The 137,614-nt window shown below is 39.7% G+C and overlaps 5 protein-coding genes and 1 pseudogene across 10 annotated transcripts in view; 1 reads left to right on the plus strand and 5 right to left on the minus strand.

Moving 5' to 3' along the window:
- Positions 1-15,413, minus strand: part of LOC111586950 (MAGUK p55 subfamily member 3-like) — a 34,920-nt gene extending 19,507 nt beyond the window's left edge. For 2 of the 5 annotated variants that reach the window (XM_055004820.1, XM_055004819.1), the window contains exons 1-2: positions 15,200-15,412; positions 5,851-6,125 (exon numbers count right to left, since the gene is read on the minus strand). The gene's annotated coding sequence lies outside the window, so the exon portion shown is untranslated. Of the gene's footprint in view, positions 1-5,850; positions 6,126-15,199 lie in introns of all 5 variants that reach the window. The other 3 variants (XM_055004818.1, XM_055004816.1, XM_055004817.1) reach the window with 3 other exon arrangements.
- Positions 15,414-29,295: 13,882 nt separating this feature from the next.
- On the minus strand, positions 29,296-72,924 carry lrp2b (low density lipoprotein receptor-related protein 2b). Its single transcript, XM_023278281.3, has 81 exons — positions 72,702-72,924; positions 71,718-71,828; positions 71,432-71,554; positions 70,784-70,900; positions 70,592-70,702; positions 67,251-67,367; positions 67,021-67,137; positions 66,486-66,629; positions 65,874-65,990; positions 65,557-65,685; positions 64,245-64,414; positions 63,923-64,146; positions 63,424-63,630; positions 63,110-63,312; positions 62,738-62,878; positions 61,552-61,761; positions 61,230-61,422; positions 60,945-61,070; positions 60,734-60,864; positions 60,221-60,358; positions 58,937-59,212; positions 58,605-58,844; positions 58,365-58,487; positions 58,148-58,264; positions 57,643-58,020; positions 57,260-57,508; positions 56,769-56,977; positions 56,430-56,614; positions 56,089-56,317; positions 55,310-55,487; positions 54,919-55,047; positions 54,294-54,460; positions 53,747-53,890; positions 53,451-53,560; positions 52,682-52,859; positions 52,134-52,347; positions 50,722-50,958; positions 50,419-50,610; positions 49,807-50,279; positions 48,725-49,172; positions 48,444-48,609; positions 48,181-48,339; positions 47,805-48,094; positions 47,195-47,398; positions 46,817-47,059; positions 46,404-46,529; positions 46,133-46,252; positions 45,780-45,911; positions 45,379-45,580; positions 44,992-45,287; positions 44,127-44,643; positions 43,820-43,975; positions 43,358-43,528; positions 43,017-43,240; positions 42,759-42,936; positions 41,681-41,877; positions 41,196-41,441; positions 40,592-40,720; positions 39,766-39,885; positions 39,253-39,369; positions 39,054-39,170; positions 38,166-38,303; positions 37,613-37,735; positions 36,628-36,756; positions 36,221-36,352; positions 35,934-36,059; positions 35,291-35,434; positions 35,023-35,188; positions 34,630-34,758; positions 33,800-34,020; positions 33,329-33,511; positions 32,823-32,942; positions 32,487-32,574; positions 32,283-32,347; positions 31,996-32,158; positions 31,683-31,746; positions 31,378-31,509; positions 30,996-31,085; positions 30,184-30,258; positions 29,930-29,983; positions 29,296-29,668 (listed from the first exon to the last, which is right to left on the minus strand). The coding sequence occupies exons 1-81, from the start codon at positions 72,766-72,768 to the stop codon at positions 29,633-29,635; spliced, it is 13,860 nt and encodes a 4,619-aa protein (XP_023134049.3). The 5' UTR covers positions 72,769-72,924; the 3' UTR covers positions 29,296-29,632.
- A 2,221-nt stretch (positions 72,925-75,145) lies between these two features.
- Positions 75,146-81,772, minus strand: muc13b (mucin 13b, cell surface associated). Its single transcript, XM_023278289.3, has 12 exons — positions 81,617-81,772; positions 79,339-79,449; positions 79,078-79,200; positions 78,625-78,734; positions 78,373-78,431; positions 78,090-78,238; positions 77,495-77,623; positions 77,346-77,388; positions 77,058-77,095; positions 76,661-76,748; positions 76,273-76,540; positions 75,146-76,140 (listed from the first exon to the last, which is right to left on the minus strand). Exons 1-12 carry the CDS (start codon positions 81,669-81,671, stop codon positions 75,967-75,969), a joined length of 1,347 nt encoding a protein of 448 aa, XP_023134057.2. The 5' UTR covers positions 81,672-81,772; the 3' UTR covers positions 75,146-75,966.
- On the minus strand, positions 80,324-80,447 carry LOC129347483 (U4 spliceosomal RNA; annotated as a pseudogene).
- A 9,160-nt stretch (positions 81,773-90,932) lies between the features above and the next one.
- znf281b (zinc finger protein 281b) lies at positions 90,933-98,776 on the minus strand. 2 transcript variants are annotated; one of them, XM_023278284.3, is made up of 7 exons: positions 98,626-98,776; positions 95,792-96,316; positions 95,491-95,604; positions 95,243-95,366; positions 94,352-94,435; positions 94,138-94,256; positions 90,933-93,757 (listed from the first exon to the last, which is right to left on the minus strand). In XM_023278284.3, exons 2-7 carry the CDS (start codon positions 96,242-96,244, stop codon positions 92,135-92,137), a joined length of 2,517 nt encoding a protein of 838 aa, XP_023134052.1. In that variant the 5' UTR covers positions 96,245-96,316; positions 98,626-98,776; the 3' UTR covers positions 90,933-92,134. The 2 variants fall into 2 exon arrangements, with proteins under 2 accessions (XP_023134052.1, XP_054860844.1); XM_055004869.1 differs by lacking the exon at positions 98,626-98,776 and adding an exon at positions 98,316-98,474.
- Positions 98,777-104,515: 5,739 nt separating this feature from the next.
- LOC111573917 (G protein-activated inward rectifier potassium channel 1-like) lies at positions 104,516-117,127 on the plus strand. The gene is made up of 3 exons (XM_023278285.3): positions 104,516-105,614; positions 115,739-115,955; positions 116,366-117,127. The coding sequence occupies exons 1-3, from the start codon at positions 104,946-104,948 to the stop codon at positions 117,028-117,030; spliced, it is 1,551 nt and encodes a 516-aa protein (XP_023134053.1). The 5' UTR covers positions 104,516-104,945; the 3' UTR covers positions 117,031-117,127.
- Positions 117,128-137,614: the final 20,487 nt, after the last annotated feature.

Consider the following 137,614-nt stretch of genomic DNA (forward strand, 5'->3'; position numbering starts at 1 on the left):
AAAGCCTGAATTTAGTTGTTTTTTCCACTGTATGGCACATAAAATCAGCATAAGTAGTTCAAGGAGCTTCAGAAAGTTGAAAATCCAGAGATTCATTCTGTTTTCATCTTTTCTGGGTCTGATAAATGGTGGAATTTTGATGGTTCTTCTTATAAGAATATCAATTTTTATTTATGTAATTTTTTTATAAACAAAAATTTTATAATTAAGTTATTAAAAGAGATATTTTTGTTGTTTAGGTTATTCCTCCTCCAAGGAGGCAGAGCCTCGACGGAGTAAAAACTTAAACCACAAAAATGTTTCATTTCTGTTTATCTGCATTTTTCATCTGTCTGCTACATTCACAGATTACTGCAAATCTAAGTGCAATTATAGCGATTTTATTCGACATTTTAAGACTTTCTGTAAACTGAAGCACTGTCTAGAAAAGTGGTCTATTATAGGATGGCTACACCGTTAGCCGTTAGCATGACTCGTAGGTAACGTTAGCTCTGGTGCTAACAGCATGTTTTACATTGAGGTGATACCGTCGGCTTGAAGTGACGCAGTGATCAGAAAACTCTTTGTTGTACGATTTGCACACAACCAGGCTTTTATCCAAGCTGCCATCAGGACGATTTTAAAAGAAAACTTTCTGTCCAACAAGCTCAATCTCATCTTCCTTCACTGTTCACCAGTGCCTGACTTCACTCAGTACTTCCTGTGCTTCTTCTTCATGGCTACAAACAGACTTTAGGTTCATTACCGCCACCTACTGGGCTGGAGTGTTCATCAGAGTTACCGGTGTGCCAGAAATGAGGGAACTGAGGAGGGTGCAATAAATTGCGTTATTATTTTTCAACGCGTTATTTGCAGCTGTAATTAATTAATCGAAATTAACGAGTTAAGGTCCCTGCCCTAATTGAAACAAGTTAAAAATGTAAGTAGTAACATATCTGTAGTACAGAGTCATCATTCTTCCCAACACTGCCTTCTTTTGACGATTAATGGCATTATGACTTCTACACTAAAGACATTTTTGAGTTCTCTCCACATGTAGCCATATTTGTGCTGTTTAAAATCGAAGTGCAGGACTTGTTCTTACATGACAGTGAGTAAAAATGTGACAGAAGTAAAAAATGTTAGAAATCGCTTGCTGTTCAGAGATTCAATACCAAAAGTGGTAATAAAATCCTAACTATAAATACTTATCATAACTATATATCTCCAAGTGACGACTAACTTGGCGGACATTTTAACATTTACTGCATAAGGAATATTACACAACTACGTCCAGACCGCGGTATTTGGACAGTGGTATTATTATGTGCATCAGCGCACTAATTTTGAAATAAGAGCTTTTATTTCAGTAGGTCTACATCAATAAACAAAGAACTCTGTAGGTGTCACAGGCCTTTTAACACATAGTCTCCAAAGGGGTTCACAGATAATTGGACAAATACACTCCAGGTCTGTGGGAAATCCTTTCACAGACATTAGCAGATGCTTTGTGTTTTCCACGGTGATGCTCTCCCAGGATTGTACTGCAACAACCCTTAGCTCACACCTCTTGTACATCATTCTGTCTTTCATCAGGTCTTCAGCTAGTGGAATAAAGCTTATAAAGCCTAAAGATTTCCCCCATTGAAGTTTGATTGTAGATGCATCAGTCCACAGAACCTTTTTTCCATAACTCTCCAATAATTATATATATAGTCGTGAACAATGGAGTGCTCTGCTGAACAAACTACGCAATTTGTATATTTTTCTGTATTATACTCTGTAAAAGAAAACTTTCATATTGTCATCTATCTTAGAACATGTATGTCTATGACAAGCCTGTAATACAAGTCAAAAAGTATAATGACCAGGCTCTACTTGGCAGTGTTGTATCCATTATTTTATTTCAAAATTATCATGGTGAAGCCAGCCTAAAAAAACTCAAAATATCAAACTATCCTAATCCAGAACTACATACACATTCCTCCACAGCTGTAAGTAGCTGTGAGAGTGACTTCAAGCTTTTAATGAACCGTTGTTGCAGCAGTGCTATCTTCCTGCAGCCCACCTGCTACATACCTGCTCTAACCTTCTAATTGCTGCTGAAACTGCTGTCTGTGTACGTAGGAGGCCAAAACACTATTTTGAAGCTCCAACACACATCTGTGGGAGGGTCGCCTGAGACGCCAGGTGAGCACACAGTCTGTATGATCAGTCGTCTTCCTACACATATCACCTCTACAGAACTAAGAGGCCATGCAGCGGCAGCAGTGTCGCACTATCAGCTTGTTCCCCTCACATCTATCTGCCAACGTACGAGCAAAACAGCATCTCTATTTCGATACACAGGACCGAACCTGAAGAAGGACGAACACAGTCTGTGTTAGTAAAACAAAACAGCAGTAACAACAATTTATTAGCCGTTCTTTGCATTTTTGGGACCATTTTCTGCTTTAATGTATCCACCAACTCTCCAAATGTAGACATTTTTTTAATCATAACAAGAACTTTTTGTACCAGAATTCATTGTAGCCACTTGACAGTGAGTTTAATGCCAACTTGTTATCTGAACAGCCAGGCACGACACAAACCTCTCTCCCGGAAAAGACGAAACACACACAAAATAAAATCTAATACGAAGAAGTTGGAGACCCAAAGCGTGCACTTGACTGGACATCACAGCAGAAACACCAGCAGAAAGCAGATATGTTGGCATTAAAGCAGACATTAAAGCTGCATTTTTTGCTTTGGATGCAACATTCGGAGGTTACAAAGCAATCCTGCTGTGTTTTTTCTGGCAATTTCCAAGGCTGGCAAATCAATCTGGCTCTTTGTTAGACATCCACAAACACACTCCTGACGTCCATAAACAAAAGCCAGAAGCACCAGATCAGCGTGTTGGCTGTGCAGCAAGCTGTCAAGCTCTCGTCAAATTTGATTACTGTTACGACAGAAGAATGCAGATCTATCATGCTCATGGATCTGGCTTGTTATCACTGATTTTATTTACAGAAATCACTTACAGCCCTGAGGGTTTGTCTTTGAACGCAGCAGAGGAGAATTTTAACTCATTTCAACAATCATCAATTATTGTTTTTCTGTCATTTCATTTCATGTAATCTGACAAATTTACAATAGTCTTGCACTAATAATTTGCCATGTTCTGTCAATTCATTGTCACATTTCCCTCTAGTGGGTTGGTAAAAACATGCCAGCTGCCAAAGAAACTTCTTTATTGGAAAAATATTGATTGAATTCAGGATGGTCCTGTGCCAAAGTGCCAATTAGCATAAACAGCCACAGCACAAACAAACCTTCACTTAGCTGGTGACAAGTATTTATAAAGTCCAGGTTGGGAACATTTTTATAATGTTTAAGGTATGACGCATTTAATTGGGCCTTGGACCGTTGGATGATAATGAAAAAGAAGCTTTTTAAGCTGCTCTGAAAACAGCTGATGCACATTATAATTGATCGTTTTCTATTTTTCCGCTGCCCATCAGCAGCAAAGGGACGCTGGTGGTATCATTATTAACAGAATAAATCATGTAGGATAAATCATCTATCTGCATCTCTTCTTTATGCTTTCCACATCATAGCATTTTATCACTTTTATGAGAATTGATACCCCTGTCTCAATTTTAGTTTCCAGTTTGCTTAGGTTACCCAGACATTATCAGATATAAGACATGGATGTAGCCTCTGTGATGTCACTCTTTGGTTTGTGAACTACTGTTTTAAAGCCTCAAGTTTGTAATTTGGCCATCGTTGTCTTGGTAGATCTGACTGAAAACTTGAGGACACTTGGCATGTCTATATGGTAGCAACCACACCCGAAAGCATTACCTGCGTTATCTTCCATTCTACTCTAAATGGGATGATAATTTACTAAACAAACATCCTGCTGTATTGACAGAAACTGAAAACCAGTGACAGACCATAAACTGTTAAAAAAAAACATTTTCTGAGGTAACAAATCAAGTGAAAAGTAGGGCCATTTTCTCATCGATTTCCATACAATTTGATTTCTTTTTGCAATTGGAGGAGTCGCCCCCTGCTGACCATTAGACAGACTGCAGGTTTCAGGCACATCTGCACTGGTTTCTTTTTTTCAGACCCAAATGTTATATCCACCTATTATGTACAGTTCACGAGCTTATGGTAAACAGCTAGCCTGACTCTGATTGAAATAAAATCCATTCACTTGCACCTTATTATTATTATTATTTATTCAACATAAAACTTCACTATAGGTTTTGTAAAAACTCTGAAAACAAATATAATGTGTTAATTAGTGAAATTTAGCAGCCATTTAGCAGCTGCTTTGCTATCTTTGGAGGGAGGCTTGCTGTTTCCCCTTATTTTCAGTCTTTATGCTCCGCTAACTCCTGCTGGAGAGTGATATTGATCTTCTCTAACTCTCAGCAAGAAATCAAATGAATCCTAACACAGAACAATGTTTATTTAAAGTGCTCCTCTATGTTTTACCATTTTGCCTGAGTAAATCCAGGCACGCTGACAGACTAGTGTCACCAGTGTGATCACACATCGTCTCAGTGGAATCACTGCTGGAGCGTGACACGACCTCTGACCTCTCACCAGTAATCATACTCCTAGATTGAGTCAGTCTAACGCTGCACCACCATCAGCACATCTGCCCCTTCATTCATTCACACAGTGAAACACTGACAAACAGCACTTCTAAAAAATCCATTCTGCACATTTTTAGGTGACAAATAGACACATTTTGCCACTCTCGCTGATTCACACACTTTCAGTCAACTAAATGTGTCATATTCATGCATGTTTGTTCATTTATTCATTAGTCTATTAGAGGGATAGCTTGTTGAATAAACAGATTTGTTTCTGTACACAATATGCAATAACCACCACTGCGGATGTAAATTAGCATTGTTGCTATAATCCAGCATATTTAGGTCCATCGCTATCTAAATAGATGTTCATCAATGTGCATTGTCCCTATCAAACAAATAAATAAAAGCATTACTAGCATTAAAGGAATTCAATTTTGAACAATACAATACTTCAAAAGGATGAGCACATTATATATATTTATAATTCTTCATCATTAGGATAATTTAATTACAACTTAAGCTTGACAATTATCTACAACATAGTGGCCGCCATCTGAAGTACAAGATGAAGCTATCCATAATAGCTGCGCTGTTAGCTTTAGCTAAAGGTAAGCATACATTAAAAATAGATTTATTTTTCCCGAGCTGCTATCTTTATACAAAAAACCAAATTTGAACTTAACACGTTAAGATTTTTTTTTTTTTAAACAGAAAAAAAAATCTGTTAAAATCTTGCTAATTCTAATCAGTGTAGTGGAGAAGCTTAAATTTTTATGTTGACTCTTAACTCCAGTGGAGTTAATGTGACCTGATGTGGTTCAGTGACCTTTAAAGCACATATTTAAGTTTACTGTGATAACATGTAGAACATAAACTATACAAAAAATAAACCACAACATTTAAACCACCAGCAGTGAATTGAATAGGCTGTTATTGATGAGGTTCTTACAGTTACACCTGCGAAAGGGTGAGATTTATTAGGCAGCAAATGAGCAGTCGGTTCTTAAAGTTAATGTGTTGAAAACAGGAAAAATGGGCGACTGACAGAAGCTGACAATGGCCAAATTGTGACAGCCACACAACTGGATCAGAGCATCTCCAAAACTGTCACAGCGTGGGGGGTGAACCCGAGCAGAGAGCACACAGACGAGGGACTGAAGCAAGAACAAAGGTGGATTTTATTGTTTTAAATAGAGGTTCAGGGAGTGCTGGACGGGGTGGAAAACTGATGTCTGGAGTAACTGAACTAAACGGGGAGGGTGGGGGGTGACTGTACCAGGAACCGGCGGCCCGGGTGGCGTCCTCCGTGGTGGGGTAGGTTGGCGGCGGAGAGCGGGCAGGAGAGCCTCGTTCCAGGAGGGCGACAGGCGGGGTGTTTTCCAGAGCCGAGGGGGGCACACGGCTGGCAGAGACCCTCCACGACGAGTAGGAGATCCAGGAGCAGGCAGCAGGTCCAAGGTGAGGGAGGGGGGAGGTCTGGTCAGGGCTGGATCTGGAGTGCAGGAGATGGGAGGACAGAGCAGGTGGGACCGGGCAGCTGGGTCAGCGGAGCTAAACAGGAAAACAGAGCTAGTCAAGGCAAGGCGTTTTTTTTTAATGGCGAACTTTAGCAAAGTGCAAGGCGAGACAACTGACTGCATGAGCAGAGTTTCCTATCTGGCAAGGGGTGGAGTGTACGGCCAGCTTTTTGGTGGAGATGATCAGCAGGTGTGCTGCACCACAGCTGCCCAGAGTTCCGCTGATGAGTGATTGGTGATGAACAACAGCTGGACAGAGCAGGAAGGTGAGAGAGGAATAGGAGGGAGGAGGATGAGGGAGGTCAGGTGGGGGCTGAAGATGGGACAGAGGAGGGAGCCCTGACAAAAACAGCAGGACCTATGGATTGTTCTTGGTGTTTGTGGGGGGTGAAGGCTGGCTTGTGTGATCTGATCCCACAGAAGAGTTACTACAGGAAAAAGTTCTGAAAATCATAAAACTACTTATGGTGAAAAGTGATCTGAGTGATCTGACTCCTGTCACCCATCAAAGGCGTCTGCAGTGGGCACATGGGCGTCATGACTGGACTATGGAGCAATAGAATCCGTCTCAGTCTTAAAGACTAAAGACACAGCTCTTCACTGAACACTTTTGCACTTGACTGCAAAAAGGAACAAAAAATAAATTCTATTACCTCCCGCACTACCTGTAGGCACCAAGGTCCTTTCACACTTTAACTTGTTTTATTTTCTCCTGACTAGATCCTTGCTTGTGTTGTTTCTACCCTCAGATGTGCGTCACTTTGGATAAAAGCGTCTGCTAAGTTAAATTGTTCAATTGTAGAATAGAAGAAGGTGTTCTGGTCTGATGAATCATGTCTTCTTTCACAAATGTGGACAGCTGCATTGTTTACCTGGGAAAGAGATGGCAGCAGGATGCACGATGGGAAGAAGGCAAGCTGGTGGAAGCAGTATGATGCTCTAGACCAGGGGTGTCAAACATGTGGCCCGCGGGCCAAAACCGGCCCTCCAGAGGGTCCAATCCTGCCCTCAAAGTGTAAAAATTCCAGAGAGCACATTAACTGCAGATTGTATATTTGTAAAACTATAAATTTAAAAATAATCTCTAGTCCATGACAAGTTGTTTTGATCATAAAGTAAAATGCTAGATTGCTCATTGTTCTCAAGTGTCTCATTTCTGTAATATTTTGGCTTGTTTTTTGTCTTTTTTTTCTGACTTTTGTCATTTTGATTCTTGTTTTTTTCATTTTGCGTTTCCCTTTTATCTCACATGTTTTTTGTCTTATTTTTGTCATTTTGTGTTTTGCTTTATCCGTTCTTTTGTGTAGCATTTTTGTTATTTTGCGGTTTTTTGTTTTGCTTGCATTGTTTGTCTATTTTTTGGTTGTTTTGTTTCTCGCTTTTGTCATTTTTTTGTCTAGTTTTTGTCACTTTGTAACTTTTTTGTCAAATTTCTTGTCTCTTTTGTTTTCTTTCATGTCGTTTGTCTCATTTGTTGTTTTCTTTTTCGCTTTTGTTGTTTTGTGTCTCGTTTTCGTAATATTTTGTCTTGTTTTTGTTGTTTTTTGTCTGACTTTTGTCGTTTGTCTCATGTTTTTGTCGCTCTGTGTCTCGTTTTGTTTTGCATTTGTTTCTCGGTTATTTATAGGTTATTATGCTGTGATTTTACTGGTCCAGCTCTCTTGAGATCACATTGGGCTGAATGTGGCCCCTGAACTAAAATGAGTTTGATCCCTGCTCTAGACTATGATCAGCTGGGAAACACTTGGGTTCTGACATTCACGAAGATCTGATTTTCATTCCTGTGGATCTTACACATACATAAATGCTGTTGTAGACCAAATACACCCCTTCATGACAACGGTATTCCCTGCTGGCAGTTGCATCTTTCAGCAAGATAATGCAACATTGTTGAAGAATGGTTCGAGGAACATGGCAAAGAGTTCAAAATTTCCTAGTTCTCAATTCGATCAAGCATCTGTCGGAGCCCAACTGAGGCTTCACCTTGTAAATTACAGGACTTAAAGGATCTGTTGCTAACGTTTTGGTGTCTGATACCACAGCACACCTTCAGAGGTCTTCTGGAGACCAATTACTCAGATGTTTTTTATTTTACCGATAAAAAACATAATGTATACTTATGGGAGGTAATATAACCTTCATAAAGAGGCATAAAAGGAAGGCAACAGAACTTATCTGTTACACAGTTTGACGGCCAACAAACAAAGATTTAAACTCTTTTTCCTGAACTTCACTACTTGTATAATTACGGTTTTTGCCTTTGTAGGCAGAACGGTCTTCTAGCTTTTATTATTCCTAAAATGAAAGGTAATTTATCATTCACTGTCTGGAATGAAAGCCCATAAAACAGCATTTTCTCGTCTTAAAATGAAAGTCTGCTTTGTGTTTGCTGCCAGTTGGCCATCACACGCCTGAACTCTGCTGAGAAAACTCGGTTCAAACAACAAAGCCAACAGTTCTGGGATAAAACTCTGCTCTGGGTTTCCTTGCTTTCATTCAGTCCTCCTCCCTGCACACTAGGCCCACGTTCCTGACCTTCTTTCTCTCTACTTCTTCTTCTTCCCTCCATCCAACTCTCTAATTACAAGAGGCTGACAAGAGCTTTAAGCCGGCATCTTTCTGTTTTTTTTCTCTCTCTCTCTCACTCGCTGAGTCTATCGTCTAAATACTTAAGGTTCCCACTGGCCATATGGTGGTATTATCTAGCCTCCTTGATCTAAGAGGGCAGTGCCCGTGGCTCTGTGCATCACGGAGGATTTCAACGAATACAATGAAGCAGATTAGAAAGTACTGGTAGATTAGAAGAAAAACTCAATAGCAGAGAGGATGGAGGATAAGCAACCCTGAAAAGCACAGTTACCTTTTAAAAGATGGATTGATGGGAAGTATATTATAACAGGAACAAGTCTACAAATAAATATTGAGTAATTGATGACTGACTGTGTTTATTCACCATTTTTCCAGCTTATCCAGTGTTAGAATTCTCTTTTCTCTATTATAAACTGATTACTTGAGAGGCTTTTAAATGTTTGGACAAAATAGTCAAATGGAAGACATGCCATTGGTCTGTGAAAAGCCAATTTATTATAATTTTTGGAAACAGTCCACCACTTTCACACTCCAGCACCCTCTTTCCATTTTTATAACTACAGATAATGTCTTGTAATCAAACTGAAGTTGAAGAAACTTCCCAACAGTGATGCACAATTCCACTGATAAAGCAAAACTGCTGAAAGTCTTTTGAGTACTTAATCAAAATTACAATTAATTCATAGAGTTTTAAATGTGTCAGCAGATATTGTGAGCACTAAGCTTAGTATTTTGACATTTTGGGAAATAAGTTGATGTACAGTATGTAAGCAGCTACAGTCAGCAGGCAGGGAACTTATTTTGGCATAAAATATTGGAGACGGAGACCAACATCTAACTAACCACACTCCCAAAGGTAACAAAAACCGCCCACCAGCACCTCTGTTATGTCTTGATTGCTTAATCTGTACAACAGTGTAAAAAGGTTAATTTACTCTTTACTGGAGGTTGATTATTTCTTGGCCGAGGACAGTTGCCAAGCAACCACAAAAGACTTGAGGACATTACTGCTTCCAGCTGAGAAATAGTCCAAAAACCACAAATTGGTGGGCTTTTTCCTTTTTTTTGGACGGTTTGAACACACGAAATGTAACGTGTCCATGAGTAATTTTTTGTGTTATTGGTGGGCAGATTGTGTTACTTTTGGACTGAGCCAGGCTCTAGGGTTCCTACATATTGTCACTTTTAAAATTCCACACGCACAATACGCACATCGCAGGACACGCAATGTAAAGTAAAGCAAATTAACTGAAACACAAAAAAGAAAACTAGCACAATTCTCATTTCCCATGATTTTTCTAAAGCAGAAGTCTAACAGAATAGAATGTAGTATTCAGAATATAAATAGACTATAGTTTACTCTAAATTAAAGGCTCTTGGATTTTTTAAAATTACATTTACAAGACACAGAGTTTGTCGGCTCCACAGTGCTCAGTGAAATTAGTAACGGACAAGAGAGTAACGCTGAAAAGAAAGATTTAGTTGGAGAAACAAACACAAGGCAGTTGTATGTAAATATTTCAACTGCAGAAAGGATGATGTTGACCACAAACAGGTGCTCTATTAAGAGCGGTTTGCAATTGTTGCCACTACATGAACCAACAGAAGCATTTTTTTTGACCATTCAAATCAGCACCACAGAGCTCTGGATAATAAGTAAAAAGCCAGATCTGAATGCCAGACAAAGCAAAAAGAAAAGAAAAAAAAATATTTTGGATGCTTTTGCCAGTGGTACACCATAAAAGAAAGGCTTCAAAAGGCTTTTTTCAACATTTTGAAAATGCAGAAAAGCTACCCAGTTCATCCCAGATGGATTAAAATTTTTCTACATACATGTATTCAAGTCCCCTTGTGAAAGCCATCTGTATCTGAGAAAAACAAAACATCACAATATTCTACTATGCATGTTATTATGTAGCCAAATAATTGCCAGAAGATTGCCGCTCCAGGCACTGTAGCTAATAGAAATGAATTAACACCAGACCCAGACAAGTTCAGTGGACAGTGTTTTATTAGAGATGCAGCAACATCTCTGCCCAAAGAGCACCACTGCTGCCTATGAATAATTAATATTGGTATATCTCGACATTTCTAGTCAAATCAGAACTTTAAAAAAAAAAAAAAAAAAAGAGAAAAGTTTTAAAAGATCATTTTCTCAGCATCTCTTTTTTTTGCCTACACAGAAAAAAAATTGTATTTGCTTTTCTGGAATGTATCACTGCATAACTCATAAATGTTTAGACAAGCTTCATATTTGGTTACTTTTTATATTATATGTATCAGGGCTGAACGATTTGGGAAAAAAAACATGCAATTATTAAACAACTGTCATTATTCACTGTGTAATGCATTTAAAACATGTGGTGAAGCAATACCACGCGAGACTCCATCTAAACCATGACTGCCACATAAATCTGTAAAAAAAACAAAACAAAACACTGACATGACAGTTGGAATCCTGGGTCAAGCACGCTAGCACTAGTGCATATCCAAAACTGTATCCTCTGCAATTTACTAATTGCATTTTTCAATTAATTGTTCAGCCCTAAAATGTACACATGCAATTCAGAGATAGTACTGCAATCTCTTTCAAACTAATTTGGTGGCAGATGTCTGGATCTGGTGAAAGTATGAGGCACTTGGGGCAGGGCTGATCTGCAGGCTGTGACGTACACAACTGTGCTTTCAGCCAGAATGAAACAGAATAGAATAGAATGCCTTTTGTTGTCAATGTAAATTTTGCAACAAAATGAATGAATGAATAATCTCTTAGTGCATTCCAAATAAATACCAAGTGCAAAAGATAAGAACAGGGTATAGAAGAATGGGGTCAAAAGTCAGGAAACACCAATACTTTCCTATAATCTCTTCTTTTTTCAAAACTTATCCAGATCTGATAACTACTAAAATCAAATTCCACACTTTTCCAGACTGCGCAGAAACCCTGAAGCTAACAGACTGCTCCCTTTTCCCCAGTCTTAATGCTCAACTAACCAGCCAAAAAACAAACACGAGTGTTTCCCAAATATTCAGCTAATAGCTTTGTCCAGCCGCATCGGTCTGGTCCTCGCTGGTGGGTGAAACTGAGTCAGTCGTCTTACTTCAACCTGTGTGATTCATGCATCCGGCAAACTAGACGCTGACAGTCTGCGGTCGGTGCAGAGCAGAATTCTATTATGGTGACGTTGTGTTCGGGGAGCTTAACCTCATGTCTCTGTCCTCTCTGCTCTCACACACTAACATGCGTCAACGCCACCTGCTTGCCAGACTCGTTTGCTGTTGGACGGAGCCCCGAGAGCCGGCGAGAGGGACCGAGGTCGCCAACACACTGCTGCTGCCATCTGCCCACCGCTCAGGGTGTGTGTGTGTGTGTGTGTGTGTGTGTGTGTGTGTGTGTGTGTGTGTGTGTGTGTGTGTGTGTGTGTGTGTGTGTGTGTGTGTGTGTGTGTGTGTGTGTGTGTGTGTGTGTGTGTGTGTGTGTCCACGACCTGGGATGCCACCCACATGGCTGATCTGACATGTTTGGATGTCATTCCAATATCCGTTTGGAAAAAACAACAACAAATTGCCTGCTGTACATTTTTTGCAAAAGTAAAAATAATCTCAAAGAAAAAAAGAAAAATGAATGGGATTGTCATTTCAAAGATTAAATGATTTCTGTTCTCTTTTTAAAGTGGGAAAGTGCGAGTATTATACATCCCAGATAGGATCATTTAGTCGAGGAAATGTCAAAGCATGAATAAATATCAAGCACGACTGCACAGCCTCCAAGGTGACATCTTCAAATGTCTCATCAGGCTCAATCAGACCTAAAACAAGCATAATAAAAAGCAGCAAACTGTTTCATTTAAAAAGCTGGAACTCAAGAATATTTAGCATTTTTTCACTATTCTTGTTCTGTGGCTCAATAAATTGTTGCTGCTCTAATCCCAAAGTAAATTAAATAGCGTGTAGGGTCTCTACAGACACCGGGATTTTATTGTTGTTAAATAATTTTTCAGTTGTCATTTCAAAAATTAAACGATTTTTATTCTCTTTTTAAAGAGGGAAAGTACAAGTATTTCACATCCCAGTAAGGTCCATTTAGTCAGTGAAATGGAAGAATGAATAAAGTCTACAGCCTCCACGGTGACGCTGTAAACGTAACCTGAGGGTAATTAAAAGCAGCAAATTCTGTCATTTCAGAAGCTGGAACTCAAATATTCTGCATTTTTTCACTATTTTCCTTAACAGAAATTCCCTTTCTGTCAAACAGTAAATCTTTGCTGCTCTAATCCCACAGTAAAAGAAACAGTGTGAAGGGTCTCAACAGAAGCCGTGATTTTATTATTGTTAAATAACTCTTCAGTTGTCATTTCAAAAATTAAATGATTTTTATTCTCTTTTTAAGCATTTTACAACCCAGTAAGGTCCATTTAGTGAATGAAATGGCAAAGAATGAGTACATTTACAGTACGAGTCTACAGCTTCCACAGTGATGTCTTCAAATGTCTCATTTAGCTCAACAAAAACGTAGCCTGAGGTTAATGAAAAGCAGCAAATTCTGTCATTTCAGAAGCTGAATATTGTGCATTTTTTCACTATTTTCCTTAACAGAAGTTCCTTTTCTGTCAATCGATAAATCTTTGCTGCTCTAATCCCACCGTAAACCAAACAGTGTGAAGGGTCTCAACGGAAGCCGGGATTTCATTGTTGTAAATAATTCTCCAACAGAGGAGTCTGTCACCCAAACATTACAACTTAATCTTCACGACCATGCAGCTGCCGTGAGATTTAGTTTCCATTTTAATTGTGCTTGAAGAAAAATGCTGGAAATAAAATGAAACGCGGTGCAGAGGAGGTCAAGAGCCAGACGGCTCTTAAGAGGCTTATAAGAAGAACATCACTTCAAAAACACCTTCAGAACGCCCACTTGGAGACACAGCAGGAGACAGGTTGAGCCCGGCCACCGTTTGGGAGGCTGAATTTGGGTCTGTGTCTCATTCATGAGGCTCTTTTCAGTATTTCGACAGCCAAAAGGGTTTTAGGGGCAGAGCAGGACCTCGACATGACGGTTGACAAAGTGCCAAACTGCCTGGTCGGGAGCCAAACTTCAACCAGTGGCTGCTGCTGAGCTCCCACTGAGTGAGTAAAAGGCCTGAGAAGCAGAGTGTGAAAGGGGATACATGAGGGAGGATTACAGGACAACAGGCCTCCAGGCACAAACATGGAACAGCAGCAGTTCTGCACCTCTTTATAGTCATGTTGCATCTTTTTGTGACATATTCTGTGTCTCTGTTGTCTTTTACGGGTCATTGTAGTTTTTGCATTTTTTTGTGGTGATTTTGTGCCTCTTTTGGTGTTTTTGCATCTATTTGTCATAATTTTGAGTCTCTTTGTGGTCATTTTGCATTTGTCATTATTCTGAATCTTTTTATGGTCAATTTGCAAATTTTGTGGTCGCTTTGAGTCTGTTTGTGGTTGTTTTGCACCTGGTTGTAAACATTTTGCATGTATTTGTGGCCATTTTGAGTCTGTGGTCGTTTTGCTCTTATTTTCCTTGCTTGTTTATTTGTGACAGTTTTGCATCTGTTAATAATTTTGCATCTCTTTGTTGTTCTTTTGCACCTATTTGTGATTATTTTCAGTCTATTTCAGATCGTTTTGACTCTGTGTGGCCATTTTGTGTTTAGTTTTTCTCTTTGTACATCTCTTTGTGATCATTTAGCCACACTTTGTGGTCATTTTGCATCTCTGGGGTTATTCTGTATCTCTTTGTGGTTGTTGTACATCTCATTGTAGTTATTTTGCGTCTCTCTATGGCCTTTCTACATCTCTTTGTAGTTGTATTGTGTTTTTTGTTTCAAACTGAGTCTTACGCCCATAGGTCCTGGGGATTGTTTATCATCAACTGCACAATGTGAAAGAAAAACAAAAAACAATCTGCTTTATTTACATTACAAACACTTCATTTCCAACTAACTCATGCCAGTAAAATCATAATAATGAGTTTCTAGACCTGAGACACCCTTTATCCTTGGAACGGCTGGTGAATATTTTTGATGTTTGTTGACCAAAACAACTGTGCACGACTCTGACCTTCACAGAGTCTTCCACTGAAAGCCAATAAAACCATAAAACAGTGGTGCCCTGCAGCAAGTCGTAACTTAAGGGGCCTGTCATGTCAACCACCTCTCACTGAGGTCACCAAACACACCGTGCAGGGCTTACACTGACATTTAATTCATCCAAGCAAGCATTTGTAGTCATTTAATTAGCTTATGCACTGCACTCCTCCCAGGCAGTTTAATCTAATACTGGAGCTGGCAATCAATCACAGGTGATCCCTCATTTAGAAGCAGCACACTCAGGCAGCCACGTGGTCAATTTGGGGGGGGAGCCTCAAACCAATATGAGTTTCATAGAGGTTTGCACAGAACACATGATGTGTGGAGCTGAGTAAACGAAGACAGTCAGTGGAGCTCCAGATGTCAGTGTGAAGGCTGAGGGAAGTGAGTGTAGAGCAGAAAGCATCCCTACCTTGTTGAGGCTCCTCTGTGCGGGTTCCCCTTCTCTCCCTTCTCCCTCTTTTGTCTCCTCTTTCTCTCGCCTCGGCACCGCTTCTGCGTTTTAACACCAGTTTTCCTCCTTCTCCGCCTCTGAACGCCTCACGTCAGGTTTTATTCCTCAGCTCCATGCAGTCTGTCGCTCACTGAGCCTCCCCTTCCCCCCTCTGTCAGTCACATCTCCTCCCTCTCTCACCCTCGCTCTCTCTCCGCTGTCCCTCCCCGTGCTGCCTTCAGGGGCGCCTCGGAACCTGCACACTCCACCAAAGCCATTGTGTTCGAAATGTGAGTTGGCAGGACATGTTTGAGAGTCTGCAGCACAACAGTGCAACATCATGCATCTCATCGACATCTGCATGCCATTTCACGTTGTGTCGCTGTTTTGTAGACATGTCAAAATCTAGGTTTATTTATTCTTTTCACAAATACAGCCTACAGGTGATTCTGACTGATACCATAGTCTAGTCTGTGATCACTGCTTGAATATTAGTTGGAGGTTTTGCTGACAATAAGAAACACATGAAGTGGAAACCTCAAAATGCCAAACATTCATTTCTAAAAGAGGGAAAAATATATAAGATGATATAAGATGGTAGGAATGACAGATAAACTCGTGCTAAGTCAAAACCATTACAAGTAACACAAAACATGATGATTTTAACATATCAGATTTTATGGAAGGCTTGAGATTCTACTTATAATTTTTAGTTGTTTGACTTAGCATGAAATTTCTTTTTTAAGAATTAATTTAAAAAAAAAACAACAACAACAAAAGTCTACGCTATCACTTTAGGAAAGAGTGATCCGATTTTTACCCATTTTTAAAATAATTTCTAGACCAATTACGTTTATCTCCTTGTGGTTTGTTTTACTGGTCATACCTACAAATTGTATCAAGATTTTGCAATGATTAATCAATTTGCTGTCAAAAATGATTTTACCAACTATTTTGGCAGTAAGTTAATCAGTTTGAGTATTTATTTGTTTTATTAGAAACTATCTATGTTCTTGCTTTAGGAAACAATGATGAAAATTGTTCACTACTTTTTGATATTTTATTGACCAAACAACCAGTCTATTAATCAAAAATAATAATCATCATCAGATTCATTGACAATTGAAATAATCCTTAGTTCCAGCCAATGTTCCCTGTAATTTTTCCTGAGTGTGAGCAAACACACAAACTCCCTGAGCGTCCCTTGGACCACTGTGAGCAACATCAGACGTGTGCACTGTGGTCACACCAGCATCACATCCATTCAAGTTACATGGTTCATTAAAAGAATCAAATTACAGCATTTACATTTCTGTTAAAACACTTTGTCAACAGGAGCCAGTTGAAGGCTGCAGTGATTTTAGTGACACTACAATGTATAAGAGTGAAGTTATTGAATATTTGTCTCTCTTTACTGTTGCAGTGGTTTTGCAAATTGCAGACGGACCCTGTTCACTCCATTGACACCAATGTTATTCCTGTAGCTTGAAAGACAGCTACTTTTGATAAAACTGGGCTTGTAACACATTGTCTGCCTTGCAACAATGGGAAAGAGGCACCGTTTATGTTTTGACAACCTATATCTAATGAGTTATTGATGCTGGAAGTCCGAATCTGTGAATATCTTTCCAACTTTACTGAACTTGGGGCCACTACCACCTAAGGAGTGATATATTTAATTTTGAAAAAAGCATTTAGCCATACTTAAAGCTTTAAGTGCTTTATTAACACGGAACTAAAAATTTTGTATTGTTTTATTATCACAGGTTCTGTCTGAAAAGAGGTGGCATCATTTTAAACAGTGAAATCAAACTAATAAAATGTAATGACCAACCAGTGAGTAATACTGGATTCTGCAAAAACATAAACAACTTTTTTAAAAATCTAAATCTTATCTTAACACAGTTAATGTATTAACTTATTTATGTGTGTATGCATGTATTTATTGATTTATTTAGTACTGTTAACATATCAGAGTTCTGAGTGAGTTTTTCTTAAGATAGGCAAAGGCCATTTATTGATTACATATAGGCTGTTAAATGTTTATTAAAAACTAAAAAGCATTTTAAAAAACAAACTTAGGCATTTATTGAGTCACTAAAATACTGTAGATTACAGACCACATCAGCATGATTATAAGCATCCTCTGGTAAATGAACAACCAGATACTGATGTCTCTCACCATATGGACTTCAGGAGATGACTGGGGGATGATAAACTGTGACCTACTGGTTGGGTTCTCTCTGTTCTCATGTTTCTTACATGTTTGTCCCCTGACAGCCGGGTCCTAATGTTTTTTGAGCAACACACCATACTATGACGTTTTTACAATGATGGTTCTACTATGGAACCAGTTTGACATGTTCAGGTGTTCTTTGTGAGAAAACTCAGAGATTTCAGGTATCAGAAGGTGGTTTTCAACTTTCTTTGTTAACTTTCTGCTTCAACTTTAAATTAAATTTCCTTCACTAACCCAGCCCTCTAAAAGAATAGATGGCTTTGATAGCAGGGCTCTCAGAAACATCGAAAACATCAGATGGCCCCAGCGGGTTTCCAACGCAGTGCTTAGAGCCCGCATCTGCCAGCCCAGAGCATCTTGCTTGGCCGCGCAACGCCGCACCCGCTGGTTCGGCCACGTCCTCCGCCTCCCTCCTGACCATCCGACGAGAGCCATTCTCCAGTTCGACCCGAAAGGCCGCAGGTTGGACACGACCACGAGGCAAGCCCCGCACCCGATGGCTCGACGTTGTTGCGGGCGACCTCAAACAACATGGAGTTGCTGTGGAGGATGCAGAGCTGCTGGCACAAGACCGCGAGCAGTGGAAGAAACTGGTTCATCTGGTAGGCTCGACGCATATGGACGGGATGCTCCGCCCTTCGCAGGAGCCAAGAGAAGAACCCAGCCCCCTGGAATTCCAGTAAGCTGTGTTCCTATTGGCTGTCTAGGTGGCTGCTTGGTGTTATCAGGAACACCTGAGCAGCTCAGTGTCTTCCTGCTTTATTTAGCTGCAGACAAATATTTCCTCTGCTTCTCTTCACCACTAACCGGGTTTGGCTCCGTTGCTTTCGTTTGTTCTTTAGGCGTTGGCTTGCAGCTTCCAGCAGTAAAATCGTCTTTAATGTGTTTCTTGGTGTGTTTTAGGGCTTTGTACTGGATAGTTGTCTTGGTAAAGGTGGTTCTTTAGCCACAGTTAGCACATGGTCCTAATGTGTGCAGTGATTAGTGGATTTGGTGCAGCTGAGTTGTGTCTTTATCTTGGCTGTAGTGAGTCTTTAGAGGTTTTTGCTCAGACACATTCTGTATTCTTGTTTGTGAACCAGCGTTGGTTGTCCAGAAGGTAAGAGTTCCTGTCCTGATTCTCTGTTCTCAGAGGTTCTCTGGTAGGCTGCAGGAGACTTTAGTGTTTGGGTTGTGTTAGTTTGGTTTTTGTACAGTTTCATTTGGACGACTATCTTGAGGCCCCTCCATGTGGTTTAGTGAGGTTTTCTGCAACAGTTCTACATAGCAACCTGCAGCAGAAGAGACTTTGAGAGTTTTTAGGAAGTTCTGGAGACCAGACTGTAGAGCAGCAGAAACATTTATCAGCAGTTTGAGCAGGAGAAGGTGAGCTTCAGAGTAGAAATGAGACGGAAACCTTCTTGACCCGTGTGGTGAGGTCCTGTAGCAAGAGTTTGAGCAGGTTGTGAAGAGTCTGTAGTTCTTTGGTCTGAAAGCACGAGAAGAGTCGACTCATTAAAGGAGAAAACAGGAGATGTTGTTGGTTCTTCTGTCGCTCTGCAGTTTCCTTAGACTAAATATCAAGTTTATATTTTAAATGATTTCCAATGTGAGCCCAAGAAGACTTCAATAAACTCCCTCCATCCCCTGAACACAACATATTTTATTACCATGTTAAATCTTTTTTTTAAAAATGTTTGAGTTTTAATCATAGTTTTAGCATAGTTTTTTCTCTTTGCTTGTTTAGTTTTGTCATCTGTGTAAAAGGTGCTAAACAAATAAAGTTGAATTGATAAACTGAATAATTGACTAACTCATGATTGTGACAACAGAAGTATTTTCATTGTGATTTAAGGGTTTATTTCATTTTTAAGGTTGGGGTTAAAATCTTGACAGAAAAAGAAGATTAAAGAAATAAATTAGATAACAAAAAGCAATTAAAGGAAAAAAATTAATACAATAAAACTTAAAAAGTTTTATTATTAAAAAGATTTAAGAAATTTAAGATGTAATTTTCTAATTAAACATTTAATTTTTTAAATTAGATGTTTTGTCTTTTTAAAGGTTTAATAATCTAATTAAATGTTTTGCATTGTTTTAAATGTTTAATTTTCTTCTTGTTTAATTGTATTTTTTAAATGTTTAATTATGGAAAATATTTTATCTGTAACTTTTAATATTTGTATTTTAAAAATTTTGTTTAATTTCATAATGACATGTATCTTGTTGAATGATCTCATTCAATATTTTGTCTGTTTAATGTAATTTAATTGTATTGAATGTTTAACTCTATTAAACAGACAAAATATTGAATGAGATCATTCAACAAGATACAATCCATGTCATTATGAAATTAAACAAAATTTTTAAAATACAAATATTAAAAGTTACAGATAAAATATTTTCCATAATTAAACATTTAAAAAATACAATTAAACAAGAAGAATATTAAACATGTAAAAAAAAATGCAAAACATTTAATTCGATTATTAAACCTTTAAAAAGACAAAATATTTAATTAAAAAATTAAATGTTAGTTAGAAAATTACATCTTAATGACAATAAAACTTCAAATAGGAATTACACAGAAAATACAATGAAGCATTTAAAAAGAAAAATAAACATTAAAAGGTGGTAATACATTTAAAAAGAAAAACAAAGATTTAATGAAAACATTAAATATTGGGAAAGAAAAAGAAACTCAAACAAGCCGATAAAACATTTGAAAAAAACAATTAAACATTAAAAAGACAAAACATTTGGAAATCAAATCAGATATTAGAAAAGAATAAAAGGTGAGAAAAGAGCAAAACTAAACGTTTAAGAAGAATCAAACTAAAGACAAAACATTTGAAAAGACACCAGTTAGACTTTAGAAGATCAAATTAAACAGAAGAGACAATAAAACAATCAAAAAGAGCAAAAACAGATAAAGGTCTTCAAGCGTTTTCTAGTCTGAAACGAAAACATCAAGTTGTTTCTTCAAACATTTCCTCTTTCTATGTTCTTGATTTGATTGTGGACAGGTTTACTAAGAACTCATTTCAGAAAACTGCTTTCCAGATAAAGTCTACTAGTAGTTGAAGGCATTTATCAAACTAATGTTACCTTCTGATCTCCACAAACTTTACTGTTCCGTGAAGAGAATCAAAATTTGTTGAGGATTTCTAAAAAACCCACAGGTGAAGGTCTGAGAAGAACTCAGATGGATGGTCTAAATGTGAAATCAAGACTCATGGTCACAAGTTTTAAGGCTTCTGTTAACCAGAAAGTTCAAACTAACAGAGAAGTACTGAGAAACTTTTAAAATTTCAGTCCTCAGACTGTGGAAAGGTTCAAACTAACAGAGAACTACTCAAGAACTTCTAAGATTTCAGTCCTCAGACTGTCGAAAGGTTCAAACTAACAGAGAACTACTCAAGAACTTAGAAGATATCAGTCCTCAGACTGTCTAAAGGTTCAGACTAACAGAGAACTACTCAGGAACTTAGAAGATATCAGTCCTCAGACTGTCTAAAGGTTCAAACTAACAGAGAAGTACTCAAGAACTTAGAAGATATCAGTCCTCGGACTGTCTAAAGGGTCAAACTAACAGAGAAGTACTGAGAAACTTTTGAAACTTCAGTCCTCGGACTGTCTGAAGGTTCAAACTAACAGAGAAGTACTCAGGAACTTAGAAGAAATCAGTCCTTGGACTGTCTGAAAGTTAAATTTGACAGAGAACTACTGTGGGACTTAGAAAATTTCAGCCCTCAGACTGTCTGAAAGTTAAATCTAACAGAGAACTACTGTGGGACTTAGAAAATTTCAGCCCTCAGACTGTGTGAAAGCTCAGGTCCTGAGGACTCGGGAGGTGTGGAGGCTTTGGAAAGTCTTGGAACTGAGGGTTCCACCCTCCAGCACAAAGGCAAAAGTCCAACCTCCTGAGAAAAACAGTCGAGTCGAGACTCGAGTTAAAAAAAAACTCGAAAACGACAAAAAATAGATGATAAATGCGCAAAAAAAAGAAGAATTTGTATCTGAGCGAATAGCTCAGGGGGATAAGAGGAGAGACTACAGAGTGGAGGGTCGCAGGTTCAAGACCCACCAGTGGCAGTTTTCTTTCTTTGTCTTTGTCAGGATATTGAGAAAAATTTAAGAAGTGTCTGGTCTTGAACCAGCGACCTGCAGCTCCATAGGTAAATCCTTAACTCACTGAGCTACAGATCAGATAAAAAGAAATAAATTCGTCCTCCCTTTGGCATCGTAGTTTCTGTGTGACCACATGGGTGGAGCCAAGGCGGAGTCTGGGTGGAGTCAGGGCGGAGAGTAGGCGGGGGGGTGGGTGGGGGAGGAGAGGGGGAGGCCGCCACCCACCTCCCCGCCTACTCTCCGCCCTGACTCCCCCCACGGCCCACCACACCTTCCCCCGCCCGACGAGTTTTTCGAGTCTCCACGAGTTCTTTGAGTCTCCACAGGTTTTCCCGAGTTTCTGGAGTTTCCACCAGGTCGGAGGCAGAACAAGTTGTCATGAAGAGGTGTTGAAGTCGGCCAGGATGGACTGACTTTTTACAGCGACTAGAAGGAAGACCACTAGAAGAGCAGGTCTTTAACCACCATCCATAAAATCCATGGAGTCAGCTCCAGAGAAATGAAGTGAGGTCAACTTTTATCAACCTCCATCCAGATGTTCAACTCGATATCTTTACTTTGACATTTTTAGCACCACAAAGCTTTAGTATCACACTTTATTATCATTTATTAGGACTAATGGAATCCACCAGCAGATTTAGTTTTTGTTGAGAAACTTTATTCTTGTCATCGTGGGACTGCAGTATTTAAAACTCTTCCTTCTATTTGACCTCATGTTCATTAGTTTTAGTGGAGAAAGTTATTTTAGTTGTCGATTAGTCTCTTAAAAACCATAAAATAAATTGGATTAGTCAAGAGGTTTAAAGTTCTTACTTTGTCATATTTTAAATATGACAAAAAATATAAAAATAAAGTGTCGAGACAATTTGACCTGTATTTGGTGTTATATAAATTAAACTGAATTCAAATTGTATGTATCTTGTAATGTTGGAGTAATTCAGCCATATATGTTGGAAAACACATTTTCTTTGTCCATTAATCTGTTGACTGTTTTCTCCAGTAATTCATTTCTTGTTTTGGTTTATAAAATGTCAAATCCAAATATATTCAGTTTACTGTCATAAAACCCAAAAAGATTTACATTCATGATGCACGAATCAGGCAGTTTTTCACTTTCTATCTTAGTTTAGTCAGAAAGATAGTTGATAATGTGTGAATTGTTGCAGCTTGTGAGCCGTAAAAGGTTTTAATCTTTGGGGCCGAGTGTCAGAAAACATTTAGAAACCAACATCAACAAAACACTCAACAAAGATTTGAATATCATTAAAGGGAAATCCAAATTTTGCATGACAATGTCTAATTAAAGGACATTTATTTCCAACGTAAATGTGTGATATTCATCCTCTGGAGCTTTCTCTTCACATCGTCTTCCACCTGGACTGGTTTGGTCGGGAGCATGTGCAACAAACATCTGAAAAACTGCACTTTAACATCAATGAATGACACTGAAGTTTAATCTCTACATAAATGAGACTCAGTCTGGATGTGCTGCTCTGTCATTAACTCCTAAGTTTAGGGAAAGTTCAAACAAAAGAGGACAGTTCAGATAAGACTTGAGAATGAGCTTATTCTGAACAAACATCTCAGACTTTCTGAGCTTCAGCACCTCTAGCAAGATATTTTAACAACAAGCAACTCAAGAGATCCAGGAGTTGGTGAGAGTTACCTTTAGCTGAGCCAAAGAACATGTGGGACGCTAACCTAGCAAACATTTCAGACTTTTCTCTGTGAATTCTGAGAAATAACTTCCTATTTAATGACAGAGCTACACATCTTAACTCAGTCTCATTAAAACAGACTCTAATTCAGTGTCATCCATCCATATTAAAGTGCACTTACACAAAATGTTTGTTGCATGAGCTCCAACAAAACCTGTCCAGGTAGAAGGCCACTTTGACAAACAGGAAGTGGAAGATTCCAAGCAGATTTATAGAAGGGGGAACCAGACTGTACTAAGTGTGGTCGAGTATAGAGGGGTGTTTTGTGGGTTTTTAAGGCTGATAATGATTATTAGTGAGACATTTGGAGCAGATGTTCATTTGCAGTAAATGAAAGTATTTAAAATCTTGGAGTTAAACTTAGAAGAACACAAACTAACAGAAAACTTTGTTGATACATTTTTGTTTTGTTTACAGATGTTAAGTTAAAGGAGTTTTATTCGTGACATATAACCAATCAAATCACTCCAGAAGACAGAGCGACCACAGGTAGATAAAGGTTCAGAGCCAAAGTAGCGCCATTTTTAAATGTATTTATTACTGTAAATCAGTAAAAATAAAATACTGATAATCAGTAAATCAGTCAGCCCACAATTACTACAATTCTACAATGTATGTCTCTTTGCTTTGACTTGTTATTTGTACAATATACGATGTATATGATGGTGTTTTTTCATCCCAAAGGCTATACTATGATGTTTTCTAAGAGACATACGATGCTACTCTGCTTGTTCTGGCTCTGGGCTGCTGCACTCCTCCTCTGTTGTTTTCTGGATTGTACTCAGCTTCATGACTTCGTCCACCCGGCCTCCGTTGACTCGTCCCGCCTGCCGTCTCTGGAGCTGAAGCTGGATTGGAACAGACCAAAGTACAGTCCAATCACGATGCCAGCTGCCTCTCAAAAGGCTCCTTCATCTGGCAGGTGGCGGCACTTCTTCTGAGGGGAAGCTGAGCTGGCCTGGCAGAACTTTGGAGATGTGTTCCAGTGGTTGGTGGATGTGTGGGGAGATAGAGAGGGACCTTTGAATTGTTCAGAAAGGAAAACAGGGAACCCATTGGTAGTTTTAGTTTAGGATGCTACTGCGGTGTGTTTTTGGGTTTTAAGAGGTGAACAGGAAGAGTTTTTTTTTCATATTGATTATCTTTTACTTTGTTCCTGGTTGGAATGCCCATCTATGTCAACATGAAGTTCACTTTTAATTCTGTTGATTTATTTTTATTTTACTAACACCCATTTGCTTTTAACCCCCTCACATGTTGTGTTGTTGTAAACTTACTCTTTCAAATAAATTCTCGTCTAACCCTCTGGAAACCAGCGTTTGGACTGTTTTTGTGTTGCTCCTCACCTACTGACAGCTGTGGACTAAAGGCTATACTGTGACGTTTTTAGAGCGACATGCTATCCTATGATGTTTGTTGGGCGACACGCTATACTACAGGCTTTTTTAATTGACATATTACTGTGACTTTTTTTGTTTTTGTTTTTTTTGTTTTTTTAGCAACATATAAGACTTTGAACAGTTTTAAAAGTTATTATACTTTTACTTGTGCAATGAAATTATTATTCTATGGCATTTTTTAGATGACATATTATACTCTGATGTTTTCTTGAATTACATATTATTTTGACAATATAGTGCACTATGACATTTTTTGAACCACATATCATACATGACAATTTTAGGCAACATCCTATCATTTTGCGCTTTTTGAACACCATAATAATCTATGTTTTGTTTTTTTTTCTTGCCAACATGCTGTACTATGAACTACAGGCCATACTATGTTATTCTTGAGTAAAGCATACTATACTTTGACATTTTCTGAACTACATCCTATACTATGGCGTTATACACAGAGTGCTTTGGTTACATGTTGATTTATAATCTAGATTTTTTTCTGTTCTGTTTTTTGACAGGATTACCACAGATCTGACTGTGAACACTGTCGACACCCACCTCAGGGAGACGCTGTCTAACATTTCAAGGCTGCTTGGTCGTGGTCTTTCTGGCACGTACTCTTCCAAGATGAGCCGGGAAGTTTAACACTGATGGAATGACACCAGGTCTAAGCCGACAAACTTCCAATTCCTCCTCAACCCATAGTCTCTGGGAAACCTACATGGAGTAATAAATGTAGACAGAGAAGTAATTAAGTCTGTACACAACATATTAAAAAGAAATCATGCTAATAAATTAAGTACAAAGAACCAAATTCGCCAATATACTGGAGACCAGAGCTATTTAATTTGATAAGTATAACCTTGTTTAGTAACATTTCAATTATTTGAGAGCAGTCCTAAAGAACTGTCTGTAATCCCAATCATAAAATGGGTTTGGAGGAAGAACATAGATGGTAATCTGGATATACATGAGTTAGGCTTTATAACTACTATTGGTAGTATTGGTGGTAGTAATAGCAATGTGACTACTACTAGTAGTAGTGGTAGTACTCACTACTGCTGCTGATACTGGCACTGCTACTACAACTTGTAATACTATTACAAATGCTGATACTACTTCTACGACTCTAACAGCTGTTTATACTACTACTGCTGCTTGTACATTTAGTATTACTACTACTTCTTGTACAACTATACTGCAGCTACTATTAATCGTCTGGTATTTGGTTGTCAAGCTGCTAGCTCGCCTTAGCGTTTTGCTAGAGGCTAACTAGTGGTGGTCCTCTGATACCCGAGGCTTCGACACATGCGTGGTAGCTCATGAAGCAAATGTATCGAGCCACTGTGCCGACGCGTGGTTTGGTCATGTGACTCGGTGACGTTTGAATCATTTCAGTGACGTTTGAAGCACTCAACTGCTTTGAATCACCTGATTGGTTCGGTTTGTTATGCGACTCACTGGGCGGGATTGAGTGTGTTCCGGGATAGGAGGTCCCTTAGTGTCGTTCATTTGAATGATTTAGGTTGGTTTTGTTGCTGTCGTCAGTTGCTATTGATAGATAGATGGATGGATGGATGGATGGATGGATGGATGGATGGATGGATGGATGGATGGATGGATGGATGGATAGATAGATAGATAGATAGATAGATAGATAGATAGATAGATAGATAGATAGATAGATAGATAGATAGATAGATAGATAGATAGATAGATAGATAGATAGAGCTGCAGCAGGAGCCAATCAGGAAAAGGTCCTGTGTATGGCATAATTTCCATTTGCTGCCGGATAACAAGGCAACTGCGAGTGTTATTTTTATTTCACCTGCATTTACATAGGAAAACTCAGGGCAAGCCCTCATGTACAATGATGCTGCTGTAGAAAATATAATTACACTATTGTTGTCCTTGAAGTGCATGCCTGTAGGAGCCAATGCCCAGTTTCAATGGAATGGAAAATTACTTGAATGCATTCAAATTATGATTGACTTTGGTAAGTGATTGTTTCACAGGTCCAGTGTATGCTGTGTGATACCAGGCTCATCTGTGCTGTGTGAACAGGTTTTTTTCAGGGCTGTGGAGATAGTGAAAGAAGAAAGCCCTTGAGTCCGACAACTGTTGATAAATTGTTATTTCTAAATAAAAAAAATCATATCCAGTTACACAAGCACACCCACTGATCTGTTTTCAAGCACACCCTCTTTACCAACCTCTTTACCAATTAACACCATGACATACTTTGCCAAAATCCACAATATAATCTGTATTTGCACCAGCCCCATGTGAAAATTACATCAGTCTGTATTAATAGAGCACATCTTATGAATGTAGCAGCACTGTTTAAATGTTTCATAACAGAATATAAGTGAAGAGTATATCGGGTTACAGACAAACATGGCAAATAAGAAACATGCTCTTCAATAGTTATTGTCATTATTATTACTAGTAATGTTATCATTATTGTAGCCACTAGAACAGATACAATCATCTCGTGTAGTCAAACAGGAATGTGCATTGCGAATCAAATCCAAAACAATCCATGAACCATGAATCGACTGCACTTAATTTTATTGACCACTAGATGTCCTACTCGAGCACTGTGTGTCAGTGAAGCCTCGAGTAATTGAACCATGTTTTGAATGAAGTGTCGAAGCTTCAACAAAGCCTCGATCACCCATCACTATGGCTAACTAGTTAGCTCTCATAGACTGGAAGCTCTCAACAAGATTTCATAATAGAAAAAGAGCCAAAAACTATTCTTACCTATGAAAAGTCATTCCAAGTTTCCTTGTCTCAATCGTACGACGCAGTGTGTAACTGTATGCAGCACAGTGAGCCGGCATACTTGTTTCCGTTTTCACGCCGTCTACATCAACGGAATGCACTGAAACTTTGCCCCCACTAGCTTAGCCTCGCTGTAGCACGCAGCTCAAAGGGGCGTGTCCTATCTACTCATTCATATCTATGACAACAACGGTAGCTACACATAAGGACGCCTGACGTTGATTAGCTGCGTAAATACCACTATATACAGTCTATGGTAAATACGTATGTGAATCGCGTCATTGGCTGCAGCAGCCAGTCACTGGTCACTCACTGACTCACATTGAAAAATAGCACAGAATGAATTGTTACGTGTTTATTTTATTTGCAATTTAGGTTGGATTTTTTTTTGTGCGCAGCGCAGATTTTCTGTGCGCGGAGACCGTGTCAGCAGTGCGCCCTGACTATAACTAAAATAAAATCAGTCATTTAAACATTCATTTTGATAATAAAACAGCTAATACCGCCTGTCATAAATTGGTTGAAGGAGTTCATTTCTGTTTTTTTTTTCTTGGCAGAAATAGAGTTTCCCCACAAATTATGCCACGACTTACAATAATTAATATAATATATAATAAGTTTTCTGTCAACTAATAAAATAATTACCTGCTGTTTTGATAATTCATTAGTCAGTTTGAGTCATTTATTTATTTTTAAAAAGTCTTCTTTCTCACTTTAGGATACAATGGGCAACACTTTCATTATTTTTTGACATTTTCTAGACAAAGCAACAAATTGATAATTCAAAAAATACATTTAAAAAAATACAAGATTGATTAATAATGGGAATAATGATGAGCTGCAGCCCTGACTATGACCTAGTATTAAAGTAATTTTTTAATCATCCATTTAGATGTTGAAACAATGGGCAATAATTACTCTGCTACATTTAATTTAATCACTTTACTAAAGGAGCAAAATTACAAAAGAAAAATGATTACATAGGAGCAACTAATTATCTCTTGAATGCAGGTGTCAGTTAAATTTTGTCACAAAGTACCACTGAAAGTTTTCAATATTACACTACAACCAGTTACTGGCCATGAAGGAGTCACTGATTGTTAGATAACTGAAGACCGAGATTACCCTTTCCGACAGCCCCTGAAGGCAGCACCGTGTGCACACATGCTGTAAACTGCATGCCTCTTTGGTTCTCCTCTCTCAAATCCATCCATCCCTATTCATCCCGTCCCTCCGTCTCTCAGCGGTACAGTGCACACTTTGGCTGACGCTCACAGAGGCCTTGTGGGGAACCAACAGTTTGAAAACAAGTCCTGTGAATCATCAGCAACACAGAAACAGACACACACAGCCCCCTATCCATCCCTCGCTCCCTTTGGTGTCTCCTTTTTCTTTCCTTCAGTCTCTACATCCATTTGATCCTCTCTCTTATCTGTCTTTTCTACTTTTTCTTTCGTGCCTCTGCTTGTGTGGTTGGCCTAGTTGTTGTTGTGAGCTCAGAAAAAGACCTTGATGCGTTCAGACACTTGTGACGGTGGGAGAGAAGAGGAGCAGAACCGTCGCTGTTGCTCTGTGATCGCTCTCAAATTGTCGGTGTGATTAAATGGATGATGACAAAGCATTTCGTCTTAGTTCAGTGGGTCAGACGCAGTAGCTGTGGATCAGAGTCCTATCTGCGATGAGTGAGTGGATAAGAGAGGGAGCCTCCATCTAGTAATTACAGACCCTCCTGTGATACGAGCTTTAAGAAAAAACTGTCAAGAATAAGCGAAGGTTGAGTGTAAGAAATGGTGAGACGCACTGTGATGGAAAAACACAAGCTGACGATATCAACAGTTTTACTATATAACATTCTCTCTATCAAAATTTACAAAACCATACAAACTATCAATCAAAAACACATTTTTTCATTGATTCAACAAATCACTTATCATTTATATTAAATCACAGTTACAGGATTGTTTCTTTACACAAACAGATACACTGAAATTAGATACAAAATACATTCTTTTACAAGCTGTTTAGGTTGATTCGTTCCCAGTTTGTGAATGTTCCGGTTGTTGAACAGTTTTTCAGCAATGATACATCCTCCAGTGATAAATAATGAGGTTTCACGCCTGAAACGTGGTCCAGTCTAATTCCTGATGCAGCAATCACGTCAAATGTGGGAATCAGGAGGCGCATGTTTGGGTTCCTACAGGAAGATCAGAACAATTAATAAAAACGCGGCTGGTTTATCAAAATGTCATATATAATGTTAAATGAAGAAAAATCATAGCCTGCCACTCAGGTTTTTAAAATGAAAGTACAAATACAAACAGATTTTAAGACTTTGTGGCCATCATGTGCAGACCTTTCAAAGCTCTGCATGTCAAAATGAGATCTCCACAGCAGTCATCTGGTTTCTTTTATCTCTGATACATTCCCTCTTTGCTTGCTGTCATTCAGGACTCACCGTGTACGTAGAATTTTCTAAGGACACAAGATAATCATCTCCGATGGGCTCAAACTGTTGGAAAAGAAGATTAAAAAAATCAACTAACTGCAACACGTTCAAATATTTCATTACCTTCACATCCACTCTGACAAAACCATCCACTTTAATATTTAGTTTCCTTTACTTTACACTCAGAGCATGTAATTATGTACGTTTCCAGCTTTTGAACAGTAACTCGTGTTACGTATTTTGACATGTGTCGCCATGGCTACCTGTGTGCTGGAAGCAGCTGGTTGTGCAGGAGTGATGTCAACGTCTTCTGAGCCATACGTTGGGTTCTCAAAAGTCTGAAAGCAGACACAAGGCAGGAACATTCATAGCAGCGTAAAGGAAGATGAAACCAGGTGAAGATCATCACATAATAAAAATCTGACTCAGGAAAGCTGCATTTGAGGGGGTTAGAAGCAGAGTGGTCTAACCCACAATAAATCTAAACTGAGTTTTATAGAATAATAAGAATAATAATAACTGTATTTATATAGCACCCTTAACAGCGTTCACAAAGTGCTTTGACAGTTAAAACATGCAAACACAGACAATCAAAAAGCTATAGGAGACAAGTCAGAGCAGTCACTTCACAATAAATAGTAAAAATGACAATAAATTAAATGAATAATTAGCTAGATTAGCACGCAGCTCAAACAAGGGAACTAGGCAGTTTGACAATTAAAGAACAAGACTGAGGGTTAAAATTAAAAGTTAAAAAAATAGAGAATTAAAGAATTAGAGAGACGACATCACACCAAAGAACTAGGCAGCTAAAAGTAAAATCAAACAATAGAGAACATCTAAAATAAACAGGACATAATATAGAATATAATTTCTGTAATATTTTATGATCTAGATTTTAGTGGCAGAGTTGTATAACCCATAACCCAAATGTATCGTTACAGTGGCGCTTGAAATGTCAGACCATTCCCATCCCATACAGAAAGTGGGTTAGACCACTCTGCTTCCAAACCCTTTGTTTGACATCTGTTTTTTAGAAAATTCCCTTCAAGACTTTTTAAAGTGAAAGACCGACCTTGTCAGAAATGTCAGGCTTTGGTGGACTTCTCGTGGGCTTTACCGGAGCACCATCCTCCTCCACGTACAGGGGGTTATTAATGTTCTCCTGAGGAAGCAAAAACATGGCCATAAGACACTCCTCATCAACATCTTTTTTGTCATGATTTGCATGTTTTTGCACTTCCTGCATACAAAATATAGGATAAAGTGAAACAAAAACAGCAGGTACAGGAATTACACTGAGTTTATATTAGAATATATCATAATTGATTTGTACGGTGCAGCAGGAGAAAATCAATAAAGGAAATGTAGCATGTCACATGCAGACACCAAGGAAAAGGAGGTGTGAAGCAGAATCGATGCAGTCTGCAGGCAAGCAGTGATTTTTGTTTATTGACCTTGTTTGTTCCAGCAGGAGCAGAGGTGGCTGTCGGCAAGCTGCTGGGTTCAAGCTGTTCTCCGGCTTCATACGCTGGGTTCTCAAAATTCTTCCCCGCTGTGTCGTCCATGGACACAGACGTGCAGGGAACCTGACATCAGGCAGGACGTTAGACAAAAGACAGCAAAGTATACACTGTTTATCTAATCAGGACTAGAAGAAGAGACATATAATCTATGTAAATGCCATTTGTTGGGCACTTGATAAATATATTTAGGGTTTTTTTTTTTGCTTAGTTTTTTTTGGGGGGGATTCTTTACTGACCGGTTCTGCGTCTGGCCTTGTTTCACTGATGTCAGTTTTCATTCCATTTTGGGGCACACCATTCCTGAAAGTAGGCAACACGCCAAACAGAACGTCATTCTACTAACATATGAATAGAAAACAATACACTAAATGTAACACTTTCATGTATATCGAAAGCATACAACTAATCTAAATTTCGGCATCCATCCATCAAGGTACAATAAATTAGCTTTTAATCTTGATTTTTAGTAGTAAAAAAAAAAATGTGGGTGTGTCATTTGGACATACATATTTATATATGCGCTTCTTTTCTCTTCCGGCTCAGTCTCACCTGAAACTTGGAATATTGGGCATAGATGGCATACTGGGCATGCTGGGCATACTGGGCAAGTTGCTCCGCAGCCTCTTCACCACGTCAGGTTTCTTTCTGATAACATAGACCAGAGCGACCAGCAGAGCCACGACCAACACCGTCACCCCGATGGCTATTCCAACTGCCATGGAGTAAAGGACAAAAACAGTTGAGAGGAGATGCACAAAGAGGCTCATTAACACTTGACAGCGTTATTTTAAAATTGTGTTATTGTGTTAATTTTCTGAAAATAAAACCAAATATACCTGAAGTTGCGACCACGCCACGTGAGTTGGTCTGGCAGAATTCTCCCTCCCAGTTTGGAGGACATCTGCAAAACAAAACGCAAACATTACAGTTCAAGATCCCTCTCGAATGGCACAGAATTAATAGCACAGTTTATTTACAGAACCGCATATGTGCTGTTTCATTCTGACAGCTGAGTGAAAAGACTGAAACAAATGTCTTACTTGCAGAGAGCCTTGTTGTCATCGAAATAGCAGGTGCCTCCATTCTGACACTGGCATGGTGGCGGCATGGTGGGTGGTGGATCAAAACCTGAACAGTCATAACAACGAGAGTCATTTTTACTACGTTGGGGCAGAAGCATGATCATTATTGGGGCATCGGTACAGTCTAATCTACTAAATTTATCACTACGCTGCACACAAAGACAACGCAGGGATGTTAAATTGTGTCAGTACTGCTGCAGTAAAGCTCACAGATCAGTTACTGAATCTTTAATCCATGATGCCCACTGTTTCTATAATGCATATTCGGGGAAAATAACTAACTTTTTTTCTTACCTGCATCACATTGAGTGCTACTGCCTGAAACAAGACTGGTGCCTTCAGGGCAAGCGCAGCTGTATCCCCCCGGTCGGAGCAAACACAGGTGGCTGCAGGTTCCCTTACATGGATTCTTCACTGCACAGTCAAAGAAAAGTGTCTTTGATTTCAACATGTCGAAATATATGACTTACATATGCTAGTTTGTTGCGTTTGGAATCATAGCTGCCAACAGGACTTCCACAGCCGGCTTAAAGCACTTAGATTTTTTTCTTTTCTGCACATTAAATGCCAGAAACATAAAAAACTATATGCTTTTTGTGCACTTGATATTCATAATGTTGAATGAAAATGATGGTGTAATGTCACACAACCATAAAATACACATAATACAGACACTTATTCATTCACATCCTGTTAAGATTATATACGCTGCCAACAACAAACCCTCCTCCACACACACATATTGTACTGAAAACAAGACAGCATGTGTTAATGTATTTGAATATGTGAGTGCAGCTTACTAGCTATGGAGTTGTATCTCTGCTGCTGGTACACAGAGACCTGGGTCAGCCAGGGCCCAGCAGTCAGCAGCTTGACCTTGTCTCCGCGGCCAAACTTGTCCTGTCGAAACACTTCGCCTTTCTCCTGAGTGCTCCAGTAAACATGGTCCTCGAATACGCTCACGCTGAAGGGGTTTCTCACATCTAAGCAGGATGCAGCAATATGTGAGCGACTAAACTCAGCCCCAGTAATGGAAGTACATACTGAATGTATAATGTATGGAGAATTACTGAAAATGCTGAAACTATGATCACATTTCAACATTTGCTTTAGATAAAATTACAATCTCACATTTATCATCGCATTTCCTTTCTTTCTTAACTTATTTGTCTGGTATGTTTAAAAGGGAAAACTCCTCTGGAATTTCATTTTACACTGTGTATGAAGACAATAAAGCTTTCTTATCATATCTTATCTTATCTATACCTCACCTATATAGACAGCTGTTTTACGCTGCTCTCCTGATGGCAGAACGGACTCTATGCGGCTTTCTTTGGAGTCAGACCAGTAGATCCTGTCATCATTGGTGAAGTCAATGGACAGACCAGTGGGCCAGCCGAGGCCATCAGCCACTAAAACTTTTCTCTCCTGACCATCCAGCCAAGAACACTCGATCTTTGCTGCCTCCCCACGGTCTGCCCAGTACAGCATCCTGCAAATAAACAGCAGATATTAGAGCACTAGTCTCTGAAATGGGGAGATGACAGATAAACACAGTCACACAGCTGGTAGAAGCTATAATATTTCTGCTGTACTTTCACATGCATTTCTCTAACAGAGATTCAACATAAGAAGATAAAACTAATCTTGTCATGTATTACTATATTTTTAATTAATGTTAAACAGAAATCCAGACATATTTAAACGGAAACACAATCTTTAAAGCAGATGCTGTCCAACAAATTTAAATGCACAAACTAAGCAACACAGCACCAAAAAAAAAAATAAACTAAAGGCATCAAAGTCAATCACACATCTAAATTACTGCAATCTGTAATATAGTTTTGTCGGATGAGGTAGCTCTGTTCCTGTCCTACCTATAATGTCTGCCTTCACCTCATCATTTTCTACAACATGACAAAAATAAAACTTTAGCTTGTTTGTTTTTCTTAAAAATCAATCACAAACATCTTGGGTGACGCTAAGCCCAGGATACAGTAACGATGCAGCATTCTCCTGGGAGGAGAATGCTGCATGAAATACATGGCTGATGTCAGGCTTATATCCTCATTTGACATCTAATGAGTCAGGCTAGTCTTACCCCAGTCGCGGGTTGACAGCCACAGCAGATGGGTGACCCAGCTCAGTCTTCACCAGATGCTTTCTGTATCGTCCATCCAACATGGCCACCTCTAACCTCTTTAGCCTGGAGTCTGCCCAGTACAGGTTTCTAAAATAAGATAAAAACACACAACTATTCACAAAATATGCTTTGACACATGCAGACTCTCTCTAAAGAAGCTGTTTATTTTAAAGATTTGGTCGACCCCTTTATTCACAAAAGAGCTCATTTATGCATTTAATTCAAGGCTTCAATCACATTCATGTAAATGGATAAAGTAGTTTTGAATGATAAAGTACGATTAGGCTCAACGCATGCGACTACTGAGGGAATGTATTTGGGTTGAGTTGAGAAATGTCAGCGTCAACTCACCTGCCGACCCAGTCCACAGCGATGCCGTCTGGTGTGGTGATGTATTTGATGTCGAGGGCTACAGCAGCACCGATGTTATTACTGCCATCATCCACTGAAGGGATGTACGCTCTCTTAATGGCACCTGGTGCAGAGTCTTTACCAGCAACAGTGAAGTACACCATGCCTGACAAAGCACAAGGACATGGTCAAACCAGATTTAAGATTTGTTACTGCAGGATCCAGTTGTCTTCCATTTTTTTTGTAGCCTCCAGTGTTAAAGTCTTACTGTATCCTTTGTTGTCGTGGTCCCAGTCGTAGTCCATGGCCATGATGTGCTCCTCCTCTTGGATGAAGTCATGGTAGCCCTCTGTCTGCAGGTTGAACCTCCGGATACGAATGTTCTCTGGTAGCAGTAGGAGGGGAGTCGCTCCTGATGGAGAAGCAGATGTTTACACCTTAAGTGTTTCTGACATCGAACAGGGCAAATATAAAGACTCACAGACATTCACTGAAGGACTCAGGCTCTTCTGTGAGATCTTATTATAAGTTACACTTTCTCTACATAGTGACCTGCATCTTGTCTTTTTATGAAATACCCATCTATATCTTCTATACTATAGCTTTATATTGTGAAGATAATAAACAGTATATAGTGATGAGATTAAGTATTTTTAACAGCAGTAAAAACAAGAATTATTCATCATGTAAAGGTATTCTTACCTGTTCGAATCTACAGCTGAAGAACTCAAGGCAAGACTAGAGTAACCATCAAATCATTGATTGCCAATCAGAGAGGCGAGTTACTTTATTACATCTACTCCAATATCTAATTCAGTAAGCATTGAAGTTGAACTTAATTTGTATTTTTAGTCAAACTGTCTGCGTGTAGTTTGTGTCTGTCTCCAGGCTAACAAGAAGACTGTTCTTACCATCAGCCTCGCACATGTTGCCGTCGCCCACTTTCCTGTATCCAGGGGCACACTCACATTCGTAGCTGCCTTTAGTGTTTTTACAGAGCTGTGGACAGGTACCGTACACCTCACACTCATTGATGTCTGAAAGAGTGAAGAGAGACAAGAAATAATATTCAAACAGGTGTAGCAGCAGACGTCTGGTCATGTTTGCTCTTCTCTGCAGATCTGATGGATGCGGTGATTCCCACCAAATATTTATCCAGACGTTTAATTAATGTGCTTGTCTATGTGTGTGTGAGTACCCAGGCAGGTGTAGGTGCTGTCTGGGTCCACTGTGTATCCGGGCCTGCAGGAGCAGATGAAGCCGGTGCCGTTCAGGTTGGTGCACTCGTGCTGGCAAAGCTTCTCCTCACAGTTGCGATCGTGGCCAAAATCTGGAGCCAGACAGCAAAGAGCACATTCGCTGACGCATTTAAAACCGCTTCGGCCAAAGTAAGTGCTTTGTTTACATGGGCAAATTAAGTTAGATATTGATCATAGTCCAGTTATCTGATCACAACGATTGACTGCATTGAACTTCATGTGACCACGAATATATCAGCCAACTGCACATTTCTGCTTCCCAGGTAGATTTAATAATAGGCATTAAACTCAGATTAAACAAGGATGCTGCCAGTTAGCTGAATGACTGTTTTGTTTTGGTACTCACTGCAGCCCATTTCGTCAGTGCGGTCTCCACAGTTGTCGTTGTGGTCGCACACATACGGCAGGGCCACACAGTGCCCGTTGGTGCATTTAAACTCTTCCAGTGTGCAGGGGGCCAGCGTGGGCTCACGGCCTGTGAAGGACAGTCAGAGTGAATCATCAGCACAAGTATGCAGAGAAGGTTGAGTGGGTACGCAGTGAAAACATCACTTCCACTAGGTCTGGGATTGAATTCAGAGTGTTCTCTACTGTGTTGCTCTTCAACTGTTAAAAAAAGAAGACACTGAGTGCACCACCCACTAGTTTAAACACCTACAAGCTTTAACATAGAAGCACGTATATGTAGATTTACTTGAACCCACAAGAATTCCCTCACAGTCATGTCCTTGTGTATCATAAATTGACATCAGTCTCTCTGGCTGTACTCTCCACTGCCTGGAAACAAATGGATTTACATGAGCTAGCCAATGTCCACCTCCACTCTGAGTCTAACTATTTAATCCTCTCTCAAAATAATTTGCTCTGATTGACGTGTAAGCCGATTGTGTAACAATTCCATAAAACAGACTATTTCCTTATCTCTTGTATGTTTCGTGCTTTGTCCTATGCAGACGTTGATGTCATTATGGGATTTCCCATTTCACTGGCCTCAGAGAGGACGGTGGAGGAGCATCACTGTTGTTTGGACTAATGCTTAACAGTCCCAGAAACTGATGACAAATGGTGCATTTGCTGAACCTTATTACAAATCTGGTTATGGACACAGTTAAAAAGAAGAAAAAAGGCATTATTTTTTATCTAAATAAGCAACAGCATTACACAGTAGAAGCATATCGCATCGCCAGGACATACATCATCTATGTAGTTCTGTTTGTCTCTGTGTGTTTACACATCTAAACCTCGCTCAAACTTCTTCCTCAGTAACTGTTTTGATTTGTGCATTTTGCTGCAGTTTATCAGTTTGTGGTATGCATGTGTAGGAGTCGTACAGAGTTCTTCCTTCTCATCGCTGCCGTCTCCACAGTCATCCTTCTTATTGCACAGCAGGCCGGCGTAGATACAGTAGCCGTTGGCACAGCGGAACCTGGACGGCATCTCACAGGTGATGTTCCCTATTCAAACGCACACAAATGTAAGCTGAGGCCAACCTCTAAGTATATACAGTATTGCTAAAAACACTCTGCTGTTATAAATTTACTACTACTAATTGTCTTAGTTTATCAACCATCTTGTCCTTTACATCTTGGATACTTAATTACTGAGAGGATTAATGAGGGAAACTGTTGCAGAATTTTTTTGGCAGGTTTCTATGTCACTTTACATCATTTAACGAAGACAAAAGTCAGTATTTACCAATCTAAGTAGGACACAAATTACCAACATGAAAATCCTCTAAATATTATCTCAATCTTCAGCCAAATTAAGGCTTAGGACGGAGATTGTAATGCAGTTAAAGAGGTTAATGACTATTCTAATTTCACAGAGATGAATGAATGCAGACAGAACAGAAACTTTTCCGATATAAACAACATGTTTTCTCACAGCACAAATTGAGCTGTTCGTCAGAGCTGTCCCCGCAGTCATTGATGCCGTCGCACACCCAGCTCTGGCTCACGCACAGAAGGTTCGCACACTGGAACTGATTGTCAGGGCACCAACGGCCTCCTGGGTAACGAGTGGCTGGAAAGGTTGGGAGAATTATGTTCAAAAACCAGTCTACTCAGTCACATTGTTTAAGCTCCAATGAGGCACTCATAGGAATGTTTTTGTCAGATTCGGTAACCACTGCTCTTGGATAAGATAATATTTTACTGGCATGTCCAGATATCTGGAGCGTTGAACTCTCAGGGTGCACGTAGCAATACAAGAAGGGAGTAGACAGGTTTCAAAACGCCACGTTCTTTTAGGTGATGTTTTATACCTTGATAAATTAATGCTCAGTAAATAGATGATGGATAGAGAATGATATGTAACGAAGTCTCTTGAACGGAGAATGCTGCAGTCTCTTAACCTCTAAACCATCAAGGCCTCACATGTCCAAAGTTTAGCCATATTTCAACATGTTTGGATTTGAAATTTAAGGAAATTCTTAAGATTTTCCCCCTCAACTGCCTATTTCAAACATCCACACAGTCAGCTGATCTTGTAAAGCTACTCTGTAATATAATTACTGCTGGTGTGTATGTTTCCACAACCGTTTTGGCTGAAGTTCCCCTTTAATTTAATCTCTAAATAAGTGACATCAGCTAAAACTTTTTAAATCCCATCTGTGTTTCTGACTACTCTGATGTTTGCACAACTAGAGCGTATTTACATCCATGTGGTGGCCTTAAATCGGAAAAATCACCTTCTGCACATCCAAAATACAAGTGCACTAACAGACTGCAGGAGCCAGGCAGTTTGCCATTAGTTTTAGTGTTGTTTACTTACGACAGCTGGTCTCATCTGACACGTCCTGACAATCAGGCCGGCCGTCACACTGCAGAGCAGCGGGGATACAGTGGCCCGAGTCGCACTGGAACAGACCTGGACGACACGTCTGCAACTCTGTAGGAGAGCCAAGATGTTAACATAGCGTTGTTTACAACGGAGGATGTGTTTTGAGGAGGTGAGTTTGTGTGCAGCTCACCACAGTCTCGCTCATCTGAGTTGTCCCCACAGTCGTTTTTATTATCACACACCCAGTTTCCAGGGATGCACTGCTCGTTGTCACATCGATACTCACTTTCAGAGCAAGGCCTTGGCTCTACAGAGCGTGATCACAGAGATACGTCTTCAGCGTTAGATCAGAATGACGTGTTAGTGTTTACATATACAACACAAGATCAGACTACAAAGGGACAATGAGTGTGAGGCTCGAATAAAACTGCATACAGATTTAGGATAGATTAGCATGAAGAAACAAAACATGCATATTTGCACTTCCTAGATTCTTATTCCAAATTAAAAGCCAAATCTGAAGAAACAGAAACATTTCAGAACACTAGTGGACATGCAAGACTCTTTCTAATGTGTGGTGATTTCCAATAATGTCAGCTGGAACTTTGCTCCAGCCATCCGGGACCCTCTGCAGTATAAAGTGGGTATAGCTAATGGTTTCTAATAGCTTTTTAAATGAATTAAGTTGAACAGTGACACTCACGGCAGTCTCTCTCATCCGAGCTGTCGCCACAGTCGTTGATGCCGTCACACTGCCAGCGGATTGGGATGCAGCGGTGGTTGTCACAGCGGAAATCTCCCAGAGGGTCACATGTCACTGCCTCTGTTGGAAAGATAAAGTCAAAAAGCAGCAGGGAGATGGTGTTTCCACATGTGGTCAGAAAAAACAATGTACCGTAACTGCATTCTGCTGTTTAAGGTGTAAAACACACTGAAACTGGACAGTAAACTGAAATATCAATTCGCATAATCACCTTTTTTATACTCTTAAATTCTTATCAGAGACATTCAGTCCCGCTTATTCTCATTAATAAAATCTGAAGTGAAAATTTAAAGTTGTGGTTGCTCTTCTCCCATTTCACAACGCCATACATTTTGTGTCTCTTGCATGATGGTATTTGCCTACAAAAGACAACAGAACTTTGAATTTTTTCCTTCATCTAGGCATTTTGACATGGCAGTTTAAGGATAAGCTGAGAACAAATTGATAAAAGTCCGTTGCTGACCAAAAAAAAATCAATTATCCATTGGATTACTAGGTTGTGTAAGTGCCGTATAAATAAATTCAGTTCAACAAAATTTCAAGATTATAGTTTGATCTGTATATGAGTTAAGTTAGGATACGACAGAAAATGTGACTTTTCTTGAGAAACTAAGGATTTTCAAAGACACTAATGCTGTCTTGTACTGATTTTTCTTGAACTTTACACGACCTGGACTAAATTTGATGTGGACTCGCCTCCTGCAGTTTTTTTTATTGCAGCCCTGCCTTTGCAAAGCAACACATCTGCTGACACATAAGCACTGACCACAGCCTTGCTCATCACTGTTGTCGATGCAGTCATTAGTGCCATCACAGCGGGCCCACTGAGGAATACAGCGGTAGTTTGTCTTGCAGGAGAACTCTGTGTCCTCATCGCACTTGTACTCTGGACCCACTGGTGAGAGAAAGCAAGAGAGAGCGACCCAAGAGGTGAGAATGGTGGTTAGACAAGAAGACAAAACTTTCCAGAGGAGATGACAAATGAACCAATGAGCAAAAGCAGAAGAAGGAGGATGACAGCAATAAGATCAAATAGTGTCAAATAGTCTATGTCACTTATATTTAGAAAAATCCACAAAGCAGGCAATATAGCATCGTTGATTTACCCAGATTACTCCTGGGATGCGGCTGCGTCTACATTGATTGTACATCACTGAAAAACAGATAAATCTATGCTTGATTAAACTGTCAGGTTGTTCTGCCACAGCGCTCTGCTATCATGAATTACAGCAGTGCCTTAGAGGAAAATCAGAGGAGTCACATGTATAATTCCTGCCTCTACTGGAGTCAGATCACAAGTTAAGGTCAAACACTGTAAAATGTTCTTGCTTTATTCCTATTAAACTGCCTTTTCCTGATGTCTCACTTACTGCAGACTTCATACGGCTCATCAGATCCATCTCCACAGTCGTCCTGGGCGTCACACACATAGCTGGATGGCAGACAGAGGCCGTTGGCGCACTGGAACTGTCCTGGATGGCAGGTCTTCTGGGAACAAGTCTCGGCATCCTCATCGCTGCCATCTGAACAGTCATTTACTCCGTCGCAGTGCCAGGACACGGGGATGCATTTCTTGTTTTTACACTGGAACTGGTTTTCCTGGCATCTGTGATCACCTACGAGAACGAAAAAAGAGTTAAAGTTACCTGAATTTCTGATCTTTTACAAGAAAACAAGCGAGCAAAATCAAATTTAAACAACCACCTGACCAGACCTAATAAAATCATTTTAGTGTGGCAAGTGGAGAACAACTTCTTCTTTAGTTTTTCAAGAAATTTCAAGGTTTGATTTTGATTTCCTATTAGATTTCCCACACTGAAGCATTTCATTACAGTAACTATGTTTATTGTCATACTGCAGAGAGCTGCGTCCTCGTCCGATGTGTCAGGGCAGTCCGGTTCGCTGTCGCAGATGAAGCCGGGGAATGTACAGTTGCCGTCCTGACACTGGAACTGGCCGATGGGGCACAGACGGGGTGGGCAGGTCTGAGGTTCATCTGAGCCATCGCCACAGTCTGACTGGCCGTCACACTTCCACCATATAGGAATACACCTAAGGACAGGAGGAAAGTTGGGTTATACATGATTCTTAGAGTCAGGTTGCTGGGGAATGCAGCCCAAAGCGGCTGGTAAACTTTATCTGAGGCTAAATGCTGGCACAAGACTGATAGTCCACAAATACCTTAAGAGAAAGTTGAAAAGAACTTTGAAAAGAGAGTTTAAGAGGGTGTGAATTTCTGTAAGGGGTCACCATGCTTTTTGAAGTGTCTTGAGATAAATTATGTTGTGAATTGGCAACTTAGAAATGTTTATTGCTTACTGCATACACTGTAAATGCAAAATTAACCTGCACAATGTTTAGTTTTTTAATAAATTACATTTCTCTTAACTGATCTTTGCATCTTAAACTAGTTTCTCATCTTCAATGATAATATGTTTGGGTTTTTTTGGTGCCTTTGATACCTTTTACTTTTTATTTGTCTGCTTTTATCATACAATTCAGTTTTCTCTGTACCACCTATTAGTTTATATGTGATACAACACATTTAGTGGCAAACAGGTAATGCTTTTCTTTGTCTTGATCAAAATTTGGGAACTGATAAGAAATTAAAATGAAATAAGTAAATAATATTAATGTTTGGGAATTAATCTTTTTACCCCTGATGATGGGTAATATGCTGCACTTTTATAAATACATTAACATTTTGTGATACAGAACAGCAATTTTTACACAAGCATATATAAAAAAATCAATCTGAAAATGCAGTAAAATCATAAATAACACAAATAACTATTTCCTCTTTTCTTACACGCTTCTGAGATTCCAGGAGACCCATTCCTCACATTCAGCAATGTCATATACAATTAGCAGATGACAAAAATACAGAAGACTACGCAAAGGCAATACGGATTAAGCGTAACTATCAGACTAACTTCTCATTGTCCCCACAGCGGAACTGAGTGCTGGAGCAGTCGGCGACACACTGGACCTTAAAGCCCACTATCAGTCCGATGAAGTGATCTGGACACTCGCAGGTCGCTTTCTGCCCACCAGGTGCGATCAGACACAAATGACTGCAGGTCAGGTCATGGGATGAGCAGGGGTTATCACCTGGGAAGTAAGTTGATTGACAAATGATTTTCTACAGTCCACTGACACATTAGGAATATAGACGGTTGTCATTTACGTACTTCGAGGCTGCCTGTAGGGATGGTAGACGTGAATGTCGTGGGGCCGATGTGTGTTGTTGCCCATGACTGCTCGATGCTCTCCAGTGTACTTATGGGCTTTCTCCACAGTGTGCGTGTTCCAGTCCGTCCAGTAGACCCAGTCTTCAAACAGGGAAACAGCAAATACATGGGGAAGTGCACCAGCGATGGCCCGGTGCCGGTTCTGCCCGTCCATGTCTGCAAAGCTAAGATATTCAGGCAGGTTGATACATAATGTAGGTATCTGACTGGTATTGCCAGGTAAAGTAACATAGAGACCTCAGAGTGAGGCGAAAGCGTTACAACCGAGTCTCTAAACTCACTCCAAGAAGTTAAGATGGGCATCAGCGAAGAAGATCTTGTTGGTGGTGTAGTCGATGGTCAGAGCGTTGGGCCACTCCAGCTTGGTGGTGATAATAGCAGTGACGTTTTTTCCGTCCATGCCAGCTCTGCCGATATACGCCGTGTCACCCCAGTCGGTCCAGTACAGCCATCTGGGAGCAAAAAAAGCCGGACGGGAAGGAACAGGTGGGATGAGGAAAAACAAACAAAGGATTAGGAGCAGATTATATTTATCTTTAGCAAAGAGCACACAGCTAGGAATGAATACTGCTGTATTTCTGGAGGCATTTTAACTTTCCTGACTACATCTGCATAGAAAACACAGGCTCATATAGAGTATTTAAACACCTACAGCTACTATACTGCCTCAGAAAAACAACTGTATACATCTGGTTTTGGTGTCAGCTATAGATTTAAAGGCTTGTGTGTGCGTATGTGAATACCCATATTTAGGGTTGACAGCCACAGCACGAGGTCGGCTGATAGTATAAGTGTCATTTCCATGTGTGATCACACCCGTCACCAGCTTCTTCCGGTAGCGCCCATCCAGCTCCATCACATTAACTGAGCTGTAATAACTATCCACCCAGTACAGCTTCCTGCAAGAGACAGAAAAGAAGTTCTCACATATCTTTATTTCAGGCAAAACAACACAAAAAAGTTAGATTTCTTAAAGGAGTAAACTACTCCTGCAAAATTAGAATCATGATTTATCTGTGAATTTAATGAAGTTCCTCCCATTTCACACACCTGCCCACCCAGTCCAGTGCAATGCCTTCAGCACCTCCTATGTTTTCATCCACCAATGTCTCCCTGTCAGTCCCATCAAAACGCATCCTCTCAATCTTTCCTACTTCTACATCCAGCCAGTACAGCCTCTTCTCGTAGTGATCGAACTCTAACGCCACCACATTGGACAGGCCCTGCTGGACTATACTCAGATGTGACCCGTCTATGGTCAAATTGCGGATGTAGTAGCGGTTGCTGTACAACAGGTATGGGGCAATGCCGCTGTTCTGACGACAGGTGCGTCCGTCCGGTTCACGGAGGTATCCAGGGGCACATTTGCAGTGGTACGAGCCAACGGTGTTCTCGCAGATCTGGCTGCAGACGGCGGGCGTGCTGAGGCACTCGTTGACGTCCTCGCAGGCTTTGCCATCTGGCATGAGTTTGTAGCCCGGGTGGCAGGAGCAGTAATAACCGGTGAGGGTGTCGGTGCAGATTTGGGCACATTGGTGAACCGGGGGGCTGCGACACTCATTGACTCCTGAACAGAATGAGGAAAGAGGGAGAAGTTGAAAAAGACAGGATTTCACATGAGATTTATTAGCTGCAGCAGAAATGGGAGTAATTTTATATGTTAATATTTGTAAAGACTTTTATACATTTATCAATAATAACAAAGAAAAAGTGGAAGGACACAATTTCAAGCACTGACTCCAATAGTTCACAAAAAACTCTTTCCTCTGTCTTCAATGTAGTAAAATTCTAAAACTGCATGATTGTGAAGGCTTTTGAAACCAAACAACTTCCCTGATAGTGTGCAATGAGGAGACGCTATTCATAAATCAGTAATCAAGATCAACATAATTTCACATTTGTGGGCGTTCCTCACCACAGCCTTTCTCATCGCTGTTGTCCTGGCAGTCCTTCAGTGAGTTGCACACCTTGTTGTCTTCGATGCACTCGCCTGACTTGCACAAGTACTGTCCGGGAGCGCAGGTGGGCTGAGGTGTGATGCACAAGCTGTCCGCCTCATCCGAACCATCCATGCAGTCGTTCTCCCCGTCGCAGGTGTAGTAGTTGGAGACGCAGGCACCGTTACCGCAGGTGAACTGGCTGCTGCTGCATGTGTCATAAGTACAGTGCAACTCATCGCTGCCGTCTCCGCAGTCGTTCACACGGTCACAGCTGGAGAGGAGAAGCAAGTCATCATTTAGGATTAGTTTCCCAACTGGTAAACAAATCTCTACTTTTGATCTCTCGTAGAATTCATACTTACTGGTAGGGGAGGAAGATGCAGAGCCCGTTGGTGCAGGCGAACTCGTTCATGTGGCAGGTTCGGTTGGGACAGTTCTGGAGCTCATCGGCTGCATTGGCACAGTCTTTCTCCCCATCACACACAAAGGATGAGGGTACACACCGTGGGTGGCCGGGATACCAGGTTGGACAGGTGAACTGGTTAGAGCTGCAGGTACGCTGACCTACAGGAGACAAAGAAAGGGGGAGAAGGGTCAGAATGGTTGGATGCTATAGAAATATGCAAGATCATACATTTAGGCCAACAGTGGGATGAGACAAGGGATAGAGCTGAAAAAATTAAAGTCAGCTTAAATGTAGTGCATTTTTCTAGCCTTTAACACACACAGTTTGCAGTAACTAAACGTCTAACTGCTTTCTCACCACACTGCAGTTCTGGAGCTTCGTCACTGTTGTCCCAGCAGTCATTGTTGCCATCACAGACCAGTGACTGAGGGATGCAGTTTCCATTGGTGCATGTGAACTGGCCTGGATTGCACGTTCGGATTATATCTTCTGCTCGGGAACACAAAAAGGGTGATTGGTAAAGTTAAAAAAACATGCTTTGAGTTACACGTCTTCAAAATGCAATAGCTTGAGTCACAAAGCAAGCTAAAAATCATGTCTAAAAACAAAAGCTGGTAACAAGTCAAAAGTTTAGGATCCGTACATCAGCAAACAAGTTTTGTCTTTGAATTTAAGTTGTACCTGTCTGTTGTGCTAAAATGTGAACTCACCACAAGTGGGAGGTTCATCCGTGCCATCTCTGCAGTCTTGGATGAAGTCACACACAAAAGACTGAGGAATACACTTTCCTGTATCACAGCGGAACTGATCCGGAGCGCAAGTTCGACCCCCTGCAGTACAGCAACACAGAAAGACGATCGCACAGATTTAGATCTACAGCGTGTTCGTGTGCCACCGTAAACTTTACAGGTGATAAAGATTCTACAAAGCATGAGCACGTCTCTCTTTTTCTTACATTGTCTCGCTCCGTGTTCAACTTACCGCAGAAAAGAGGGTTTTCATCACTGTTGTCCCCACAGTTGTTGTAGCCGTCACACAAGTTCCCAGGGAAGATGCAGATGTTGGTGTTGTCACACTTGATCTGGCCAGCAGGACATATGCGGTCAGCTGGAGAGGGTTCACACAAGGTTAGTAGCAGTCTTTTGATGCTACATGCAGGGTATGTATCTTATTTATCAACACAGAATCACTTCAGGTGTCTAATAAAACCACTGAGAAATGGCACGACTCAAATAAAGATGGTTTCTCATGCAGAGGAAACAGTCTGAAGAGTTAAAAAAAGTGACTTAGAATCAGTTTTTTAAACTTTCTTTCATATTTTGCTACTCATTATCCATTATAATCAGTCCATCAGTTAATGAATCAAACATTTGGTGAGGCTTATCATCACTCACGGCAGTTGATTTCATCAGACGAGGAGTTGTCACGGCAGTCGTTGTGACCGTCACAGACGAAGGCTGCACTGATGCAGCGTCCACTAACACAGGTGAACTCGGTGTCGGGGTTACATGTGGGGAAGGGGCAGCCTCGCTCGTCACTGTTGTCCCCACAGTCGTTTGTGTAGTCACAGGTGTAGCTTAGAGAGACGCAGCGGCCGTTGTCACAGGTGAAGTCCATGGGTGAGCAGGTGTGGAAGGCTGAGTAGGGCAAGAGGAAGCAAAGGCTGAAGTCTAACAGCAGAACAAGCTTGCATTCTGATGTTACGGAGAAAACAAATGACTCGTAAAATGAAGTGGATTAAAATGCATGCATTAAAAGTTAGGATTTCTCACCACACACTCTCTCGATCTCATCCGTGTTGTCGTTGCAGTCGTTGTAGCCATCACACTTCCACCGTGCTGAGATACAGTTACCATTGAGGCAGGTGAACTGTTCCGGTTGACAGCGTTTTCCTGTGTCTTTGATGCAGTCTTTGCCATTGTTGGCTAGGTACCACTTCCCCTCATGAGGACACTGGCACTCTGGGCCCACTGGACCTACAGGAAGGATGATCAGAGGTGAGAGAGTTAAACAATGTGCTGGAAACCAGACGGAATATAGCGATAGGTCATCTTCTTAATTAGTAGCATATATTTCTCTTTATGTTGTTTAGGATGTTCTTAATGAGTTCCAATCTCAAGTTAGCCACTCACTCGAAGCCAGACACTTACCTTATTGTGCCTACTATAGAAAATGAACATGATTTTATAGAAGATTTAATTGTCAAAAGACACATTAAGCCTTAAATCAAAGTTGCAACAAAAAATTATGACAGCATTATGTCTGAGGGGTCACAGACACAAATTCAGACACAAAAATGAGGCAATGTCCACGTATAATTGTTGTCTTTTTCTGTTGGCATCAGCAGTCTTATTTAGTAGCAATGCATACAGGTGGTCTTACCTGAAACACAGATATGACTGCATCCTCCATTGAACTGCTGACAGAAGCTGGAACAACTCTCCTGCTTAGATGCGGCATAAACGTGGATGTCATTTGGTCGGTACTGCATATCCTGGACTAGAACTGTTACGCCAGAACCATCGTCCTTCCCAGCCCTAAAGACAGATCTCTCAGTCCAGTCGGTCCAGAAGATGTCCTGCTGGAAGACAGTCATTGCGTATGGGTACGTGACCCCATGCACGATCACTTGTCGGTTCTCACCAGTCAGAGTAGACCGCTCAATCTTGTCTCTGCAGAAAGCAAGAGGGGAAAAAAAGAAAATGTACTGCAAAATTTGTACTTTTTGAATATGTAAAATAGGAAAAACTGGACATACAGTGTGGCATCAGCCCAGTAGAGCATCCTCTCCTCATAGTCCAGAGTCAAGCCGTTTGGTGTTGTTAGACTGCCACTGATGATGGTAGTTCGGAAGTTTCCACCCAGTGTGGCCCTCTCAATCTTAGCTGGACTGCCCCAGTCAGTCCAGTACAGGTACCTGGGATGAGAAAAAGTAGAAGAGGTATACTCAATGTTCACTCACAATACCTGAAAACCATCTCCAATCTATGGATTTATAAAATAACAGTTTGTTGCTTTTACCCGTAGCATGGATCAACAATGATGCCTCTGGGGCGGTTTGCACTGACGATAATTGAGCGGTTCTTCCCATCCACACCCAACGACTGAACATTACGGGCGTAGTAGTCAGTGAAGTAGAGACGCTTGTTGACCCAATCGTATGCCAGTCCCTCTGGGTCATCTAAGTCTGAGCAGTATGCAGAAGAGAGGATATTAAACAAAGCGACAAATACAATGAAAAGATTATGAAGGAAATGAGAAAATGAAACAGGGTGAACGTGAACAGTGACTGATAAACTCACTCGAAGCAAGTATGACAGGAGGGCTGGTGATGGATGTTGTGGAGATGTAGCCAATCCTGCTGCGACCTAAACCCATATACTGGGTGAAGAAAATTCGCTTCTCCTTGAAGTCAAAATCCAGCCCCATTAAGCTGTAGCCAATGGTCACTGTTGGATAAGGAACGCTGTGATCGGCTGGGTCTAACCTCATGCTGTTCAGCGTGTAGTCTGTGGTGAAAACTAGAAACTCATCGAGACCGTAGCCACATGATACTCCATTGCTAAGGAGTGACCCATGGGCACAGCCACATTTAGGTTGCTCCTGGTCTGGGATGGCAAAGCAGAGCTGCTGGCAGCGTCCATTGTCTTCATGGCAGGGGTTAAACCCTACTTGGTGGGCAGATGTAGGCTGGACATGAGAGTCAAAAATGGTGACATCCTTCAGTCCATCAAGACCGTCTCGAATTACCTGGTGCAACAGAAAAATTACCGTTTTGTGATGTTAGTGTCATGAGCAGAACACATTCAAAGAAGGAATATGAAAAATCCACATGAAAAGAAATAATTCTGGACAAAACTGTTCCGGTATTACTGAAACATTATGCTTGCTGCTACTTATTAATACCCTATTATTTTCTGATTTAGACAGGACAAAGTGTAGCCACTTTACAAAAGTCAGAATAGATTAGCGCTAACACAATTACTTGGTCAAAAAATTATTATTATTTCAATACTTGGTTTATCCCTTAAGACATTTTTTTCTAGCAAAAATGTCACACATTCATTTGGTCAGATTCTAGAATGTGAGGATTTTCTACTTTCTCTGCTTTATATAGCTGCAAATGAACTATTTTCTTACATTATCTTAGAAGACAAACTGCAGATGTATCACTATTGAGAATATTTGCACCTCTAATTTAGATGCCATAAGACTTCTTCTGACTAACTTGACAAGAGATAAATTAACTAAAATTTCAACAACATTTCTGCATAAATGTTGTGTTTTATACAGATCCAGTATTGACTTTTGCATGGAAGACCACAAAACAGCACCATCCCGAGAGACAAAGCTATGTGTTAAATCAAGATAATTTAACTTTCACCTCTGGCTGGTCGGTATTGGCTGGGTCCTTACTGGCCTGGAAGAGCTTTCCCAGCTTTGTATCCACCCACAACATGTAGTTTCCCAATATAGCCATTCCTGTTGGAGATGGATATCGGCTCCCATATCGGATAAGCTGCCTCTGTGTGCCATCTGCAGCCATGCGAGAGATCATATCAAGGCCATCATCTGTCCAGTAGAGGAAGTTGTTAGTGTAATCAACTGTCAGCCCACGAGGTGACACCAGGCTCTCTGATGCCAACACTGTACGGTTTGTTCCATCCAGGAAGGCCCTCTCAATCTTGGGCGTTTGGCCACCATCGGCCCAAAAGAGGTAGCGAAGCTTGGGGCTGACTGCTAGGTCACGGGGCTTGTCCTGGGAGGACTTGAGGAGAATCATTCGGTAGGTGGTGTTGATGGCTAACACCTCCAAGAAGGTCTCGCTCTCAAAGGCATTGGTGAAATACAAGTTACCTATAAAGGTGAATTGAGAAGTTGGAAAAAAGAGAATTTTTGGATCAGTAATGTAGAATCCTCATATTTTTTGTAAATGCTCCTTAGATGAGACAATGGATTAATGATGGAATGATTGAATGGTGGAGTGACTTCATACCTGCAATCCAGTCTACAGCAAGACCCTGAATGCCTCCTCTTCCAATGCCTGTAGTGACGACATTGCTATATTGCCCTCCATCCGTTTTGGTCCTGTAGATGCCCCTGTATGTTGTGTAGGTGCTGTTGTCAGTCCAGTATACAAAACCAGAATCAATATGGAGGTCCAGCCTGTCCTTATTGGAATAGGATGCTGTAACAAAATTAATGTTTGGTTGAACTGATGTTTGTTGTCAATAAAAAAATATATGATATGCAAAACAAGTTAAGCATCATAATGCAAAGCAATATAAAGCCAACATACATCCAGCAACAGGAACCATAGCTTCAGAGTGGTCAGAGCTGTTTATATGGAAGCCACGGATATACTTGAGATTGGAGATGATGGCGAAAGATTCATACTGTTCACACTGGGAGCCATCATGAGAGACGAAAAATCCTGTGGTGCACGCACAGGTCTTCTGGTTGTTTGGTTTGGGTAGACAGAGGTGTGGACAGCCTCCATTGTTGGAGCTGCAGGCATTGGTGGTCCCGGCTGAGTCTGATGTGTAAGAAACAGAATGGTGAAGTTGAGCACTACAAAATCATATGAGCCTAATCCACCCATATTATTGTTATGTAACCATAGACAGTATTTATAATAGATGGACTTAGTCTCAGAATCTGAAAAGTGAAGCCCATGCAGAAGCGCCTAAAACCTGCAATCTTTCTAACAGCCAGCAGGGGGCGAGTCCTTTGTTTGCAAAAACAAGCCTAATTGTAGAGAAATCTATAAGACAATGAGCCTATTCTTACTTGATTTATTAGCTTAGTAAAAAATTTGCTAATGAATTTATAGACTCAATTGCTATTTTCAATAATCTTTTAATTCAGCATGATGTTCAATTCATAAATTATGGTTTCATTTAGAAAAAAATTGACAATAAATGAGTGTATGTTTCAGATAGAACTACCTGGAGATTGGCAGGTCACTAATGCATCACTGAGCATAGTGTGCTCAGCTCTTCAGTTAGTTCCACAGCTCAATCGTTACAGCTAATTTTAAAAGCCCAACATGGCGGAGTTTGGCCAAATTCCAAACTCATTGTGGTAAAATTTTACTCTATGAACAAAAGCTTGTCATTGGTTGCTATGTCTCAACCAAAATGAACAACATTTAAACAGCTACACTTAACACAGAGTAAAATTTCTGAAATTTTTCTTACAAGATATTTTTGCTGTGCAGAAATTTTACAGAAATATACGTAAAAGAGAAATCTAAACTTGCTTTGTGTAGCAAATCAAATATTTTCTTTAATTGAAATTTTATAGGGTCCTTTCAAAAGCTAGACTTGAACACAAAGGTCAGAGCTCCAAGATTTTTAATTATTAGTAAAACTATGTACAAGAAGTTTATTGTTATCATTATGTGAATATTTTTTTGTGTATCTCTTAACTAGTTAAGTATCGGGTACACATACAGAAGTGAAAAAATATTCTCTCAGTGTTAAAAAATTGATAATTATTCACTTTCTATTAAAAAAAATCAAGAATATGAGTAACATGAAAACGAGTAGCCCTTCATCCTGCTGTTTGCTGTCCTTGAGGAGGACACTAAAGTCCCTCTTACTTACTGGCAGTAATTACCTGTTGAATAATATAACATTCTGGATTTAAAAAAAAAAAACACTAGCAAGACACCTTTGGATTAAATTAAAAACCAGTGGATCCACGTACTGTCTCTGGCGTGCACTTTGAGAGCACGAAGGCCGGACATGCCGCTCCTCATCACCACCATATTGGCACCAGTATCCTTGTCCACCCGCTCAATGACCTCGTAGTCCAGGTCAGTGTAGTAGAGGTGGTTCTGGTGAATCGTCAGCCCCCACGGGTTGGACAGACCGCTGACTACTGTCACACGTGTTACTCCATCCATGGTGCCACACTCAATCTGGGACAAGAAGGAAGAAGAACATAAAGGGACAGTTCACTGGAAAAAAAAAAGTAAAAAAAAAAAAAAAAAAAAAGGACCATAAAGACTGAAGAAACTTCAGTTTGGACTACATCAGATTGCTGGAGGTGAAAGAAAATAAGCATGTTTTGTTTGGTAGAGTGTCATTATGGTATTTACATGAAAGCTTGGTCAACTATAGAGGGGAAAAGTGTTTTGCACATGATAAACATTAGTAAACTCATTAGAGAAGATGTTAAGATACTTAAATAGTAAAGAAACTGCTGACATTTTTGGCAATAGTCTATATGTTGAGCAGGTTTTCTGTACATACCAGTCCTGAGCCTGACACCCCCCAGTACAGCTTCCTGGTAGAGATGTCAGCAGCGATGAACCCAATGTTAGCCAGGTTGCCTGTGTAGAGGTTCTTGAGGTTGCTTCCATCCATGTCAGCACTGCCAACCTTCGGGGGAACTCCGCTACCTGACCCCTTATCTGTCCAAAATAATTTCCTATCGGGACAAAAGTGTAAATATTTTCTTTTCAAAAATAAAGTAACAAAGTTCTTTACAGTAAAATATTTAGGACAACCATTGTGTAAAGTGTTGTGTCCAGTATTAAAGAACATGATTGGTTTTGTAGAAGTAACCTTACAAATATAAGTATTTGGGATAAGACCTAAGAGTGTTATTTATGGTGTGATTTTATCTGAGTACTTCACATTTTAGGGATCAAAACACTCCATAAAATAGAGCATCCCTTTACCTATTTGATATTTTCGGCTATGATGTCCATTGATAGTTTGGTTGGGTTATGTTTATAACAGGAAACAAGACTGTGATGTTTTGCTATTGGAGAAATAAGACCTTTTCAGGTCCAACTGCATGATGGTCTTTCAGACAATAAACTCACTTTGTCCTTGTCAGGCAGCTATTGCCTGCTGAATAACTGGGAATGAGGTCTTGGTCAATTTCGAGAGGACATCAATAACACAGAATTTAGGATGATTGTCTAAATATGTTTAGTCATTTCACCCTGATTTGTTCCATTGAGGCCAAACAAAACAGCAAATTCTCAGTTTACTCAGAGAACAGATGCTTTACCCTCGGACTGGATCCACAGCAATTCCAAGAGGCTCTCCTGCTCCCTCGGGTTTTCCATTTGCCGTGACCAGTGTCCTCCTGTAATTCTCTATTCCATCTACACGAATAACCTACACAAAACATTGTGCTCATTTAGTTGCTCACGCAAAACACCAATTAAGTGATAAACACAAAGGGAAAAAACTAAATCTGTCAGTTAAGATAAAACACTAATGGTAAAACAGAGTTCTGTGCAGAAGCTTTAGTGTAGAGATGAACAGAAAGAAACTCATCATTTTATAGAACAAGGTGCTTACTTCTATAGATTTAGCAGTGGGATTGGTGTAAAACATTATTCGACTTATCCAATCAAAAGCCAGACCGGATGGTGAGCCCATCAGAGCAGCTGGAACAAACTCAGATCTGTTGGTTCCATTGGTTTTCACTCGCCAAATGGAGCCCTGATAATAAAGCAAAATAAGAGGCTACGCATCAAAACACAACTTTTAGTGGTCTCAAGTACTGCATAAGAAATTACATAAAAACCAAGAAAGTATTTAATGTGGAAATAATCAACTCAACCAAAACACTTTGCAAAGCCTTTTCAAGAGTTTTCCTTTTTTCTATAGATAGATAAATAGATAGATAGATAAATAGATAGATAGATATTTTATTAATCCTGAGGGAAATTCAAGGGAGTTTACAGGGAGTCTATTCAAGGTTAAGTTGGTGTATGATTTACATTTAATATGATTAATCACCTGCAATAGCGAGTTTTAATTAATAGCTTTCCTTGTGTAACAGCAAATTTATTACATGTCATAAAATATCTCTCCAGTTCTATCGTTTAAGACCTCCACTCACAGTGCTCTGCACCCAGTAGACAAATTCCTCCTGATCGTCAAAGTCAATGTCTCTTCCCTGGCTGATGCCAGACACTGGGGCCATCGCATTATTGGAAGAGTCAGCGGGGTCCAGAGGGATACCGAAAATCACAGAATCTCTGACCACCATCAAGAATGGAGTTTCATCTACAACAAAGCAGAAACACACATGAAGGAAAGAACACAAGACATATAAAGTAGTGTCACACTGTAGGTTGGAATGTAATTTTTAGCAAAAACATCATGAAATTTAAATCAATCAGAACTAGGGCTGCACTTAATGATTATTGTCATTTGTTGTTTAGTCTATAAAATGACATAATTGGGAAAAATGTTGATAAGCATTTGCTTCAAATGTTTTGTTTTGAAATATTCAGTTTATTGTCATAAAGGAGTAAAGAAACCAGAAAATACTCCAATTTAAAAAGCTGGAGCCAGATAAATTTAGACCTTTTGGGAATATTTAAATATAATAGTCTGCGATGTTTTGTTTTTGGAGAAAAAGGACCTCTCAGTGTCCACTTGCGAGATGCAGAGTTAAAGTCTGTGAATACTGGTGCATAGAGTGCTGTTAAAAGTATAAGTTGATGTTTAAAAAAACCTACCTTTAATACAGGTGCGTTTGTCATCATCCAGCTTCCATCCAGACTGACAGTGGCAGGTGTAGTACCTCGGCCTCATGCCTGACAGCAGGCACAGCTGAGTGCACAGATGTTCTCTGCATGGATTAATGGCTGAACATAGAACAACAGTGTCACCTTCAGGCTCAAAATGGCATTTCACTATTTCAGGAAACTACTTAACTTTGTCATGCTAAAAAAGGAATGTGATGGAACCAGTGTGCAGAATTTTTATATTCATGACATTCCCTGAGAGTTTATTTTGTCTAATATTGTGATCCTTAAAAACAATAACACATGGTCAGGGTAAATTTAGGAGCGTATTTTCAAGACTATAAAAAGTAATTTTGCTATTTGCTGTTTAGCTGGAGGCTACCTGCGGGCTGTTTGACGGGATGGGACATAACTAAGCCCATGGGCTGGTAGACGTTGGTCATCAGAGTGGTGCCGTTGCCACCATGGAACTTATTGGCCGTCATCACCTTGCTGGTGTAGCGCTCTGACCAGTAGACGTTGTCCTCGAAGATGGTCATACCGTGCAGGTGCTGGAGAACCTGGTGGGAGGTGGCCACATATGGTTTTCAAGCTTTGATATATAATTCATTCTCTACACATTTGCTCCCTTTCAGCAAACCCTGCCTGATAGTGTGTCAATGATGTGTGATGTGGCCTTGCCCAGACATTGAGCTATCACATCATGCTGTATGAAGAAAGGACTGGTAAACATTGGTCATCAATATGTTGGTGCAATGATGTCAATATTTCCTGTTTTTGAACAAGTCACATTCTTTTCTCATCAGAAGTGAACAGATAAATGACTACATATGCACCAAAATAGAGAATAGGGAAACTAAGGAGTTGAAAAATAAAAGGAGCAAGTGAAAGATAAACTCTGGAATAATATAATAAACATTTCTGTTTTTTAAATCAAATGATTAGAGGTAATGGACAAAAGTACAAATCTTTTCTCTTTTTACCAATAGGTAAGGAGGTTAAAAGAAAAGGAAAATGTTACACATTTCTACTCAAACGTACATTTTCATTATTTAACTCCGTAGTACTCCCTGATTTATGAAATGATTTGACTCAATTACTGCGATGATTTGTTAGTATTGATCACAAATGGGTTTTTTCAAATGATCAAATTACACTTACCAGGTCACTTGCCATGACCTGTTGGCGGTTCTTGCCATCATAGTCACAGTAGTCGATATATCTGAGGTAGGCATCTGCGAAGTAAACCCTGCGCGTTGTATAGTCTAGAGCCAGGCCGTTGGGCCAGTAGAGTTTAGTGCTGACAATAACCCGTCTCATGTTTCCATCCATGTCGGCCCGCTCAATCCTAGGGTTCTGACCCCAGTCCGACCAGAACATCAGGTTGGTACTGGGAACAATGACAAAATCATAGAAATGGTTGAGTGTGGTTGTTGAAGGATAGACGGTTAGATGTTTAAACCATTTTACATGGAATTAAATAAAAATGACAACAATCTTACTAGTTTCGAGGGTCTAAAACCAGTCCACGGGGGCTGGTAACGTTTTTGGTTAAGAGAACTTTTCGGAAGCGACCGTCCAGAGTGGACACCTCGATGTTCTCCATGACAGAGTCGGTCCAGTACAGGTTCCGACCCACCCAGTCCACAGCAATGCTCTCAGGAATCAGCAGACCAGTGGAGAACACCTACAACAAAAGGGACACATTGAACACTGAGAATATTGCAGTTTAATTTAATTTATGCTGCTTTTGGAATTACTAGACAGTAGGAATGTTCAAATTCTGTCAGAGAAACACAGTGGCTCTTGCTTTAATGTGTATGTGCTACTGTTTGTCTTACTTCCTGTCTGTCTGTGCCGTTCTGGTAGGCACTCCATATTTTCTTCTGTGAGGCATCAGCCCAGTACATTCTGGAAGTCGTGCTGTCAAAGTCTACGGTCACGATGTCTGAACCACTGATGACTGGAACCATCTGGGGTGGTCTCATCTTGATCCGGTTGGCGATGATCTGGCTACGCTTGGCAACCAAAAGTACAGCAGCAATGGGGTCTGAGGACAGAAAAATATCTTGTTTGTTACCGACATCTCCTATAAACTGTCTTTGTGTGTACAAGTCCGAGCCCCACATCGAGGAGATATTCACATATAAATACTTGGTACAACCTACACAAATGAATAGTCTTCAGCTCTGTTTCTACTCTTTGATTCAAGCAATTTGTTAGTTTACTTTGTTTTTTATCACAAAGTGACAAACAGACAAGAATCTAATAATCTACACCCAGAATATATAGTATGTGGATCTTTTTTTGTATTGCATTCCTTGTTGCTTACTTGTGGCTTTGCAGGTGCGTCCATCAGGCTCCAGGAGGTAACCATGTGAACAGTGGCACCGGAAGGTTCCTCTCTCGTTGTAGCACTGCTGGCTGCAGAAACCAGGGATCAGACACTCGTTGATGTCGTCACAGGTCTTGGAGTCATTGAGGAGCTGAAACCCTGGTGGACAAGTGCACTCAGCCCCAAATGGTCCTTGGATGCATCCGTCACTGCAGCCCCCGTTGTTCAGTGCACAGTCATCTAGGTCTTCATGAGGGCATATGACAGTTTGCTTAGTTTATTTTCTGACAGCTGGTAGACATTGTTTATTCAGTTGTGTTTTTTCTGGAAATACTCTTTACTGAGGCTAAAATCTAATATAAAAATGCATCAAAACTCACTGCAGATCGTTGACTCATCTGCTCCATTGGGACAGTCCTTCTCGCCGTTGCACACCTTGTCCAGGTCGATGCACACCTCGTCAGTAGGGCACTGCCACTGTCCCGAGGGGCAACTATATGGAGGGGTGGGACAGTTGTTCTCATCACTCATGTCCCGGCAGTCATTGTCGCCGTCACACAACCAGCTCATCGGGATGCAAATCTTGTTGGCACACTGGAAATAGTTGGTTCTGCAGGTGAAAGGCAGGCAGGAGTTGTGTTCATCGGATCCATCCTCACAGTCTGGATGGCCGTCGCACTCCCAGTCGTCTGGTACGCAGAAACCATCCGTCTGGCACTGGAACTCGTCGTCATGGCAGAGGCCTGGACCTCGAGAGGCTGGAGGTGCCAGAGACATTTAAAAAATGTTTTTTAAGAAGGAAAACACTTCTCCCAGAATGTGAAACACTCAACATCACATTTAAAAAATATATATATTCAGCGCAAGTATGTGAAGTTAACATACGACAGCCTTGTTCATCAGAATGGTCCCTGCAGTCAAAGACACCATCGCACCGATAAGTCGCTCCGACACACTGGTCCCCGCTGGCACAGGCAAACTCATAGGACTCACAGGAAAACTCTAAAAGTGGGAAGGAGAACAAACAATACAAGGAAAAGATCAATTTAAAAAAATCTCTCTTTCCTGCAGAAAACATGCCTTTGAAAATTTTGATTCCTACCACAGCCTTTCTCATCAGAGCCATCCAAGCAATCCTGGTCTCCATCACACACATAGGAGTTGTGGATACAGCGGTGGTCAGGACACAAGAAGTAGCCAGGAGGGCATGTGGTGATGGTTGAATCTGACAATCACAGTTCATTTATCAGCTTTTCCGGTGGATTTAAAAGATAAAAGTTGTATGTGCTGCATTTTATGAAACACAAGAATGAGGTGAAACTGGAGTGGACTCTTCACTTACTGCAGTTGTGTTCATCAGAGCCATCGCCGCAGTCATTGTCACCGTCACACAACCATTTTTTAGAGACGCATCTGTTGTTGTCGCAGGTAAAGAAATCAGCTGCACAGGTGGTAGGGAGACGAGTGGGACAGTTGACCTCATCAGAACCATCTCCACAGTCGTCCATGCCATCGCAGCGCCAACTGGAATAGATGCAGCGCTTGTTGTTGCAGGTGAAGGCATATGGAGAGCAGGTTGCTCCTGGTAAAGATAATGTCAGAAAAAAGAAGATTGTATGATCCAGTGTTTCCATGCACTACTTCACAATCACACATATTTTCTTATACATTCACCTGTATCGGTGCAGTTGGCCTCATCAGTCTTATCTATGCAATCAACGATCCCATCACAGCGGTAGGAGTTGGGCCTACAGCGTCCTTCATCACACTCAAACGATGAGGCACCGCAGTTGTCAGGTGGAGGGACAGAATCGTCTTTGATGCAGTCCCTCTGGTTGCTCTGAAGTTTCATACCGTATGGACAGCCGCACACTCGAGTGAAGGAGGGAGTTGGGAAGCAGAAGTGGCTGCAGTGTCCGTTGGGGACCATATTGCAACGGCTGGTGAATACTGACGGAAGGACGACAAAGAAACAGTCAGCAGGTTTTTGGACTCTAACATCTGGCTGGCTAACTGAGCAACAGCTGTCTTGGTGAAACAGGTGTGATTATTCTGGTTTGATCTGCTGAATCGCAAGTAATTTCAGAGTATTTTTTTATTGTTTCTGTCACATTTTTACTCATTGCGAGTTCGTTTTTCCTTGTAATATAAAGTCCTGCTGCTCTATGGAAACAGCACAACCATGAGTAGAGTTAGAGAGAACTCAAATATTTTTTTTGTGCAGTAAAACAAAATTATAGGGCCGTAAAGAAAAACAAAAGTTGAATTCCTTTGATTATTTTTTAAAAAAATTTAAATAACCTAGAATCAATCAAAATTGACCCATTTTAAAGTTTGAAAATGTGGGGAAAAAAATATTTTCACAGTGAAACTTCTGATGTCCACATTTTCAACATTTTTGGGAAAACTTTGAACATTTTTCAGTGGAAAAAAAGAAATGCTAAAAATGTCTCTTAAGAACATTCACAAAAAATCTACCAAAATCCAGCGAATTGCTGGATTTTGGTAGATTTTTTGTGAATGTTCTTAAAGAAAATATTACAAGTTTTACTGGTATATATTTAATCACTTTAGATATTTTTAGCTTTTTTTGGAAGATTTTTACTCATTTCTTGAAAATATTTACAAGAATTTTCTTGTCAAATTTGGATTTTTTAAATTAAATTTTTATGGGACACTTTTAAGGAATTATTGGAATTTTCCTCCTGAATGTTTTGTAAATTTTCAGAAATTTGGGGATTTTTTTTGCAGAATTTTTGGATTTTTTTCAGACAAGGAAACAATATTTTTTGGTGCCCGTAAATGAGGACAACAGGAGGGTTAAGAATGTTGTAAGAAGATTATTCCCTCCCCACTAGCAGTCAAACCCCTTTAGTCCTGTTCATACACAGATTTATCTGAACTGGTTAACTGTTAAACCCTTTGCAGACTGCAGTGTCCTACTGTGTGTACACTTACTGCTGTGGAGGTCAGCTGTGTAGGCCTTGACATTCATGATGCCGCTGATTCCTTGTCTGATCATAATGTTTCCTCCTCCATCCCTCTTCCTCATCTCGAATATTCCTCTGGTCCTCGTATCAGACACATACAGGAAGTCTGCAAGACAGAAGTAGGTGGTTTGGCATTTTTGAAAAACACTGGTTGAGGTCCTAAAAACAAATCCACATCCATGAAATATTATTCATGAACAGCGGTATGGAAAGTGTCACAATCATTTTTATTTGTGTGCTACAGTAGCCGACAGCATGTCAATTTTAAGTTTAGTGAAGTAGCTTCTGGACTTCGAGTCAGTGCAGAAATAAGTATTCTAACTTCATGTTTTGAGCATTAATATTAAGGATCTGGGGATATGTGAGGCTTTATAATCATAACAGAGTTTGATGTCTGTCAGGCTGCAGAAAACATGGCTGAAATTACATATACTTTAAATATCATGAATGTGCGTATCTCAGGTGAGACCATGAAATTCACCTGAATAAACTGTCAAAGAGTAGGGCTGAGTGATCTGGCCAATATTGGTAAAAGTCTTTCTGTCAGTTCCTTCGATGTCAATGTGACCAATCTGGTCCAGGAGGGAATCCACCCAGTACAGCCTGTCATTCCTGTCAAAGAGCAATACAAACAAAGACTGGAGTCACACTATACGCTCTTTTAAAGTCGCACAGCTCACCACTGTACTCACACATAGTCCAGAGCGAGTCCATACGGCCATCCCAGCGTTGTGTTGACTAGAGGAATAGCATTGCTGCCATCAGTGAAGCCTCTCATTATGACCGCTGGACGATACCAGTCAGACCAGAACAAGAAGCTGTGGGTCAACATTTAATTGGACAAACAGTATCAGTATGAAGTTGAATAACCTTGACATCATTTTCTGTATTGTAATTCAACGTCATGGGATATTTGCTCCTATTATGGTGAGGAAGGTGTTTAGCGTTCTTTTGTAAACACTTTTGACAAATCTCACCCAGCACTCGGATGCACTGCAATTCCTTTTGGGTTCCTCAGTCCAGTCACAATGTCTCGTCTGGACTTGTCTATGACTCTGAAAGCTACCACCGACTTGTAGGAGGTTGTGGTCCAAAACAAAACTTTGGAGGTCCAGTCGTAAGCCATGGCATCAACTATTCCCACTTTGTAACCTGTCAAAACCTGCTGGACTGAGGGCATCCAGAAAACACAAGGAGGTGTGACCAACAGGAGTAAGGACAGAGGTTCAAAAAGCTGTTTTTTACAGGTGGTCTCACCTTTCAATGGGGATTTATTAGACAAATGTAACATGAGCTTACCGGTGCCATTGAGGTTGGACTTATAGATGAGGCCGCCGGACCTGTCGTTGTAGAAAATTGATTCCTCGTTGCCGTCAAACTCCATTGCGGAGCCAGAGAAAGAAGTGCCGAGGCCTGAGAGCGGCAGGGTGACGTCCTCCTGGAGGGACAGGTTCAGTGGGATCCCCCTCACCGCCAGAGACGTGCCCACCAACAAATAGTCCTTCACCTCTGTTTGAAGAGTGAGTGGTGGCGGTTACAAACAGGTAATCATGCTGTTCAAACAAAACTGTTATTTTTAGAAAGCAACACTACACTGTAAAAAATTAACTTGTTTTGTCATTTCACAAGTTTTCTATGATTTACTGTTACATGATAGATTCGTCCTGTCGTGTTGAATTATAAAGAATAACTGCTTAAATCACTCAAAAAGTATTCAGTGACATACTAACCATAAGAAAATGCATCTTTAAAGGTAAATTTACAATAATTTCTGTGCTAAAGGGATTTTGTCGTGTTAAATTGTGGTTGCTTTATTTTTTATTACAAATTCTAATATATTTGCAATATTTTCTGTTATTCTTCAGGTGATAATCTGTTAATTTCTATTATTCCTATGATTTAAAGGTGGTTACTATTGTAGAAGTGATATTTTTATGTTTTCTTTTTGCTTATTTCTCATGAAATGATTAAAAGCAAATTAGTAAATTAATTTAAAAAAACATTTTATATACTGTATACATACATTAGGCTAACTGTTTTTTAAGACATTTTTAATGTACCATTTTTGTACATTTTTTCTGGTAGCAACGGAACCGAGATTTTTCCAATTTTTTAATTCATTCTTTTAATTTTTTGCATTACATGCTATGATAAAGCAGAATATTTGTGTGATACTGTGCCATAATATGCTTTAACACAACATAGTTGGTAATCACTATCTGAGGATATATATATTTGTACACCAACGTAAAAACAAAACACTACATCATAACATTAGTTTGATTATTAACCTGTCTGAAATTCCTACCTTTAAAGACATACAGTAATTTCAATATTGAAACTGGGCATACAACATATTGTAAATTGCAGAAATGTTTTCATGGCTAATAAAAAAGACAAACATGCAAAAGCAGAACATAGAAAATGTTGAGGACCAAATAACAGAGACTTCAGGTCATTTTGCCCTTATTTCGAATAAACTCACTAAAGCAGGTCTGGAGGTCAGAGTGGAGGTCGTAACCATGGCGACATTTGCAGCGGAAGCCCAAACCATCACTGTCTGTGCGATGACTTAATACACAAATGTGCTGGCAGCCACCGTTGTGTCGGCCACACGGGTTCATCACTACAAGACAAGACAGATGTGGTCAGTTCATAACAGCACATAAACATCAGTAAAACCAATATGACCTAGACTGAGAGTGGTTTTGGTGCTAAACAAAGCAATGAACCTGTTTCTGGGTCAAGCATTGGTTTAAAAAACACAAGTAAGAAAAATACAAACTTTAATTTATAGTAGAGGGAACAATGTGAACTCAGTATAAGTTGCTACTTTATTGAAAGTGCGTCTCTTTACCAAAAGGTTGCAGGACAGAGTGTGAGACCACAACATGGCCTGGTCGCTTGGCGGTACGATAGAGGAGCGTTGGGTTGCTGCCGTTGAACCGATTGGCTCTGATCACACCCATCTTCGTCCAGTCAGTGAAGAATACGTGGTTTTCAAACACAGCCATTCCAAACGGATGTGGAGCCTGAGCTGCATTATTGAGGACTATTTTCCTGAGAAATGGCAGCACTTTATAAATACCAAGATGGCTTCATCATTTTTCCCTTCTAAGTTCAACTTTTAGGAGAAGTCTTGACTGACAATATCCTTTGTGTAACCCTTACCTGTCCAAGCCGCTGTATGTGACCGTCTCCACTGTGTCAAAGTGGCTGTCAGACCAGTAGACCCTCCTCGTGACAATATCCAGGGTAATTCCTGTTGGTGTGCCGAGCCTGTTTTTAACCAGCTCCATACGATTACTGCCATCCATGAAGGCACGCTCCAGCTTTGTGTTCTCATTAGAAACACCCATGTCTGTGAAGAACATGTAGCTGCAAACAAACAAGAAGAAACACCTGAAAGGATGCTATATGATCTAGAGAAAACCATGTGGATGTAAAAACTCTTGGAATGATGGAGTTCTTTAACAGAATTCATGTGGATTCTTGCAAAGAAGCCAGTGGATCAGTCCTGCCATTTAACCATACTAACAAAGACTCCAAAAATGAATCCTTGCACTTCTAGGACTTTATTCCGCTATTGACATGCATTACATACAATCCATCACGCTGTCTCATCATAAGGTACTATCTGATTAAAAGCAGATGTTCTGAACCAGCTCACCCCACTGTTGAGTCCAGGGCGAGGCCATGAGGGGTCTGCAGGTTCTCAGCCACCAGCGTCACCCGATTCCCTCCATCAAAGTCGCACACATCAATGCGCTCCACCCTAGCCTCCAAGACGTAGAGTTTGAAGTTGATCCAGTCCACAGCGAGGTTCTGGACACTGTGGACTGAGTTGGTCAGAACCTCCTTGATGTCACCTCCGTTAAAGTTGGAAGAATAAACCTGGCAAAAGAAAGAAAGAGTGACTGGTGCTGAAGTATGGAGACGCACAGGTGTGTTGTCTTCATTCAGAATGTGATCAGACGCTGAACCAGACTGACCTTTTTGGTGTATGTATCACTCCAGAAGACTATGTCGCTGTGCATGTGGTAGGCCAGTCCTACAGCGTAACCTTTACCCTGGGATGGCACCAGGGTTCTGACAATGCGTCCGTGTATGTCAGCCATCATCACATCACCCCCATTGGTGAAAATAAGCTGCGGCAGCCCAGCTGAGAAACACAAATGCATTTTAATAGATTACTGCCAGATACTAACAGCAGTGTACTGCTAGGTACAATAAAATCAGGTGCTTTTTGGGAACCAAAAACAAGAATGACAACTATTAGAAGGCTCCTGTAAAAATAAATGACAATAATTGCACAAAATGTTCTTGTTCAAATGTAATGCTAGGACTAGCAGCTAGACTGTGCTGTTTTTAAAAAAAATAAAACAAAAAATTAGTAAAATGATTTTTCATTGGTTACTGCAAATTGTTACGTACTTTTCTGCTTTGAAATCAGCATTTTTAATTCATAAAAATGCAGCATATCTTATTCTTTATCTTCATTGTTTACAATGTTTTAGTGGCATATGCACTTTTAAATACCTTGCCTTGCAAAGATTAACATTGTTATTTAGGTTATAGTATGTCTGCAATTTACTGGAGTATTTCTACATTATAAAGGAAGTTCACAGGTATTTACAGTGACAGTGAATGTTGATTACAACGGCAACACTATGTAAATATAGTTTTTTATTGGAAAGTCTAGTTAAAGTATTAAGCAGTAAACATCATATTTTATTTTAGAATACTGTAATCAATAACACAGTAAATAGCTGTTGAGGTAAATTACAATAACAATCCTGTAAAAATACAATAAAATACTGGTGATCACCTGTATTCTACTCTAAACATCAAGTTCTATAGAAGAATACAGTTTTACACTGATTAATTGCAGTAGTAACACTGTAAAATAACAGTAAAATCTGGCGACAGCTTCCAGTATTTTATCGTTATTGTACAGGAACATTTGTTCAGTGTGCCAGACTTTAGTATTAAATTTATTTTTAGAAAGTATTAAAAAAATACTTCAAAAGGGATATTTAAAAAATATATATATTACACACACACAAAAACCAACCATCAGTATCGCTAAATGTTAAAAAAATTTAACTTCTAGTAAATTTTGTTGAAAAAATATACTTGTAAAGAGAGTTTTCTGCAAAAAAAATGATTTTTTTTTTTTTTTTTTTTAAACAGAAAACTCTCTTGAATTATGAGATCCCATTAGTACCACATCCCAGATTGCATTAAAAGCAACATTTTCTACTGCAGCAGATCGCTATAATGTAAATGTGTGTCACTCCATACCGGTCACATTGGCTTTGCAGACATGACCCTGCTGCAGAAAGTACCCATCAGCACAGCTACAGTGGTGTGTCCCAGGACGATCCTCACACAGCTGGTCACAGATCCCCCAGATCTGACAGTCATTATAGTCTGAAGAGCACAACAAACAGCCATGTTTTAGGCTATAGGGTTAGCATGAGGATCTATATGAGTAATTTAGAACCAGATTGGAATTTCGCTCTGTTTGTCATCGCTTCCAACCAGGACACAAACTTCAGAAGCTTCCCCAAAACTGTTCAAATATAAATTACCTTTATAGATCGATGTCTGGCACTTACCTACACAGGAGCGGCTGTCATTGGCCACAATAAAGCCATCAGGGCAGTAGCATGTACCGCCCTGAGGAGACGGGTGGCAGAGGTACTCACAGCTCAAGGTGGAGCACCGGTCCAAGCCTGTGAGCAAAAATCACACAAATCAGCATGATTGGGCAAATCTAGGCTACAGTCGAAGGCTTTAAATTCATCTTTATCTCAGGAGCCTCAGTGCCAGAACATCATAAGTATCATGAGCAGAATTATAGCCATCATCACCTGCAAATTATCTGGGAAAAAGTTAATCTTAAACCAGGTGTGTGTGAAGGTTCTGATAAGGAAGGAAGAAGCTATGATTATATCAGTCTCAGCAGCTGTCTTCTGTGAAACTTTTATGAGTACACCAAACTATGTGTAAAACTCCCGCACCTAAATTTACAATCTTATTAAAGTGGTACATTCGACCAAATCACTCCCACTTAGGCCAGTTTATTTGAGTTCTGTTTGCTTCTTTTTTCTTTTTTCTGTCACTTTGCAGGGATAAAAGCAGTAATGAAGAGGCATAAATCCATCAGAGTGGGACTAATGTGTGTAGTTTTCTCAAAACTATGTGAAAAATTGACGTGTGAGACCTACCGCAGGTTTGGTCTACTGTGGAGTTGGTTTCATCTGTACCTCCAGGACAGTCAGGAGAATCATCACACACTTTCCCGACAGGAATGCATACCGTGGAGCCTGGGCATCCCCACTCCCCAGGGTAACAGTCTCGAGAGTTACTATCTAAAAACAGTAGAAACACTTCATGAATTTATACAGGAATATTTCCTTTTTATTCAAATCTACTTTGAGAAGACAGAAATTAAACCTATCAAAAGAGGATTCCAAAATCCTATAATATTCACAATGACAAAAACAGGCTCCTTGAAATCTATCAGTCACCAGTCATTTCAGCATTTCAATCTCCAAAATATAAACATTTTATAGCCTAAACTTCACATTTTTAATAGCCTTTCAGTCATTTATTTGTCAGAATGTGTTATCATTTTTGATCAAAACATCACATTTCATCAAAGTTCACAGTTTTTTAATGTACCTCTGAATGTTTAAACTGAACTGAAACATTCCCGTACGTTTGTAAAGTTTGTAAGAACAGTTTGTAAGTTTGCCTCACCACATCCTTTTTCATCGCTGTAGTCTCCACAGTCATTGAAATAGTCACACACCCACTTCTGAGGGATACAACGGCCACTGGAACATGTGAACTCATTGCCACTGCAGCTCTGGTAGACTGCACAATAAGAAAGTTATGCAGCAGTGTGTGCTGACCACAAATCACAAAACATAAGAGCCTCATTGCTGCTGGAGTGTATGCGAGGGACAGTTCAGATGGTTCGTTCTTACCACAGCCCTGCTCATCGCTGTTATCCCCACAGTCATCCCAGTGGTCACACACAAAGGCATGTGGAATACAGTAGCCATTTGTACACTGAAACTGGTGGATTGGACAGTGCTGATTTGCTAAAAAATGAAGCACAGTGATTGAATTTACAAGACGTTCAACAATCTGTTAATTATTAAAACAACCTCAGACTAAACTAAAGAAACATTTGAACAGGTTTCGATCACGAGGTGTCAGAACTTATAAAGAACCAGAGGGGCAAAGGTTGAGGCTGTGAGTGCCTTTTTCTACAATATGCCTGCCAGCACAAATCGATGCTCAGTCGGGCTTTAATATATCGCATTGTCAGCAAAAATTAAAAAAAAAAAGAACAGAACAAGACTTCAAATTAAATTTTATAGAAGAAAAAGGTCAAAGAGGCATGAGAGTTGTTGCATACATCATAAAACAGATGTGAGTAAACCCCTGTGCAGTGTCACGTAAATGTCAAATGTTTCCAAACTGAATCACCTCTCAGCAACTGCATTAGAATTTAAAAACAATAATGTGAGAACTACAGACTATATTGATACAGACCCCATTGTGATAACTGATGTGACAATCTGTGATCCCTTGAACAAAATTAAACAAATATAACTGCGATTTCCAGTTAGTCTAATTGCATGGACATGGTTATAAAAGGACCTGTGTCACCCAGATTTTATCCGTTTTGGACACGTGGGCTGTGGCTGTCTGCATGTCTGCATCATGGCTTCACATGTGAAAGAATTTCCGGAGGAATTTTGATATCATTTTATGAGGTTTCATAATGATGGAAAGGAATACAGGACAATCAGCGATCATCTAAAAATCAGTCAAAACACAGTTGCAGCAGTAACCAGGGAGTATGAAATGAGTGCTGTTACTATTATTTGGTTGTCCACCTAAAATGACGTGTAGGTGAAGTGCTTTGGGCTTCTCACAGGTGTTATCAATGGAAATTACAGTTACTGTGATAGTTGAGAGAGAAAACAAAAGACACTGCATATGATCAGCCTCTATGGAAGGCGTCCAATAGGAGCAAACAAACAGTTTTACACAAAAAAACCAAATGCCTTACTGTTATACTTAGAAGTACTGCAGTCACTGTGGAGTGATACAGTTTTAGACCGCATAAAATAGTGTATGTTACCATGATAAAGATGCTACGTAGCATCTTTAGCATGTTTAGCAAATTTTTAATAACCCGCCATTCTCCCCCTCAACATTTATGGACATTTTGGGTTCTTCTTAACACTGTTTTATCCAGTTGCCTCACAACTGCCTTTCAAAGAGATATTTGTTCGACGTCGTAGCTAGGGTTGCCACCTTTCAGAAATGAAAATAAAGGACACCCACCAAGGCTCTTCGGGGCCACAGTTCAGTAAAGTTGGAAAGTTATTCACAGATTCAATAACTCATTAGACATATGTTGTGAAAACATAAACGATGCCTCTTTTCCATCATTATAAGGTACACAATGTGCTACTTGATAAAACTGGGCTTGTAGCATATTGTGTACCTACAGAGTACAAGATTGAAGTTATTGAATATTTGTGTCTCTTCGCTGTTGCAGCGGTTTTGCAGACAGTGTCTGTGCATTCGTCACACAGCCGGCTGCACATAGACATTAATGTTATTGGTGCAACTTTAAAGACAGCTACTTTTGATAAAACTGGGCTTGTAGCACATTGTCCACCTTACAACGATGGGAAAGAGGCACCGTTTATGTTTTGACAACCTATATCTAATGAGTTATTGATGCCAGATGTCTGAATCTGTGAATATCTTTCCAACTTTACTGAACTTGAGGCCACTACCACCTAAGGAGTGATATATTTAATTTGGAAAAAAGCATTTAGCCATACTTAAAGCTTTAAGTGCTTTATTAACACAAAACTAAGAGTTTTGTATTGTTTTATTATCACAGGTTCTGTCTGAAAAGAGGTGGCATCATTTTAAACAGTGAAACCAAACTAATGAAATAAAATGTAATGAGCAACCAGTGAGCAATACTGTATCCTGTAAAAACATAAACAACTGAATGCAGAATACTGGACAAAGAAATTCTACAGATATTTTTTTTCATCTAAATCTAAATCTTATCTTAACACAGTTAATCTATTATCTTATTTATGTGTGTATGCATGTATTTATTGATTTATTTAGTACTGTTAGCATAGAGTTCTGAGTGAGTTTTTCTTTAGATAGGCAAAGGCCATTTGTTGATTACATAAAGGCTATTAAATAAATATTTATTAAAAACTAAAAAGCATTTAAAAAAAACAAAACAAAAAAAAACCCAAAACAACGTAGGCATTTATTGAGTCACTAAAATACTGTAGAGTACAGACCACATCAGCATGATTATAAGCATCCTCTGGTAAATTAACAACCAGATACTGATGTCTCTCACCATATCAGCTTCAGGAGATGGTTAGATGATGCTGGTTGGGTTCTCTCTGTTCTCATGTTTCTTACATGTTGGTCTCCTGATGCTGCCTGACTTCAGCTAATCCATGAGCATCACAGAACACAGTTTGCCTCGTATCCACTGCCAGGGGTTCCACTCTTTCCACTCACGTCTGTACATTTGCAAACGTTTTTGCTTCTGCAGACGTGGTGGAGTTTCGGGTGTAAACATTTTTAAACACGCGGGTGCAGCGTGATCTGCTGGACCTGGCATCGGGTCCTACGAAGTTTAAATTGGCTGCCCTTAATATTTCCTGTGTTTTATTTTGTTCCTTATGCAGTTTTGATGAGTGTGTGACAGACGTGTACGGGGCATTTATGAAAATACGGAACAATTTGCGTCCCGTATTGATTCGATACGGGACGCAACAATTAATTGTCAAATAAAGGGCGATTCCGTATTTTAAGGGACGGGTGGCAACCCTAGTCGTAGCATAACGTTAGCAAAAGCAAAATAAAGGTGGTGTCCAGAAGTGACATTCTATTCTAGTACAACAAGCTAATCATAAAACAAGAATAAAAAAAAAACATTTTTATAAGGTTTTTAAATTTTTTTGTTTTAATGCAGGAAGGCATAAATATATTCACAATTTCTGTAGCACATACTAAAACATTGAATTTTCAATAAACCAGAATGCAAACTTCATCTACCGCCTTGTTTGGTAGAGGAAGTGGCTTAAAATCTTTAATGTGAGGAAACTATTTTTAGGTCTAACATAGTCATTTTTTTCTGTATCACAACCTTGAGTTATGAGTTTGTGGAGCTTGTAACTTAGTGCAAAATCCTAATGTGACCCAAATTATTTCTCTTCAGTGTATCAGACAGTCTAAAGGTTTGCTGCTGTCTACTCACTGCAGTTGAATTCATCAGAACCATCCCTGCAGTCCTGGAGGCCGTTGCAGTGCTGAGAGTTGTTGTAACAGGCTCCGTTAGCACAGGTCTTCTCAGTGCAGTGTGGATAGTCTGCAAAAAAGCAGCAGAATGACTCCTATTTCAGGAAAAACCTGAGGAGATTATCATGAGTTTGAATCCTCAGTTCCTTACTGCAGTTGCTCTCATCAGAGTTGTCCACGCAGTCCTTCACCCGGTCACATCTGTATTTGCCGGGGATGCATTGACCCTCCCGGCAGGTGAACTGTCCTGGGCTGCAGGTCCGCTCACCTGAACAAGAGCACAGAGGTGTTTTTGTTTGTTTGTTTTTCAACATGTGTGATGGCATGAGAACTGGACTTGTATTCGGGGATGTAAAATGATGTGCCAACTCTTGTTAACGTTTCATTGCGAGTTCATTATTGCTGTGATAGATCAATCCAGAATTCTTTGTCACACTGACAAAGAAAAATACCCCATCTTTTCTAGTGAAATACAAATGAGGAAATATCTCATAATGTTTCTGACAGTCATTTTCATGTCTCCAGTATATTTTTGACATTTGTGTTGTGGTGTTAAGTTTATCTGAACACATTCAACCTCCTGAACATCCTGAATACTGGAAGATGTGAACTTTACACTAAGATAATGCAGCCACCAAAACGCTTTACTACTCATTATTGAATGTGGACAGGATCTCTCTGTCCTTTTATGATGTTTTGGAAGCATCTGACTGATACAATTTTTCATGGCATACAAAGAAATAGTGACATTGTTCTAATCTGTCTTTCCCAGCAGCACATAAACATTCACTCGGCATACCACAGGTTCTTTGTTCATCTGAGCCGTCGATACAGTCCTCCTCCCCATCGCAGACGAATCCCTGTGAGATGCATTCACCGCTCGTCACACATTTAAACTCCTGCGCAGAGCACGATGGAGGTGCTGCCACAAGGGAACAAAACAACTGAACAGTTAACACATGCCTAACTTGACTTTCCCAGTTGAGAGTTTATTACATGTCCATGTGTCTGTGTGGTGAATACAACATTAAAAACGATGGAAATACTGAATTCTTATAATGGTTTTCCTTGGTTGTTGTACTTACGACAGTTGAGCTCATCTGAGTCGTCTGTGCAGTCTTTCGTTCCATCACACCTCCAGTCTTTGTCAATACATTGTCCATTGGTGCACTGAAACTCATTGCTGCCACAGCTTCCTGCAAAAAACACACAAAAACAGAAAAACTGGTTAAAAAAATCACTCATTTTTACAGGCATGGTGGGCTTGACCTGCAGACTTTTGGTTTTGAGAGGTCATTTACACTATTTATATGATTTAATATTGTTTAAATGCATTAACTGATGTCCATGTTGCTGAAATGAAAAGAATTAGCATTTTATAGTTTCCTTCACTAATGAGTTACTATGTTTATGACTGGTATAAATGCTGTTATTTCCTCAGTGTGCAGCATTTTCACCTGAAAGCATGTGATTTGGCCTTTAAAGCAAAGTTAATTCTTCACCAGGAATGAACCAACAACTTTCTGACCTTGGATTATATGAGACTGTCATGTCAAAATTGATTAGTGATGTCTGAATTAGCAGTGATTGCTCATTCTGTGTACTTACCTTACTTTGCATCGTTTGCACTCATAGCTTTTATTCGTTTCACTATTTAGTTGAAAAATTTAAGCGAGGGCCAAAATACAGATAGTCATCGCCACATTTTCAAAAACTCTTTTTAATGGAAACTTATAACTTCGTAAGATTTAAAAATTAAGGAAGAAACAATATCAAACAACAAAATTATGAATTTAGGATTGGCTTAAAGATGCTGCTATATTTTTTAAATAAAAAGTTTACATTACACATCAATTTGGCATGTTTTTAAAAGTCAAACAGCTAAAAATGACAATATTGCACATTTTATTCAAAAATTTGTTTAAAATTAAAGGGAATTTTAGTGCAAATAGCAAAAATCCTCAAATCCAGTTGTTCTCATTTTTATTCCTTTTGATAGAGCCGCATTTGCTTTAACGAGTAAGCTATTAGAAAATGTTTCAATGTGAAATCAAGAGTAAAACACCTACCTTGGACAAGCTGAAATCCGTGGGACAGCAAAAGAAGAGGCAGAAGATGAAGACCTTTAAGGCCCATAATTTAAAGCTCGGCTTTCCTCTCCAGTGCTGTTGTGTTTTTCACTGCTCAGGCGTTAGTTCGACTAAGTGTTCACGCTCATGCTAAATCTGTGCCTTCGATGAGCTTGAGGAAGGTAGTGCTTCTGGGACTGAGATGTGAAACCCAGAGCAACCAGCACACCAGTAATGTGACATGGAGTGCTACAGCTTTTTATAGCCTGTTCCTTTACATAAACTTCATCTAAGATTAACTTTTACCTGTTGCTGTGTCGTCTGCATCAGCAAGAAAAAGTAATTACGCATATTTGTGTGACATTGACAGGACAAAAACACTGTCTGAAGGCAGAGTGAACAGAAACTTCAAAGCATCTGAAAATGTCTGCATTCAAAACGGGTTAAATTTGCACAAGATTGTTTAATATCTACTCCACAAACTAACAAAAACTGCAGCTGAGTTTTGATTTTCAGGTCTTTGTCATTATATTTTATTTAAAATGTGGCATCTGCTTTAATAGATTATTTCTCAGGAACTATGTTGTTTGCATGACACCCGGTAAATCAGATACAATATTCTTGTAATAAACATTCCTGATGGTATTTATTAGTATACATTGTACATTTTACATGCAGTTGTTGTGCACAGCCATACATGCACATTTATTGATATTTTTCTAATCTGGTCTGTGCACACATTTTAAATGAGCAATAAAGAATAAAGATGCAGCGTGTAGCACTTTATGTCAAATTATTGCCACATTATCGAGAAATTACAGTCATCGTCAACAGTAGGAAGCTTCGTTCGCCGTCTTTATTGGATTTTATATTGCATGACCTTGTTACAGAAGTTCAGGTCAAATGGTTTATGGTCCAAAGCAATATTGCTTTGTGGCAGGAACAAGAGGCGATCAGTGTCCTTCCAGCACACATAAAGCTAAAGCTCTATGATCGTCTAGTGACTGCATGAGTTACAGGCTCAAGTCTTTCCTGTCACATTTATCCTCCTCGATGGAGTAAAGGAAAATTGTAGTGATGCCACAATTACATGTTACAAGTAATATTTACATATATCAGCAATCTAGACGTTACCTTTCCACAATTCACATTATCTGTTCTTTAAATCCAAATCACTCAGGCTTGAAACTGTGTTATTCTAACTGATGCATCTGCTTTGCGTGTAGTCACTGTTTATCTGTCATCACATGCTACAAATGAATGATATTAGTTGCTTTTTGACAAATGAACCTGATTCCAACAACAAAGTGACGTAACAGTATAATTATCCTTGAGAGTAACAGTAATCTACAAACAAGAAGAGCCAAAAAGGGTTATAGGAAGACTTTGAGGAAACTTCTGTGACTTAAAAACCTCACTATTTTGTAAATCATAAATTTTGTCTGAGGATTCACATTGATGCTGGAGTTGTCATCAGCATCATTCAGAAAGGCTTTATTTTTTGATTGAAAGACATTATATGTTTTTTTTAAATCACCAAAATCACACAATTTATTAGAGTCAAAAGCTGTAAAAACAGAAAAAAACATGGATTTTCAGCTTTCTGATGCTCTTTGGACATATACTTACTCCGCCGAGGAGGCGGAGCCTTGGTAGAGTCATGTGACTCTTATGTGACGCTTATGTGAGCGTTGGTTTGTCTGTCTGTCTGCTTGTTAGCACCATTACTCCATAACAGACCAGCGGATATGGATAAAATTTTCAGGTAAAGTCAGAAATGACAGAAGGACTAACTTATTAGATTTTGGCAGTGATGTAGCTTATAGTCTGGATCCACGGATTTGTTAAAAATCTCTGTATCATTGCGAAATACCGGCATGGTGTCACTGGAGGAGTCCATGCCTCAGCAGGTCAGGGCTGTTGTGGCAGCAAAATGGGGATCAACACAATATTAGGCAGGTGGTCATAATGTTACATCTGATCGGTGTTTATCAGGAAAGGGAAAGCTTTGGAACATAAATGCTGAAGATTCTGACACACAAAGCAAAACACTTGTCTTCTATGTCTTTATCACTTGCACAACTGCTTTTGTTATCAGCAAAGCTTTGGTGCCCTCTAGTGGTAGCCCCAAAAATAACATCTGCACAGATTGTATAGGTTCATAATGACAACAGCATATATCATTTTAGTAATATGTTAATATAGATGAGTTGTTTATCAATAGAAACAGCGCATAGAATCATTGTGTTTGCTTTTATGCATCCATTGCAAAAAGAAAAATGCAACAAAATAAAAATATACAGTACCAGAAATAAAAGGATTTGATCATCACTGTAACATACCAATCAGTTAAACCTGCAAAACGTTTAAAACACAAGAAGCAGCCACTGGAAATGCCCTCTCAATTATTAATTTCCTTGTGTGGAAGAAAATCATCCCATAAGTCACAGAGAGTCTTTTATTTCAAAGATGTATTTACTGTTTTATATAACATTAAAGTGACTTTAATACCACATGATTTGTGTGAGAAAGGAAATCTAATATAATACATAACTGGTAAAACATTGCTGTTTAACTCGTTGAATAACAACTAAGAATCAACCGATCATGGAAGAGGTAAGAAATAAACAAAATATACTCTCAGTTATACAAAACAGAACATAAAGCAATTTTAATGTAGTAAATATTTTACACAAATTACGGTAAATATAGTGTACAGATGAACCTAACATGGCACCATTTGGAGGACTGAGACATTTAAAACTTTATTAGACGACACTCATTCACAGAAACTGAGTAGACCCGTCACAAACTCGAAACATTTCAAATGCCAAAATAATAACTTTTAATTTAATAATTAAATAACAAGACAATACAATAAATGAGCAGGAGGATGATACTGAGCAGCTCCTCATTTTGGGGATTCAGCTTGTCACGAGTAACTGAGTGAATGAAGTGCGACACAACTTTAAAATCATATCTCAAATTTCACATAATTTAGTCAAGAGTTCACACTATAGAGGTCAAAGTGGTGAAAGATAAGTACATATGGCACAGTAATATTCATTACTGCATATTAGATATTTCTTCAGGCTTTGCACAGAAACTATGCAACTGTTGTGCTTATATTTACACAATGTTTACTCTAAAGGGATATGAATGTTGTGCAGTATTTAGAATAAAAATTTTAAACCACAAAAAAAATGTACATTTTTGATCTCGGTTTCACTGCAGGGTCAATCTTTGTGATTCTGCATTAACACAGCTATCTTCCACTGTCTCGCATGTAGTAAGGGTTGCTGTGGCCTTGGCTCTTAGCATATGGGTTGAACTGAGCTCGAGGCTGGCCATAGGGGTTGCTCTGAGGTCGCTGAGAGTACTGGCTGTTCTGTCGAGACAGACCGTATGGGCTTATGTCATCCTGGTCGTCGAATGGCCGCTACAGTGGGTGGAAAAAAGTTTCTTTGTGAGCAAACTTTAAACGAGGGCAATGAAAACTCCGAGCTTAATGACAACACAGCTGTAAAATGAAGCATCTCTCCCTGGTTGTCACACACAGAATCATACTCACCGAGTTCCTCCCCTCTGAGATCAGATTTTGCCGGCTGTGGCTTGGAATCATCTCCAGGTTGGTCCTGCTGTCCCAGGGGCTGTTGGTTGTGGCCCGTGGGATCCGAGGCACTCCACCATTGGCGAAAGCATCGGCTGACCCGTTCAGTGAAACTGCCTGGCTGTTGGCTTGGTTGCTGTTAGCCAAAGGCGACTTGGCAGAAGAGTGAGTGATGTAAGGTTTGCCAATGTCTGCATCTTTCTTCTTCTTGGAGCTTTTCTTTGGGGATCTGACAAAATTTGATTTTTGATTTTTTTTTTTTTTTTTTTTTTTTTAAAAAAGCAAATAAAATAAACAGAGGAAATTATGGATATTTAGAAATGGGTGAGTGAATAGATGCGAAACTCACTTGAGAGCCACTACTGGAAGAAGGATGAGGCATATGAGGAGCAATCCACCAAGTACAGAGCCAATGATTACCAGCAAGAGCTGCCAGTCTAACGAAACACAAGGAAGAAGAGGTTAGCCACTAAGCAATAACTTTCCAATAACAGCAGACGGTAACTCTACTGTTTTTACACATTAGTGTCTTAGGGAGTACTTCTGAATATGTTAATAAAGTTGGCTTGTGTTGCTCTGGAGGGAGACACATGAAGTGTAATACCTCAAGTAATACCTCAAGTAGCATAACTAATTTTGTATGTGTGTTGTCAATAAGATTTTGTGATTTCTGAAAGATATATATTTAATACAGCACTGTAATGATGTAATTGTGTTGTTGCTTTCACTGTGTACTGTGTACTCACTGTCTCCACAGTTAAAACCAGAATACCCAAATGAACAGCTGAAAGACAGAAAAGAAGTCTCATTTATAACTTAGATAGTATGATAGATAGATAGATAGATAGATAGATAGATAGATAGATAGATAGATAGATAGATAGATAGATAGATAGATAGATAGATAGATAGACAGACAGACAGACAGACAGACAGACAGACAGACAGACAGACAGACAGACAGACAGACAGACAGACAGACAGACAGACAGACAGATAGATAGATAGATAGATAGATAGATAGATAAACTTACTTGTCACAACCAGAATCTGTCGCTTGGCTTCCACTTGGACAAGCTTTTGTAAAAATATGACAACACATGTTATGGGTTGTTTAGTTCAGGAAACATTAGCAAACACAAACACACTGTCTCTCTCTCTCCTGTGAGCTGAATTCCCTTACCGATGCATATTCTGTCACTGTAGGTCGTGCGGATAAAGCCTTCCAAACAGGGGCATGTGAAAGATCCATCTGATGAGGTGCAGTTTGTAGTGAATGCATCACAAGCGTTCTCATCACACAGGTTTCTCGCTTTAATTGAATGGAAAACCAAAAGACAACTTCAGCACACATAATTCAAAGACCCAGTACAAAATCTGCACAAAATACCCCAACATGATATGAACTGTGGCGTGAAATGATAGCAGTTTAGAAATAACGCTAAGAGCAAGACGCCTCTCCTGATTGCCTGAGTGATACTCTGGACGCTGCCGTTCAGTCTGTGAGCAGTGACAGCCTAGAAACAAAAGCCCTGTGACACTTTGTGTTACACAGCACAAACAGTGACATCTACAGGAATAAAAAAAAAAGTCTGATAGAACAAACTAAAACCAAACCATTTAAAAGGGTACTTCTTACTACTAATTCATTTACACCTGACAGCTAAGTAAATGATTGTTTTCAGACAGAACTGCAGCTTCAGTATTTTAAACATAACCACATAAACTAGATAAATATTGGACATGCACAATGTATTAGATGGAGGTAGCAAACTTACCTGTAAACTCTGAATCTTTCAGGAGACAACCTGTACATTTGCTGGCAGCTGTCATCACCTTTGTAACATCGCTTGAGGTGACTTCAGAATTTGCTTCATAGATGTTCTCTACTGATGCAACAACTATGTCTTTCCTTGCCACCCCTTTACTGTTTGACCAACGTGGACAAAAATCACACTTAATGATAATATTATTCTGAAATTATTAAGTGCAATACACTGCAAGAGGTTGGTCCTAGTGAGGAAAAATGATTGTGAACACTGTTGTGGCTCCATGACTCACTTGATTTCCAGCACTCTAGATCCACTGTAACCCTGTGTGCCATCGAAAAATCTCTCCAACTGTGTTTTGAAAAGAAAACACCATTTTGTTTGTTGCATCATCTGACACCACAAGCATAAAATTTAATATGTGTAATAATTGTAGCATGAGTGGGTTAGTTAGAATTGTTGCTTTTCGCATTTACAGTGTAGCAGAGGCATAAATGTTCACCAAGCCGCATTAAAAGATAAAGACAGATAACTGATTGCTTACCTCAATAGCAATATCCTCAGCTGCTTTTAGAAATGCTTTTGATTTCTGGTTTGACATGTCCTCTGTATAGGTTATTCCAGGCACAGTTAACACTCCGGGGAAAATTTTTGCTAAAACAGGAAAAAAATCATCTTTAGAAAGTTGTAAAAGAATACTATATTTATTCGGGAATCATGAGAAGATCGATCTCATTCTCATATTTGTCTGTTAAATGCAGACCAGAAGGCAGTTAGATCCAGCTTGTTTTTCTGTTATAACATGTTTATTAGTAAACTTAATTTTCAGTCTTTGTGCTAAGCTAAGCTAACAGTAAATGACTGCCTTCAGTAACACTGTAACACTTATTCTGCCTCCATCCCACAGATACATACTGCTTTGCACTTTGGTATTACATAGTGTCACTTTCTCATGAATATACAGCCTCATCGGGACGGTGCACAATCAAATACTTACCTTTCATACAGGTTTGGCTCATGTAATCGTAGGCATCACCAGCCAGACATGAGCATGTAAAGTTGTCAGGGCCATAATTATTACAGGTGGTTCCATCAAAACATGGTCTTGAATCACAGGGAGCTTTAAAGTGAAAGGAAAAAGGAGCACAAACACAAAGAGACAGCAATGTAAGTATTTAAAGCATTATGTTAGCACGTACCCCCCTGTTCATTTCGACACAAACAAATGACACTGGTTTGGGAGCACTGCTTGAATTACCAGGTTTTGGAGGTGCCGGTGTGGTTGAAGATTCAGGTGGAGGTTCAGCCGTGTTTGGACTTTCAGCTTCAGGTATATTTGGAGTTGGAGTTACAGACTCTGAGACAATTCCTGTAAAAGCATCACAGTTACCAGAATCAGAATCAGAAAACTTTATTTATCCCCGCGGGGCAATTAGGTGGGCAAAGAGCGGCACATTACAAAAGGGCAAGAGAACGAAAAAAACCACAAAAAATTGGGGTGGACGAAAGCAGCAGATTATGTGGAGTGGCAGGCCTGCTGCCAGTAACAGTTGGAGTGGTTGCTGCAGAGGTAGTGAAGGCAGTAGTGACCATGTAAGTGTCAGAGATGTAAAACAGCAGATTATGTGCAGCAATAAATTAAAAATAAATTTAAATTTAAAAAAATGTTAAAATAAAGAAATAAAAAACAGCAAGTATATCAAAAGCAGCAATTAAAACAGCAGATTGAACAGCAGAATGTACAGAATGTACAGTGATACTGCACAGTGTTAAAGTAAAAGTAAGATTACGTCTGACAATGACAATATAGTATTGCACATGAGGACACATGAGACAACACTGCACAAAGCCTAAGGTTATTGTAACGCCTTAGAGTTCAGGAGGAGAACAGCATTGGGGACAGAGGTTGCTCTCCTTCTCTGGGTCTTATAGGCCAGACAGCGGAACCTGAAACCAGATGGCAGCCGCTCAAATACGGGGAACAGAGCGTGTGTTGAGTCACTGAGAATGCAATGAGACAGGCCTCATGCCTGCTGCTCGTACACAGTGCTCAGGTGGTGAGCAGGAAGTCCAATAATCCTAGAACACACCTTCACAGTGTTGTGCAGGCGGTTCCTGACCTGTAGCTTGATGGAGTGAATCCAGCAGCATATGGAGAAAGATAGAACACTTTCAACGAATGTGTAGTAGAATGTCAGTGAGATGTTCATGCTGACAGAAAAGGAGTACAGTTTCCTGAGTAGGTACATCCTCTGGTGGCACTTTCTCAGGATTCCTTTCACTGTTGGAGGAGAACCTCAAAAGTTTTCAACTAGCAAAGATTGCACCTCAGAAAAACCTCATAGGTTACTGCCACTGCGAAAGGATAAAGTTTCAAAAACAATAATCTGGTGTCAAAGTGCTCAGAAGCAGCTTGGTTATAAGCAAGTCAGTTAAGTCTACAAAGACAAAGTTTTCTTTTGCAAGCTTCCCCAGATCTGACATTGTCATGTATGAATGGGCATGAAATGAAATGATCTATCACTAGTCAGAAATGAGAAATGAGAAACAAATGAATAACAACCAAAGCACATAGCATAATCAAATCATATGCTAAGTTATATAGTTTTCCGATACAGCAGCATGATTTATGGGTTCACTGGCTGCGTTTGTGTTTTATCTAAAGATAAAAATGACCAATCATAGCAGTAAGAATTACAGCTTAACAGGGGGTGGTAAACTAGAGAGCCTTGCCATATCTAATACCAATAACCCCCGACAAGCCCAGATGTTCACTGCATAAAAAGCTTATCATAGTGGCTACAAAATGGAGAATTTTCCTGTACTTAAAATAAAAAAATCTGACTAAAACTACGAAAACAGACTGTGAATCCACTCATCTAATGCAAAAATACCATTAAAAACCTGTAACTGAATAACTGTAAAAATTTCTGATTTTTTTCAACTAGATCTAAAATACCTATAATTACAACAAGTCAAAGAAAGTACTAACCAGCACAACTAACTAAAAACAACATTTCCTACATGTACCCTATAAAGTTGACGTAAATCTCATTTAGGTTGCAGACATGTAAAGCATTAACCAGACCAGAGGATCTGTGGAGAATAAAACGATGCCCTTTATTGGAAGGCGGCCTTTCACAGGCAGGTAGGGTAACCACAGGGTCATCCGGTAAAATCAGCCTTCATCACGATAAGGTCAAATACAAAACAACTTTCACACAGCAAACCTCAAAGCAATTATCCAAATTGTGCTTTTACTGTTAGCGTTTATAAGCTAAATAACTGTACACTGGGATTTGTTTGAAAAGAAAACTAAACTTTAAAGAAGAAATATTAAAACAGCCAACTGTTAAGAGATGAGGCACTCTGGCAATTCGCTGCTTAAATGAGTGAAGACAATACAGTGGGACTAATTCCAGTTACTGTGACTGTGGAAGAAAAAAGATGATGGCAGCAGAAGACATTTATCTAAGCAGTCTTTCCTCACTGATAGCTTTCCATGTCACATATTGTAATAAAATCAGGCTACTTACCAACAATTGCTACAGCTATCCAAAGAACAGAGAGGAGTATGTATTTCTGAGCCATTGGAAACAAACGGAAGGACAAACCTACAGAACAAGAAAGAAAGCCAGCAGCGGCTACGAGTGATGAGCCTTTAGTGCCCTCAGATCTGATGAGAGTTCAGTTGTTGTCCACTGGTGGTTTTAATCAATAGCCACTCCTTCTAGGGCGGTACAGTGTAATAAATCAGGGTTCCTTCCCAGAAAAGAAGACAGTATGTCGACTTTTTAAACCATTCATCTGCTTCACAATCTTCCATGACATATATCGCTCTGTTTGTTTTTTCTGAACTGCCATAAAGTATGTCACAGACCCAATAGATATAACAAAGGCCAGTACAGGCCAAGGCTGTGACAATGACAGGCTCCATCAGTAGACAGAAAATTAAAGAGAAGAAGAGCTTTGTGCCTTTAAATGCCCTCTAAAAAATTCCAAAATATTTAGTTTAATGTAGATGAGGGCTGTACATTGGCTTGGTGGTTCTCCCTGTGCATGCGTGGGTTTCCACCAGGTTCTCCAGCTTCCTCCCACAGTCTAAAAACATTCTGAGGTTAACTGGTGATTCTAAATAGTCCATAGGTGTGAATGTGAGTGTGATTGTTTGTCTCTATGTGTAGCTCTGTGATAGACTGGTGACCTGTCCAGGGTGTCCCCTGCCTTCATCCTAACTCAGCTGGGATAGACTCCAGCCCCCCCACGAACTTAGTGAGGATTAGGTGGTGTGTAGATGGAGGATGGATAGCTGTAATGTAATTTCTGTTAATCAACTTATCAAATAATTGCTTCACTTCTACAGGCTGATAATCTGATAACCTACATACATAAGACATTTCAAAATTAAATCAAACAAAATTTCAGGTGGATTGAAATCTGGGCTCTGACTTGGCCACCCCAGAACATCCACCTTGTTGTGTTTAAACAGTTTTTGTGTAGTTCTGGCTGTAGGAAAACTAGTTGCAGTTTCTCTCGCAGACTGCTTTAAGTTGTCCTCAAGGATTTCACCATATTTTCCTACATTACTTTACCCTCTACCTTCACTATCTTTCCTGGACAAGCTGCCACAAAGTATCCCCACATCATGATGCTGCCACCACCATGCTTCATGATGGAGATGGTGTGTTTGTGATGACAGTGTCTAGACTGATGGCCAAAAAGCTCAATTTTGATTTCCTCCAACCAAAGAATCTTCCAGTTGCCTTCAGCCTATATAACATGCCCAAGTGAACTAGGCACTGTGAATGATAAAGTTGTTTTCTGGTGTTTTGTGTAATTATGTTTTTGCTTAAAAGTGAACAGATATCAACAACAGTTAGCTTAATGTGACCTTACAATGTGAAATACCCTGAGATGACTTATCTTGTGAATTGGCCCTGTATAAATAAAACTGAACAAATTAAATTGAAAGCTAGTTTACAAATATATAATTACGTACATGAGCTTTTCCTCTCAGTCAGATTCCATGTTACAGAACTAACATTGTTTTACAGAAATGATATCCAGAGTTGTGGCTTATTTGAAAATCTATGGTCAGACCAAATGTATTTACATTGTCTTTCAAAGCTGTATAATAATCCTGTATACATCCCTGTGTTCTTATTCAAAAATAATACAAAAAAATCACTCTTATTCAAGATAAGCCTCATACTATACAAAGAAAAAACAAAAATGAACATATTTGCTCTGGGCACTGTAAGATTAAAGACTGCACTGGAGTTCCCAGTTGGTTTATTTGTGTTTTCCTAAAATCTAAAGTTGCCGCTTTATACAGCATGTCAGTAGGAGGATTCGTAGATTGGTTCGTGAAATGGTGGGGCTGAAACCAAGTTGCGGGAAAATGGAAACAAGGAAGGAGTCAGTGTCAATTTGCAGTGACACGTGATATGACACATCAAATCAAGGATATGTTTTTTGTACCAGGTTAGCAAGGTACCAGTTTGTTAAATGAGTAGGAGGTTTTACAGCAGAGAAGCGTGTTTACTGACACCTGATACAGATGATCACTGGTGCACTAGTAAACAGCTGAGGGATATCATATAAGCATTTGTCTTCACTGGATTTATCTCCATAGCTTGGAAACTGTTGGAGAATTTGTACAACCAAAGCAATGAGTGAATACATATGAGAAACTTGCTTGCTTTTAAATTTGTGCAAAACATTTGAATGTGCTGTTCCTTTTCTTACACGTCTCTCAACCTCAGACTTTATAAGTTACAGATAAAAGCAATAAGGAACAGGGCAAACAAAGATTACATTCGTTCTCAGTCATTTTTATGAATTTATGGCAGTTCCACAACTTACCATTTAACCCTGAAACATCTTATTTAAACAGGATTGCTTCACAGGTCCACTTAAATCTTCCACACAAAACCACAAAAGAACCTGTGTTCATTCAGTTCAATGTAATTAACAACAAAAAGTCAAAAAATGTTGCTTCAGGCAAGTGATATAACACACTTTTACAACAGTGTTATTGGACTAGACAGTCGTAAAACAAGGTAAGACGAAGATAATGTGACCTTTGATTTGAAAACGTCACAAGATTTGAGATAACGCGTTGTTAGCGTAAACAGTTAAACAGCTAATAAAAAAAATAAAAAATTTAGACTTTAGCATCATATCGAGACATCTGGGATTATCAGTGTGTTCTGAACTACAAGCGTAAAGGAATGCTTTCTGTTTTAATGACAACTAAAAGATCATCCCATCACCATCCATAAAAATAATTTTATCTCCAAGTTCACTTTTATCCCAGTTATATATCTATAATAAGACACGACTCAACTTTTACGACACTACATCGTCATCATGGGTGTCAGTGGAAAACTTACTGAAATGACCTAGAGATAAGAACAGGTATGTCCTACTTAAGGGTGAAGTAGTTTAAACACAGTAATTCATATTGGTAAAAATGGGAAAAAAAGAGGTGTAAATAGATAAAGAAAAACACATCTATATCATTGGTGTTGGGCTTCCACTGACAGTAATGGAAAATAATGATGCTTAGAATCATATTAATACTTATTTATATTATTATATTGATATTTACTTCTCTAATGGACTTTTTAAAAAAAATATTTTGCTTTTCCGTAATGAAAGTCTATTAAATAGCACTGCATTGCATTGGCCACATGGACTCTTGCAGATTTAGGGAAATGAGGAAACTGACATCACACGGACCCTACCAGACCCTCACATACTTGCATAACTGTAGATGTGAAAAGTACGGTGTGCTTGAAAGATTTTATCCTTTGATTGCTTTTTAACACTGACTTGTGTACAAGAAGGGCCAAAGTCATCTCCACCTGCTGAGGAGACTGAGGTCCTTTGGAGTGTGCAAGACTCTGCTCCTTACATTCTACGACTCTGTGGTAGCGTCTGCTATCTTCTATGCAGTGGTCTGCTGGGCAGCAGGGAGCACTGAAAGGGACAGAAAGAGACTAAACAGACTGGTTGACGACTGAATCGATGAATAGACATATACGTGAACTTAAACAACAAAATGATTGTTTAAGTAATATCTATCGCATTTTTCATCTGTCTACTACATTCACACATTACTGCAAACTCAAAGTGCAATTATACTGATAACATTCAGGACACCTCCAGAAGAAGATCAGTTTACAGCTGTATTTTAGCAGCCAAAGGGGCCAAAGCAGCCAAAGCCTATATAAATGAGGTGATCTTAATATTGTGGCTGATTGGTGTAAATAATCTTGTAAATCATATCTGAAATACTATTTAAGCTGCTTCACACTTGAACGGAACATTTTTAACACTTATACCCTTTCGACAGTGACACAGCAAAACTATTTGCTGTGGTTCAACAGGTCAGTGTCTCAGCAACCAAATTCTAAAAACAGTGCTGAAGTTAATTTGTAACTCTCAATCCGGGGCGGGGCTTTTTCATTGTCCTAAGCCAGGTATATGGCCGACTCCTTGGAGATGGAGAAATGACCGGCTCCATTTGGCAAGAGCAGATTTTATGAACATGTTGTCATGAGATGTGTCAACAAAGGTGGGATCACAAAGCAATAATTGTCCCTCTTTCCAGCTGGAAGTCCAAAGTCACTTACAGTCATCCCCATCCTTATCCACGCCCAACTTGCTTTTCCTGGCAATGAGGTAAATGATTAGTGTGAAAACATGATATTCACAAGGGGATGGGCGACTAATATGAGCCCAGCAAATGGGGAAAGTGCTTTACCTGAAGACTCTTGAACACAAAAGGAATAGGGTGGGGGTAAAGCAAAGGAATATTTTTTCAAGTCAGTTATACAGTCATGGGTCATGCCTCAAAAAATATTATAGTAAGGTTACGGTCCACCTTTTTTTCTTCTTCTATTTTTTTATTACAGTATTTAATTTTTTTTTTTCATTTTGTATTTTAGATTGGCCTTCAACACAGTTTGATTTTAGTTAGATTTCAGAACGAGTTTGCTCAGTAAAGTTTAGTTTTTGCAGTTTAAAAAAACAAAACAGATTTGGTTTAATTTTTGTTAGTTGAATTTTCCATTTTAGTGATCTTTATTATAAGATGGAAGTATTCCTCCAAAACGAGATCCAAGAAGTTCAGAAAAGGAATCACGATACAAATGCAACACTTTGTGAAGACTACTGAAGCACAGTCATACAAACATCCTGGAGTCAATAAACGTGTATTAATGCGCCCTCAGCTTGAGTTGACAAAACGGACAAAGACTAAAACTACAGACATTTCCTGTATTTTTAACAATCTGATTTTAGTTTGACTGTAAAGTTATTTTATTTTGCTGTGTTTAAATTAGCAAAAAATATTGTTATTTTACAGATATTTGCTATTACTTGAAAGAAAATGTATTTCTGGTAAATGGTTTACAATGACTTTCCAGATTTTGGTAAACTACAGACACGATCTCGTAAAATCACAGAAAAAAATATGAATTTAAATTTTCATTGAAAAAAAAAAAAGAAATGCCCTGAATTTTTACAAATGATATTTATATATTTTCTAGTGTGTGACCTTTAAGTTACACAGTTGTTGTTTCATTTCCAACAGATTCATTTATTTTACTTTTTAACAGGGTTTTTCCCACCTAACACCTCTCTAATAACAGTAATGGATGAGCCCTAACATGCAGCTCCAAAATTCAAATTCATCTTTAACATTTTTTTGTGTGTGTTTTGTCTCTTTTTTGGGTAATGAATTGCACTTAAAATGAGTTTAGAGATGGCTGTAATCATAACTGTACTGTATGTTGCTCCGTTTTGGAGTGTCAACCAGAAGGTTCCTGAGGTTAGATGACTTACAACTTCATCATGTGCATGTTATTAACATGATATCAGTATTTCATTTTTGAAATATCACAGTTTGCCCCGGCACCATTATACTGTGACACCCCAGGAGCGTTTGCTCATAAAAGCTTGAAGAACTGACACTGAGGAGCCACTAAAGCTGAGACAGTAGTTCATCAATTTACATAAATCCTTATCACTGCTTGAAACAACGCAGGGCATGTGCAGTGCTTTGCAACAAACTCTATCGCCAGGCAAGAATATTACTGAACAATTCTGTAAAAACATTGACTATGAATCAGTCATTGACCGTGGTTTTTTTTGTTTTGTTTTTTTGTTTTTTTTAGCAATTGTTGCTTTCTTTATACCTGCAGATGACAAATGCACTAAGGTTTAGGTTATGATGTTTGAGGTTAAATCACTTGGTAAATGTCAGTAGACTTATTTGCATAGTGAAATATGGCCTGAGAGCCAGATCAACATGGTATTTTTATGCATGGAGGGAGAGAAAAACATCCTGCTTCCTTTAATTGCACCAAAAGGTTGAAGCTGCTGATTTGCTCCAGAACAAACAGGAAGTCAGTGTGAGCCATATAACACTGAAGCATGCTGTCAGTTATCAGGTTTTTCAAGGTTCATTGTACAAGATCAATATGAAAATAATATAATCTTGTTGACACTAACCCCTGCTACACGGCTACATTTATGCTTTTAAAAAAAACATCAACTGTATTGTAATGTCAGTGTAATTGCTAGTATTCTGTCTAAGCTTATGGTGTCAGCAGATCCTGGGTTACTTGGTGGAGAACAGCACCATCATCTGGCAGCAGGGCCTCTTGCACCAATCACATGATGTGACCATAAACTGGATTTATTTATTCAGTTGAAGCAAAGTGCAGCCACTGTCTACCTTACATGTTTGCTGAAAAGTGAGGTCCCACTGCTCCAATCTCACTCAGGTGTTAAAAACTTGAAATTTTGTCCTGAATTTCTATTGTTCAGCTCCTACCTCAATGGAATTCGGTGGAAATGGGCTCCTGTCCTGTTTGTCTTGTCTGTCTGGGTTTTTCGAGGCTGGGCCACAGCACTGGTGAATAAAACTGCGAAAATAAAGACAGCGGGGTTGTTAGTGATATCAATCCTCATACACTTGGCAATATGTTTAAGTTACCACATTCACATGCAGGTGGAAAATAGTCGGTTACACTTACCTGATTCCTGCAGTCCATGTTTTTCTAATGCTTACAATATACACACATGCATTACTACACAAGATTTCAGTGGGGAATGTAGTTTTTGTTAATGTTATGTATTCTTTATAAACTTGTTATGATACTTTTATTGTAATTTGTAATTTTATCAGTGCTGATGACGTGTTTTGCAGTTTTTTATTCTGATTATATTTGCTCAAATTTATGTTCACACTCCGAGGCAGATTAGTGTGTAGCATTTTTCCTATTATCAATATCAATTTTTTAAAACTGATTTCCAATTAAATCATTTTCAAATTGCATTCCCCTGCCTGTACTTGTCACACATCACTACTAACATCTATGTATCTATGTATCTATCTATATCAAGATTTGATTCACTGTTTGATAAACCCTACTAGTGGACCCCTACTCTGCCTTACATGTATTATGCTGTTACAGCTGTTGTCTTGGCCAGGACACGGTACAGATGTTTAGAACAATGCTTATTTGTTGTCTAATGATTCCACTATGGTTGCATCATTATTACAGTCCAAAACACTGACAATCATATTAGTTTAAGCACAAGACATTTGTGCTCCAATATCTACACAGGATTTTCTTGACTTCTGCTACTGGTCAAATTAATGTTTGTAACTCCGCCAAGGAATGTGGCAGTTATGTGACAATTGGCGTGTATTTGTTTGTCTGTGCACATTACTCAAAAATTTTCCTGAAATTTTCAGGGAAGGTCACAAATGACACAAGGACAAAGTGATTAGATTTCGGCACTGATGCGGCTTATAGTCTGGATCCACGGCTTTGATAAAGATTTCTGTATCCTTGCGAGAGCTGCACGCCGTCACTGTAACTATGAAGCCAAGTGAACACTAGTCAGCTGTCTGCTGACGATCACGATTGCGATGCTACTAAAAATCTACCACTGAGGACTTATCGGGACTTATCCGTTGGAAATCATAGAACGACTGAGCAGCCTTTGCAGAGTACTACGCTCTCTGAGTGCTTTTCTTGTTTATTACTTAAACTCAAAATATGAGTGTTGGAAGGTAAGGAGAGAGTCTGTAACCATAATTGTACAAAAGTGTGCAAAAAGAACAATTATACTTAATGCCAAGTGAAGAAGCAACTAGAACTGATAAAATTCACAATCAACAAGGCCTAACATCCGCCATCAATACAATGTTAACTGAAACTGCTCGAACAAGTCGATAAAAAGTACAAACACTCGATTTTAAAAATATCTCAGCTATCATCACAACCAGTAAAAAAAACAACACCCCTACAAAAACCAAATAAGGTCACCTAGTACTGGGTCATGTAATATTCACCATAATATTGGGAAATCTCAGGGATTTTCAGGTGTGTTTGAGCAAGAAAATTACACGTGCTTTTTTTGTAACAAAAAGTTTTTATTGGCTTCTCTAATCCGTTCATCTCAATAACAGGTACAGCCTGGGAAATCATATCACAAGGGGTCTAGAACAAATAAGACAAAGGAATGGGGAGGCTTCTGCTACAAATTTTGGTATTGAGGTGACTGAAAAAAAAGCCGTACAAAAATGTCTTTATCATGCATACTGGAGAAAAAATCAAAAAAAAAAAAAGAAAAAATTCGAGAACACACATTTTTAGTGTTTTTGTACATTTTTGTAAACAATATCCTTCTAGAGATCATATCAAAACACATTATGGCAAGTAACAAAAATAAGGGATATAACGAGAAAAATGAACGTTCTATGAGGCATCTATAATGCAACACTGCTTGGTGTGGATGTTTTTTTACAGAAAAAAAAAGAAATAATACATTTGCATTTTGATGAGTCACTTGCTCTATAATTGTAAACACAGGCAGTGTTAAATGATTATACAATATGTCGAACCTATACTACAAATATTTCCACTACATACATGAAACGCGCGTCCCTGCTTTCTTACGCTTTAGTGATATGAGGTATATTTAGGTCAATCTTTTTGTCTTTTTTTTTTCTCCGTCTCACCCACTCTTTTTCTCTCCGTTAAAAGCATAGTGTGTTTGGAGTGAAGTGGCTGGTCAGTCAGTCTTTGTTCCCTGTGATCTGAGCAGCTTCAAAGTCTCTTGGCTGTTGAGCTCACAGACATAGGAAAAGGAAAGGAAAGGGGGGGTACGGCTCACAGGAAATCAACTAAATTAAATATCAACCCTGGCTGCCGGGAAAGAATGGCTTTAGCCACGGAAGACAAAGAAGGCCATTGTTTATTCTTGTGAGTGCAGGGCTGCATTTTGAGGAGGGGAGGTGGACATAACTTTTCTGTTTGTTAACTGTATTACCGGAGCAGTTTCTTGCAATTGTGAAAACGACGGGGTTTAAGAAAAATCGTTTAAAAAAAATTAGAAGGGACAGGGTGTAGGTCCGGTGATTACTTGCCTAAAAATATCTGCTACTGAGTTATGTTGTGGCTAGTGGAGAATAAATAAAAGGGTATGCATCCAACGTAACCGTGGGTTTAAAGATATAAGGGTTCCAGCATGTCAGCCCATCTCTCAAAACACTTAAATACAAAGAGGTACTCTCAAAATATTGTATAACAAAATTATGGCAAATCATCTTTATACAACATCACCCGAAAAACCGTAAGGAAAAAAAATAAAATCCCCCCCAGCCCACCCCTATCTTCTACCCTCGAGAAAAAGCAACAAAATACATTTAAATGCCCATGGTCATGCCTAGTCAACCCCTATCAAAGCCCATGAAATAACCCAGCCCTCTCCCTCCTCCCACTCACCCATTCAACCCACCCACTCTCCCTCCCTCCCTCCCCCCAACCAACCCCCGTTCACAGTTTTCTCCTCTTAAAATAATATTAATAATCATTAGCATAATAATCACGTATCACATATGCAAATTGAATGGGTTATTGTTGTTTCCAATGATGGTTTGTTTAAAAAAGTGCTTGTTTGATTCCATTGACACAAAAAGGAACAGCAAGGAGTGGAGTAGAAGAGTGGTGACTTGTTTTTTTTCTTCTAAAAAAAAATGAAAATCACTTCAGCAACAGCGTGATGAAAAGATCACTGACTGGTGTTCATTGCATTCTGAAACAGACGGCTGTAACAGCAACGTGCAGTTACTTCTGGGTAGGATTTTGTCTAAGCTGCGTCTTTTCTACGGCCAAACTGGTGCACACAAACAGAGGTCACGGTTATGAAGATTTTCTCAGCTGACAAAACAACAGTCAGCAACGCTTAAACATCCTCTTCACTTAAGAACGTACAGTGAGAGCACCGTGGGCTGAACTCTGCTACAATCACACTAACGCGTGTACACGTGGCTCTTAAAAGAAGTGTGGATGTCTTCACGTTGACACAAGAGTACCATAATCTCGACAAAGCTACACGCAGTAGAAACCAAACATCATGTATTGTAATTTGTTGTTCTGACAAGTTAAAAAAAAAAACAATACAAAAACAAACTCAAAGCTTTGTAGTCTCAAAGTACACCTGTAAAAACTGTGCTAATTGCATCTCATAATACAAAGTCTTATTACACAATTTTGCCTATTTTCCTGAGTTAATACGTTTCTTGTAACAGACAATATATACTTTTTTGCCATTTGAATTCTGGGCCTTTCCCTGCCACAAATGTTATTATTGAAATCATCAACATTATTCATTATTACTTTACAATGGTATGATGATTGGTAAAACACAAGGGTACAGAAAACGATGAAAAAAACAAGCAAGTTTATAGCTACCCTCTAAATGTTTTAAATTACATTTAAATCTACGGTACGTTCATATCAAAATCACTACTCAAACAAAAATTAACCGACTACATAAAAAAAAAGAGAATATTTTAAAAAATTGCATTTGAGGCCATGGAAGACCCTCCCTGGTCATTTTTGTATTAACATTTAATGGCAGTGTTTAAAAAACAAACTTTGCTACAAGAACAAAATTAGGATGGGTACAGGGACCGTATGGACAGTAACAGAACAGCCCCCTACTGGATTCACCTCGTTTGACCCTTATCTGAAACTTTGGCTTGTCGGGGTTTTTGATCCTGTACTCACTGGCTCACTGACGTCAGCTAACAAACTGGTATACCCTGAGAATTCTGACACTGGAGTCCGTATTCGGTGGTCGACCTCTGTCCCAGGATCATTGCCATAGCTCAGAGGGGTCCGCCGTCCTGACTTGAACTGGGAGCCAAAGGCTTGGGCGAAGTTCTCAATCTGGTATGTGGTTTCTTTAGGGGGATTCAGTGGGGACAGGTCGGGGTAGGTGGAGCCATTGGTGGGTGCAGCGCTCCCTCCAGGCTTGGGCTGCTGCCCCTTGGAGCCCTCTGCCGATGCAGTAAGTTCCTGGGGAGGTAGGTTGAAGGTGCCGGGGGAATGCTGCTTCTCCAACTGTTCAGTCAGCTCCTGAGACGGAGTCAGCTGCTGGTGGCTAGTAGATTCCAAGCTGAGGTGGTAGCCTGTCTGGGAGGGGGAGCCAACAAGCATGCCATAGTGGGACTTGGAGGACGATGAAGAGGAGGTTGATGAAGAGGCAGCGATGGGCAGCGGGGAGGAGACTGCAGGAGGGTAGCCACAGTCCAGAGGGGAGGTGGTGTACACATGTTTGTCAGCGAACAAAGGTCCTGTGGGACTGGAGCTGCTGGACAGAAGTGGGAAAGGCCCTGTTGGGCCAAGGCTTGGGAAGGGTCCACTATGGCTGGTGCGTTCCAGGGCTTGCAGGAGGAACTTTGAGTACTCGCTCATCACTGCTGTTTTGTCACCACCATTGGGCGAGTCATCCTCCAACTCTGGCGTAACAGGGGCGGCTGGCTGGAGGTCTACGTGGTGTGGGTGGTCTGACAGGTCGAAAGTCACATCATGGTGGTGTGTTCCCTCTGGCTTATGGCTATAATGATCGAGCAGGCTTTGCAGTACCTCATCTGGAATGCCAGACTTATCGTGCTTGAGCTCCAGCGGGGAGGAGTCCAGCATGGCCAGCGTGGGTTCGGGCCCCAGAGAGCCCTGGATTACGCTGCTGCCCTGGGGTGCCATGTGCAGCGAGCCGGCTCCATAGTCATTGTTAACCGCATGGAGGTAGCGCCGCTTTTTGACAAACTGCATTGCATCGTCATAGTTGCTGCTGGTGGTGGGTCCTGGCTTATTGCCTCCAGGTACCTGTAGTAGAGCCATGTTATCAAGGCCAGAAGCCTCCACGTGATCCATGGAGCCAGGCTTCTGGCCTAACAGCTTCTGTCCATCCGAACCATCGTCCAGAGAGAGGAGACCCTTGTCAAGTCCCTTGCGGCCAGCTTTTTTAAAGACCAATTTGGGAGTACGCCCCTGCATGGCGGGGTCAGAGCCTGAGGGATGCTCCATGCCATAGTCCTGCAAGCCCAGCTCACGGGCCATCGCCCCAGAAGACGAGGTTGCTGCCCCGGAGGCATTCTTCTTCCTCTTGCGCTCACTGCCCTCGCTGTTTTTGGACTTTGCCCTCTTGCGTCCGGAGGTGGTAGAGTTTCCCTGAGTGAGTGAATAGCTGCCCTGGCCTAGCTCTGCATCGCTGAGCTCCAGCATGCTTGGGTCTAGGCCCTTCTTTATGGCTTCTCCACAAGTCCGTTTGTGCTTCAGTAACCGGTCTGTTCTTGAGAAAAACTAAAAGAGAACAAAACGGGCTCAGTTTCCACTGGATGGACAGAAGCAGTTTTAAAATGACATTTCAAGTTTTTAAATAGAAGACACACTGCAAAGGTAAGTAGTCACTCTATAAAGCCACTGAATTTCACAAGACAACGCTATATTCCCTGCCCTCTTCTGACACAACTAATCCCATTTAGACAGAGCAGTTTAAGGGGCTTAAGTGTGGAAAGTACAGACAAAGTTTTAGAAATGCCCACGTGCTAACGATAAAAATCCATGTTATTCATGCATACTATTCAATAAAGGATGACCTACAATAGACACAAAGCAAAGACCAAATTACATAAAAAGAAACAGATGTAAACAACTTAGTAAACAGACTACAAAGTGCCTACTTGTTGGCAGGTGTCGCAGCGATATGGCTTCTCGCCACTGTGTGTCCTTTTGTGCCGCTCCATATGGTACTTCTGGATAAAACGCATGTTACACTGGTCACAGCTGAAAGGCTTCTCTCCTGCAACACACAGCAGTGATTGCGTTAGGGCTTTCTTCACAAGTGTTTACAGAAAAATATTTCTCTACGTTATACATCCAAGTGCAGAAACTCACCACTGTGGATCTTTTCATGCCGCTGTAGCAGGTACTTCTGAATGAAGCTCATATTACACTGACTGCACCGGAAAGGCCTCTCACCTGTGCAATCAAGAGTACAACCATCCGCTCACCACATTAATAAAAGCCCAGCCTATCACTTACCTATGGCTGCATATGGTTATAATATGGTGACAATGAACCTGAATATGCATCACAATAACATCCAATAAACTGGCATGCTAACCAGTTAAACAGTAACAATGTATTAAAAGGTACGTTGGAGAAACTGTTCTGTGTCAATAAATTGCCCTAATAAAGAAAACAAAATGAGAGCAAAACAAGAGAAATGATTTTAAAACAAATGAGGTTATAAAAAAAGCTGAATTTTCCTTTAAGTCATTTACGAGTTTAAGTTCAAAGAGTCCAATGAGGAATTCCCAGCAAAGGGAATGACTAAGACATCCAGAAATACATGAGTAACCACTGAGTCATTCCTGGCTTCAGTGATTGTCTGGTTTTAAATAAGATCCTAGGAACTCGATGAAGGGAAGGATGCCATGTTCATCAACAAAAACCTTATTTTACTGTTGCTTTGTCAAATTTTGATAACATAGTTTTATCCCCAGCTGCATACTAGATTCTCTGGAAATAGATCTGGGTCGACACACTTCATCCAAACTTGTCAGCACAACATTATGTTGCAAAGCAATGAGAAGCAGACACTGCCTGATTTAGATTTCCATGTGCTGATTAAACAAGTCCTCATCTCATGTGGCCCGATTTTTAGCATCTAGCATTAAAGATCTCATCCAAGCCAGGATTAAGTTTCAACTGTGAGGCATACAATAAATGTAATATCTTAGAAAACTGCTATGAGGGAAAAACACAGCAGTGAAAGCCTCTCACCTGTGTGTATGAGCACGTGTCTACGCAGGTGGTAGGAACTGCGAAAGGCAGCATTACAGTGCTCACAGATATGTGGTTTTGAGTTGGGGGACAGGCAGGCCCCATCTCCATCCAACATCATGGCCTACAAAGGAAAAACCATGAGTACAAGATTTAACCATTCTTGATATGTGCAGATGCTCTTTGGGTGAACAACACACTGATTCCTGGTGTAGTAAAGGAGATGAAGAAAACAGTAACTAATTTACCTTTGAAGCATCATTGCGTTTCCTTCGAGCTTTGCCTCCCTGTCCGTCGCCGTTGCTCCTCCGCCCTCTTCTACCTGAGGACTCTTTTGGCTCTTTACCTGGTCTTCCAGGCATCTAATTGCAAAAATTAGTACACCACGATGAATATATGTGACAACAACAGCAAATTGAAGTGTAAACGAAGGGTCTATAGGTATAAACCTACAAATAAATTAATCAGAAAAAAGTATTCTGCCAAATGAATGTCAAGCTAAAGTAAACAGTCATTTAAGCAGTATTTTGGACTACTGTCCCTTCTCACCGGTTCTCCAAGGGAACGGACATTGCTGAGGCTGAGGTCATGCAGGAGCATGTTCTGGTGATTTTGGTGGTGGTTGCCAAAAGACATATCTTGCATGTCAGTACCACTCTTCCCCGCGCCCCCTCCAGCACAGTTCACCCCGACTCCTCCACCCCCGCCATAGAGGGGCATACGGTAATCCAGCTCACTTAGTCGCTCTTGCTTAATGCCCATGCTGTGAAGGAAGCCCCCTGTGTTCGCAGCAGCAGTGCCCTGGTGTTCTGGGGGCGAGTCGCGTTCTTTCTTCAGGATCATCTCCTGGGGAAGCTCGCCCATAACAGACTGGGAGGCCAGCCGTGTAAAGCTGGTGACTGGGGGCAGGTGGCTGAACATAAGCATACCTGGTGCAAAATTAGGGTCCATGCCTCCGTTACGCAAAAATTCATTGCCTAACTTGTCTTGAATAATACTCATGGTGGTGCCTTTGCTTTGTGCAGGGGAGAAGGAGGGTCAATAATCTACAGAGGAATGCAGGAGGAGAATACCCTAAAAGAGAGGACAGACAAAAAGCTGTGTTATGTATTGATGATTACAGACATGAAAAAGTATACAAATCAAACTTCACAAACTCCACAATGATCAGCCTTTGCAGTTAAGTAAATTCTGTCACACCTATAAATTGGGGCTCCTAACAATCAATTCTATTATACATTAATCTGATAGGATATTTGGTCTACAAAATGAGAGAAATGTGTGGAAAATACACTGTAACCCACAATCCAAACCAATTTTAGCATAGTATCACAAAGGACTAAAAAAAAAAAAAAAAAAAAAAAAAACAAAACAAAAAAAAAAAAAAAACACACCCAGATTTCGACTACATAGCCCTCACTCTGTGCGCTATGATGATCTCTGAACTGGCAATACCAAGTTAATATATATTTTATTGAGTACTTTGCACAAAATGCATTTTATTTACACTAAGAAACACCTTTTTTTTTGATGAACTTGATGTCAGCACAATGGATTATGTATTTAGTTAGTTAGCCTAATTAATAATATATTGTATTTTGGCATCTTAACTTTTAGAGTACAGAAGAACAGATAATACAAAATCAGTTGCAGGTCATTTTAAGTCTTTATTATAGCTGTATAACCAGTGACTTATGATTTAAATACTAAAAAAAGGCCTAATCATTATGAGTGAATCCCACATCAAATTAAAATAAACAAAATTAAAGCATGCATTTGAGCTTCAATACAAAAGTATCCAACATGCATCAAATATAAAAATAATGTTTTGCAGAACATAAATTAATGCAGTTGTTTTGTGTCTAAGTATTGTAAATCTGGTTCAAATAATCAGAAAACATACATCAAAGGTGAACAATGTCAAGGATCAATGTTGTATGCAGGTTTAATGAAGTGGCTTTAAAGTAAAAATCGTGAATCTGTGCACTCTAACAAAGTAAAAGTTTTAGCACTGAAAGGTGTCAATGAATTTTGTTCAATATAAAAAGAAACAAAAAAAACCAAAGATTTCATCTGAAATATTTACTCCATCTCACGCATTGTTCTACACTTAACACCACATGTGACTTGGACTGTAGCCAAAATAAAAATCTGTGTAGTCGCTGGATCGCTTTTTAGACACACATCCCCATTGTTTTCTCACTTTGATACATGCTGGACCACACCACTTGCCATCTTTGACTAATAACCCAGCGTGAATGCAAAGGCTGGGAGCATTGGTTGCAATATTGGCAAATTAGTCGGTTGAGTTCACTTGCCTAAAACAAACGATATTTAGGTCAAATCCAGCCAGACATTTGAGTGATTTTAAGCAGGCGCAGTCGGGTGACTAAATGGGACGTGTGTCTAAACACCATGCAAGGACGACCGGAGTGAGAATTTATTGTTTAGTCTAGACCAGCTGACCATTTGGCTACGCGACACTGCATTCAACAGAGAGCGGATGAGCTTTTGTGATGCATAATAGTTAGCCAGCTAGTTAGCATTGTTAGCTAACCGGCTAGCCACAATGAGACACAATCAACGCATCTTTGCGTCCTCAATCAAAACAATCGTCTACGAGCACATATGAACCACAACTCGGCATACAGACACAGTCACAATATCACTTAACGTTAAGAGACCTGAAATCACCATATTTGTAGTGAATTATTCCCAATTATCCGTTATAAGCAATCGCATGTTACCTTGAGATGCTATCAAGCTAGCTAACGCTAAAACAGGACCCATGGTTTCATGGCATATATTGACCGTTTACACCACAACACACTATGGAGGCATTCTATAGTCAAATAGCAGGAATTACTCATAGAAAAAAATACAAGTGCAACCAAAGGGTGAAATTAAGCAACACATTTGCTTTGAAGGGAGGTCAGCAGCACGAACTGCTCATTCTCCAGTTCCCAGGCTTTGATGACGCTCGTGAAATCAAATCTGTCTGGCTGCGAGCGACGCTGGCGCTCTATTTATTGATAGCTAACTTTAGCTGTAATTACAACCGTATAACGCTTACCGGGACAAGTAGCTAGCAAAACATTCCTCGGTGAAAGCGGCACACGCAGACTTCCTATCTAATGACCGAGCTAAATAAAACTGCACGCTTTGAGGCAGCTGTGTTTATAACAATCGGGCTGCCACGAGCTAGCTAGTTAGCTGCTAGCTGCCCCGACTGAAAACCCGCATTACGGCCCGTGCAACAGAAACAATGATGCTGCCTCTCAGTGCATCTCACGTCTGCGCCGAAGCTACACAATCGTTCGCGTAAATCTCGACAAAGTCCGAGCACTCGACACGAATAAAAGTCAGTTTAGTTTTCCACTCACCTACACATGACCGCAGTTGGTTTCAAATGTGCCTATATTCTCTCTGTATTCGCCGCTTTGGGGTTTTATTGCCAAAACATTGTTCTCCGGCGGTCGCTGCTTTCTTCCATCTTGTCCTGGCGCGGGGAATTGTGGGTGTAGCGGACGGGTCGTGAGAGGAGACAGGCGAAGGCTGCAGAGGTCTGAGAGGTCCTGACTGGACTGCACAGCCACACAAATGTAAATACACTTTAAGGAGGCAGACAGATTAACATGGCTACAAAGTTTTCATCTTTACCATTTCTGGTATTTAAAGACTCTGAACACTGCTGTTTACTTGGATGCATTTTCTACCAAACAACAACAACAACTTCACTTAAATGTCAAAAGTTTCTAAACTCTGGTTAAATTTATTTATAAAGCACATTTATAATTCCATCTCACATTATAGGAGCTTTTGCTTGACCATCTCTAATTTGAAACTGTCTCCACAAACACTATGGATATTTAAAGTGGTATGTGTGAAATTTTAGATTGATGGATAAAATTGATTTGTATTATTATTATTAAGTCAGTCAATTTTTTGCACATTGAATGTTAAGGCTATGTTTAGATGGCAATATCTCAGGAACTATTACAAATAAAATCGTTTAATTTCTCATCATGCCATTACTTTAAAATTTGCAAAAATGGATAAGTAGGTCAAATAGCCTCTGATTATGGGGAAGTTGAACAATGAACAAAAGTTCTGTCATGGAAAGTCACATCGTTGGGCACACATTATTAAATAACTGATAATGCAGAAGTCAGAACCACATGTCACAATAATACAAACCAAACATGCAAAATGTTTTTAAATATTAAATACTTAGTTATGAAGTAAAAAGAAAGCTATTTTCATTTAACTTTCATAACTACTGAACAGCAGAAATTGCACTATAAATTTGATTTGAGATGGAATAAGCCACATTTAAAGTGCATGCTATAAATTAAAATAGCAGCCCATCAGAAATAGTAAAACTCAATGACTAAAACACATAACTGAGTAAAAAACAAGAGCAAACTGGGCTATGGCAATGCAAGAGTTATGCTGATCAAGATTGAACCAATCCACTTAAAACCTTAAAAACAAACAAAAAATGTTGAAATCAAAATTGAAATGAATAACATGCCAGTGGAGAGAGGCCAATACTGATAATATGGGATCACGTTTCCCTCTCATGAATTATCAATAACAAATTCTTCAGAAAAACTATTTTGAAAATGGACACTCCAAAATCAAAAGACAATGCAGCTGTCTGTTTGTTTCACACACAAATCAGAAATCCTGTGATCACTGAAACAATTTTGAGTACAAAATTTAGTACAAACTGCATGAACACAGTTCTAAAATCATTTGTAAACAGCAGAACTTTCTAAGTTTTGCAGATTTGTGCTATCTGCATGTCTGCATCATGGCTCTACATGGAAAAGAACTGCAAGAAAAACTAAAACAACAAAAGAAACTGTTTATGAGCTTCACAAAAATAGTTTAACTGCATACTAAAATGAGCTGAGACACAGTTGTAACACTGATCAGGAGTTACAGAACGGTAGTACCACTAATCTGAGCTACAGTAGCTGTGTTTGCAAGAAGATGCAACAATTTGTGCACGACTTCAGCAGTCTAGCCCCAAAAAACACATAAGCAAGTGTTCAAGAATCGGCACAGTAGTCATCAGTGAAAACCAGAGTTTCTGTGACAGCTCAGATGAAGTGAAGGACGTTGAATGTCATCAATCCCTGTGGATGGTGTCCACAGACGTTTTTTCTCAATTTGGCACAAAATTGCAAAATTAAACTTTGCTAAGGAACATGAAAAAAAACTTAATCAATACTAGTTGAACATTCTTTGGTAAAATAAGACCAGGATAAATTTGTTGGGTTCAGACTGGTTCGGACTGGATCCACCATGTTTGGCATGAACCTGGTCAGGACGACCACAGCGAATGCATAGTCCTGACAGTGAAGCACGGGGTGTGATGGGGCTGTATGACTGCAAAACCACAGCCATTAATATCTGTGGATACACCAAAATACTCACTAAATAAAATGACTCCCAGTCTGCAGAGGTTTGGCAGAAGATAAATATTCCAGCATAATGATCCAAAGCACACTGATCACACAAGAGCTTCTAAAGGAGGTAAAAAGTGAATCCAATAGCACACTTTTAAAGTACTCCAACAAGAAAAGTAGAGCAGCACAACCCCTCCAGCAAAGAGCAGCTGAAAAAACATTGTCTGAGGAATAGCAGAACATCTCTCTAGAAATTTGGTATCATCCATGCTGAGGAGGATTGAGTCATCAACAAAAATAAAGAGGGGCATAAGAAGTATTGAAAAAAATGAGTATTTAAATGTTGGTAATGAAAGGTGTTCTGATTTTTGTTGCATTGAATCCCGACTGTAGAGCCTATATATTTTAATATATTAAATTGTTCGTTTTTTCTTATACACATCAGAAAAAGCAGAAGTAAGGCATTTACTGTTAGGTCTTACAATGCTGAATCACTTGACATGTAAAAGACATTGTGAAGAAGTGTTCTCACTTCATCTGTATACTGTAAGACTGGATATTATACTGAGTCACACACATTTTATGGGGCTCTTCCATAGACTGTAAGCTCTCTGAGTAAAATATTACCAAATTAAGCAACATCAGGCCACCTAAATAACTGTATAATAGTATAAGATTCGATTTTTCTGTTCTCGAGTTTGAATTTCTTGATGAACGTTCATGACTGATGTTTCTTGTTATGATGGACACAACTGATGGAATATTTATGGATGATGTATAGTTTTAAATTTCCTTTGTTTTGTGTTTGAGTGGAAACTGACTACGCATGTTGTCTTTTGCAGTGACTGTTTGGTTTGACTGATGGATCTGCCACAAGAAATAAGACAGTAATGTGATCATAAGGCTGCACTTAATTTTTTTTAGGCATATTGTCACCTCATTGTGCACATTCCCAAGTAAAAGATGGTGCTTTAGCCAGAAACAATCCAGACATTAAGTACAGACTGTGACTCTTGCTCTTTTATAACCTGTTTAGTTTTTATTGCAGCAGAAGGCGGCTGTGAGTATCTCTTGGTGGAATATTGAAATCATGTTCCTTATATTAAACCAAAAAAACTGGCCGATGTCTGATGGATTCACTGTGATGACAGTCCTCTATGAAGCACTACATTTGTGGTTGGTTAGAATTGGATATTTTGATTTCTTGCACAATGAGTCTTGAGAGCTTTTCTTTTCTCACTGATGCATTTTTCATTTGACATTTAATATCTGAGAGTATTGTTGAGCTCGTAGGACTTGTTTTTATAATCCTGTATTGTAATCAGCAATCATTTGTGGAGTCGGAGGTGAAGACTTCACCTTACCTTTTGTTTATCTAGCACATTTAAAACAGCACAAGTTGGAACAAAGAGTTTTCTGTTTGAGATAAGAGATTAACATTATACATTTACACGAATAACAAAAGTAAAAGTCATTTTTACTTCTGTTTGTCACTTTAAATGTTAAAGTCATGACCTTACAATATTCTGGAGAGACTGAAAAATGATTCCCTTTGCCCAAAAGCCCAAAGAAAAGTCTCCTTTTAACAGGAAGAAACCTCCAGCAGAACTAGGCTTAGGGAGGGCAGACGTCTGCTCAGACCAGTCAGGATGAGGGGATTGTGGAGAGAGAAAAGACAAGCAATAAAAAACAACCAACAACAAACGTTACCTGACTACGGTTGGTTTTTAGCACATTGGGTGAGCATCCTCTTTCCTTGGTTATTTGCCGATTGGCCCCACAAGACCTCCAGAGGCCTCAAGGGTGTCCAAAAGTGAACCCCTTGCTGCTTTTTCCGCTACTGCTAGCTGATGAGCACCTTGTTGCCCAGTTCATATCTTTTTGTTTCAGCAACAGCCAGTGGATGCTCCTCTCTGCATCCTTAGTCAATTCAGGACTTACATCCCTTTCAGCAGCCTGGTGACTGACGAACCACAAAACTGATGCAACCAACCTGCACAAGGAAAATGTATGTTCTCCAGCCACTTTTTTCTGTTTTAGCTGCTGGATCAAAATTTTGTGTCCACACACTTCACAAGCTGAATCGTTCCACAGCACCACCAGCTCTGTGATGGGCGGCCTTGTGAGGGGCTGAGCACAGGATCAGATCTGGCCGGAGACTGGGTGTAATGATCTCTTGTGCAAAGGTAAGCTTCGGGCCTAGCTCAACCTTAATTTTCCAGTCAGGGCTGCATCCAGGAGGCTTGATTCTTTTGCTACATTTGGCCTCTTTGGCAGCTTTCAGGCTGGAACAAAGACCATGGTGTTTGAGAAACCTGGAGCTGAAAGAGAAGCACCTTTGATCGTTAGTCCTTCTTTGTTCCAGCACAATTGCCAGACGCTTGAGGAACTGGTTGTGCTTCCAGGTGTGGTGCCCTTAGGCGAGGCTGGTGTTTGGGGAAGGGGACGTGATTGGTCATCGCTTAGCCACTGGTTCAGGTTCTTGGGACTGGGAAGAACACTGTAGATGTCTTTAAAGTATAAAAAGGTCCAAATAATGGGTGTTTTTAATTGTAACTGTCTGTTTTCAGTATATTGAAGGTGATTTAACAGCTACGTGTTGAAATGAGTTAATTTGTTCCCTTTGAGGTGACTCTCCAAATCCCTCCATGCTGTTTGAATATGTTCCTGGATGCATACTTGTTTTGTGTGTGTCTGTATCAAACAAATCATAGGGTTTTCTCATGGAAATGAAAAGCCACTTTATGCACCCTTAACTGTGTGAAGGTTAAAGAAGTCAGTACCTGAAGAGTCATTTGCTGTTTTACTCTTTATTGAATATACACTGAGTTCATACTTGCATCTAATGCAATAAAATACAGTTGGCCTTGGAATAAATTTTACCTTTTTTGTGTGGACACTGGCTCTTCTTGCTCTTTGTGGACATGGAATGACTGGGGTCAAGACTGAAAGTGATGTCTGAAAGTGGATTCGTAGATATGTGTGTATTACAGAGCAAGAATGAAGAGGGGCAATCTTTTGTTAAAAAAAAAAATTGTAATAAGGTGATAATTCCCTGTCTTCATGCAATAATCTCTTCTATTATGTCCAAATATAAAACATTAACCAGTAAAACTGTTTAAGAAGCCAATTTTAAGATGAAGTGCTTCATCTCCTGATGGCTTTATTTCTCCGTCAGCCTCACACTGCTTTATTGTGTGCTAATTAAAACAGCGAGGTAGGTTAGCTGTTTGAGGAGTGAAAGATGATAAATTAACAAGAATGAAGAATTCCCACTTGACATTCTTCTTGAAACTAAAGTGCTATTATCAGCTTTCATGGACGTACAATCAAACATCTGATCTGCTAAAAAAAAATCACATCAGATCACCTCCCCACAGCACTGATTCAATACTGTAATCATGCTGTAGCTTTGACAATCAATAATTAATAACCAGTTGGTATCATATAGTGAACTATATTCCTATGAACGTATCAAGCTTCGTGTGTTTGAAAGTCCTAACATGCAGTTATTTGCACTGCCTCAGGTTTACTTCCACTCCTGTGGCACTAGGGGGAACTAAATAGCCTTCAATATGCAGCCAAAAGTACCAATAATAACCTAGTTTCATAGTAAAATGTTTCCCTCTGGATAGGCTGATTGATAATTGGGTAATGAGGAAAAAAAATAATGAGAAATTCATAGGAAAAAATAAACTAAATAAGAAACTTAAAGGTATTTTGCTGTGTTCTTTGGCAGACGCATTCACTTGATTGGGTAAAAGCCCAGAAATATTCCTCCCCACACATCAGCTCCTCCACCCCTCCCCTGGAAGTGAAATTTGCCCCCCCGTGCTGCAGTTTCTCTACAGTCTTCCCTCTGAAGTCACTCCTATCACAGCGTGTTCCCTCAGGCAGGAGTGCGCCCTGCGTCCTGCTCCTCACACTCCGCTTTATCGAACACAGCAGCGGATCTATCAAGGACGCAGGCTTTGAATCCAGCTTTTCAAATACAGATTCAGCTCGAAATGCTATTTTTTATGGATATTACCCCCCTGCATGCTTGAGACCTGCAAAAAAAAGTTGGCACTTGCCGGAGACTCCGTGCGTAAAGGGACCGGGTCTGAATCATGTATTGCGCAGAATCTCTGCTCACTTAATTTACAGGAGAGAGGAGCATCTCCATCTCACAGGATGCGAGTGGCGCGCTGAATGTTGTCGCGTGGTTTTGGGCACCAAACTTGCGCAAAGAGCCTGATTCTGCTCAAGTATTGATCGTCTGTGGCGAGTAAGTGATTTGACACAGTATGGCAGCACTACGGAGGAAATTTGGCGAGGACTACCAGGTGGTGAACACCAACCGGAGCATGACTTTTTCCGCGCCGGTGAAGAGGAAGAGGCAGCGGTTTGTGGAGAAGAACGGCCGCTGCAACGTCCAGCACGGTAACCTTGGCGGGGAGACGAGCAGGTACATCTCCGATCTGTTCACCACGCTGGTGGACCTCAAGTGGCGATGGAACCTGCTCATCTTCATCCTCACTTACACAGTTGCGTGGCTGGTCATGGCTTCCATGTGGTGGGTGATCGCCTACATCCGCGGCGACCTGAGCCACGGCGGCCACGACTCGTCCTACACCCCGTGCGTCGCCAACGTGTACAACTTTCCCTCCGCGTTCCTGTTTTTCATCGAGACGGAGGCGACCATCGGCTACGGCTACCGCTACATCACGGAGAAGTGTCCGGAGGGCATCATCCTGTTCCTCTTCCAGTCGCTGCTGGGCTCCATCGTGGACGCCTTCCTCATCGGCTGCATGTTCATCAAGATGTCGCAGCCCAAGAAGCGCGCCGAGACGCTCATGTTCAGCCAGGACGCGGTCATTTCGCAGCGGGACGGAAAGTTGTGCCTCATGTTCCGAGTGGGGAACCTGCGCAACAGCCACATGGTGTCTGCGCAGATCAGGTGCAAACTCATCAAGGTAGGCTACAGGTTAGACCAGATCCAACTGCTGAGCGCAAAAAGAAAGCTATCCAAAAGAGCCACTGCGCCATTTCAACTCTTGGAATGTCATTATCAGGGCTAATTGTCAGCCACTTAATTTGCTCTGAAATTGCTCATTATGTTTTCTGAGTGCGTTTCAAGTCATGCATTCAGTTTCCATTCATCTCCAGAATTGACTGCATTCCCTGAGGTTTTCAGCAACTCCATCATAATGTGTATTTTAATGAGTGACCATTTACTTTACCCCCTGCAGCATCTACTTTTAGTGCTGGATTCACCTTGTGTGTTTGTGCTGCCCTCCCTTCTTTATTTCTCAGCTGCTGAGTCTGATACACTCAGGGTCATCACAAACTGCACCCCCTCAGTCAGCAGAATGGCTGTCAATGGGCTGTATATCTAAGTTCTCCCTCTGCTTCAACTGTCCACGGATGAGATAAATGGGCCCCCGGGGGACAGTTTAAGTGGGAAACTATGCCTATTGATTAAAAGATCAATTGAGCCAATTCCTATAGTTAGTGGGCCACAATGAGTTGAATTCCCAAGGCCACTCTTTACTAAAGATAAAGATGCTACTAATCTCAAGCACCAAGAGCTGACAGCGATGCTGCTTTTTATGGGGCACATGCTGGTTTCAGAGCTGAAAACATCCCGAGGATGAAAGCAGAGCCGAGGCAGCTGCTGGCGGCTATGATAAAAGAGAAACTGTGTCGTGCAACTTTGCAAATGAAGTAAAACTGCAGTGTCAAACAGCATTTTCTAAGCTGCACCTTGTCAGGAGAACGTGTTTGTCATGCGAGTCCTCTGAATATTATTTTATTTGTTCTCTGCAGGATTTATGAGTTTTTCATTTCCACGATTCATGACATTGTTTCTTTGAGCCCTGCATTAGTTCAATGCAGGACTGTTCACCAGTCAGTTCAAACCCTAGATGTCTAAAGGGCAGCGCTGCTTTGTTGTGACAGGCAGAGTTAGCCGTGGTTTTGTCATCTGTGTGGAGTAGCGTGATGATGTCAAGTGACAGTTTACTTTCTGGACCTCGACGTAGAGCCGCCAGTATGTAGCCATCATCCTTAGTGCGTCAACGTGGCTACACTTAATGCCTTAAGTTGCACATGATATCATTTAAAGTAATGTTTTATGTTCAAACCGCAGTTGAAAGAAAAACTGAAATGCTGTCCATTACAGAAATAAAAGTCACTCAACACATTAAAAGCCACGATTAAATGACTTATTATGGCTGCTCTCTTCAGGATGATTTTATATTTCATTATGTTATCTTTTGTTCCTTAATTAACAGCTGAGCGAGGCAAAGAGAAATATGGCGTCTTGATTGCACTTCATCAACAAAGCATCACAGAGGAATAGTCATAAAAAAAGGCACTATCATCAACTTTTCTCCTTCCACAGAGGACAGCAGTTAAACTCAGACAGCTCTGTAGTAGTTGTCTCTAATGCATTCAGCTCTGTTTGAAATAACAGAATGAAAGCAGTAATAAACCCCCCTGGGGCAGACTGTAATGGTTTGACCTCTGTCAGGTTTTTCTCCACAACCAGCATGCCGATATTATACATAACACAGAGCTAGAAGTGCCTCCTTTAATGGCACATGGAGCCTCTATAGGTTTATTATTAAAGAGGAACTGTTGGAACACTCTAAAATATGGTGGGTTTATGATACTAGAGTAGGGCTAGTTTGAGCTGAAATGTCTCGCATAATCAGCTCTGATTTGTAGCATTCAAAGCAGAACACGCTGCAATAACAGCCATTGCAGGTTGAGATCTGGTGTTTTCACAGCACAAAGAGCTAACTCAGCACTGCCTTTACCTCTCAGCTTGAAGGAATGAAGTTGTGCAACACGATTACTGCAAAACCAACTAAGAACATTTGTCGTGTGAGATGCTCTGACCCATAATCCTGTAATTTTATTTAAACAGTTCTTGGCTTTCTGCCAGAAATCAGCTAATTGGATTTAGGTGCTGATACTGATCTGGGAATATTGCCAGTATATAATGATTTTTTAAACGATCAGTAAATTGTCAGTTCAAGACAACTATTTATACGTTGTTGGAAGGTCAGACATCCAGGACATCGTAATCATCTGCTAAAAAGCATCAGTGCTATCAGTTACGCCCAGAGGACAGGCAGCCAACAACCACGTGTTTTCTGAGTTCGCTTTTATCGTTTATGCAGCTTCGAGGACAATATCTCGAAACAGATGCAGGAAGTTGTAACATTTTAAGATCAAGCTTCTGTTTTCTTTGGATTCTGGATTAACTCTGCTTTTAAAACCGTGTGCAGGACTGCTGCATTGTTGTTTTAGAGCCCATAAAGCTACGTCATTGTGGTGTCAGACTGCACAGAGGCGTATTGTGGAGCAAATTGGCTCTACATCACCCCGTAGTACTACACCTGCACTGTGGAAACAATGCCCTGGCTTGTGTTCAGGTAACATACAGCTCAAGGTCACTGTCAGACGGGTTGCCCACAACGCTGACTGGAGAAATGAGGCATGCTGCAATAAATCCTAATGATGGAGCTGTGTAAACGCACTGTGACACGGCAGCAGCAGTCAATTACTGGGAGAGTCGGGAATTGGTCTGAGCTGTAAATTCTAATGGGACCTGGATACTCCGGATTGCAGTAAAAAGTGAAGTTGGTATCTGTGCAGTAAGAACCTCACATAAGCACATTATGGTGACACCTATTTTGGTGCAGGATTTGAACTCTTCAACTTTATTTTGCTCAAAATTTTACATAACGATGCAGGAAACAGTGATAGGATATTTTTACTGCCTGCATGTGTCTTCTGGCTATTAATGCTAGAGTCATCCTTGATCTGCTCAAGTTCCCCAAAATAACATTTTCTGAAATATTTAGTATGAAACAATGTGCTCAGCACACCGTTTGACTGCTTGTAATCAATCTATCACCTTGTAGCATCTGTTTCGGTACTGCTGCTGGCCTCCAATTAGTGGGATTTTCCTGTGATATATGTGTGTATGCATAGAAATAATGTTTTCCTACATTATTTTAATCAGTTAAAGGTTTAAGGACTGAAACAACACAGAAAAGCTGTGAAGTGACAGGAAGTGCAGGGTGTTTGCAAATCTTTAAATGTGTCCTTTCATGATATTTTCTAAGTGTGGCTTAAAGCTGGGGTAAGCAATATTTTTTGGGGGCATCATTAGGCAAAAACTCCATAATAATCTTTCAGGATGTTGCAATTCAAGTGTTCTGAGAGGAAACTAGTGCTGTTTCTAGGCTTCAGAAACTCTAATGCATGACTAGAGATGTCAACCAGGTCTTTTAAGAAAATGCAGATGCACAAGTACATCCCTTTAAACAGAGGAAAGCCTGATTCAATGGCAAGAAAACTTATTATTTTAGGATTGGGCAGCAACAGCAACAGCATTTGTCTGTAGTCATGTGTCGGGAGGAGATTATAAAAGGCTGCATTTTCAATTTCTAGTGTTATTTTTTTATTTTTCACCCTTTTTCAGATTTCTGCTTGTCTCAATGATGTACCAGCCATTTAAGTTTATGTTATGGCCACTAGTTTTATTTATTTCAGATTCTTGGTGGCAAATCTGTAGACAAATAAACCTTTAATAATGTAAAACTTAACTGATTTCAACAGCATTGTTATTCGTTTTCTCCTATGTTCGGTGGCACACATTGCAAAGCTTTGACCTTTATCATTAACATTTGTTATTCAGTGTTTCACAAAACACACGCTGGGAGTTGTACTACAGATTATTTATGGGAAAATCAACTTCCAGAATCGAGGACGCCCAAAATAGCTGCTCTCACTTCACAGCGCTATAAATCACCGGATTGCAAAATGTCTCAAGTACCTGCTGAGAAATACTGAATAATGTTTAAAGGCACTTGTTGGTAAAAAATTGACGTCGATTTAGCCAAAGTCCAATGAACAAGGACGACCGCGTCATTTGAGAGTGAGTTTTTTTTTCATTAGATGCTATTTTTCGTGTAATGAGATCCTAATCTTGCGCCCACACACAGCAAATTTTATCATCAGCAGAAAAACTGTTCCCCGGCAGGACGACACACTCTATATCCATAATGCATATTAACTTAAAGAGATAAAAGTCCTTGAATTTCCATAAATATTAATGCAGCATCCATTAATAAATCAATAGAATGCAGAGGTGCACTGACCCCTGCAGCATGAGTGGAATATGGTTTTTAAAAAAAAAAAAAAAAAAGAAATATGTTTGCATCTGGTTAGCCAACTATGCATGGAGGTAACGTGCTCATCCATGCATGAAAAAAATAAATTGCTCAGACACAGAAGCAGTAAACAGCAGCAGTGTGGCAAACAAAAAATACGGAGGGAAGAGAGTGACAGCTGGGCGGTGCTCGTCAGCGTCAACAGAAGCTCGTCTCAGTAGGTCGGTCTACAGCAGGAGATAAATGATAAGAGCTCGCAGCAGATAGACAGGCATGGATGCAGCACAGATGTCAACATGACTCGCCATATCTCCCACTGCTCAACTCCGAGGGAAGGGCAGAAAAAGCAGGAGAAAGAAGAGACTGAAAGAGAGACAGCTGAATTGGCTTTAATGCTACTGTGGGGAGATTGGAAATGGCAGCTCCGATGTGACAAGTGTGCGCAAGTTACGTTTGATGCCAAAGCTCAAAGGTTCGAGCCGGACATATGTGCACACCGACACATTTGCGTGACATAAACACACAGAGAGAAATGCATGCACACATTCTTCTTCATTGTCGCTGTTTGGGTTTCTGACACACACGCACACACACACACACACGCACACACACGCACACACACACACGCACACGCACACACACACACACACACACACACACACACACACACACACACACACACACACACACACACACACACACACACACACACACACACACACACACACACACACACACACTCTGAGAAGGAAGGAAGTGAGTCAGCGGGGAAAGGGTCTGCTTTCACTCAACCTGGATCTCAGGTGGTAAATTAAGCACTCTTGCTATATTAGGTCCTGTTCTAAGGGCCATTAATTTCCCCCTTGTGGCACTGACTGTTTAGCTGAACTGAGGGAACACACAAGGCTTTCACCTTGTTAAAACCTTTCAGTGTTAGGCAGGTTTCCCGTTTCCTTGCGAGAGGTGTAATTTTCTTGCTACACTTTGGTGCTAGTCAATGAAGCAGCGAACAGTATCTTAAAATCAGCAGCTTCACTTTCATAACTAGAACGTCTCAGATGTGTGACTTCTCAGGAAATTGGTATCCAATCTTATTGACTTGTGTGAGCCTTGCTGACAATTGGCACACCTGGCTGCACTATGTCAAAGACAATTTACTTAGCCTACAATTTATTTTTCAGTGACTGGAGGGAACAAAAATAAATTAATACATCTTGTAAATATGACAGGCTTTTCTAAAGTGATTTTATATGCTCCTCCTCTTTATCGGAGATGGAGGAAGCATTTCCAGGAGAGAAGAGATCAGATTTCTCATTTTCAATGGGAAAATTAATTGTAATACCACCATCATCATATTATACCTGTATTCAAATGTATTAAAATCACAAGCTTTGCCTGTTTTTCACACCTTTAGGTCTAAGAGAAGCTGCTGAGAGATGGGGGCAGGAAGCTCATTAATTACGATTTAAGTAGAGACAATGTACTGGTAAATATCAAATAGAAATTTGAAGTGCCTGAAGGAACATCAACATGCTAATCTATGCTAATCCCATATGCACATAAGACACAATAAAAATAGTGACTTTATTACACATTTAAAGGAATAGTTTGGGGAGAATTCAGGAAATATTCTTATTTGTTTAACATTAGAACAGAAGATTGATTAACTGTTAAATATAAGACTAGAAACAGCCGCCTGTTATCATAGCAAAAAGTCTGGAAGCAGCTATCCTGACTCTGTCTGAAGATAGAGAAATGTTTTTGGACGTCTTAATTTGTCACTTCACTAAATGTTTCATGAGTTTAAGGTCTCAATTGCTAATTTAAAGACTTTTTGAATACAGCATGATGTTAATGATTAAAACAGATAATAATGCTGTGTAGGTTTAAAGCTGCCTTGTAAATGACAGGTTGCTACCGTATGACAGCGCATTGGCTCCTCAAGCTCTAGTGTCAGATCCACCCCTCATTCATCATGTCTGATTTCCAAAAACCAAGATGTTCCACCAAATAAAACCATGTCAGATAATTTTCTGGCTAAAAATCCACTTGGAAAGGGTGTAGTGACTCAGTTACATGAGGACATTTTTCATCTGAATTGCCCCTCTTTATCAATAATGAAGGACTTGCAGGAAGAGGATATAAATTTGCAACTGGATAAGAAAACATTTGACTCAGTTCTGAACAGGGTCCATTCCTCATCTATATGTGCATGACATGGATTCCTACAGTTCGTCCCTACCCTACACTATACTGAAGAAAAATCTGATTGAAGCTGATGTGAACTCTATGTGTGCTGGGTGCAAAAATCAAACAGGAAGTTCTCCACACTTTTGGACTGACTTTATAAGTACTGTCGAGATGTACTTCGAACTCTCTCGAAGGTATTTGAGATCCCTTTCAATCATTCAGTCGCCACTGACGGCTGTATTTGGGGCGGTTGCTGGGGAAGCTAACATTTCAGAGTATACATTAAATATGTTGCTTTTGCATCTCTGATTTCTAGATGGCTATTTCTTAAGTTGGGAGATGAAACACCACCCACCTGTGCTCACCGGATTAGAGATCCAATGCAGTTTTTATAACTAGAGCAAGTTAGATCCCCTCTGATGGGATCTATACTGATAAATTCTGGCAGCTACTCATCTCACACGCCAAGAACTGCAAACTGGAAGTGACATCTTGAGGATGACTGTGTCTGAACTTGAGTGTAGCTGAAATGTGCAACATATCTGATATTATCTGTTGCAAGTGGCCACAGTATGAGGTCTATCATGTGTCTAAAGTTAGCATTTTACATTCTTTTGTTTGTTATTTCATGACATTTTTCCATTTTATTGAATATTATTACTCACATGTTTTCTCTCTGGGTTCACTGTTACATCAGTAAAGCATTAAACATATTTGTGTCATATTTTTCTATTATAAAACCTAGTAGTCCACAAACTAATGGGTGACAGCATGAATGTAGCTTTATACTTAAAGCGATATAACATTTAAATCTCATCAAGAAAGTGAATAGTGTTTTCCAAAGTGTCAAACAATGTAATCCTATAATCTGGGATTCAGACAGAAAAGGGGGTCAAAGGAATATGATCCAGGAAGTCCAGTAGGAGTAAACAGATTTATGCATTTAAAGCTTATCAGTAGCCAAAACACTTCACATTGGTTTGACACACAGATCTTGACTCTGGAAAGCATCACGGAAGGAAAACAGGACACTTCTCGGAATATCTGCTCGTATGTGACTGAACAACTCAGCGTTTTGGAGAATGACTTTGTGTTGCAGCTAAAGTTTAGCCCAAGATGTTTTACCAGAGTCACCTTTGGTGGTTGGTAGCCCATACTATGACTGTTACGGTTTTACATCTTGTCCTTTTAGAAACACCAAAGAGAAGAAACAGCATTTTACTGATTTCAAGAACATACCATGTGGACTGACAGATAAAAGGAACCGACAGCTTTTTAGCAGCTTTTCTTCTCTTCTTTTTTTTTTTTTTTCTGTTTGGGCGTCCAAAACAGTGTTATGTAAAACATCCACCTTCCTTGCTTTTTGTGATTTAAATTCAGTGGACATGGAACATAGGCTGCCTGTCTGCGTATTGCGGGAGCACCCATCACTGATGCAGCATGATGGGTGACACTTTTCCCTCACGAAGGCGAGCCAGGGATCTGTGGGCACAGACATCTTCCTGTGAAATGTCACACCCCTCTGTCCTCAACATCACTGTGAATACAAATGACAGTCTGTTTGCCATCTGTGGACCGAGTAGCTTCTCACTCAAAGGCCCAGGGAAACGATTCTGCATGCAAGTTAGCATTAGGCAACAGGGAGAACTTCTTGAAGTGGAATATAACTTAGTTTAGGTAATAAAGGATTTCATTTGAGGATTTTTTTTGGTTTTTATTCAGGCTGAGTTTTATCAGTTTTCATCTTTGGCTTTCTGGATTAAGTTTTCTTTTGTGCATCAGTTTCTTTTCCTCCAGTTCCTTGAGTTTCCTCCTTTTTTAACAACTAAAAGAGTACTTTGATTTATTAAGAGTAAGCAGCACTAGTGTCTTCTCCGTAATCTAATGGCGCTTGTCTTCAAGGCCAGGCCACTGCAGAGAGTTGCACTCTAATGCGCTGGCAATGAGGAGATACAGATACAGTGTACAAGGTGTCTTAAAAAATAAATATTACCAATGTTGTCTGACAGAGATGTGGGGCAAGTGATAGAACACCTTTATATTCAACTTAACCATCAAAATCTTGCAATGGTATTGCCTCTTGTGGGTGCATCAGTGTCAAACTATCCCTTTTTGTGTATTTATGTGTCAAAAAACAATCCATTTCTCTGCCAACTCTGAAACAAATAAATATTCCATCCAACAAACTGTCATCGTAGATAATCAGGAGGATTCAGCTACTCCTTCCCACTTTACAAAACATGTAGGTCTGTCACACAAACTAGCATTAGCGGCTGTGTCAGAGGTGCATATTCAAGTGCCATCATTTCACAGCAGCATCAGTATGACTGAGCCTGAGATCAGAGATAATGTTCTTTATCATCATCCCCTTCCTCTAGAAATAGGGATGATGGAAGCATTACCTCCAAGCTACAATCACTGTTATTTTATAAGCCTTGGCCCACCTGCTGTTTAACGCTAAAACAACTCCCTCAACACCTCAACTTCCTCCCAATCATCCCATTTCATAGAATACCATGCACGCATACAGTAGTTATAAGGGATGCTGGAGAAAAATTGTCCACCAAAGGGGTACGTACTGTCCAGCAGGGACAATAAAAAGTCTGGCTGCCTATCAAAAGAGCCTCAAATACTAATCATCAGCCACCCAAACGATCTTCAAACCCAATAACTATGTGCATATAGGCATTTACATTTTTTGTACAAGAATGAGGCAGTACCTTGAATTCTGGAGGGGTTACTTCCACTCTCTTGTCCATCTTGTCCATCTGGTTTGTTGACCCTGTTTGTCCAGCTATACTGACTGTGCTCTTAAAGGAAAAGTTTGACATTCGTGGGAAATGCCCTTATTTGCTTTCTTAGCCGGAGTTAGATTAGAAGACGGGTACTGCTCTCATCTTGGTAAATATGAAGCCAGAGCAAGGAGACGGTTGCCCTAGCTGGGACCAGAAACTTCCTAGAGTCTCTGTTGGTTGCCTGGCAACTGGTCCCAGCCAAGAAATAGTCCAATCATAAATTGTCTTAAAACTGTGAATTGGCAGCAATTTTTTTTACACTTTGGTTTTTGTTTGGTTTAAACCAAGAAGAATTAGCATGTAATTACTGGGCTTTAGAGATGCCAGTTGGCAGATTTTGTTGCCTCCGAACAAAGAAAGTTTCTAGTTTTGTTGCTATAAGCTGCCTGGCTGGTGGCCAGGCAGCTGGGTAAACATAAATACATGTTTACCCAGATATCTCTATTTGCAGGGTTAAATTTTCTTCTCAGCTGCCCATGTCAGTGGTGCAATTCTTTATTTTTTTCTAATTCTCTATATCTGTGTGTGTGAGTTTGTCTCCTATAAGAGTTGTAACAATTAAATAAATAAATAAATAAATAAAAAATTTGCTTAGGTGCAGTTAAATTCTGATCACTATGATTTTCAATCTGAATTTGTGCACCCTAAAAAAAATATATATATTTTTTTTTTCAATTGCACAGCTTTAAATTCAAGTTAAGAACTTTAACATAAGATTTTGCATACATTTACCAAAAAGGTTTGCAAAGTCAAATACTGGGTACATTTCATGATGAAGTAAACTCAAATAATTCTTGCTTTCTTCCACCACCCTGTAGACTGACCCTGTTGTGAAGGAAACAGTTAAAAGATTATCTAGAATAATTGCTTTTTCTATGTAAATAGGCAAATGTGTCAATCTGTTCTGATTATTTTTGCTTCCAGTCCCGGCAGACCCCAGAGGGAGAGTTCCTGCCCCTGGATCAGTGTGAGCTGGACGTAGGTTTTGGGACGGGGGCGGACCAGCTCTTCTTGGTGTCGCCTCTAACCATCTGCCACGAGATCAACACCAACAGCCCCTTCTTCGATCTGTCGCAGCGCTCGCTCATGAACGAGCAGTTCGAGATTGTTGTTATTCTGGAGGGCATCGTGGAGACCACAGGTTAGAGCAAACTCTTACTTCTGAATTTATTTATTTATTTTATGAATCACTTTGGATAAGGGTTCCTGTCCCAAATCATTTGTTTCATCATCATATAGCCTGTGGCATAGAGCGTTTCTCGGTAATATGAAATAAAATATTTAACAGAAAGTTTAATTTCATGGTCTTTAATTATTCAATAGCGTACGCCTGCATCCATCTCTGTTGTATTTTTTCATGTCGCTGTCTCCCTTTTCTCTGAAGCACTTTTCATTCCTTCTTTCTGTCTGGCTCTATGTCCATCTTTATTTCATAATCCACTTTCCACAATTTTCTTTGTAACATTACAGTGATTTTAGTTTTTAAAAAAAAATCTTTTTCTTGATTGCATTTGAAATCCAACGATACTTTATCTCTTCTGGCCACCGTAGGTATGACATGCCAAGCAAGAACATCTTACACTGAGGATGAAGTCTTGTGGGGTCATCGTTTCCTCCCTGTCATGTCACTGGAAGAGGGCTTCTTCCGAGTCGACTACTCCCAGTTCCACAACACCTTTGAGGTTCCTACTCCTCCCCACAGCGTCAAAGAGCAAGAGGAGAAGTCCTCATTGACATCACCCAACCCTCTACCTGTTGCACCCACTCCTTCCTCGCCTCTGCTGGGCAACGGTGGCCGAGGAGGCCGCAGGGAAAGACTCCTGTCAGCCGACTATGCAGACCATGTGGAGGACCAAGCCTCCAGGCTGCCCAGCAAACTCCAGCGCATGAGCTCCACCAAGGAGGAGCTCCTCTGGAAGGGGCTGAAGACAGGGCCAGCATTGCCTGGGGGTAAAGCCTCCAGCACGGGGGACCTGCCTCTAAGTATTCAGAGGCTGAGGTCCAGCTCCATCCCAGCTGTGAGGCATGGACAGCCGGAGGAGCAGGTGCAGCTGTTGTCCCTGGATGGAGAAGCAGAGGAAAGCGAGCTGGAAAAACATAGACAGCCAGCAGCCATTAGCACCATCGCTGCTCCAACATTTCAGATCCCCTCGGCAGGGAGTCGGCCGGAGGACAACCTGCCTCCCAAGCTGCGCAGGATGAATGCAGACCGCTGATTTCTGCAGTCGAAGCCACATTTAAGACAGAAAACACTTTGAAAACTGAATCAGGCTTGATGGGCATTGCATATAAATAAAGACAACTGTGATAGAAGTTTTTTTTTTTCTGCAGGTTTTGTCCAGTATTTTACTTTTACTTATGGGTTCTCTACTAAGTTGTCCATTGCCACAAACAGAAGGACAACTACCAATAAGCCATCCATCCGCTCATACTGTGAGTCAGTTTTGATAGATCACCATCTGTGCCCCCCCACGGACTTCTAACACTTCTGCCCTTGTTTCTTTCATTTCTGTCCAGAGTCACATCAAAGACTTTCTAATTGTCTCAAACTACTGTACAAGTTTCTCAGTTGAACAAGCACCAAAGTGGCAGTGATAAATAAGACTGACCTGCACTGACCGTCTGCTAAACCGCCCCACTCCCTCCAAGAACAGTTATTGTCCAGTCCCCGCTTTAGCAAAGATAACCATGCATGGCAAGCCTGTCTAGCTTTGGACTTGTCCACACACTGAAGTGCAGTGAAGAATGTTCCAGGTGGTGACTTTCTTTAGCTTTCCAAAATGAAAAACATTATCAAACATGTAAGAAAATTATGGAGAAGTTTGTTCATCTGCTTGAATGTAAGCCACAATTGGTAGCAGATGCAGCTAACAAACTAATTACCAACAGCAAGAGCCTCACATTCCACAGGTTGACACAAAGGACAACATCACAAACTAGTTTTACAGCCCCATTTAGGACTGCACTGTTTCTGTACAATCACATCCATCCATCCATTATCTATACACCGCTTAATCCTCACTAGGGTCATGGGGGGGCTGGAGTCTATCCCAGCTGACTCAGGTGAAGGCAGGGGACACCCTAGACAGGTCACCAGTCTGTCACAGGGCCACATACAGAGACAAACAATCACTCTCACATTCACACCTACGGGCAATTTAGAATGATCAATTAACCAGCATATTTTTGGACTGTGGGAGGAAGCCGGAGTACCCGGAGAAAACCCACGCATGCACAGGGAGAACATGCAAACTCCATGCAGAAAGATCCCGGGAAAGCCGGGACGCGAACCAGGGATCTTCTCGCTGCAAGGTCAACGTGCTAACCACTACACCACTGTGCAGCCCTGTACAATCCACAGTTCTATCTATTCATCCGGAATATCTAATACTAGCAGCTCTGTCTGGTTCTGTATTTGGGTTGGTGAAGTATACACCCCGACAACGCCAGCCACCTTTTCCTGAGATAGTTTTAGCAGAAAAATGGCTAGTAGGCATCCTAAAAGTAATTCTTCTTATAATGGTGAAGACAGAGTATGAGATTCTAATCCACTACAGTTCTGGACAAATTCAGCAAATAATTCTTCACAATATGCTGCCTGTCCATTCTGTGTGCACTAAAAGTAATCAAATTCATTCAAAGCACTGGCTCAGTAAATGGGAAACAAAATGGCCTTACCAATCCACACATGCTGTTCTGATGTTATGTGCACATTTATGCTTGAGTACATAAAATCTGACACATGGTATAATTATCAACAATCTTTCTCCAGGATTAACGTACTAGATAAAAATATTACGGATGGGGTATTATGTAGGAACAAAGTAATAGTATCATCTAACGTCTTTCTTTAGCACACTCTGCCATACAAGAAAAACCCAGTTCATGGTTTCCACATCTCTGTGCTGACTTTATAAACAAGCAGTGGAGGCACATGTGGTTCTATTTCTACTACAATGGGTACACGTCACATTTTCCTATAGAACACAGACAAACAAACAGGGTGCCTGTGGATGTTTCAGAAAGGCATATAAATCTGAATCAAAAGCATAACTAAAAAGTCAAAAAAGTGTGAAACAAATTGGTTTTAGTCAAGGAATAACAAGATAATAATACTTGAGAAAACTATATTTAATATAATATCTACCATGAGGTAGAAAAAGAGGCAAATTATAAGTAATGTTCCTTAGAAAGGAAAACTTGGGACGGTAATGGAAAGAAATGACAGCAAGCAATGTGATTATAGTACACTGGATACCAGCAGATAAACCCAGTGTGATGAAGCCCATTACTTCACACTTTCTAGAGGATACAGCAGCTACGTACAGACTGAGCTATAGCACTGTATCGGTGATTATTCCTGAGGTGTGCCAAGCCCAGTGGGCGGACATAACGCTGGATTTATGGAGGATCTGGAACTTCCCACTGTGTTTGGCCACTGTCAATGGAAAGCATGTGGCTACAAATCAAAGCACATCCCAATTCCAGCACGAGGCTTTGATTACAACTCCTTTAATGATGAAATATAAAGGTGTGGATGATGGCCACATGCAACCTCTCCTCGAAATGAGCATTTGTTTTGAGCGCCATTCGTTTTCTTGGCACATGTGTAGCCGACCATGTATGCAGTCTTAGGCAGATTATTGAAATTTACATCACAGACTCTTGTGGACACTCAGATACGGAAAGCATTACTATCCCATACATATAATATCATATATGTAGTCACCATGCCCATATTTAAAACCTCTTTTGAGATCATTAAAAAAAGCTGGAAGTATAAAAAGTCAGCCACAGAATGAGTTTCAAGCCAACTCACTAACATTAGCCTAATTATGTGGCCAACGACGCAGCTAGAATTGAGAAACCAGCTTAAGTCTACCTCTCTGTGAAATCAAGGACCCACTAGTTTGAAAATTAGCCAGAATTTTGGGCTGTAAAGCTGCCACCACTGTCACTATCAACTGCATATAGAACGTACCACAATGGAAGGTTGACAGGCCTAGCAACAGTAACTCAGGGGGGCGGGGTTTAGTGCACGGTCAATCAACCTGAATTGTAAAAATAAAACAACCAAAAAAAAACCCAACTAAATTATAAAATCCTAATCAGGTTTATACACTATATTTATTTATCACTTGTAGTGAATATTTGTTTATTTGAATGCTCATCTGAGTTGTACGTTTACTACTGTCAGATTTGAACTCTTTTTACCTCTTGGTGCAGCGTTTGCATCGGCCCGTCATGCATGGGACACAAAATGCAAACACAGATCAGTTTTGGACGTTGTTTCATCACGAACTGATGTTACTAAAATGTAAAACAAATATCTGGGAATGCAGGGATGCTGACATCAGGGGATATGTGTATTATTGCCAATATAAAGGTAAGATTAAACTTCATATTGCAACTGCTAAACAATAAATTCTTTGAAAACACAACTGTTTCTGATTTCCTTGTAGGAAATGCTGCATCATATTTTCCGTGTGTTCGCTGACTGAATTCAACATCTACGGATATTTCAGCCTGCAGAGAGCATCAGTAGCTCATGTGTCACCTGCTGCAATTGTTGAACCGACTTTCATCAAATATTAAAGCCTTAAATGTGAGTGTAAATCGGTTTTGTAACAAATTGTAGCAGGGCAGGAGTTCAGAGTAAACTCCAGTAGCAACTAACCTCTGGCTGGCAGGGTTACTGACTTTACTCCCTCCTTCGTTTACTTGAAATCGAAGCTCTTAACCTTTTCCTCCGACTCCAGCTTCAGCAAATCATTTCAGTTGCCTTCAGGCTGACATAAGTCACAGTGTTTACCAGAATTAAAGCTCACTGTGCTTTAATTGTGCCTATCGAGACGAAAGTGCTGTGGAGGAAGATGATTTTCCAGACATTACATATCCGAGGATGTCCGCAGCTAATTAGTCATACGGCAAAGAATAGCAAAAAAATCTAATTTGATTATGTAACTCGTTGACAGTACCAAATGACCTCCGTCCAGCTTAAGATAAAATTAACTCAGATAAACGATGAGGGGGAGAATAAATCACAAACCATTCCTCACACAGACGCAATACTGTACAATGATGGATTCAACTGTAAGGGAGATCTGCTTTGCTCGTTCCTCTATCATTAAATCGTTCTTGGTAAATGGATTAGTCTAATTTACATTCAATGGCACTTCCTTGGTGGAATGAAGGTCGCTCCATCTATGAAAACAGGATACAGCATTCGCAAGTATGGACTCATTTCATGTCTGAACTGTGCTATAACAGCTGAATTGCATGAAATCAAAACAGAAAGCCCTTGAATATAATTGAAATGTAAATATGTATGCTATGTTGAAGACGTGTCAACATGCTTACGCACGTCCTTGAACATCACAAGAAGCTGCATTCATAGGACAACAACACGAGTGGAAGGTTGAAATAGCATAAAAACAATGTGATAAATCTACCTGACAAACACTGTGACACAAACTGACCAGGATATGTGAATGAACATGAATCCATAAACTGAGACTAATCTACAATTCTAGCAGCTCAACTACACTTATTAAAGTACTGTCCTGGAGTTGAGTTGTGAGGAACTTGCCTGAGTACTTACTTTTTTTTACTTTAAAAATCTGCTGCTCTCCATCTCCACAACACTACAGAGTTTTTACTGTGGCCTGTTTATTTCACTGCCACAGCTTACTTTTCAGATCGTACAAATGATAATTCGACCACAGCAGTGAATGAGATGCAAATGATTTGTTTACTCAAAATGAAACGTATGAGGAGCATCTGGCAGACTGTGATGGTGGTGATAGCTTTTATTTACATATGAGGGGTAGAGAAATGTTGAAGGATTTAAAAAAAAAAAAAAAAAAACCTCCAATATATGAAAAATTACTTTTAAACATTTTTTTTTTTTAACACTGCAAGGATGTGCTGCTCTGGAGGTAGAATCTTTCAGGTATGTTGGAGCTCATGATGCTTTCATGGCTTTTTTTTTTTTTTTTTAAATATATTTAATTTTTAGGATAGAACTGAATGATAATCATTATAATCAGGATACAAGGAGATGAGGATTTTTCAGTTCCTAGTGCAGGGCTTTGCATAATTATTCATGAATAATTCTTTGATATTGTAAATTTTGATTGAATAAATTCAACATTCAAAGTGTTTTGGAATCAATACAGGTGTGTACTTTGTCTTTCAAAATAAGAGTGTTATTTAACAATCTTGAGCATATTTTAACACTCTGTTAAAGGTGCTTGGTTGTAATAATTTACTCCAAATCTGCAAATTAAAACTGTTTCACTGCAGAAACAAAACATTTTTAAAAATTAAAATGTTTCACCTTAAATTTATGGTTTCTGTTTGATAGTCATTTGACCATTTTTAAAATGATTTTTAAAAAAATAACATTTACTGACCTCCTCCTATCTAATTAGCTGTTTGACTTTTGTTACTTTGACTACATTTTCTGGAAATAGTCCTGTAAAATTTAAAGTAACTACCAGTAATTATATATGTGCTGTGAGTGGTGCTGACATCATGACACCACTTTTACAGTCATATTTGTATATTATTAGATTATTTAATCATTCAACTGTCATGTGAGCTTTATTTTTTAATGCTTTACATGACCGAAGTAGAGCTTTTTAAATCATTTATAGATGTGTAGGACTTTAATCTTTAACATGTACATAAATATAAAATCATAGCCTGCAAAGTAGCTAGCGGCTACCATATAAATGTAGTGGAATAAAAAGGACCAGATTGTGTTTTAACTTTGTTCTTAGGTACAGGGATGGAGGAAGCAGTAACTGTCCACCGCAGAATATTTTTAACAATACCCAAGGGAACATATTCAAGGCCAGATTTTACCATTTTATGGAAAAACAAGGTTTATGTAAAAACATGCAGCTGTATACCATTAAAGTACAAGGGTTGTATTCCTGTGCTGTCAGATACACCGGCATCAGGTGTAGTTTGATAATGTTCTAATGTTTAGATTTCTACATTTAGAAGAGAGATTTACACAAATACACAAAACCAGTCGAAATTGTGAATCTGTGTTTACAAAAAGTCCTTTTTCCAGACTCTTGCATGTTTTACAACAGCCTGAATCACTGTCATGTCAGGCTAAAGTTGCATTTGTATACCGCCATAGAGGCAGATGCGGGTGCAGTGCGTGACTCTGTGGGCTCTGTATGTCAGCATGTTTATCTTGTGAATAGGGAAACACAGCGAGACGTTCTCTGGAGCAGCACATCACACATCCACATGGACCAGATGCTCATGCATAGTCAATGAGCACAAAAATTGTTGCTTCTTTGCACCACTGTTAGCTTTGTGAGACGGACAATCCAATGAATTCAGAGATCATCTGGGATGTGAGGATTCAACTTGGTGATGTTTTGACCTCTTGACACAGATAGTCATTTACAGGTGTGCAGCGTCTATGAATAAATCTGTGTCTAGGAGGGTCACATCACTTTTAAAGTGTAATGTGAGTTTTCTCATTAAAGCTCCTGAACACGGTGAACACGGGAATTTACGGCAATACTGGATAATAGATATTCTCTCTTCACATACTTCAACAAAATCTGTTTCAAAACAGACAAAGGAATATCAAACGGTAAAACGTTCTATGAACTCTTTCAATTTGCGCTTTTAAAATGTCTAGATAAAAACTTTCCACTCCCGTGTGATATTTTATTCAACAGAAAATGTCCAGGTGGTCATGAGAGAGTCAACCAGATTAGAAAACATCTCCATGAGGGAGGCATCATGTATTCGTGGTGTCATCTGTGTGTCGTGCCCACAGGCTCGCTCTGGGCATCAGAGGTAAATAGTGCTCAGCTCTCACCCTGCAGAATCTCAATTGCTTCCCTTTCTTTGCTTTCTCCATGACTCACTATACATCAATACAAGTGCTTTTTATTGCTGTGGTGTTCTTTCAGCTGAGATTCCAAACTGAGGAATGTAAGAATTAGTTTCGGAAACTCAATACAGCAAACACTCCATCTGAAAGAGAGCTATTTGACGACCATTTTTCTCTCAGCTTTTTCACCTTTGTTGCATACAATACGATACAATGCGATGCAATCTTAGAGATTCAATTTCATCATGGGCTTATATTGTGAGAAAACCTTTGAGGAAAAGTTATTAACAAAATAAAATCTTTTCAAAAGTTGCAATCTCACTCTGAACTTAAATGTAGTTCTGAATGGTACCGCATGAAAATAATGCATCACAAGATGATTGGTTTTTGTTGATAAACCAAAGAGTGGGATTAGAAAGTTGGGGCTAAATAAATTTTCGTTATGGAAATTGTCAGTATTTAGAGAAAGTTAAGAGCAGTATTTTGAATTCTGCATGTAGGAAATAGGCCGCTAATATTCTCAAATCCACACATAGTTACTGGCTGACTCTGCAGTTCCCAAGTTCAATCAAGAGTTTATTGTTTCGCTTTTCAGCTCAGTAATTAAAGGCAGAGTTCAGGGCTTTTACATAAATGACTGTTTTTTACATTCAAGCCAAACAAGGTCACACAATGCTAATGAAGCCTGTCGATGCCAGCCACATTTCTCTGGATCTGGCAGGACACCGGAGCTGTAAATCTGATGTCTGAGGTCAAACTTTCTGTGGTGATGTTTTAAGAGCTTGCTTAAATATTAGTCCAGACAATTCTGTTCTTTCAAAAATATTATTCGGAACATGCTGATACCATCCATATGCAATCCTACATCTTATAGGAAGGCAGCAAAACCTCTTATTTAAAAGGCTGAAACCAGCAAATACATGTTATTTTTTTGAGGAATGAATTAGTTAAGCATTTAACAGGATGTCAAAACAGTCATTACCCGTTCATTTGTGTAATTACTTATTTTGGGGCCATCTTGCAGCATGGATATTAGTCAGTCATACACTGCCATCTTACTGAGAGTACTGTCCATTTATTATCCAAGTCTATGCGTCAAAAAGGGTGGTGTGTTTTTCACTATTATCAAACCAGCAGGGGAGGGCATTTCAACCCTCTTTTTGAAGCAAGTTGTGTCTCTCAGGGCGAGCCTGATTGAAATCTGTTCAGAGTGAGAGCTCACCATGATGTGCCCACCTTATTACCAGCCCTGTCACTACATTACAGAGTGACAGAATCTGATTACATGCCCCGTCTTGGCATCCTAATTGGGTTTTCCCACCAAGACTTTTCTGAACCCCCCCAAATTACAACCCCACCACTGTGAATACAAAATCACTCAGCGCACATTAGCAGATGATGCACCTCGGGAGTGAACAATGCTTTGAATGAGTAATTGTCTTCACAGGGTTTTTCTTTGCTGTAAATGGAAGGAATACTGAATTGTTTAAGACTCTTAGAGAAGAGTTAGTGAAGCAGAGACGATCATTTATGGTCTGAGTCAAACTGCTACAAGACTGAAAATTTATGGGCATGTTCGAGTCTCTTGAGAAAAGCGTGCTTGTCTAATAAATATTTGATCGATCTTTTAATAAGTGAGAAGCACTGCTTGGGGAAGACGTTCCTGCGTAAATGTGTGATTTTATCTGGCTGTGAGGAACCCGAAACAAAAAAGATGACCTAAATATTATAGCCTAAATGCTCTGCCTGAGAATCACATTAATACAAGTTGCAGAGATGTAAAGATGAAACATTTTTTATGTTTTCTGTGACAAACGTAAGGATTTGGCCACTGAAAAGATTTCTGTTTTTGATCCTCACAAAGCGGTAAACACAGTGCATTTCAAGGTGCATACTGATCTTCTTTTATTCAAATAAACTGAACTCTCCCACACACTGGTCCTGCTATGAGCCTTGATGCAGAAGAGACCTTCAGTGAGTGACAAAGACATCATTCTCCTGTCTTCTTTGTCTTTGATATGTGGAAAGGAATACAGCTCTAGCTCCTTAGTCAAGTAACACTCAAACCTTTGATCTTCCAAAAGGCCTTCCATTGCTCACACAATTTGCAGTGTTCATCATATTAATTTATCTTCCTCCTCTGGATTACCTAAGCAACACATTCAGTAAATACCATGTGGGATAATTTAGTAATCTTCAAAGAGGGGCTCGAGAAAGAAGACTTGTTCGTGTCCCAGAAAATTTACATATTTTCACTAAATTTACATATTTTCTGGGACACGAAGCTGTCTCGGCTCCTCTTCCTGATTTCCATCATCCTCACAACTTTTAGAGTCTTGTCTAGACTGTGACACGAGATGTCATCTAAACATTGTGTTTTTCAGTTGGCAGGCTAAATGTGTAATACTCCTGTGCAAACTCTGTCTGCTAATTAGACAGAATTTAACATACTGAAGATGTTACAAGAAATATTTGGTTTCTTTGCAAACTTCTGCCTCTAACTTGTCATCCTCCTCAGATTGATCAGCCCACAGCATGTTGCCTTTAATATTCTCCACCCGGTCAGTATTTCCGAGCTTTGTCCAGGTGTATCCTATCAAATTAAATTGCTTCCAATACAAATAAATCAGATTAACTGAGCACACAGTCTTATTTAGTGCTGTGCTGTCATAGCTGACTGAGTGGTGGATGTATCATGTACATTAAATCTGCTAAATTTTTTAAAGTTTTATTACATCCAGATGCTAGGAAGCAATTCCCAAAAGATCGGTGGCTGCTGGAGTGAGTCTCCAAACTGGGCAGGCTGCAACTAAGTGCTTCCTCAAGGCAAGTGAATAGCAACAAATAGCATGTATGTTTCAACCCTCAGTGCTCCAGTTCTGTTTAAAAGGCAGAAACAGCACTTTTTCATTCAAAATTCATGCAATGTAGAAAAATGGTCAAAGGTCAGTGGTTCCAACTTGATGCCTCCACAGTCCTGTCAGATGAACTATTTCTTCAACACCACATGCCATGTTCCAGATGTGTTCATTTAAATGGATTTTTAACCCAATATTTAACCATTAATGATATGACAGTAGATTTACAATGTGTTGTTTTTTTTTTTTGCAAACAGTGGAACTGACATTTGATGAGAGTGAACAGTCCAAACCTTTAGGCACTGCTTTGATGATTTTAAGCATCTATTTTTATCTGTTATTTTACAGTATTTCAAACAGTTATCATCTACTTAAAGCTAACTAGCACTTTCAATCCATTACTTTTAGCCATTTCATGTATAAATTTGTTTTTTTTAAGCTAAAAAGTTTCTTTGCGACATTTTAATCAACTTGCATTACTTCTGTTCTAAGTATTTATACTTTGACCCATCTGTCAGCCTGTCTAAAGGCATATGAAAGTAAGGAAAATGAAAACAAGCAACAAAGTGGTATTTGGGTCACTTAGTTATCGCTGAGGGTTTTTGGACACAGCACTTGTCGCAAGTACAAGTGTTTGACTGCCAAACTAGGAACAGATTTGCTATCAGTGCAGCATAATAGTGACCAATAAAATGCTGTCTCGCACATTTGCCAGTTTCAAGGAAAAAAAAAAAAAAGCAGCTGAGCAAACAAGCTCTCCAATCTGGCAAACACACAATGTTGAGTGCACATGTCCCAAACTGGCCACAATGCCAGCCAGTCTTCTGGGAAAATGATGCAGCGCTAGCCAGGACATAAGTTGTGCCGAAGCTGCATACGGATGTGCCCTGCAGCCTTTCTTTCTTATGCAATGCCTGCCAAGCTGATTTACAGCCTCTGGCTGAGGTTAATCACTGCATGGTTTGGGTACAAATTGGTAAGGCAGGAAAGTGAGTCATTTGCACCGTGGATGCTGACCTCTCCCTCCCTGTCTTACTTGACAAGCAGATTATTTGCTTTTCAGGGCAATAGCTGGCAGCACAGCAGTGACATTGCGAAGCCAGACAGTTTTGGTAGGAAAAGTTGTATTTATGTGGCCAGCAGCTCAAGTTAAAGTTAAGCAAGCAGAAAAAGGTGACATTAGGGATGTGGGAAAAGGGAGCTGCTTTATGTTTGAAACTGTATTGCTTCTTTACATATAAGAAAAACATTCAAAACCTTTTATCCATTGTCTCAATCTCACAAAGCAATGGCAGAGATTTTTTTAGTTGATTATACTGGCTTCAGTATCCCAATCAATTGGGAGTAGTTCCAATCAATTAGCTTTGCATTATTTACCCAGCAAGTCCCTTTGGGAATCGCTCAGACAACAGCAATTACTGTATCGCCCGTCTACTCCCTGGCGCTCTGGCAGGAAAACTGATTGCAGGCATGATTCCTGCTTGGTACATGCAATTTATTATCACTCACTATGTCCAGTTGAGCAGTTTCATCCTTCTTTCTATTACAAAAATAAGCATTTATGTTAATATTGATAAGTTAAACATCCTGAAATTATACTGTAATTTGTTTTAATTTTTTAATTCTTATCTTCTGTCGTGCATGTAATCCTCCTGTACACTTTGCACATTGACCATCTGTGACTAAACTGGCAGCAGTTGTGGGAGGGAAGTGATGCTGAAGCAGCTAATGCAGTGACAAGTCTTGTACTTCAGGGAATACCATTAGTGTCCAGTTAGTGAGCGAGATGGCCATCTGTGATTACAAAGCAAACTTTAGTGTTTCTAGGCCTTTGATGATAAGAAACATCTGTGACAAAACTACTTGTGAACATAATATTCACACACTTTCTGCATTTCAAACAATTTTTGCTTTCCTGTATTATTATTTGAAAATTAAAGCAGATCAGAGGGAACCTTCTTTACCAGAAAAATGATTGGTTTTGTTAAATATGTGTCATACAAACTAATCACACAGCACTACTTGCACATAATAGCTATAAAGCACAGTATAATGATGGGATTGCTACGTGTGTCCTTGCATTCACCCCATTTCTGCCACTGAAGTCTATTACAGGGGACTTAATAAAACTTAGAGCATTAAAGGGAGGGGAGGTTTGGTGACCTTCTAGTACAATGTCTGATATCTTGCTGCAGTAAAGTGGGTCAAGTGATCTGCTCACACCAGGATTTGACAAAAGTCTTCTTCTTTCTTGTGTAGCAGCCTGTCAAGGTAATTATCTGTACAGGAAACGTGTGGCTCATATGGTAAAATGCCCTTTAGGAAAAAAACCCAGCACGCATTGCATGTACTCCTGTGAGTTTATAACAACACAATATGGCAGTTGTCATGTTGTTAGGGTAAAACAGATCTTTTTCATGCTAAATACTTTCCCAGAGAGTGGTTCTTTGCCTTCTGCCTCTACTGAGCTGTGAGGTAATTATGTCAAAGGGAAGGCAGGTTTGTGTAATTAGCAGACAGAAAACAGTTTGGAAGACTTGAATTGTGCAACAAAAACACAATGAAACTCTATGAACTATATCAGCTGTTTCCCTGCCAATTCCATCATCCTGGAGGCCTGAAGGTAAAGTTGAGTTTAATATTGTGCTGCTTGTTTAAGAAATGATTTAGCTGACAGGAAAAGCTACTGAACTGATTTACTTTAGACTGAAATTCCCCTTAACAGTCAAAGATTTTTGTGTAATACACAGACAGGCTTCTAATTGGCAGGAATGAGCTCTTGCTCTTAACCTACTGCCTGCATTGCAGATGTTTGCAGGTCCTGGAATTTTGCTTCTGCAGCCAAGTTCATGGACACAGATGCCTTGTGTGCAATTGTGCATGTCGGGTTGCTCAAGGGAACATATTTATATCAAGGGCATATTTATTAATGCATTATTATCTAATTAAATAAAGAAATTTGAAGAGGGGATAGAACCAAACAATGCAAAGTAATGGAGCTATAAATATAACATTATAATGGCTCAGACAGGACATACAAAACATCAATAACAAACCACACTGAATAAGCTCTGACTACATTTCACTAGAAATGATTTCCTCTATTGAATGGATTTACCCTTTAACTGACTTAGCTCCAGTTTTGGGGTGGAAATATTGCACCTCCCTCCTTCTCATCAGTATTCACAGAGAGTCTCCTGTCCTGAAATACACTTGATAAGACTTGCCACGCTCTAATTTACCATAGAGGGGAAACAGGCGGATGAAATTGCTCCTCAGAATATCATTCCCATGACGAATCAATATTCCACTAAAAAGTTGGTTGTTCGATTTTTTTTTCTAGTGACCTTTTGAACTGTTGTTAACAAAAATGTGTGAAACTGATTCAGAACTATTGCATGGCTTCAAGGCTGCACAGAGAAGTGAAGTTTTTAATTACACTGGCGAAAGTTTATATGGTCTTCACTGAGTGTTGAATTCAGGAAATCCAGCAATATGTTACAAGATCTAGAGAAGGGAAAAAAAATCTGTTTTTGTATCTGTAGCTGGGATTTTCCATGAGGCCTGGGTTCTAATAAAGATAAAAAAATCATTCCTTCCACATTTTGGATTAACTGCCCGTTTTATGACAATAAAGCTTACTTAAACCCACTACAGAAAAACATCAAATAAGCCAGCAGCTACCTTTGCACACTGCTAAATACATGAAAATGATGCTTCACGGAGAGTCTAAGTTGTATTAAAAGCTGCACAATCAGTATCATGTTTCTTATTTGCCCGAGTTCTCACCTCATATTTCAGGGCATCTTTTACAAGTCGGTGAGGTAATCCCTCATGTCAAGGGCTCCTTCAGAGCTCAGCAGAGTGTCGGTACGATCAGCGACAGTCGAGACCCAGGAGGTTTGCTGACTGACTCCTTCCTGCGGTGTCATTACCTGTGAATGGGAAGTGTGTCATCAACATTATGACAAGTACGTCAGTCAGTGACACACATCGTCTCACTTCGGCTTTTAGGATGAATCTCACTGCAGCTGCTGTCGAGCTGATGCCTTCGGCGACAGACACATCAGAGTCACGACAGCATTTTTAAGATTGAACATGAGGGGCTGAAGGTATTATCCTGCAGAACTCTAACTTCACATATCCCTGCATCTCCTCCCTGTGTGTGCCCAACAAGAGTTTAAAAGACAAACATGCAAATGAGGTGATATTCACACTGAAACACTTCAAGCAGAGTGGGGATGTGTGTTTATGTTGAAGTAAAAGTGATTGGACAAACTATGCTGCTCTGGATCCTGTCTTTCCTCCTGCTGAAACAGTGTGTAGAGGCAGGTTACATTCATTTTCATCAACCGCGGACAAATTGCGTTTGGGAGGGACTTAATCGGATTGCGTGTTCTGTGGAGGCCTGTGGTTTCTTATACAACCTTGTGCTCCATCAGTTGGGGAAATTTTTAGATTTGATTATTTGATTGATTTGATTATTCTGATTTAATCAACAAAGTAACTACTAAGAAACTGGCAGTTTATTGAGACTGTCCTTGATTTGGGCAGGTAACAGATGAAAACGTATGAAGAGGAGATCAGTATGACGGTAATGAAAAACTCATGAGTGGTTGCAGTACAAAAGCTACAAAACTTACATGACTTTTCCCTAGATTTTTTTTTGTTTAATATTTGATTGAACTGAAAACGATCAAATATTTATCAGACGAACTTTAATGAAATTCTCTGACAGTGAAATGCCCCTAAACACTGAAAAACAGCAGCAAAGGTTCAAGGATGTTTTTATGAGTGGGATAATTTGATTTTTGTTGATGTTTTTGTCCTCAGGAGATTTTAAAGGGAGCTGTAAAAGTGTTCATGGACATAACACACACAGGTACAAACACATTTCTTTTCTACCTGAACAAAAGCTTAAAATGCTGCTTTAACTATGACCTATTCAGTGCTGTTCCACTGTAATTGTATGCGCATTACTGTTCTTGTTACATGTGAGAAACATCTGGTGTTTGTCAAAGAATGCATCATGTACAGCTTACTACCAGGAATCTATTCTTGTATGTGACAGGCAGAGATCATAAAAAAGTCCCAGATACAATCAGCATAACCCTATATCTTTATTTCTGGAGGCAAAGTGTGACTATACAAGTGGCCGTATGGTTAGTATCATGGCTTTAACTCTGCAACATTGTGCACTGTGAGCTTCAGAAGACAGAAGAACAACATCATTATTTGATCAAATCAGTGGAGGACCACACGGGAATCATGTACAGAAAGAAGACATCGCCTGCAACGATGCCACTCTAATATAGAAGCATGTACTGAAAGCACATCAAAAACAAATCTCTGAGGTCCAAAGTCAAAAGATTAAAATAATTTAACTATACTGGTACTATATTGGGTCTACGCTTTGAAGGCTCACGTCTGCTTGTTGGAGCTGTTTGCTAACACTTGGGGACAATGTCAGAAATATGTGGAACAACGGGAAATGCAGACTATTCTTCTTCATGTCTCTGCTATTGTTGGTCCTTTTGCTTTAGCTGCTGCCACAGAAAAGACAAAAGTCAGTGGAGTGTAGTCGAGGGAAAACAAGTGCTAAAAATATTGGATCAATGTCAGACAGCATTACTGTTGCATCAGCAGCCACAAGCACTGCTTATGAATATATTCACTGTTCATCATACTGAAAGGACCTTTTACCCTTTGCAGCCGATCGGCATTTGACCAACCTTGTTAGGATATCAATATGGTGTTTTTTATATGCTGGAGGACGTATGGTGAGTGATATCATGTCAGTGCCACTAAGTATTTCCACCTTGAAAATGCAGTATAAAGATAACCGTCTCCGTATCATTCTTCTTCTTCCACAGAAGCTAAGTAACTCTTACTCTCCTACTTATTTATGCACTTTTCTTCAGAGAACTGGAGGCTGTTATGCCCTATGATCACATGGCATTTTGTATCTCTCTGCTCCTCGTGTTCGAACTGAAACGGGGAAAAAGCTTTCAGTTCTTCTTCCCCCTCTGCTTGCAATGCCCTCCATTCTGAACTGAAATTGTCAAAATTTGTTTCATTGGAAGCCTTCCGCTCTATCTTAAGATATCGACCACAAAAATCCTTCGAACAATGCCTGTGTTCTTAAATTGTTACTGTAAAAATAACGCCTGCATTTTATGTATCTAATTGCTTGTATTTAATATTTTAATGTTTGTTGTTATTGTTATCTGTCTGTTTTTTGTTTACTTAGATGTTTGCTGCTGCCTCTCTTGGCCAGGTCACCCTTGTGAAACAGGTCTCGATCTCAATGGGTCTTTAATCTGGTTAAATAAAGGTTAAATAAAAATAAATAAATAAACTCCAAAATTACAACTTGCCATTGTGTGGCAAGGAATTTTACAGTATCTGAGCAGAGTCATAGGTGAGCTGGTGTGCTTGGGCTGCAGGAGGTGGGTGAAGATACAGACGAGGATTTCATAGATCTGCAGATTCTAGAAGGAGTAACGGTCTAGAGTTGCATCTAAGGCATTTTAAGGCAGGAAGATATCATGGAAAAACTTCTAAACATGTAATTTTGATGTATGAGATGAGTTCTTAAAGGATCGATCGATGCCCAGAAGTGGCCTTTAAGGGCTTACCAAAGTCACATCAATCCATTTAACAGTTCCCAAGACATTTAACTATAACCTCATCGTACTACTAGAATCACAATCAAAGGATCACTTTCTGAGCAACCTGAATGTTTGTAAAAAATTTAATAGCAGTCCATCTAAAAGTTGTTTCAGTCTTGGCTAAAGTTGTTAACTGACTGGAAAACACCCAGCCTGAGAGCCACAAAAGAAGAACTACAATCAAGGATAACAAAACTTTGAACATAATTGAGCAGTTTAAATGTATAAAGTTGTCTGCAATTTCCCCTTTGGTTCTGCTTTTTTCTATTAGATCGGCTCTAGCATTCTTTTAAACAGTATATTGGTATAACAGAGACATGAGAACAGTTCACAATCCAGGAAAAATGAGAGTTGGAGAGATCAAAGAAATAAAGTACAATAAGGTCAAATCGAGGTTGGTCTGAAAAGTCGTTTTTACATCAAAAGTAATGAATTCCCTGTAAAACTGAAGGCACACTGGACTTCAAGGTTGAACATGATTGAACAGTGACGTAGCAACATTTCTAAAAGCTTCTGTATTTTTCTTATTGCAGCAATTACATTTTTTCCCAATTTTTTTCTTGCCTGCCTATGAAATGGGACCACTTTCTTCTTGCTTCATCACTGCCAAATCCATGTGGCACTTCCTCCGTCGCTTTTATATTTGTAAGTTATGCATTGTCATATATTTAGTAACCTAACATTCATTAACCTCAGCAACGTCCTTTTGTATTTCTATTATGTGCTGATACTGCCTCACCTCATCGGTATCTTCATTCTGTGTTTCTCCTGATTTCCCCAGGTGTTTCCTTGCAGTCTCATTTTGAAAAAAAAAACAAAACAGCCTCTTCTAAATAAAAACCACAGTGTGCTGATTGTCTGGGGAAATTTTTTTTAGAATTTTGCCTGCAGTGAAATTGTGCCTCAGCTGACCTTCTGTAGGTGCCCACATAGTATATCTCTGGTTTTCTTCCAAGGTAAAATCCCCTGGTTCAGCTAAAAGAATGAAAGGTCGTGATTCTTCCCCCAGGCCAGGAGACAGATGGTGATTTCTGTCCACTATTCATTTCCCATGAGTTACACCAATATGCTGCAACATGCTAATATCGTAATCGCTACACCGGTGAGCACACAGACCTTGTGACATCCTTGAGAAAAGCCAGTTTGACAGACAGGATAAGGGCAACCCAGGATAAAATATGAACACACTAAAAGAGAGAGAGAAAGTAATTTTTGAAGTCTATTTGATTTACAAGAGCCAGGGGTCACCACAACTGATACGTGATTCTGGTGTGCTTTACTACATTGTGTAAAACAATAAGTCCTGAGTTTGTCGAGATGAAAATGTAAAATTGCTGTTGACAGTGTCACAGAGGTGCTGATTTCATTTTATGGTAGATTTTCCAGCTTGGCCACATAAGAAATTGAAAAGTTGGAAGAAATATCATGTCTTCAGGATTATGTTGTAACATGTAAACAGATAACATGTAATGGAAGGAACACAGTTTTCTCCTAACCCTAACAGATCAGATTCGCTTAACATTAATGATAATAACGTTATTTATACAGCACCTTTGAATAAACTGATTTACAAGGTGCTTTACAGATGGGGCAAAAACAGATGAGAGTATACTCAGGAAGAAAACTGAACAACAGAAGGCTGGTCAGTTCAAACATGGCTACAGATTTTCAAAATAAATTAGTACACCACCTGATAATAAAATTGCACGTCCAAGGCAGGGAAAGAACAAGTGGAGTAAAAGAAAATAGAGGGTAAAACCATAAACACAAGGCTAAAATGATAATAAAAAATAGTAAATAATGAGGAAAAGAGAGGAAAATGAACAATAAAATAAAGCGGAAAAAATTACAGGCAATAAAAACAATAATAAAAAATGAAAACAGAAATAGACGACACCACATAAAGGCAAACCTATAAAAAAAAGGGCTTTAAGAAGTGATTTAAAACAAGATACTGATTCACCAATGCATGACTAGTCTTAAAGATTGCACACGGCAGGCATGTTTGTAGCTGTACATGTGTAGGTTGAGAAGAGAGGCACATTCGCATGTATGTAAATTGGAGTGTGTAGATGCATTTACATGGCTTGAGAAGTGACGGAACACGTTGCATATTATGCATCCCGAGCAGCAGAGGGGAGATAAAAAGTGCATGTGTGCGCATGTAAACAAGACTCATTTGTTTAATGATTTAGGCAAATGGCAAATTTGTCAAGTTTGAAGCTTTTTAGCTGCATGTGAGGTAGAAGGGTGTTGAGAAGCCAGGCAGCATTAAGGAAGAAGCTGCTGCACAGTTTATTTAGGATGCTATGGTATTGTCTTTGGGACACCAGGGGGACAAAGTGTTTGTGGGATGTGAACACAATGAGAGACACATTTACCATTACTGTTGTTGGACCTGAAGTAGCCACTGCCTCATCTTCTCTAATTTGACCCTATAGTCTAGAAAGCATTGAAGTGAACTCTATTGAAAAATGATTTTATAATTGGACAAAATCAGGGGTGCAGAATATTACAAACCCTCAAATAATAGGCTTAAAAATAACATTTAGCTGCTATATGAGTTTCTTGTTAATTGTCTGAGAACCATGAATAACTGCAGAAAATTTCATGTGAATACATCCAGTTATTTCACTGCGTACTGAAGTAGTGCACCACATCAGCACTGCAACCTCTACAGAGCAGCAATACTCAGCTTTCCTTGCAAATCCTGGCCAGCAATATGATGCAGAATGAAAAAATACTGATTCACACTGTGATTTTGTGTTCGTTTGTTTATATCATAAATAATTAATAGTGCCCCTTGGCTGTTACTCAGTTATTTTTAAAAATGAATCACTTCAAACAAAGATGCATTATAGGCCTTTAAATGCTTATTCATTTAATCTGATTAATGCAATGCGAGTAACCTGGCTGAAAAAAAAAGGGAAACTCAGGTTTGTACGAGCTCCACCGTCAACTTATTAGACTAATTGACTGCACTGATTGATTGTTAGTAATGATGTAAAGTGATTTACTGATCCTGACCCTTGAAGGAGAGGAACCAATTAACCCTAAGAGGAAGGAGAAAGACACGACTCAAATGATAAAGGAAAACAACACAAGCATAGCACACGTACATGAATACATAAACACTCACGCACTCACATATGCTCCGCACACAACACTTGGTGTGTGGCGTAAACATTAGATAGAAGATTGCTCCGCTCTTCCTCTTCCCTCAAGGCCTAAAGCTGCTGAACTGAACTGCAAGACGCAGATGAGACTCGAGATACAGAAAGAAAACAAATACATTTTGAGAGTCTTGCACTCCGTACAAGAGATGTTGTTTAAAAATGCATAAGCCATTAAAGTAAAACATGTTCTTTTGTACCTTCGGCCCTGAGAAAGCAAACGTGTCTGGCTGAGAGCTTACAGGAAGCAGTGCTGCTCTGGTCCTGCAGGAGATAACAGAGGACTGCTCAAGCGAATCAACGGCCGCAGCAGAATTTCAGCTGACACTGTTTTTGTCTCATTCTGTCAAGAAAATCTATTTGGAAGCCCATTGTCGCTTTTCTATGAGCAGATAAAGTGAAACACAGGGCAGATATGTCAGAGTAGTTTAGGCTACTTACAATGAGAGGGGACAAAGCTTCTGACTGACAATGTGAGAAACTTGAAGTGAAACAGTGGATTGATTGGTGGAACTCTGGAACTGATTAGCAACTGCGATGACTGACAATACCTCGGTAAGTATGACATATTCTTCACAGTACTGGCTTGGAACTAGAAAGTGGAACTAAAAAAGATGGATTACTTTGCTTTAGACATTTCAACTTTCTCCATGTGAAGGTGACTGCTACACAGAAGAGGCATCTATCTGTTGTCCTATGAGACCTTTCTGTCATTCAAGTGAAACACAGTGAGTAACGATGTACACATTGCTCAGTTCATAAAAGCACACTATTTTTCTCTCTTTTGTTTTGAAGAAATTAATCAGAGACCTCTGCATCCACCACAGTACAATGGGCTTTTATGGAATTTCTTTTGAGGTACAGCACTGAACATGTCACTACGACCAATGACCAAGTAGTTAACTTGAATTTAGGAGCTCCGACAGTTAAATGATCCTTTAAATGAAATGACCTCAAAACCTAAGGCAGCCTGCAGTTACAGTAATGATGCTATCAAAATGAAAATGAAGTGCAAAGAGCAGTCTCAACTGATACCAATATTCAGTCATTTCTTTACTTCATATTAACCAGTGTGAGCACTGAGGTAAATTATGAAAGAGCGTTTTGAGCATATGAATAGTTTTGGTACTGCAAGCTCCAAAGTCTCATCACTACAGGGAAACTAAACAAAAAAATTGGAATTTCAGGCTTTAAAAACTTCAGGAGTATTCCTTTAAATTTGATGCTGC

Source organism: Amphiprion ocellaris, chromosome 18 (assembly GCF_022539595.1).
Source record: "Amphiprion ocellaris isolate individual 3 ecotype Okinawa chromosome 18, ASM2253959v1, whole genome shotgun sequence".
NCBI classification, from domain to species: domain Eukaryota; kingdom Metazoa; phylum Chordata; class Actinopteri; family Pomacentridae; genus Amphiprion; species Amphiprion ocellaris.

Bases quoted from the DNA above. Each gene is read 5' to 3' on its own strand.
- lrp2b (XM_023278281.3), bottom strand. From the start codon at position 72,768: ATGGGCCTTAAAGGTCTTCATCTTCTGCCTCTTCTTTTGCTGTCCCAC. The intron at 58,845-58,936 runs GTGAATGTATAA...TATCTTTACCAG, and splicing joins GGCCAACTGCACCGATACAG to GAGCAACCTGCTCTCCATAT. The intron at 31,086-31,377 runs GTCAATAAACAA...TTGCTTCCTCAG, and splicing joins CTCCTGCTGGAACAAACAAG to GAGAACATTAATAACCCCCT.
- muc13b (XM_023278289.3), bottom strand. From the start codon at position 81,671: ATGGCTCAGAAATACATACTCCTCTCTGTTCTTTGGATAGCTGTAGCA. The intron at 79,450-81,616 runs GTAAGTAGCCTG...ATGCTTTTACAG, and splicing joins GATAGCTGTAGCAATTGTTG to GAATTGTCTCAGAGTCTGTA. The intron at 77,389-77,494 runs GTAAGGGAATTC...TTTTTACAAAAG, and splicing joins CAGTGACAGAATATGCATCG to CTTGTCCAAGTGGAAGCCAA.
- znf281b (XM_023278284.3), bottom strand. From the start codon at position 96,244: ATGAGTATTATTCAAGACAAGTTAGGCAATGAATTTTTGCGTAACGGA. The intron at 95,605-95,791 runs GTGAGAAGGGAC...TTTTGCAATTAG, and splicing joins TCCGTTCCCTTGGAGAACCG to ATGCCTGGAAGACCAGGTAA. The intron at 95,367-95,490 runs GTAAATTAGTTA...TTTCCTTTGTAG, and splicing joins AACGCAATGATGCTTCAAAG to GCCATGATGTTGGATGGAGA.
- LOC111573917 (XM_023278285.3), top strand. From the start codon at position 104,946: ATGGCAGCACTACGGAGGAAATTTGGCGAGGACTACCAGGTGGTGAAC. The intron at 105,615-115,738 runs GTAGGCTACAGG...TTTTGCTTCCAG, and splicing joins TCAGGTGCAAACTCATCAAG to TCCCGGCAGACCCCAGAGGG. The intron at 115,956-116,365 runs GTTAGAGCAAAC...TGGCCACCGTAG, and splicing joins GGGCATCGTGGAGACCACAG to GTATGACATGCCAAGCAAGA.